Source organism: Sorex fumeus, unplaced genomic scaffold (genome assembly GCF_029834395.1).
Source record: "Sorex fumeus unplaced genomic scaffold, SorFum_2.1 ptg000019l, whole genome shotgun sequence".
NCBI classification, from domain to species: Eukaryota; Metazoa; Chordata; class Mammalia; order Eulipotyphla; family Soricidae; genus Sorex; species Sorex fumeus.
This window is the reverse complement of record NW_026606076.1, coordinates 183,976-302,500: the sequence shown is the minus strand read 5'-3', so window position 1 is coordinate 302,500 and position 118,525 is coordinate 183,976. Positions and strand designations below refer to the sequence as shown.

Below are 118,525 nucleotides of genomic sequence, written 5' to 3'. Positions count from 1 at the left end.
GCACAAAGTCAGGAGCACCATTAGGAATAGCCCAACGCAAACAAAATTCTATTTCATGCTTATTGTCCTCTGAATCTGTTACAACAGACTTTTCTGTATTGATTTTGTAGCCTGTCACCGAACGATGCTGACTTATTCTTCCTCCGAGCTTTTAGTGGGACCGTTAAGAGTTTTCTATCTAGGGGCTAGAGCGATAGCACAGCAGGTAGGGCGTTTGCCTTGCACGCAGCCAACATGGCCGACCCAGGTTCGATTCCCAGCATCCCATAGGGTCCCCCGAGCACCGCCAGGAGCAATTCCTGAGTGCATGAGCCAGGAGGAACCCCTGAGCATCGCCAGGTGTGACGCAAAAAAAAAAAAAAGAGTTTTTTATCTAAATATATTTTGCCATATCATCTGCAAATAATTATTTACTTCTTCAGTCACTCACCTGGAGTCTTTTTATTTTCTTGCTAGTGTAAAACTTGGACTTGTGGAGTTCATGCAAAGTTCAGTCAGCCTAATCAGTGGCTGAATAAATAGCTGTATTCCTACATGAAAAAAAAAATTGTTGGACCTAAGACTTCTCACGCTTAACCACTTTGTTTTTCTGTTTTGTTGTGGTTTTAGTCTCTGGGCCACACCCAGCAATGATCAGGGGTCACTTCTGGCTCTGTGCTCAAGAATCACTCCTGCTGGTGCTTGGGAGACCACATGGGATGCCGGGGATCGAACCCAGGTTGGCCACGTGCAAGGCAAACAAACACCCTCCCCACTGTGCTATCACTCTGGCCCATCAAGCTTAAGCACTTTGAAATCAACCTTGTCTCCTTCAGGATCTTCATGGGGAAATATTACATTTGTCAGAGTTAAATATGGTGTGAGTGGGCTTCAGTGAGGGTAAGCGGGTCAAGTGTTGGCCCTGCATGCAGCCGACCTGAGTTCAATCCCCGGCACCCCATAGAGTCCCCCCGAATCCCCTCCATCCAGGATTGATTCCTGAGCACAAAGTGGGGAGTCAGCTCTGAGCAACACAGGTCTGGTCCCCAAACCACAATGGAAAGCATTGTCCTCCCGTTGTTCATCGATTTGCTCCAGCGGGCACCAGAAACGTCTCCATCGTGAGACTTCTTGTTACTGTTTGGCATATCGAATACATCACTGGTAGCTTGCCAGGCTTTGCCATGTGGGCAAGGTACTCTCAGTAGCTTGCCGGGCTCTCTTTGAGGGGCGGAGGAATCGAACCGAGGTCGGCCCGAGTCGGCTGCATGCAAGGCAAGCGCCCTACCTGCTGTGCTATCGCTCCAGCCCCCAAACCACAATAAAAAAATTAAATTAAAAGTTTTGTTTGAGGGGGCTGGAGCGATAACACAGCGGGTAGGGCGTTTGCCTTGCACGCAGCCAACATGGCCAACACAGGTTCAATTCCCACATCCCATATGGTCCCCCGAGCACCGCCAGGAGTGATTCCTGAGTGCATGAGTCAGGACTAACCCCTGAGCATCGCTGGGTGTGACCCAAAAAGAAAGAAAAAAAAAGTATTGTTTGAGTTATAGAGATAGGTTCCTCCCATTCCCATTTTATTTAGAATTTTTTTCTCTTGGATGAGACTTAATCTTGTAAAAATGCTTTTTCGGCATTCCAGTGAGGCGAGATAAATTTTTGTTCTTCCTTTTGCTGACCCGAGGTATCACACTTATTGATCTGTGTATCCAAAACAGTCATGCATCCTGGAATAGACCCCATTAAATCGGGATATATGATCCTTTTAATGCACTGCGAGAATTCTATACGCTCCTTGTTTTGTTTTGTTTGGAAATCACCCCGGGTGGTGCTCAGGGCTGACTCCTGCCTCTGCACTCAGGGATCACTCCTCGCGGTGCTCAGGGGACCCTCTGAGGTGCTGGGGAGTGAACCTTGGTCGGCTGTGAGTAAGGCACGTGTCCTCCCCACCTTCCGATTGTTCTTGTCCTAGTGACAAAATTAAATGAATAGACTTGGATTAGAGACATGGCACAGCAGTGGCCCCCGGGCAGGCAGGAGTCAAGTTTTTCTGTAACCTTGAAGCTCCTGGCATTGTTCCTCCTCCCGGTGCATAAGCCCCAAGAAATCCTTCCCATCGCACCCGCCTGGGAACCCCAACTTCCTCCAACGCCCAGAATCCAGCTGCTGAGCTTGGGGCTCTGTGGCTGCCGGCCAGGGGCGTGCCCTGGGCACAGTCTCTGGAGGCGGGGAGGTCCTCAGAGCCTCACCAGCTGCACTGTGGGGGTCCCCACCTGGCCATAGCTCCAGGAGTGATTATGAACTTTTTTTTTTTTTGCTTTTTGGGTCACACCCAGCGATGCACAGGGGTTACTCCTGGCTCTGCACTCAGGAGTTACTCCTGGCGGTGCTCAGGGGACCATATGGGATGCTGGGAATCGAACCCGGGTCGGCCGCGTGCAAGGCAAACGCCCTACCCGCTGTGCTATCGCTCCAGCCCCTGGAACTTTTTGTGTGTGGGGGGGGGGGGGGGGAAATCACACCTGGTGGGGCTCAAGGCAGATTCCTGTCTCTGTGCTTGGGGATCACTCCTGGTGGGGTTTAGGGGACCCTGTGGGATGCCGGGGATCAAACCCAGGTTGACTGCATACAAAGCAAGGGCCCTCCCCACTGGATTCTCTCTCCGGCCCCATATATGTGTGAATAGGTTGTGTGTGTGTGTGTGTGTGCGTGTGCGTGTATGTGTGTGTGTTAAGAGTTGCTGCCTCTTCTGTTCCATCATTTGGGGTATTTTTGGTTTTTGTTTTACTTCTTCTTCCTGTTGTTGTTGTTATTATTATTAATTATTACTGCTTTGTTTAGAAGACACACCTGGCGATGCTCCGGGGTTACTTCCGGCTCTGTGCCCAGGAATCACTCCTGACGGGTGCTCAGGGGACCTTATGGAATGCCGGCGACAGAACCTGGGTCAAGGCGAACGCCCTTCCCGCTGTGCTATTGCTCTGGCCCTGATCCTCAATTGTTTGTTTTTGGGGACACACCCCACAGTGCTCAGGGCTGACTCGTGGCTCTGCACCCACAGGTCACTTCCGGCGATTCTCCAGGGACCCGATGGGGTGACAGAGATGGAATCCAGATCAACTGCGTGTCAGGAGAGCGCCCTCCCTGCTGGACTATCACTCGCGCCCCACAGTCCCTGGGACCTCCCCGCCCCCATATCCCGTCTTTGCCCCCCAGGGAGCTGTTTGCACCTTCACAGCCCTGCACAGCCAGGGCAGCGCCTGTCACCCAGACTGCCCACACCAGAGCAATAGCACAGTGGGTAGGGCGTTTGCCTTGCACACGGCCGACCCAGGTTCGATTCCTAGCATCCCATATGGTCCCCGGCACCCCATAGGGACCCCCAAGCCCCGCCAGGAGTGATCCCTGAGCACAGAGCAGGGAGTCAGCTCTGAGTACCTCCTGGTGTGGCCATAAGCACTGTAGCACTGTCCTCCCGTTGTTCATTGATTTGCTCTAGCGGGTACCAGTAACGTCTTCATTGTGAGACTTGTTACTGTTTTTGGCATATCAAATACACCACAGGGAGCTTGCCAGGCTCTGCCGTGCGGGTGGGATACTCTCCGTAGCTTGCCGGACTCTCCGAGAGGGACCGAGGAATCGAACCCGGGTCGGCCGTGTGCAAGGCAAACGCCCTACCCGCTGTGCTGTCGCTCCAGCCCAAACCATAAACTAAACAAAAATCCTGACACTGAGCCTGAAATTGAGTCGCGGGAATCCAGGTTTCCTTGAAGCCGGCCCTGTTGGCAGCCCCTGGCATTGAGGCTACTGGGTCAGTGGCCTCCTTGACCAAGTGACCGATGCTCCCAAACCCTGGGCGGCACAGGGACAGGAAGGAGGGCAGGGGAGGTGGCTTAGAATAGAAGCATCACCTGCCTGCTGCCAGCCGGAGGTGGCTCGGCCACTGGCTGTCCGTTGAGGACACCAGCCTGGCACTGGTCCCTGCCCCCGCACCTGGCATTTCCGGCTCTCGCCAACCCAGTCCTGTCCCCAGGGCTGTGCCTGTGTCCTTCCTGTGTTCTCTCGTGCTTCCTCACCCACGGTGCTGCCTGGCTCTGCTCCTCTCACCTCCAGAAATCCGGGGGTCACCCCTGTGTGTGCCCCGACTTACCTCTGCGTCCTCCTACATTGCTGGGCATCTCAGTGTGACCCAACTCTGACCCTCGGCTACCCAAACTTACCTTGATTTTTTTTCTGGTGGTGGGGCACAGCCGGCAAGGCTCAGGGCTGACTCCCGGCTTCACACTCAGGAATTACTCCTGGCAGTGCTCAGGGTGTAACACCTATGGGGTGTTGCAGATTGAACCCAGTCGGTACCGTGCCAGGAAGTGCTGTCCCTGGCGTACTATTGTTCCGGTACCGAACTTCTGGTACTGAGACTCTGGACATCTGGGGAGAGCAGGGTTGGGGCCACATCTGGCAGTGCTCAAGGCTGACCCCTAACTGTGCTCAGGAATCACTCTTGGGGTGATAGGGATCAAACCCGGGTTGGCTGCATGCAAGGCAAATGCCTTACCTGCTATACTGTCTCTGCAGCCCCAGGGCCCTGGGACCATCTGAGGTCACAGGATTTGGGAGACCAGAATCTGACCTGGGGGCACCGATTTGGTCCTTAGTCCTTGTCTGATGTAGAGGAAGACTCAGAGCCCAGCTGACCGGCGGCTCTCCAGAGACACGGTTACCCCCAAAGTGGAAGAAAGGTCATCAGTGAAAGCAAGACAGGGTGGGAGCAGAGAGATGGTGCAGGGGTGCAGGCGCTGACCTTCTGTCTATACAAGCCCACCCCGGAGTCATCAGGCAACATGTATGTTCCCTTCCTCGCCACCAGGGGTCACTCCAGAGTACAGAAGGGGGGGAGGAGAAGAAGGTAGAAGGGAAGGGAAGGGAAGAGAAGGAAAGAAGGGAGGGAGGGAGGAAGGAAGGAAGGAAGGAAGGAAGGGAAGGAACAGAGGGAGGGAGGAAGGAAGGAGGGAAGGAACAGAAGGAGGGAGGGAAAGAAGGAAGGAAGGAAGGAAGGAAGGAAGGAAGGAAGGAAGGAGGGAGGGAGGGAGGGAAAGAAGGAAGGAAGGAAGGAGGAAGGAAGGAGGAAGGAAGGAAGGAAGGAAGGAAGGAAGGAAGGAGGAAGGAAGGAAGGAAGGAGGGAAGGAGGGAAGGAACAGAGGGAGGGAGGAAGGAAGGAGGGAAGAAACAGAAGGAGGGAGGGAAAGAAGGAAGGAAGGAAGGAAGGAAGGAAGGAAGGAAGGAAGGAGGAAGGAAGGAAGGAAGGAAGGAGGAAGGAAGGAGGGAGGGAAAGAAGGAAGGAAGGAAGGAGGAAGGAAGGAAGGAAGGAAGGAAGGAAGGAAGGAGGAAGGAAGGAAGGAAGGAAGGAAGGAGGAAGGAAGGAGGGAGGGAAAGAAGGAAGGAAGGAAGGAGGAAGGAAGGAAGGAAGGAAGGAGGAAGGAAGGAAGGAAGGAGGAAGGAAGGAAGGAAGGAGGAAGGAAGGAGGAAGGAAGGAAGGAAGGAAGGAGGAAGGAAGGAAGGAAGGAGGGAAGGAGGGAAGGAACAGAGGGAGGGAGGAAGGAAGGAGGGAAGAAACAGAAGGAGGGAGGGAAAGAAGGAAGGAAGGAAGGAAGGAAGGAAGGAAGGAAGGAGGGAGGGAAAGAAGGAAGGAAGGAAGGAAGGAAGGAAGGAAGGAAGGAAGGAAGGAAGGAAGGAAGGAAGGAAGGAAGGAGGAAGGAAGGAGGGAGGGAAAGAAGGAAGGAAGGAAGGAGGAAGGAAGGAAGGAAGGAAGGAGGAAGGAAGGAAGGAAGGAGGAAGGAAGGAAGGAAGGAAGGAGGAAGGAAGGAGGAAGGAAGGAAGGAGGAAGGAGGAAGGAGGGAAGGAACGGAGGGAAGGAAGGAAGGAGGGAGGGAAGGAGGGAGGGAGGGAGGAAGGAAGGAAGGAGGAAGAAGGGAGGAAGGAAGGAGGGAAGGAACAGAGGGAGGGAGGGAAGGAAGGAAAGAGGAAGGAAGGAAGGAAAGAAGGAAGGAAGGACAGAGGGAGGGAGGGAAGGAAGGAAGGAAGGAAAGAAGGAAGGAAGGAAGGAAGGAAGGAAGGAAGGAAGGAAGGAAGGAAGGAACAGAGGGAGGGAGGGAAGGAGGGAGGGAGTAAGGAAAGAAAGAAGGAAGGAAGAAGGAAGGAGGAAGGAACAGAGGGAGGGAGGGAAGGGAGGGAGGGAGGGAGGAAGGAAGGAAGGAAGGAAGGAAGGAAGGAAGGAAGTCTGTTTTCTGGGCTTCTGGGCATCATAAATGGGGGTCTGGGGCGGTTCAAAAGAAGTAAAAGGGACCAGCATGATTGCCACTCAATGCCTCTTTTGCAGGCCACGGCACTCAAAAGGAGAGAGAGGAAAATGCCCTGCCACAGAGGCAGGGTGGGATAGGGGCCCTGGGGGGGGAGGGGATGCTGGGATCCGAGATGGTGGGAAATGCGCACTGGTGGAGGTATGGGTGTTTGATCATTGTATAATCGAAACCCAAGCACAAAAATGTGTAAGTCTACAACTGTACCTCATGGTGCCTCACTATTAAAAAATAAATAAATAGATAAATAAATAAAAAAGAAGTAAAGGGGAGAATGAAAGCGTTTGGTTTGGGGGAGTGGCTATTTGGGGGGGCCCATACCCGGGAAGGCTCAGGGCTTACCCCTACTCCGGGTGCGGAGTGGACCCTGATGGATGCCCTGAGATTGAACCCGGGTGAGCCCCCTCCCAAGGCAAATGCCCTCCCCGCTGTCCTATGGCTCTGGGGGGAGTTCTTTCGTTCTGTTATTTTAATGGAGCCTTTATGAAAACTCACTTCTAAATTTCTTATCTGTTCCCCACTGGAGAGATAAACCAGCGGGTACTTGCTTTGCATGCAACCAACCTGGGTTTCATCCCCCCCCCACCCCCCGGAACACCTCATCGTGTTCCTCGAGCCCCAGGACTGTGCCCTGAGCATCATCACCAGGTATGACCCCTCCGCCCCCCGCCCCCCCCCAAAAAACAGGGTGAGAGCAGAGAGATGGTGCAGGGAGCACCGAGGGAGCCGAGCTGAGCGCTGAGCCCCCAACACCCCACAGAGCCGCGCGCCAAGCCAGTTCTGGTTCTGCAGCTGTACTTTACAGATGACGAAACAAGAAAGCAATTTGCCCAGGGTGCCCAGCTAGAAAGCGGCCCAACCGCCACCTCTTCCTCCTCCTGCTCTAATTGCGCGGCGCCTGATGAGCTGGCGTGAGGAACCAGGGAGGCAGCGGTTCTAACCGGGCCATCAGCCGCCAGCCCCCGCAGTTGGGTTCAATGACCCCGTCTCGGTGTGAATCACCTGGTGGAAGGAAGGGAGGAGGGTTGCAGGGAGGGAGGGTGGAAGCTGGGAGGGTCAGAGGCACGTGCAGTTCTGCCCAGTTCTTGGCATCACCAGAGAATTGGAACAGTTGATGAGAATCTTAGCAAAAGCGTTTTTTAACTTTTTTTTTTTTTTGCTTTTTGGGTCACACCCAGCGATGCTCAAGGCTCTGCACTCAGGAATTACCCCTGGCGATGCTCGGGGGACCATATGGAATGCTGGGAATCGAACCCGGGTCAGCCGCATGCAAGGCAAATGCCCTACCCGCTGTGCTATCACTCCAGTCCCAAACTAATTTTTCTTTTTTTAATGGATGGGAAATCGGGATTTGATTCCCCCAACAGGGAGATGCAACGATTTCCAGGCCAGAATGATAGTACAGCGGAGAGGGTGTTTGTCTTGCATGTAGCCGACCTGGGTTCGATCCCTGGCATCCCATAGGGTCCTTTAAGCACCACCAGGAGTGATCACTGAGTGTAGAGCCAGGAGCAACCCCTGAGCATCACCTAGTGTGACCCAAAAGGCCAAGAAAAAAAATGTTTTTAGTTGAATCACTGTGAGATACATAGTTACAAAAGTTGTTCACGATTGGGTTTCAGTAACACAATGTTGCAACTCCTGTCCCTTCCCCAGTGGTGTACATTTTCCTCTCTCTCTCTCTCTCTCTCTCTCTCTCTCTCTCTCTCTTCCTCTCTCTTTCTCCCCGCCCCCCTTTCGGGTGTTAGGACGCGGATCATGATCTCCCTTTAACGACAAAGAGACTCCAGAGACTGCAAACAGCAAGCAAGGTTTATTGTAAGACTGGCTAGCCAGGGTCGAGCCGCCTACACAGACAGGCAGGTCAGATAGGTTAGGCAAGACCCCGAACTTCTTCAAGGGAATCTTTTATAGGCCTTCACTGGCCGTTACAGCAAAGCCCCGCGCATTTCATAGCCAATAGATTTGTAACAACATATATACTTTCTTAACCAATCCATTTGAAAGTACATCACTCCTTAGCCTATAGATTCAAAGATCAGCATTTACGTACATAGGCATTGTGGCTAGTGGGCATCTGGTAACTCGGACATTTGGTTATCTTTTTTGTTTCCTTTGATTCTCAGCTCATGGCTCCTGCAATCCGGTGGAGGTGGATAAGGGAAAAGTTCCTACCAGAGGTAACAGATAAAGAAGGGCCAACAAATGGTTTCCGAATTTTACATCCCAACAGGGAAGAGTCAACAAATGGTTTCAGAATTTACATCCCAATAAAGAAGGGCTTCACAGCTAAGGCTCTACGAGGGAGGGGACAGGAAAGGGAGAGTTACTAATTAGTAGAGTTTTAACTCTGGAATCTCCCTCAGGGTCCCAAGGGACCTTACACGGGCATTATGGCTTGTTGTACAGATGCTGAAATGTTATCATGCACAGCCCTTCACCTACTTTCAACAATCAGTTCCCTATCCCGAGTGATCATTTCCAACTATTTCCTACTCTATCCTAACTGCCCTTCAGTTCACACACACACACACACACACACACACACACACACACACACACACACACGCACACACGCACACACACGCGCACGCACACACTGTGGCAAGCTCCCAACCTTGAAAAAAAAGTTTGTTTTTTTTTTAAGGCAGGACCAATAGGACACTAGAAAACGGGTTTGCCTTGCATGCAACTGACCCAAGTTCAATCCCTGGCATTGCCCTAGGGTTTCTCCAAACACTGTCACGGGTGATCCCTGAGCACAGAGCCAAAAGTAAGCCCTGAGCAAAACTGGTAGAAATTTTTAGGGCCGGAGCGACAGTACAGAGAGTAGGGCGTTTGCCTTGCACGCAGCCGGACCCAGGTTTGATTCCCAGCATCCCATAGGGTTCGCTGAGTACTGTCGGGAGTGATTTCTGAGCACAGAACCCAGAGTAAGCCCCTAAGCATCGCTGGGTGTGACCCAAAAACCCCAAGAAAAGAAAAAGAACACCAAAAATAGGGAATTTTTTTTAAACATACAACATTCAAAACAGTGCAGAGAACACAGAATCTTTCTTAAAATCTTTGCCCAGGGGCTGGAGCGACAGCACAGCGGGTAGGACGTTTGCCTTGCACGTGGCCCACCCAGGTTCGATTCCCAGCACCTCATATGGTCCCCTGAGCACCGCCAGGAGTAATTCCTGAGTGCAGAGCCAGGAGTAACCCACTGAGCATCGCCGGTGTGACGCAAAAAGCAAAAAAATAATAATAATAATAAAATCTTTGCCATATATTGAATGAGAAAACTTTCCATGTGTTGGGGCCAGAGTGATAGGACAGTGGACAGTGGACAGTGGACAGATCACCCCAGTTTGATCCCGGCATCCTCTCGGTTTCCACCCACCCCCCCCCCCCCCCCAGCATCGCCAAACAAAACCAAAGAAAAGAAAACTTCCTGTGGGCTGGCTCTGAAAAGAAAGCATCATCCATTCAAAGCAGCCACTAAACGAGATTCTTCACACTTTCTGATTCCTATCTCCCTAGTTTGCATTTATAGAGAGAGATAGCAACCCGGCAGGGCACGGCATGCAGACCTGAGGCACCGGGGCTGCCTCTGGAGTCACATTTCTAGTTTTGCAAACTGAGAAGCTTTTCTTTTCCCCTCTGGGTACTGGAGAAGCTGTGGGAGAAAGCTTTGACTGTGGCTTTCCGAAATCCGCCAGCTCCTCAGCTCAGCGTTCTGCCCTCCTTTTCAGGGGGGTGCCGATCGTTATCTCTCATGGTTGTAATATCTGGGAGCTGGGAGCTTGGGGCGCTGGGAGTCTCCCCAGCAATGTTGCAGGAACGGGCAGCGTGGAGATGCGGGACTCTGCTGGGGACGCCACTCACAGCCTCCAGCCTGCAGGGCTGCTTCAGCTAGTACCGCGGGAAGGGCGCTTGCCTCCACACAGCCCCACCTGGGTTTGATCCCCCGGCATTCCATAGGGTCCCCCAAACACCACCAGGAGTGATTCCTGAGTGCAGAGCTTGGAGGAACCCCAGAGCATCACCCGGAGAGATGCAAAAATCAGACTATAGCACTGTAGCACTGACCTCTTGTTGTTCATCGATTTGCTCGAGCGGGCACCAGTAATGTCTCCATTGTGAGACTTGTTGTTACTGGTGTTATTGTGGTTACTGTGGTTACTGTTTTTGTTACTTTGTTGCTTGTGGGGAGCTTGTCAGGCTTTGCTGTGAGGGTGGGATACTCTCAGTAGCTTGCGGGGCTCCCGAGAGGGGCAGAGGAATCGAACCTGGGTCCGCAGTGTGCAAGGCAAACGCCCTCCCCACTGTGCTATCACTCCAGCCCACAAAAATCAATCAAACAAACAAAACAGAAGGTGTGTGTGTGTGTGTGTGTGTGTGTGTGTGTGTGTAAGGGGGGAGTTAATATTAAAAACAACACAGATGGGCCTTCTATTTAGAATGCCCTTGGTTTCAAAATAAATACAATCAGACTTTATGCGAATGACACATACTTTTTTTTTTTTTAATCTATTTCCCCCTCCCTTTGGATCTTAAAAAGCGATTAAATGGAATAAAAACCCACTCGTGTGACATGGTTTCTGGGCACTGGGCCTGGAGAATGAGTCAGCCTGATGCAAAGGAGATGGAGTCACGGATGGGTCTGAGCCTTTGGGGGGCGGAAGTGGGGGTGGGACCCAGGACTAGACTCCTTGGGGCCCCTCCAGCCTGCCCACACTCACAGCTGGGGGGAGGGGGGGGCCATGATTTACCAGATGTTCTTACTGCTGGCTGGATTATTTTTCTTGGCTTTGGGGGCCATACCAGGCACACTCAGGGCTGACTTCTACATGGGCTCACTCCTGGCGGGCCGGGGGACCCGGGAGGATGTCGGGGATCGAACCTGGGTTGGCCACACACAAGGCAAATGCCTTCCCCACTGTACTATGGACCCAGCCCCTGATGGATGGCTTGGTGGGTGGGTGTGGTCCAGATTTTCAGGGAGGAGGAGGACCAGCACTCAAAAGGAGAGAGAGAACACCGGGGTGGGGTGGGATGGGGGGATGGAGAGGGGAGGGATACTGGGAGCATTGGAGGTGGAGAATGGGCACTGGTGGAGGGATGGGTACTCGATCATTGTATAACTGAAACCCAAGCATAAAAATTTGTAAGTCTTGGGGCTGGAGCGATAGCACAGTGGGTAGGGCATTTGCCTTGCATGTGTCCGACCCGGGTTCGATTCCCAGCATCCCATATGGTCCCCTGAGCACCGCCAGGAGTCATTCCTGAGCGCAGAGCCAGGAGTGACCCCTGTGCATCGCCGGGTGTGACCCAAAAAGCAAAAAAAAAATTGTAAGTCTACAACTGTACCTCATGGTGTTTCACTAATAAAGATTTTTAAAAAATAAATAAATAAACCGTTCTGTGATCTCACACCAGCACGGAGAAGGTTCCAGGGATATGGAGGTGTCTGAGGGCCTTGGTGATATCAGATTTCAGAGAAAAGAGCTGTCCACTGTCCAAATGGTCATCACCGGGAGGAGGGACTTGGTCCTGCCGGGTCAGAGCAGAATCTCCAGCCTGCGGCTCGGCTGACGGCAGCTGCTCTAGTCAGACCCAGCAAGGCACCACACCGAACGGGTTCCCTGGCGCCCTGTTCAGGAACTCCCACATAGCAAGGGGAGGGAAGGGGTGGAAGGACCGTTGAGATGTTTGTGGGTCTGAACTGATAGTGGGTGGAATCTCGAACTCAGGGGAGGGGCCTGGAGGGGATGCACAGGACTTGAGAATGCCCGGTGAGCGTGTGGTCACGGGTTTGAACCCCCGGGGCCTCATGTGCACACTCTGTGTTCCTGTGTGCTGCCCGTGAGTTCCAGCTGTGTCTCAGTCAGGGGGTGTGTGAGCACCCTCCAAAATGGAGTGGACACCTCCCACTACTGAACAGCACAACTAGAAATTGTATCATGACCACGAAGTCCATCACCCCCCATGAGTACCACAACTAAAGATAGGGTGAGAGAGGGGCTGGAGCGATAGCTCAGCGGGTAGGGCGTCTGCCTTGCACGCGGCAGACCTGGGTTCGATTCCCAGCATCCCATAGGGTCCCCTGAGCACGGTTAGGAGTCATTCCTGAGTGCATGAGCCAGGAGTAACCCCTGTGCACTGCCGGGTGTGACCCAAAAAGGAAAAAAATAGGGTGAGAGGCATGGCCCAGGGTTCAAGCATAGCAACTGAAGTGCAAACTCCGTGAGCACTAACTCCCGAACTCCCATCATCTCCACACCCTCCCAACAACAATAAGGGGTGCGGGGGAGAGGGGAGAGAATGTGTGTAACCCTAAGTTCCATTGTGAGAAAGAAGGAAGAAAGGAAGGGAGAGAGGGAGGGAGGAAGGAAAGAAGGAGGGAAGGGAGGGAGGGGGAAGGAAGGAAGGAAGGAAGGGAGAGAGGGAGGGAGAGAGGGAGGGAGGAAGGAAGGAAGGAGGGAAGGGAGGAAGGGAGGGAGAGAGGGAGAGAGGGAGGGAGGAAGGAAGGTAAGAAGGAAAGAAGGCAGAGAGGGAGGGAGGAAGGAGGGAAGGAAGGAAGTAAGGAAGAGAGGGAGGAAGGAAGGAAGGGAGGGAAGGAGGAAGGAAGGAAGGGAGAGAGGGAGGGAGGAAGGAAGGAAGGAGGAAGAGAGGGATGGATGCAGGAAGGAAGGAAGGAGGGAAGAGAGGGAGGGAGGAAGGAAGGAAGGAAGGAAGGGAGAGAGGGAGGGAGGAAGGAAGGAGGGAAGGGAGGAAGGGAGGAAGGGAGGGAGAGAGGGAGGGAGGAAGGAAGGTAAGAAGGAAAGAAGGCAGAGAGGGAGGAAGGAAGTAAGGAAGAGAGGGAGGAAGGAAGGAAGGGAGGGAGGGAAGGAGGAAGGAAGGAAGGGAGAGAGGGAGGGAGGAAGGAAAGAAGGAGGGAAGGGAGGGAGGGGGAAGGAAGGGAGGGAGGGAGAGAGGGAGGGAGGAAGGAAGGAAAGAAGGAAGGGAGAGAGGGAGGGAGGAAGGAAGGAAGGAGGGAAGGGAGGGAGGAAGGAAGTAAGGAAGAGAGGGAGGAAGGAAGGAAGGGAGGGAGGGAAGGAGGAAGGAAGGAAGGGAGAGAGGGAGGGAGGAAGGAAAGAAGGAGGGAAGGGAGGGAGGGGGAGGGAGAGAAGAAAGGAAGGAAGGGAGAGAGGGAGGGAGGAAGGAAGGAAGGAGGAAGAGAGGGAGGGAGAGAGGGAGGGAGAGAGAAGGAAGAAAGAGAGGGAGGAACGAAGATAGGAAGGAAAGAAGGCAGAGAGGGAAGGAGGAAGGAGGGAAGGAAGTAAGGAAGAGAGGGAGGAAGGAAGGGAGGGAGGGAAGGAGGAAGGAAGGAAGGGAGAGAGGGAGGGAGGAAGGAAGGAAGGAGGAAGAGAGGGAGGGAGGGAGGGAGGAAGGGAGGGAGGGAAGAAGCCCAGGATGGGAGAAGCATGCTGAAAGTAGACTATAGACCAAACATGACTGTCACCCATTGCCTCTTTTGCAAACCACAACACCCAAAAGGAGAGAGAGAACAAAAGGGAACGCCCTGCCACAGATGCAGGGTGGGATGGGGGGATGGGGAATGGGAGGGATACTGGGACCCGTGGTGGTGGAAAATGGGCACTGGTGGAGGGATGGTTGTTTGATCATTGTACAATTGAAACCCAAACACAAAAATTTGTAAGTCTACAACTGTACCTCATGGTGTTTCACTAACAAATTTTTTTTAAATGTAAATGATGGAGAATGGGCACTGGTGGAGGGATGGGTACTGGATCATTGTATAACTGAAACCCAAGCACAAAAATTTGTAAGCCTACAACTGTACCTCATGGTGTCTCACTAATAAAAAATTTTTTAATAATTTTTTAAAAAAGAAAGAAAGGGAGGAAGGAAGGAAGGAAGGAAGGAAGGAAGGAAGGAAGGAAGGGTGGAAGGAAGGAAGGAAGGAAGGGTGGAAGGAAGGAAGGAAGGGTGGAAGGAAGGAAGGAAGGAAGGAAGGGAGGGAGGGAGGGAAAAAGGAACGCAAGACAGGTTGCTTGTGGGAGACAGACTTGAAAAGCCAACTCCAGGGGCTGGAGAAATGATGGAGAGATAGTCCAGCGGGAGGGGCTGGCCTTGCATGCAGCTGACCTGGGTTCAATCCCCGGCATCCTGAGCCCCACCGGGAGAGATCCCCGAGCACAGAGTGAGCCAGGAGTCAGCCCTGAGCACCACTGGGTGTGGCTCAAACAAAGCAAAGAAAACTCAACGCCAGACCTCACAGGGTGGAAGCCAGGCGTGCAGGGGACGGAGAGGAGGCAGGGACCCTCCGGGGAGCGTCGACTGCATGCATGCCGCGGCAAACAGACCCAAAAAAAACGGGGTTTCGGCCCAGACTTCCAACCTACAAACCCGGTTGTCCAAGGCTAAGGAAACGATGACTCACTCCCAGATCAAGGGTTTTTTTAGGGGATTGAACCAGAAGCCTCCGTGCTTCTGTTCTTGGATTAGTCTTCGCTCTTCCTTTGGCTCCGGGTTAGCTGGTTTGGTGAACAGGAAAATTCAGGAAACGAGGTCAAGAGCTGCGTGCCAATTGCTGGCACCTGAGAAGGGCTCTTCGTTCCTGGCAACTCATTTTAGTTGCGGGCCTGCCTGTACCACCTCGGCTCTGTTCTTTTTTTTTTTTTTTTGGGTCACCTGGCAATGCATAGGGGTTATTCCTGGCTCTGCACTCAGGAATTACCCCTGGCGGTGCTCAGGGGACCATATGGGATGCTGGGGATCAAACCTGGGTCGGCCACGTGCAAGGCAAACGCCCTACCCGCTGTGCTATTGCTCCAGCCCCTGAAAATTATTATTATTATTATTATTTTTGCTTTTTGGGTCACACCCAGCGATGCTCAGGGGTTACTCCTGGCTCATGCACTCAGGAAGCGCTCCTGGCGGTGCTCCGGGGACCCTATGGGATGCTGGGAATCGAACCTGTGTTGGCCATGTTGGCTGTGTGCAAGGCAAACGCCCGACCCGCTGTGCTATTGCTCCAGCCCCTGAAAATTATTTTTAATAAATGCTTTAAAACATAAAAAGGAGCCATCGCCCTCTCTGGTTTAATAGAGACTCTGACAGAGCCCACTCTTGCTTTGGCTTGCCTGAATATTACAACATCACCTTGCCGCTTTCGGCAGACCATTTGGCAACGTGTTCAAGAGATCAAGAACGTTTGTCTCTTTGCAAGGCAATTCTCCAGCTTCTGAGAATCCTCCAGGAGGAAGAGGAGCGGGGAAGACCCAGAGCGCACTCACGGCAGATTATTTTAATATTCATGAAGCACAAAATGTAAGGTCAGCTGTTAAGTGGCTTCCATCACAATTACAGGGCCACTTCTGTAATGCAACCACTACAAATGCTTTTTTTTTTTTATTGTATCAATCCGGGAAGAATCCTTTCTTCATTGTTAGATTTTCCTGTAATGTTCTAAAAGCGGGGGGTGGGAGGAATGAATGTGGAGAGAACCCTGTTTTGGGGTGTTGTTTGTTTGTGTTTTTTTTTTGTTTTTGCTTTTTGGGTCACACCCGGCAATGCTCAGGGGTTACTCCTGGCTCATGCACTCAGGAATTGCTCCTGGCGGTGCTCGGGGGACCATATGGGATGCTGGGAATCGAACCTGTGTTGGCCATGTTGGCTGCGTGCAAGGCAAATGCCCTACCCACTGTGCTATCGCTCCAGCTCCCTGTTTGTGTTTTTTTTTTTCCTAGATTTTTCTTATTAAAAGGACAGTTGCTTAGGATCCATTCAGAAAGTGCAGGAGGTAAAGCATTTCCCTTGCACACAGCTGACTCTGATTCAGTGCCCGACATCCCATAGGGTTTCCTGAGCACTTTCAAGAGTTATTCCTGAGCATGGAGCCCAGAGTAAATCCTGAGCACTGCCAAGTGTGCCCAGCAAACCAAAACAACATAAGGAGTCTAAGCAGACCCGAAAAGGAGAAAAGGCGACAGTAATTAAGAACCCTGTAGAAATCAGATAGTGGGTGGATGGATGGATGGGTAGATAGAGAGATGGATGGATGGGTGGGTGGATGGATGAGTGGGTAGGTGCGTGGGTAGAGGGGTGAATGGATAGATGTATGGATAGATGGGTGGATGAATGGATGGATGGGCAGGATGGATGGATGAACGGATGGACAGACGGACAGACGGACGGACGGATGGATGGATGGATGGATGGATGGATGAGTGGGTAAGTGCAAGGGTAGATGGGTAAATGGATAGATGTATGGATAGATGGGTGGATGGATGGATGGATGGGTGGGATGGATGGATGGATGGATGGATGGACGGACGGATAGACGGATGGATGGATGGATGGATGGATGGATGGATGGATGGATGAATGGATGATGGACGGACGGATAGATGGATGGATGGGCGGGTAGATAGAGAGATGGATAGATGGGTGGATGGATAGATGGATGGATAGATGTGCAGGATGGATGGATGGATGGATGGATGGATGGATGGATGGATGGATAAATGGGTGGGTGGATGGATGGATGGATGGATGGATGGATGAATGGATGATGGACGGACGGATAGATGGATGGATGGGCGGGTAGATAGAGAGATGGATAGATGGGTGGATGGATAGATGGATGGATAGATGTGCAGGATGGATGGATGGATGGATGGATGGATGGATGGATGGATGGATGGATAAATGGGTGGGTGGATGGATTAATGGATAGATGGTGGGTGGATGGAAGGATGGGCGGGTGGATAGAGAGATGGATAGATGGGTGGATGGATAGATAGATGGATGGATAGATGTGCAGGATAGATGGATGGGTGGATGGATAGATGGATGGACGGATGGATGGGTGGATGGAAGGATGGGCGGGTGGATAGAGAGATGGATAGATGGATGGATGGATGTGCAGGATAGATGGATGGACGGATGGATGGGTGGATGGATGGAAGGATGGATGGATAAATGGGTGGGTGGACGAATGAATGAATGGATGGGTGGGTGGATGGATGGGTGCTTGTGTGGACAGATGGGTGGATGGATAGATAGATGGATGGATGGTGGATGGATAAATGGATGGATGGATGCACAAGGGGATGAGGGATGGGTGAGTGGATAGATGGATGGGTGGCAAGTGGTTTGAGGAAGATAGGAATGAGACCTGAGCACCGCCAGTTGGAGAGATGAATCAAAGGGCTGAGCACAGACTTTGCATGAAGGAGGGCCAAGTTCGATTACCAGCACCAAACGGTCCTCAAGCACTGCTGGGTGCAGCCTCATTGGCCTTCAGATCTGTGGTTAGATGCCAGGTCTATGCCTGGGCATCCCCCTACCAGCACACGACACCCGAGAATGCAAATCTGAATATCACCAGCCAGATCACGCCGAGTTCTGCTGAAATTTCAGGGGGTTGGAAAATTTATTTTTTCAGGGTGCAAGACCACAGACATAGTACAGGGATGAAGGCACTTGCCTTGCATATGACCAACCACGATTCAAATCCCAGCTACCACATGTGGTCCCCCAAGTATTTTCCAGGGGTGCCCAGCCCCAGCATCTCCAGCTGGGACCCAAAACTGAAAAGAAAAAAAAAAGGAAAATAAGAAAAAAAAATGAAGAGGACAGACCACTTTTACACAGACTATTTCAGGGCGTGGGAGCCACAAATCGCCTCTAGCAACAGACAGAAGGAATCTAACAGTCTGTCAAATCTTAACTCCAAAGCTCTGAGCAAACTTCACCTGTTACACATTAACTGTTCCCTAGGAAGGACATTTGCAAGGAAATCTGGGAGAACTGTACTCCATTTTAATTTTTTTTTCCGGGGGAGGTGTCACACCTGTCCATGCTCTGGAATTACTCCTGGCTCTGCTTTCAGGAATTACTCCTGGTGCTTCTCAGGGGACCACAGACCCACTGTATTATTACTCCTTCGGCCCACACCAGTTTAATTCTTTCACTTTTTTGGTTTGGGGGGAACAGAACCGGAGGGTCAGCCACATAATTGAGTGTACCATCTCTCCCGTCCCAAAGCCGGTGACTGAACACCACCTTCACTGAGTCAGATCCACTCAGCCCCCAAACCTGTCCCCAGTCATGCAAATACCTAGCACGAGGCCAGTCGCTCATGTATGTAGACTCTCTTTACATGGTCTTGTGAGAATGAGCAATAAGAATGAGTCTTGTAGGGGGCTGGAGCGATAGCACAGCGGGTAGGGCTTTTGCTTTGCACGTGGCCAACCCGGGTTCGATTCCCAGCATCCCATATGATCCCCTGAGCAGCGCCAGGAGTAATTCCTGAGTGCAGAGCCAGGAGTAACCCCTGTGCACCGCCAGGTGTGACCCCCAAAAAAAAATGAGTCTTGTAGACAGCCATAGAGTGGGTTCCGGGGAAGACAAGCTGAGATCAACAAAGCCAGGATTTCTGGGAGTGTGAAAGGGGTCGGTGGGTGCAACAGAGCAGCGGGCTCTTTCCCAGCATGCACTGCTGTCCTGCAGGGGCGGGGCGGGGCTTCCTGGACCTCCACTGGGCAGAGATAGAGAAAGGAGGACTGGAGAGGGAGGGTATCCAGCTCCCTGGCATCCCTTAGGGTCCCCTGAGCCCCACCAGGAGGGATCCCTGAGCACAGAGCCCGGAGTCAGCCCTAAGCATCCAAAAACAAAAATGTGGGATCAATTCAGTGCCCGGACAACTGGATAAGAAGCTCTGTGTGTGTGCGTGTGTGTGTGTGTGAGTATCATCAGTGTACATTGCACACTACACACACATGCCTTACTCAGTAGAATACTTCTTCAACATGTAAGATGGAGGGGCTAGTCGCTGCCCACGAATGGCCTCTCTGGCTCCTGATCAAGCTGCTTAAAGGCCATGATCCCAGAGACTCAGAAACAAATCTCGAAACCCAGCGGCTTTTGGCAGAAATGCGTCCGGTCCCTGCAGTAGGTTACCGGTGCTGGGCCAACCGGTGGGAATAGGTTTCGTGCCTTGGCCTGTTCCCCCTGGCGGCCCATTGGCCGCCATCCTCCAGAGGCCACTGGACAGTCAGATTTGAGCCTGCAGTGACGAGACATGTGGGGCCTCACGGGATGGGGATGGAGCCGGCCCTTTCCTCCCCATCCCTATGAGACCCTGAGTCGCCGCCCACGAACGGCCTCTCTGGCTCCTGATCAAGCTGCTTAATGGCCATGATCCAAGAGATTCAGAATCAAATCTAGAAACCCAGCAGCTTTTGGCAGAGATGCATCCGGATCCTGCGGTAGGTGACTGTCGCCCGGCCACCCCAGGGGGGAAAGGGTGCTGTCCCTCTGCCTGCTCCCCCTTTGCAGCTCAGTGGCTGCCATCCACCAAAGGCCATTGGACAGTCAGGTTTGGGCCCGCAGTGACAAGACACACGGGGCCTCACGGGATGGGAGTGGAGCCGGCCCTTTCCTCCCCATCTCAATGAGACCCTGAGTTGCCGTCCACAAACAACCTCTCTGGCTCCTGATCAAGCTGCTTAATGGCCATGACCCCAGAGACTCAGAAACAAATCTCAAAACACAGCGTTTTTGGCAGCAATGCGTCCGGTTCCTGCAGTAGGTTACTGGCACTGGGCCACCCCAGGTGGGAATAGGTTTCGTGCCTTGGCCTGTTCCCCCTCGCAGCCCGGTGCCGCATCCTCCAGAGGCCACTGGACAGTCAGATTTGGGCCCGCAGTGACGAGACACAGGGCCTCACGAGATGGGTGTGGAGCTGGCCCTTTCCTCCCTGTCCCTACGAGACCCTGAGTTGCCATCCACGAACGGCCTCTCTGGCTCCTGATCAAGCTGCTTAAAGGCCATGATCCCAGAGATTCAGAATCAAATCTCGAAACCCAGCGGCTTTTGGCAGAAATCTCTCCAGATTTAATTGTTAAAATTTCAGGATTTCAAAATCACATGGCCCTACTGCAGCCGCGCGACATCATATGTTATTCATAACCAGCAATAGAAAACAAATTGCCCACTGTTGCCTTTTTTGGCAGATCCGAGTGTGGGGCCAAAATCCCAAATAATAATGATGGGTCAGGTGTCAAAATGTTGAATGTAATCAAAATAGAGAGAGAGAGAGAGTAATGTGGAAATCATCTGCCCCACAGGTAGGGGGAGGGTGTGGGATGGGGGGATACTGGGGATTTTGGTGGTGGAGAATGAGCACTGGTGGAGGGACGGGTGTTTCATTGTATGACCAAGACTTAAACCAGAAAGCTTTGTAACTGCTCTCACAATGATTCAATAAATAAAATTCTAAAAAATGAAAAAATGAAAAAAGTAAGGTGGAGTTCATGCCCAATTCAATCAGCCTAATCAGTGGCTGGATAAAAGGCAGTACTCCTACATAAAAATAAATTAATTAATTAATTAAGATAGAGGGGCTGGAGCGATAGCACAGCGGGTAAGGCGTTTGTCTTACACGCGGCCGACCCGGGTTCGATTCCCAACATCCCATATGGCCCCCTGAGCACCGCCAGGTGTAATTCCTGAGTGCAGAGCCAGGAGGAACCCCTGTGCATCGCCGGGTGTGACGCAAAAAGCAAAAAAAAAAAAAGCCATTAAAGATGGAGCCAGAGAGATAATTCAGGGGTTAAGGCACTCGCCTTGCATGCGGTGAACCTAGCTGTGATCCCTGGCAACAGATGTTTCCCGGAGCACTCAGGTATGCTCCCTGAGCACAGGCCCAGGGTAAGTTCTTTTGTTGTTGTTGTTGAAATGGACATTAATAATGACACCCAATTTGATTCGAGGTAAGTTGTAGTCACACCTTTTGTAAATTCAAATGCTGATAACTTTTTTTTTATTATTATTTATTTGTTTATTTTTGCTTTTGGGGTCACACCTGGCGATGCACAGGAGTTACTCCTGGTTCATACACTCAGGAATTACTCCTGGCGGTGCTCGGGGGACCATATGGGATGCTGGGAGCAGAGGAAGGAGGGCCGGGGGCCGGGCAGTCTCCACGTCTGTGAAATGGGAGTTTGGCGCTTGCTTCACTCAGGGCCTGGGTTCACACTCCCTCAAAAGTGCTCGTCCTCAGGCTGGCCTGGCTGCAGATTCAAACCGGTTCACCCTCTGAAGCTGCTGCCCCAGCTCCTCCCCCTGCTCCTCCTCCTCCTCTTCCTCCTCCCTCCTCCTCCTCCTCCTCCTCCTGCTCTTGCTCCAACTCCTGCTCCTCCTCCTATTCCTGCTCTTCCTCTTCCTCCTTCTCCTCCTCCTCCTCCTCCTCCTCCTCCTCCCCCTGCTCCTCCTCCTGCTCCTGCTCCAGGAGGGCTGACCCAGACAGAGAAAGAACCAGGCTCTGAAGAGGATGGGAAACCGAGGCATGGAGAGGGTTTGGCGGAGGGAGGTGGCAACAGGGCAGGCGGAGGCAGTGGTCATCTGGAGCCAACACGGTTGTGTAAGGAGGTTCAGACAGCCCCGGAAACAGAGATGAGAAGACAACCCCCCCCACACACACACACGCATACGCACCTAAAGACACATGCAATAACATAACACAGACTGGAGCGATAGCACAGCGGTAGGGCGTTTGCCTTGCACGCAACCGGCCCGGCCGAGCCAGGTTCAATTCTTCCGCCCCTCTCGGAGAGCCCAGCAAGCAACCAAGAGTATCTGGTCCGCATGGCAGAGCCTGGCAAGCTACCCGGGACATATTCGATATGCCAAACACAGTAACAAGAAGTCTCACAATGGAGAAGTTACTGGTGCCCGCTCGAGCAAATCGTTGAACAACGGGAGGACCTTGCTATATGATCATGATCACGATCACGACCATCCTGTTATTCGTCGATTGCCTCGAGCAGGTCCCAGTAACGTCTCCTTCGTCCTAGCCCTGAGATTTTTTAAAAAGTGCCATATTCAAGGCTCTTTCAGGGTTGGGAGAATGAGACCCTTCATTGTTACTGGTATTTGGCGTATTGGGGACGCCACGGGGAGTTTGCCAGACTCTGCCGTGTGGGCAGGTGACATTCGGTAGCCTGCCAGGTTGTCCAAAGTAGGAATGAGATAATAAGATGTTGTTTCCGGGAGCTGGGTTTTATAGTCTCCGGGTCTTGGCCGTTGATGGGATTACACGGCGCCAGGGGGCCAGTTGGTGGGTGTGACCCCTGCCTACTGGGAGATGGAGGATCTGGGTGGAGGATGCTCAGCCCCGATCCGAGCAGGCTTGGAGATCTCAGCCCCGGGACCCGCATGCCTGTGTTCCTCTGCCGGTACCTTCATGCGTGTGGAGAGTGGTCTCAGCATGGTGGTGGCTGATTCTGGAAGTCTTCAGCTGCCGGAGCTCTGCTCGGGGCGGGGAGGGAAACTCAACCCGCTCCCCTCCATGGGGCCCCAGTGAGGACAGCCAGGAGTGGGGACAGGAGACTCTGTGCTGTTCTCTTCCGGTAGCTGGGTTTTATAGTCTCTGGGTCTTGGCCGTTGATGGGATTACACGGCGCTGGGCGGGTCAGTTGGTGGGTGTGATATATAATAATATATAATGTGCTATATAATAACAAAAAAAATTCCTGTGGCAGAGTGCATGCCTACTATGTGTGAAGCCCCAGGTCCCATGCTCCCACCTCCAGGAAGCCCGTCCTGAACACTCCATGCTCAAAACAGGGAGAGCTAGTCCGGGAGGAGAATGACGCGCAGCCAATGACATCTCTCCAGGATAACTCCTTCCTCCATCTCCCCAACTTTGCCTCCTCACTCCCAGTATGTCCCTCTAATCCTGGTGCACACCCCCCATTCTCTCTAAAGGGCCTCGGCCCTTTCCAGCCAGGGCTCTGCAGGTTCCTCTCACTGTCAGGGTGACTTGGGTCTGGGGCTTGGATACTCTCCTAGTCCCAATGTGTCCCCTATCAACTGAGGGGGAAGGGAATGGACCACACCTGGTGGGGCTTGGTACTCAGGAACGACCCCTGGCGGTGACCCCAGGGGATGCTGGGGATCAAACCCAGGTCAGCTATAATAGTAGTAGCAAGGCAAGATAGTACTATCTCTCCAGCCCCCCACACCCCCACAGCACCCACTTCAGCTGTCCTGTGTCCCCAAGGAGAGCAAGGCAGGAACATGGATTATTCCCCCGAGTCACTCCTGAGATAAGGAACTTAATGAATTTTTTTTAATTTTTAAAAAATTTTTGATAAAGGGGAAAAAAAATTTTTGAGGGACACAACACCCAATAGGAGAGAGAGAACAAAAGGGAATGCCCTGCCACAGAGACAGGGTGGGTTGGGGGGAGTGGGGGGTTGGAGGGATACTGGGATACGCGGTGGTGGGAAATGGTCACTGGTGGAGGAATGGGTATTCAAAATAAATAAATAAATTATAAAAATAAAAAAAAATTGTAAGTCTACAACAGTACCTCATCGTATTTCACTAATAAAAATTTTTAAAAAAATTTTTTGAGGGGCTGGAGAGATAGCACAGCAGGTAGGGCGTTTGCCTTGCACGCGGTCGACCCGGGTTCGATTCCCAGCATCCCATATGGTCCCCTGAGCACCGCCAGGGGTAATTCCTGAGTGCAGAGCCAGGAGAACCCCTGTGCATCGCCGGGTGTGACCCAAAAAGAATAAATAAATAAATAAAATTCTTTTGAGGCCATATTCAGCAGTGCTGAAGGCTGACTGACTCCTAGCTCTGTGCTCAAAGATCACTCTGGGCGGGGCTTAGGAGACCCCATAGGGTGCCGGGGATCAAACCTGGGTCGACCGCCGCATGCAAGGCAAGTTCGCTCTCGGCTGTATTAGTCCAGTCTTGAAGGGGTTTTGTTGGTTTGTTTTGTTTTTGAGTCACACCCGGTGGTGCTCAGCACTTACTCTTGGTTCTGCACTCAGCAATTACTCCTGGCAGTGCTCAGGGGACTCTGAGATGCCGGGAATCGAACCCAGTTTGGCTCCACGCAAGGCAAACACCCTCCCCGCTTAGTATCGCTTTGGCCCCAATCTTGCTGATTTTATTTTATTTTATTTTATTTTGCTTTTTGGGTCACACCCGGCGATGCTCAGGGGTCACTCCTGGCTCTGCACTCAGGAGTTACTCCTGGCGGTGCTCAGGGGACCATATGGGATGCTGGGAATCGAACCCGGATCGGCCACGTGCAAGGCAGACGCCCTCCCCACTGTGCTACCGCTCCAGCCCCGCTTATTTTATTTTTATTCATTGAATCTTTACTGAATCACCACGAGATACACAGCTACAAAGTTGTTCATGTTTGGGTTTTCTTTTCTTTTCTTTTCTTTTTGAAATTGATTTAGTTTTAGTTTTTGGGTCACCCCTGGCGACACTTAGGGGTTCCAGCTCTCTACTCAGAGATCACTCTTGGCGGTGCTCAGGGGACCCTATGGGATGCCCGGAATCGAACCTGGGTCGGCTGCGTGCAAGAGAAGCGCCCTACCCACTGTGCTATCTCTCTGGCCCCTGTTTTAATTTTTTCTAAGAGCTCTGGATGACAGAGTGGAGGTCGGGGGGGGGGGGCAGAATTGGGGCTGAATGGAGAAAGCAGGGCTGGGGTTGTGCGGAGGACCAGTTCAATGGGAGAAACCCACAGGTACACACGCACAGAGGCTGGAAGGGTTGGGCATGCAGGGAACTGGATCTTCCAGCCAGACACAGGGTCGCTCCATCCCCTCCCCCTCTTCCTGCAGAGGGGAATCCAGTTCAGAAGAGTTGAAGCAGCTGCCTCGGGAGACACGACCAGAAACCCACATCACACACACACACACACACACACACACACACACACACACAAACACACACACACACGTTCAACACCTAACCCCGCTCCGGGAGGCTTGGGGTCCAAAGGGAAAGCCACGTGGTCAGTCCCGTGTCCCTTCACCTGCACCAGCACCAGGTGCTGACGTGAACCCGGAGGTGACACCCCCGGTGCTCCCCGCACTGGCTCCCTGTCTACGCACAGTTGCTGACCTGGTCTCCTTTCCATCCATCTGTTTCTTGCTTTTTCAGTCTTGTTTCTGTTTTTCGATCACGTCTGGCAATGCGCAGAGCTTCCTCCTGGCTCTGTGCTCAGAGAGGGCTCCAAGGCGGGGCCTGGGGAACCTGAGCACCTCAGTCACATGCAAAGCAAGCACCCTCCCCGCTATCCTGTCGCTCTGGCCCTCGTTTTATCTTTTCCTTTTTCCACTCGTGTCGCTACATGCTTGGGCTGTGTCCAGGTCTCGGCTATTGTAAACAGAACTCTGAACGTAGGTGTGTGTTGATCTTTTGGAGTTAATGTTTTTGCATTCTTGGGATGATGCCAGCGAACTGGCCTTGTTGGTTCATAGAGGAGTTCTATTTTTAATTTTTTTTGAGTAGTCTCCGTGCTGGTTTTTTCACAGAGGCCGAACTAGTTTACAACTCCAGCCAGAGAAAATGGGGTTCCTTTTCCTCCATATCCTCACCAACACCAAATATTTCTGGTCTTTTATTTTAGTTGTTTGTTTGGGGGCCACACTCAGTGATGCTCAGGGGTTACTCCTGGCTCTGCACTCAAAAATTACTCCTGGAAGTGCTCAGGGGACCCCATGGGATTCGGAGGCTCCTACTCAAGTTTACCCTACCCACTGTACTATCACTCCGTCCCCTCTGGTCTTTTTCTTAGGGGGTACTACACCCAGCAGTGGTCAGCCCTTTCTGTCTGTGCACTCAGGGATCACTCCTGGTGGGGCTGGGGAGACCTTCTGGGGTACTCGGGTTCAAACTCAGATCAACCATGTGCAAAGCAAATGCTGTCCTATCACTCCAGCCCCTAAAATTTCTTTCTCTTTTGGTTTGTTGTTGGCCCGTAGAAGTATGAAGGGGCCCATTTTTAGTTCCACCAAAGAGAAAGGAGTTCCTGGCTGGGCATGTGTGCCCAGCTCTGTACCTGGGCCCTGCAACCCATCCAGCTGATATCTGCACCTACTGGACCATCAGGCTCCCAGTTCTGACGGTGGGCCCCTGGGCATGGCTCGGACGCCCTCCCACCTCCCCCACGATCTGGTTTGTGAACTGGGACACAGTTCCCAGAGGTATACACAGGCACACACAGACGCACACAGACACACACGAATGCACGCGTGCACGCACACACACACACATACACACACACAGTGCACACAACACGTGCACCGCATTGCCAAGCAATGCACGAAGGGCACCAGGGCGTGTGTGCAGACGTTGAGTCCAAATAAAATAGGGTTAGGGTTAGGGTTAGACCAGAAGTAGAGAACCCGGGAAACGCAGCCAACAGAAAAGAAGGAGGCAGAGGGCTCTTCACTCCGGGTTCAAAAGCAGAAGAACCAGGGGCTGGAGCGATAGCACAGCGGGGTAGGGCATTTGCCTTGCACGCAGGCGACCCGGGTTCGATTCCCAGCATCCCATATGGTCCCCTGAGCACCGCCAGGAGTCATTCCTGAGTGCAGAGCCAGCAGTAACCCCTGAGCATTGCCGGGTGTGACCCAAAAAGCAAAAAAAAAAAAAAAAAAAAAAAAAAAAAAAGCAGAACCAGCGAAGACTCAGCGCTGGATCCCCCGGCCCAGAGACGGAGATGGGGGCGGAGTTAGGAGCCGAGCCCTCGAGGGGCGTGTCTGGGGGCGGAGTCTAACTTGAGGGGCGGGCCCACAGAGCCCTTTGGGGAGGAGCGTGGCCTGTTAGGGGCGGGGTCCGCTTCAGGGGCGGGGCTCTTAGCGTGGGGGCGGAGTCACGCAGGGGCGCGTCTGGTCTGGGGCGGAGTCTAGTCGGAGGGGCGGGTCCACAGCGGAGTCTGGGGCGGAGCGTGGCCTATCAGGGACGGGGTCTGGTCGGGGAGGCGGAGACTGGGGCGTGTCTGGCGAGCGGCCGTAGAGGGAAGGGGCGTGGCCGCGGAGGGAAGGGGCGTGGCCGTGGAGGGAAGGGGCGGGGCCGGCGGCTGGGCGGGGCCGGCGGCCGGGGCGGAGGGTCAGTGTCGCTGTCCCCCGGTGCACCAAGCGCCGATCCACGCAGCACCCGGCACCCGGGCCCTCCCCGTCCAGGTCCCGCCCCGTGGCCCCGCCTTGCGCTCCCGCCAGTTTTCTTCCACCCGCACCCGGCGTCTCCAGCCAGCAGGACCCCGGCCGAGGCGGTGCCGGGAGCAGAGTCCGCTGCGTGGTGTCGCCTCCGTCTCCCGCATCTGCAGCCCGGCCCCCGCTGCCTGCGCTCGCCTGCACCCCACGAGGTAGGCGACACCCCCCTCCCTCCCTCCGCCGCCCCCGCCACCGCGTCCCGGGCGGCCACCCGCGCGCCGCCGGCTCGGGCCCCGCCTCCGCGGTCACGGCGCCCCGGGCTGGCCCGGCCCCCACCGCTCGGGCCCCCCCATCCCCCTTCCGGGGGGCTTCCCGGGCCTGGATCACCTCCCCGGCGGAGAGGGCCCCGGCGGTCCCCCCACCCCACACCCCGGCCCGTGCACGCTCCCTCCCCCCACCCCGGGGTGCCAGGGGACCCGGGAACCGACGCCGAGAGGGCGGGCTGGGTGGGGGGAGGGGGTTGCGCTCGGCTCGGGGACGCGGGGAGGGGGCGGAATCCGGATGTGGGAGCGTGGGGGTCCCGTGCCCCAGCGGGTCCACACGGCGCGGGTGCTGGACACCCCGGATGCAGCCCGGCCCGGGTAGACCCTCTGGCGGGGAGGGGTGGCGGGGGTGGGGTGGGGTGGGGTGGGGTGGGGTGGGGGTGGTAAACACCCAAAAACAATCCAGCTCCAGCTCCGGATGGGACCGGGCTGAGGGAGGGAGACCGGCAAGGGGGACCCGGGATCAGGCTCAGGGAGCGATTTCTTGCTTTTCCTTTATTTTCGGTTTTGGGGGGGGGTCACCCTAAAGCAACGCCTTTTACGACTTACTGAGCTCAGGGACCATATGGGATGTCCGGGGTCTTGAACCCGGGTCTTTCCCGGGCGTACTATCTCTCCAGCCCCCAAGATTTGGACAGAAGCTGACCTCCAGCCGGGGCGGTGAGCGAGAACAGCCCTCTGGAGGGGGGCTGGAGCCAGAGCACAGCGGGGAGGGCGTTTGCCTTGCACGTGGCCGACCCGGGTTCGAGTCCCAGCATCCCATAGGGTCCCCCTGAGCCAGGAGGAACCCCTGTGCATTGCTGGGTTTGACCCAAAAAGAAAAAAGAAAAAAGAAGAACAGCTTTCTGGCAGGTGTGAGTAGGGGAGAGGGTGCAAAAAAAAAGAGTGAAAAGAAAAGGAAAAATTAGATCTCGCTCCCCCAACCCCCCACCCCCCACTGCTGGTGGTGGCTGCAGGCCAGAGGTGAGAGGTCAGAGGACTGCTGCTAGCGGCTGGGAGATGTGTGGGCGCCTTGGAACGGCGAGTGTCGTGGACTGCCACTGTGTGGGCCGGGGAGGGTGGCCCGGCACTGCTTGCTTCAAAACAGGGTGCAGAGTGCATGGTGCTCTCGGGTGAGCATCAGGGACCCGACGGGAGGTGGCACCTTCCGAGGCTGAGATGGGTAAACTGAGGCAGCTGGCAGGCCTGGGGGCTGCTGTGACTTTGCTGTGACTTTGGTGGATGAGGGAGCCCCCCCCCCCAACACACACACACACACACACACACACACACACACACCCCAGATTCCAGGTTACCAGCAGGCATGGTTGGGGGTGGGGGAGTGTGAGTCCCAACTGTGCACCCAGCACCTGCCACTGTGCACCCAGCACCCGTCTCGTGGCAGGACTCGGGGGTCACCTGCTGCCTCTGGGGGTGTCCAGGGATCCGGAGGGAGGCAGCAACCTGGCAAGTCCCGCGGCCCCAGAGAAGGATGTTCTTTTGTTTCTGGTTTTGTTCCTGGGCCACACCCCGCAGTGCTCAGGACTTGACTCCTGGCTCGGTGCTCAGAGATCACTCCTGGCGGGGTTCAAGGGGGACCCTCTGGGATGCTGAGGATGCGACCCCCGTTGGTTGGCCGTGTGCCAGGCAAACTCCCTCCCCGCTGTCCATCGCTCCGGCCCCTGGGAACGGTCTGGTCTGCGGGGTGGTCTGCAGAAGGGGTCAGTCCTGGTGAGCTGGGGGTCACCGAGGGGCGCCCGCACCCAGCACCCAGCACCCAGCACCCAGCCCGGGCCGCCCCTGTGCAGCCGGAGCGAGCCAGGTCCAGAAAATGCTCGCTTGGCCCAACGCCTGGCCTGGCGGGAGCCCCGGGAGCCGCTGGCTGGCGCGGCCGGAGGTGGCCAGGGCAGGAGCTCGGGCTCCCCACGCCGCCGCCCCCACCCCGGATTCCCACAGGAAGAGGAAAGCGGGCGGGGGGAGGGGGTCTGCCTCTCGCTGGGCTCTGCAGGCAAGCGCGCGCCTTTCCTGTGCGCAGGCGCGCGCTCTCGTTCTGCTGACCTGGTCTGGTCCCTCTCTGTCTCTGTCCTCTCTGTCTCTGTCTCTGTCTCTGTCTCTGTCTCTGTCTCTGTCTCTGTCTCTCCCTCTCTTTGTCTCTCTCGTTCCGCCGACCTGGTCCTGGTCCCTCTCTGTGTCTCTGTCCTGTCTGTCTCTGTCTCTGTCTCTCTGTCTGTCTCTCTCTTTCTTTGTCTCTCTCCTTCCGCCGACTTGGTCCTGGTCCCTCTCTGTGTCTCTCTGTGTCTCTGTCTCTGCCTCTCTGTCTCTGTCTCTCTGTCTCTCTCTCTCTTTGTCTCTCTCATTCCGCCGACCTGGTCCTGGTCCCTCTCTGTGTCTCTCTGTGTCTCTGTCCTGTCTGTCTCTGTCTCTGTCTCTCTGTGTCTCTGTCTCTGTCTCTCCCTCTCTTTGTCTCTCTCGTTCCACTGATCTGGTCCTGGTCTCTCTCTGTGTCTCTCTGTGTCTCTGTCCTGTCTGTCTCTGTCTCTGTCTCTCTGTCTCTGTCTCTCCCTGTCTCTGTCTCTTTCGTTCTGCCGACTTGGTCCTGGTCCCTCTCTGTGTCTCACTGTGTCTCTGTCTCTGCCTCTCTGTCTCTGTGTCTCTGTCTCTCTCTTTCTTTGTCTCTCTCTCTGTCTCTCTGTCTCTCTCATTCCGCTGACCTGGTCTGGTCCCTCTCTGTGTCTCACTGTGTCTCTGTCTCTGCCTCTCTGTCTCTGTGTCTCTGTCTCTCTCTTTTTTGTCTCTCTTGTTCCGCTGACCTGGTCCTGGTCCCTCTCTGTGTCTCTCTGTGTCTCTGTCTCTGCCTCTCTGTCTCTGTCTCTCTGTCTCTCTCTCTCTTTGTCTCTCTCATTCCGCCGACCTGGTCCTGGTCCCTCTCTGTGTCTCTCTGTGTCTCTGTCCTGTCTGTCTCTGTCTCTGTCTCTCTCTGCCTCTCTCTCTCTGTCTCTCTCTCTCTGTCTCTTTTTGTCTCTCTCGTTCTGCTGACCTGGTCTGGTCCCTCTCTGTGTCTCTGTGTGTCTCTGTCTCAGTCTCTGTGTCTCTGTCTCTCTGTCTCTCCCTCTCTTTTTCTCTCATTCCGCTGACCTGGTCCTGGTCCCTCTCTGTGTCTCTCTGTGTCTCTGTCTTGTCTGTCTCTGTCTCTGTCTCTCTCTCTCTGCCTCTCTCTCTCTGTCTCTCTTTGTCTCTCTCGTTCTGCTGACCTGGTCCTGGTCCCTCTCTGTGTCTCACTGTGTCTCTGTCTCTGCCTCTCTGCCTCTGTGTCTCTGTCTCTCTCCCTCTCTGCCTCTCTCTCTGTGTCTCTGTCTCTCTCGTTCCGCTGACCTGGTCTGGTCCCTCTCTGTGTCTCTGTGTGTCTCTGTCTCAGTCTCTGTGTCTCTGTCTCTCTGTCTCTCCCTCTCTTTGTCTCTCTCGTTCCGCTGACCTGGTCTGGTCCCTCTCTATGTCTCTGTGTGTCTCTGTCTCAGTCTCTGTGTCTCTGTCTCTCTGTCTCTCCCTCTCTTTTTCTCTCATTCCGCCGACCTGGTCCTGGTCCCTCTCTGTGTGTCTCTGTGTCTCTGCCTCTCTCCCTGTCTCTCTCTTTGTCTCTCTCATTCCGCTGACCTGGTCCTGGTCCCTCTCTGTGTCTCTCTGTGTCTCTGTCTCTCCCTCTCTGCCTCTCTCTCTCTGTCTCTCTCTTTGTCTCTCTCGTTCCGCTGACCTGGTCCTGCCAGTTTGACTTCAGAGCCCTCAGGCTAGTGACCTCACTTCTCGAGCGTCTCTTTATTTCCCTGTAAAAATGGGCATAATGGCAGTTAGCACCTCCGCAGGGAGAGCACGGGGTGAGCTGGTTAATGAGCACCTGGGGGAGGAAGGCAGGAGTGACCCGCTTCAACCTGGGGAGTGGTCAGGGAGGGCCTCCTGGAGGAGGTGACCGTGAGCTGGGTGACTAAGGGTGATTACACAGCGAAGGAGCAGAGAGACCAGCTCAACCAGCTGGCAGAGATGAGGAGGGAAGACACCGCGCGGGCCCGGAGAAACGCTGTCCACGGAGCCCCCTGAGGAACCCCCCAGGTGAGGGGAGGGGAGGGGAGGGAAGGGACAGAGTCCAGAACGTGGACATCAGCGTGTGCTCAGGGAGCAGCCCTGGGGTGTGGGGAGAAAGGTCAGGAACCCGCCTGGCACCGGGCTGCCTGTCCCGGTTCCGTCTGAGCTGCAAAGGGACGGGCTGGATGACATTCAGCCGCCCGTGCCAGAGAAACGGCTCAGTGGCCGGGCACAAGCTTTGCAAGCAGGTGTGCATAAGCCCCCAGGCTCCGTCCCTGGCACCTCAGGGTCTCTTGAGCCCTGGGTCGCGAGCGTCCCCCGAGCACTGTTGGGTTGACCTCCCCAAAGGAACAAAAATGATGTGGGTGCATTTGTTCTGATTTTTTGTTTTTCACTTTTTTCTGTTTTGTTTTGGTTTGGTTTGGTTTTTTTTTTTTGGGGGGGGGGGGGTTGCTGGTCCTCACCAAGCGATGCTCAGGGCTGACTTCTAGCTCTATGCTCAGGAATTCCTCCTATCAGAGCTCGGGCCACCCTATGGGATGCTGGGGATCGGAACTGGGTCGGCTGCATGCAAGGCCGGCGCCCCGCGGCTGGTGCCCTCGCTGTGGGCCCTGGGTGCGTTTGTCCTGATAGCTCTGAAGTGTGCGTGTGCGTGTGCGTGTGCGTGTGCGTGTGCGTGTGCGCGGCGGGGCCGGGATGGAGGGGTCCTGGGTTGGGGAAGAGGTTCGAATGCGGGTGAGAAATCTGACGCCATGGGGCTGGAGCGATAGCACAGCGGGTAGGGCGTTTGCCTTGCACGCGGCTGACCCGGGTTCGATTCCCAGCATCCCATATGGTCCCCTGAGCACCGCCAGGAGTAACTCCTGAGTGCAGAGCCAGGAGTAACCCCTGTGCATTGCCAGGTGTGACCCAAAAAGCAAAAAAATAAAAAGTGAATTCCCATGCACCAGGGCCATAGCACAGAGGGGAGGGCGTTTGCCTTGCACGCGGCCAACCCAGGTTCAATCCCCGGCATCCCATGCAGTCCCCCGAGCACTGCCAGGAATAATTCCCGAGTATGCATTGCTGGGTGTGACTCAAACCGAATCCCAACCCGCCCCCCCAAAAAAAGTGAATTCCCTGCTGGAAAATTCCCAGGTCAGATTCTTAGCCTTTTCATTGGCTCTTTCCTCTTTTCTCGCTCCTACCAACAAGAGCACTGGGCCTGGGGCGATAGCACAGCAGGCAGGGCGTTTGCCTTGCATGCGGCCGACCCGGGTTCGATTCCCAGCATCCCATAGGGTCCCCCGAGCACCGCCAGGAGTAACTCCTGAGTGCATGAGCCAGGAGTAATCCCTGTGCATCGCCGGGTGTGACCCAAAAAGCAAAAAAAAAAAAAAAAAAAAAAAAAGAGCACTGGGCCACTCTTTGTCCTCCTAGATGGTCACTTAGACCCTGTCTGGCTCTCTCCAGAATGGTCTTGGGGATCTCTTTCTTCTCCTCCTTCAGCCTGGAAGGGAGGTCTTTGTTGATACGATACTGGTTCATCTGTCATCCCATCACCCCTCTCCAGAACCAGCAGATGTTTGCTCTACCAGGGCTCTCCAGGGCTCCCCAGACTCCTGGCTGTGTCGAGGGATCCCGGCCCTGCCAGCCAGGCCCTCTGTGCCCGACTCCATCTCCCATCTACTCAGGTCTGGGTATGTTTGTTTCGTCTGCACTTGTATGTGAAGTGCCCGCTTTGGGGGGTGGCTGTAAACACCACCCCTCCTTGTGGCACTAACGTTGTGGGGGGGAGTGAAAGGGAGGTGAGTAGGAGCCCGCCAGGTGGACATCTAGGCGAGGTGGCTCTAGGCACGTGCAAAGGTCCTGAGGTCACCAGGTCAGGCTTGTGCAAAGTCCAGCAAAGAGAGAGATGGAAGGAGGGGTCTCAGGGGACATCCTTTCTTCCCCGTTCAACATCAGGAGCCCCTGGGAAGTCGTTTTGAGGTGGGGGGGGGGATCATGCTGGCGGAGCTTAGTTCCTTTGTCCCCTCTGTCCTGAAACCTGATGGCCGATTGAGGGGGGCTGGGAGGAGTGGATCATGCCTCTCTGGTTTCCCTGTACCTGATCTGGAAGACTTCCTGGAGGCAGTGACAGGAAGGTTGGATTGAGGGGAGGGCTGAGGCGGGGGTCGGGGGAAGGAGGAAGGAGGCAGAGATTGTGCAGGCCCCAGTTTGGGGTAGAGGAGAGGGCTGAGTTTCGAGGGCAAAGAACAAAACACAGGGGCTGGAGTAATAGCACAGCGGGTAGGGCGTTTGCCTTGCACGCGGCTGACCCGGGTTCGATTCCCAGCATCCCATAGGGTCCCCCGAGCACCACCAGGAGTGATTCCTGAGTGCATGAACCAGGAGTAACCCCTGAGCATCGCTGGGTGTGACCCAAAAAGAAAAAAAAAACACAAAGTAGGAAGGGCTAGAGGAGACTCGAGTGCCAGTGTGTGGCAGCGGCATGTACAAGGTCCCCGGGTGGGATTCCTGGCACTGCCTACACCCCCCTCCCTAGTGCTCCCAGGGGTGCTTCCAAAATAAAGATAAATTAGGGCCAGAGCTATAGCACAGTGGGGAGGGCATTGGCCCGGCACACAGCTGACCCAGGTTCGATTCCCGGCATCCCATAGGGTCCCCCGAGCACCAGGAGTGATCCCTGAGTGCAGAGCCAGAAGTCCGACCACCATGGGGAATGACACAGAGAGGAAAGAAAGAAAGAAAGAAAGAAAGAAAGAAAGAAAGAAAGAAAGAAAGAAAGAAAGAGAAGGAAAGAAAGGAAAGTAGGAAAGAAAGAAAGAAGGAAGGAAAGAAAGAAAGAAAGAAAGAAAGGAAGGAAAGAAAGGAAAGAAAGAAAGAAAGAAGGAAAGAAGGAAAGAAAGGAAAGTAGGAAAGAAAAAAGGAAGGAAAGAAAGGAAAGTAGGAAAGAAAGAAAGAAAGGAAGAAAGAAAGAAAGGAAGGAAGGATGGAGGGAAGGAAGGAAGGAAGGAAGGAGAAAACAAAGAGAGGGAGGGAAAAAAAAACAAAAATCACCCTGAGCGCTGCCAGGTATGTCCCCCCCAAAAAAAAGACAGACGAGACGTATTTTGAGGCGGGCCCTGCCATCAGCCACTGTGTCACCCTTTCCAGGAGGATAAGAAAGGCCTTGAAGGGGGTTGAAGCGATAGCACAGCGGGGAAGGTGTTTGCCTTGCACGCGGCCGACCCGGGTTCGATTCCCAGCATCCCATATGGTCCCCTGAGCACCGCCAGGAGTAATTCCTGAGTGGAGAGCCAGGAGGGACCCCTGAGCATTGCCGGGTGTGATCCAAAAAAGCAAATAAAAATAAAAAATAAAAAGAAAGGCCTTGAGGGCCAGAGTGATTGGACGGGGCGGGGGCGGGGCAGGGGGCACTTGCCTTGCACGTGGCTGACCCAGGTTCAATCCCCAGCACCCCATATGATCCCCCGAACACCACCAGGAGTGACTCCTGAGCACAGAGCCCGGAGTAATCTCAGCACTGCTGGATGTGGCCCCCTCCCCAAATTTTTAAGGCTTTGGCCCCCGCACCCTAAATAAACAAGGGCGCATCACCCTCCCAACACGTCCCCCGCCCCTCTCATGCCTCCTATGTACTGTAGCTTTTCAGGGCCTTACAGCAGGGCGGGGAGGGCCTGAGGCTGTGCCGGACACGGTGACCAGACTGTCCCCCTCCCCCGACGCCCCACAGCCCACCCCCCTTCCTCCATCCAGCCTGGCACGTGTCACCCCACTGCGTGGCAACAGCACAGTGGTGCCCTTTCTCCCCTGCGACTCCGTTCTGTGAGGCCCCAGAGGGGTACTGAGCAAGGGGGGTAGTGGATGGGGGTGGAAGGAGAGACAGGACAGCGGCTAGGACCCTCGCCTGCCATGTGTTCGACACCCCGACCCTGTTCCATCCCCAGCAGCCCCGTTAATACCACCAGAATGAGTTCCTGAACAATAAAATCGCCTTGATCGGCATCTCCAAAAACATGGGGGGAATGGGGAGCTCTGGAGTCTCCTGTAGCCGAGAGGGCTGTCAGGACCCCTCCTGCTCGCCCAGTCTGTCCTCCGGCCTGGCCTCTGCCTCTGGAAACTGTCCCCTCAGCCCTGAGTGCCCCAGGGCCTTTGCACATGCTGTTCTTGCCCTTAGAACACTCCATCCCACACCGTTTGTTCTCGCATCTCTCACTCACCTGTCCTGTCCTGTTTTGCGGGAAACTGCTGCCCCCTCCACCACTTAGTTCCTGATTTCCTGTTTCTTCACTGCCAGTGAGGGGAGTGGGGTTACTCGCCCCAGGGGCTGCGCACTGGGGCTGAGCACCCCAGTGCTCAGGAGCATATGGGGTGCTTCCGGCAGGGCTCTGGGGTGCAGGCGGTGCTGGGGCAGGAATCTGGGGACTTCCCTCCTTCCCATTCCTTCTCTCTCCCTCTCTCTCTTCCTTCTGTCTCTCTGTCCCTCTCTCTCTCTTCCCCCTCTCTCTCTTTCTTCCTTCTCTCTCTCCCCTTCCCTCTCCCTCTCTTCCCAGTTCCGAACTCACTCCTTCCTCCCTTCCTCTCCTCCTTCCTCTTCTTTAGGGGGCGTTATTTTGTTAGTGATGCTCAGGGCTTACTCCTGGCTCTGAGCTCAGGGGACCATAAGGGGTTCCGGGGATCAAACTCGGGTCAGTTGTGTGCAAGGCCAGTGCCCTTCCCTGCTATACTGTCGCTCTTAGTCCTGCTGCTCCGGATTGAACTGGAAGAATCTCTGCTCAGGGGTTATTCCTGCACTCAGGAATCACTCCCGGTGGTGCTTGGGTGACCATACGTGGTGCCGGGCTCGAACCCGGGTCTGCCACATGCCAGGCAAACGCCCTCCCCACTGTGCGATTTCTTTTCCCACCTTATATCCTGTTCCACTCTGGGCCTGAGAGCAAACCCCGCAGATACGGGGACCTGACTCTGCCTCTCACTGCCACCTCATCTGAACCAGTTCCCTGCTGGGGGAGGGGAGGGTCCCCTGAAGTATCATCCCAGCTCTAAGTATACAAGCGGCGCCCAGCAAATCAGGGGCCGACTCAGAGGACTGCAGCTCATGGTCATTTGTTTTATTTGGGTTTTTTTGGTTTGGGTTTTTTTTTTTTTTTTTTTTTTGCTTTTTGGGTCACACCCAGCGATGCTCAGGGGTTAGTCCTGGCTCTGCACTCAGGAATCCCTCCTGGCGGTGCTCGGGGGACCCTAGGGGATGCTGGGAATCGAACCCGGGTTGGTTGCGTGCAAGGCAAATGCCCTCCCCGCTGTGCTATCGCTCCAGCCCCTCGTTTGTTTGATTTGGGGATCGCACCTGGCTCTGTGCCCAGGAATCCCTCCTGGCGGGGCTCAGGGCTGAACTCCTGGCCCTGCACTCAGGGATCACTCCCAGAGCGAGGCTCAGGGGACCCTGTGGAATATCGGGGATCGAACCCGGGTCAGCTGTGTACCGGGTAAGTACCCTCCCTCCCCGCTGTGCTATCACGTTTGGCCCCCAGCAGAGCAAGTCCCAGCCAGCACGGCCACTGGGTGCGGCGGCCCGGCGGGTTTTAACAGCATCATTTCATTGTGCCAAGCATTGAACCACTTGGCCTAGATAGCCAAGTGTCAGAGTGAGTGACCCCTGGGCCCTGTGAGCACTCTTTTTGAGCATTTGAGAAAAGTAGCTGAGTGATGACAGGCACCCCAGGTTCTAGGCTGTGATCCGGAAGACTGGATTTGTGGGGGAGGGGACGGGGATGCCGGCTGGACTAGGCTTCAGTTTCGTCAGTGTGGATCATTAGGGCAGGGGGAACTCTGTGCCTCAGTTTCCCCTGCTGTAAAATGCAGACTTCGGAAGTGTTCAGTGCCATACATCTGCCCTAAATTCCTCCGGGGTCAGAATTTACTGAGGCAGGGGGGCCAGAGGTCCTGCGAACCAAGGGCTGGAGAGATACCACAGAGGGTAGGGCGTATGCCTTGCATGCGGCCGACCCGGGTTCGATTCCCAGGATCCCATATGGTTCCCTGAGCACTGCCAGGAGTAATTCCTGAGTGCAGAGCCAGGAAGAACCCCTGTGCATCGCCAGGTGTGGAAGTCGGGAGGGCACTTGCCTTGCATGTGGCCAACAGAGGTTCAATCCTCAACATCCCATAGGGTGCCTTGAGCCCTGCCAGGAGTCAGCCCCAAGCACAGAGCCAGGAGTCCGCCCCGAGCACTGCCGGTGTGAACTGAAAGCCCAAAGCTACAAATAATAAAAATATGAAACTTCCCGGGTTCGATTCCCAGCATCCCATATGGTCCCCTGAGCACCGCCAGGAGTAACTCCTGAGTGCAGAGCCAGGAGGAACCCCTGTGCATCGCCGGGTGTGACCCAAAAAGCAAAAATAGAAAAAAAAATATGAAACTAGACTCTGGGTGCTTTTGCACAGATTCTTAGGATGTGCTGGAGGTTTGCTCTGCATCTGTGGGAGCCGGTGATAAACAAACAGGCCCTCGCAGAGCCCCCTTGCCTGGGGAGACAGACGCATCCCAGAACATACGCAGCCAGGAACGGCAGGAGCTTGGAAGCAAACAGAGCCACCTGCCCCAGGCTCGGAATCCAGGAAGACTTCCTGGAATAGGCCACACGGCCCCCGCCCCCCCCATCCCCGCCACCTCCCGCAGGTTCCTGGAAAAACTTGGATGGGGGTTGGTGAACCGGGACACAGGAGGAGGGAAAAAGAACCCGGGCCAGGACTGAGCACTACAGTAGAGCCCCCATCACCTCTTATTTCTGAAGAGATGGGAACAGGCCTGTTACCTCAGACTGAGCACGCAGCCAAGGGGCTGTAGAGAAGGTGAGAGCAGTCCGGGAGTGCAGGGGGCCCAGGATCAGATCACACAGCCCCCCTTCTGAGAAAGGCAGTGGGCCTAGAAGAGCAGGGAGGCCCCCCTAAGGTGGAGGGTTGCCGTGAGGGGGAGGAGCCAGCCTTTGCCCCGCCCCTAACTGCTGCAAGGGGAGGGGCCAGCCTTTGCCCCGCCCCTAACTGCTGCCGAGGGGAGGGGCCAGCCTTTGCCCCTCACCTGACTGCTGCGAGGGGAGGAGCCAGTCTTTGCCCCGCCCCTGACTGCTGCGAGGGGAGGGGCCAGCCTTTGCCCCGCCCCTAAGTGCTGCCGAGGGGAGGGGCCAGCCTTTGCTCCGCCCTGGACTGCTGTGAGGGGGAGGAACCAGCCTTTGCCCCCCCGCCCCCCACCCTGGACTACTGAGAAGGGAGGAGCCATCCTTTGCCCCACCCCGGACTGCTGCGAGGGGAGGAGCCAGTCTTTGCCCCGCCCCCGGGCTGCTGTGAGGGGAGGAGCCAGCCTTTGCCCCACCCCCGGACTCTGGGAAGGGAGGAGCCAGCCTTTTACCCGCCCTAGACTGCTGTGAGGGGAGGGACCAGCCTTTGCCCCGCCCTGGACTGCTGTGAGGGGAGGAGCCAGCCTTTGCCCCGCCCCAGACTGCTGCGAGGGGAGGAGCCAGCCTTTCCCCCGCCCCCGACTGCTTCGAGGGGAGGAGCCAGCCTTTGCCCCACCCCCGGACTCTGGGAAGGGAGGAGCCAGCCTTTTACCCGCCCTAGACTGCTGTGAGGGGAGGAACCAGCCTTTGCCCCGCCCTGGGCTGCTGTGAGGGGAGGAGCAGCCTTTGCCCCGCCCCTGACTGCTGCGAGGGGAGGGGCCAGCCTTTCCCCCGCCCCCGACTGCTTCAAGGGGAGGAGCCAGCCTTTGCCCCACCCCCGGACTCTGGGAGGGGAGGGGCTAGCCTTTGCCCCGTCCCTGACTGCTGTGAGGGGGAAGGACCAGTCTTTGCCCCGCCCCGGACTGCTTCGAGGGGAGGAGCCAGCCTTTGCCCCACCCCCCTGACTCTGGGAGGGGAGGGGCCAGCCTTTGCCCCGCCCCCGGACTCTGAGAGGGGAGGAGCCAGCCTTTTGCCTACCCTGGACTGCTGTGAGGGGGAGGGGCCAGCCTTTGCCCCGCCCTGGACTGCTGTGAGGGGGAGGGGCCAGTCTTTGCCCCGCCCCAGACTGCTGCGAGGGGAGGAGCCAGCCTTTGCCCCACCCCAGACTGCTGAGAGGGGAGGAGCCAGCCTTTGCCCCACCCCCGGACTCTGGGAAGGGAGGAGCCAGCCTTTTACCCGCCCTAGACTGCTGTGAGGGGAGGAGCCAGCCTTTGCCCCGCCCCGGACTGCTGCGAGGGGAGGAGCCAGCCTTTGCCCCGCCCCTAACTTTTGCGAGGGGAGGGGCCAGCTTTTGCCCCAACACTTCCCTGGTACTGAGGTGGGGCGGGGGCGTCTGTGGGTACCAGTCCTTCACCAAGAGAAAGTTCCATGTCCAGTTACACAAACATCCTTGAGAGAAAGGATGGGGGGACGTCGAGCTTAGGGTGCAGTGATGGGATGAAAGCCAGGGTCTGGCGCTCGTGCGATAGTACAGCAGAGAGGGCGTTTGCCTTGCACGCTGCCGACCCGAGTTTGATCCTCAGCATCTCGCACGGTCCAGTGCTCCAGGCTGACTCCTGACTCTGTGCCCTGGAATTGCTCCTGACGGGCTGGGGGTGGGGAGACCCTGTGGGGTGTCGGGAGGTCCAACCCGGCTCTACCCCATGTAAGACTATCGCCCTACCTCCTGTGCTATTTCTCCGGATCCTCAAAAGAAAAAAAATTCTTTAACTATTTTAATTTGGTTTCTTTTTGGTTTCTGGGCCACACCCAGCAATGCTCAGGGCTGACTCCTCGCTCTGTGCTCAGGGTCCACTCCTGGTGGGCTTGGGGAACCCTTTGGGGGTGCCAGAGATCAAACTCTGGTCAGCCGCGTGCAAGGCAAACACACCCTCCCGGCTAGAATTATAGCTCTAGCCCTGCCTCAAAATTTATTTTATTTTTTATTTATTTGTTTATTTTTTGCATTTGGGGTCACACCCGGCGATGCTCAGGGGTTACTTCTGGCTCTGCGCTCAGGAGTTACTCCTGGCGGTGCTCAGGGGACACTATGGGATGCTGGGATTCGAACCCGGGTTGGCTGTGTGCAAGGCAAACGCCCTACCCGCTGTGCTATTGCTCCAGCCCCCGCCTCAAAATTTAAATATATATATATATATATATATAGAGAGAGAGAGAGAGAGAGAGAGAGACTTTTTGAGTCACATTCAGCAGTGCTCAGGCCTTACTCCTGGCTCTGCGCTGGGGCATTACTCCTGGCGTTGCTCGGAGGATCTTATGGGATGCCAGGGATTGAATCAGGTGGGCCGCGTGCCAGGCAAACGCCCTCCCTGCTCGGGGCTTCTCAAAAAAAAAAAGAGAGAGAGAAAAAAATTATTAGGGGCTAGAACAATAGCACAGCGGGTAGGGCGTTTGCCTTGCACGCCGCCGCAGACCCGGGTTCGATTCCCAGCATCCCATAGGGTCCCCTGAGCACCGCCAGGAGTAATTCCTGGGTGCATGAGCCAGGAGTAACCCCTGTGCATGGCCAGGTGTGACCCAAAAAGCAAAAAAAAATTAAAGCAGCCTCAGTCTCCTGCACTGGGTCACTCCTCCCTGCTGTCCAGGGGGGATGGGGAAGGCCAGACAGACGAGCTGGGCTGCTGCCCGCCTCTCTCCCTCCCTCCCTCCCTCCCTTGCCCGCGGGTTGTGGGGTGCTTGCTGGCGGTTTCCTGGAAGACGCGCTGCTCATTGGGCCACCCGCGCACATAGCCACGGGGCGAAGCGTCCGTCTGCGCCCTGTTCAGTCACGCGAAGTCTATGAGCTGGGCACCTGCCACCAAGGCGGGAGTGGTGGGGGAGGGGATTGCTGAGAAGATGTTGGGGCTCCCTGGCCTTGTCCCCCTTGTCACCATCCTCCTCCCCCTCTCTCAGAGGGCACCTTCTCCAAGAGAGATTTTTTTCTTTTTTTTTTTTTTTGTTTTTTTTGGGTCACACCCAGTGATGCTCAGGGCTCAGGACTCATTCCTGGAAGTGCTCCGGGGACTTTATGGGGTACCAGGGATGCCAGGCTCCACGCTGCTGTCCTTCCCTACCCCACCCTCCCACGGAATTTAAGCCACATCTTTGTCCCCTCCCTCTTCCTGAGCCGGGTGATTCCCCCCCAATTTCTGCCCAAGTAGGGAATTCCCCAGAGCAGGCTGGTCCCAATGCCCCTCCCGCTCCCCTGGAAGGCGGAGCCCCAAGTCCACTCCATCCAGCCCTGAGTGCTTGTCCCAGATACCAGCCACAGAGTGACGCTCCCCTCCCCCCCGCCCCGTGTGGAAACACCCCACCCACGTGTGCCTTGACTGTTCATAGAAGCCAGGCCTTCTGGGGCTCTGCCTGGCATCGCTCCCTCCTTTGCCCAGACTAGGTGCCAGGCCTGTGCCAACCTTTCCCCAAATAAGGCAGGGCGGGCAGGCTGGGCCGGTGGTGTGTGGGGTCCGCTGGAGTTGAGTGGCGTTTTGTTTGCTTTGCGTTGCTTTGATGGGTTTTTATCTGCTTTGCCGTGAGGGAGCTGGTTTACCAGCCGGGAGAGAAACTTTCTTCTTTTTTTTTTTTTTTGACAGGTCACACCTGGCGATGCACAGGGGTTACTCCTGGCTCTGCACTCAGGAATTACTCCTGGAGGTGCTCAGGGGACCATATGGGATGCTGGGGATTGAACCTCTGAAATTTTTAAATTAAACTTGTGGCTCCTATTAATTTGTCTAGTGGTGGGGGCAGAGTGATAGAACTGGGGTTAAGGTAGTTGCTTCACACATGGCAGACCCCAGTTTGAACCCCAACACCAAATATGATCCCCCAAGCCCTGCCAGGAGAGATCCCTTAGCAAAGAGCCAAGAGTAAGCCCTGAGCACTTCTGGAAATGGCCCAAACCCCAAATAAAAGTTATTTCCCTATGTTTTCTTTATGTTCTCTCTCTCTCTCTCTCTCTCTCTCTCTCTCTCTCTCTCTCTCTCTCTCTCTCTCTCTCTCTCTTTCTCTTTCTCCCTCTCTCCGAGGCGCTCACATTCTTCAAATGCTCAGGGCTTACTCCTTTGTTTTTTTCTTTTGGGGGTGGGTCATACTCAGTGATGCTCAGGGCTTTTACTCCTGGCTCTGCAGCTCTGCACTCAGGAATTACTCCTGAAGGTGCTCGGGGAACCTTATGGGATGCCGGGGATTGAACCTGGGTCAGCTACGTGCAAGGCAAACGCCCTCCCCCACTGTCCTATCGCTACGGCCCCTCAGGGATTACTCCTGGCTCTGTGCTCAGGGATCACTCCTGGAGGGACTCAGGGGACTCTATGGAGTGGTGGGGATCGAACCCGGGCCGTCTGCAAGCAAGCACGTTCCTCATCCACTGTCCCACCTCTCTGGCCCCTTTGTTTATATATATATATATATTGCTTTTTGGGTCACACCTGGCAATGCACAGGGGTTCCTCCTGGCTCTGCACTCAGGAGTTACTCCTGGCGGTGCTCAGGGGACCCTATGGGATGCTGGGAATCGAACCCGGGTTGGCCGCGTGCAAGGCAAACACCCTACCGGCTGTGCTCAGGGATTACTCCTGGCTCTGCACTCAGGAATTACTCCTGGCAGTGCTGGGGGTGTGGGGTGGCTATAATGTATGCCGGGATGGAACCTGGGTCTACCGCATGCAAAACAAATGCTCTCCCCCGCTGTATTGTCGTTCTGGCCCTGAGGAGGGAAACTTTCTTTGCTATAAAAGAATTTCAGGGGGCTTGGGGGAAGCACACGGCAACCCAGGAGCTGGCTTAGAGGGCTGGAGCTGCCGCATTTTCTCCGGAAGTCCCGGGGATCAGTTTCCCCAGCACGGCTCGGTCCCTGCTGGAGAAGCCCCACCTAATTTGTCTTTCAGAAAACAGTCTCAGGGGGCTGGAGCGATGGCACAGCGGGGAGGGCGTTTGCCTTGCACGCGGCCGACCCGGGTTCGATTCCCAGCATCCCATTTGGTCCCTTGAGCACTTCCAGGAGTAATTCCTGAGAGCAGAGCCAAGAGCCAGGAGTAACCCAACCCCTGAGCATTGTGACACAATCAATCACAACCATCCTGTTATTCGTCGATTGCCTTGAGCAGGCCCCAGTAACGTCTCCTTCATCCTAGCCCTGAGATTTTTTTTAAAAAGTGCCATATTCAAGGCTCTTTCAGAGTTAGGAGAATGAGACCCTTCATTGTTACTGGTATTTGGCATATTGGGTACGCCACGGGGAGTTTGCCAGACTCTGCCGTGTGAGCAGGTTACATTCGGTAGCCTGCCAGTTTGTCCAAAGTAAGAACGAGATAATAAGATGTCACGCGGCCACAAATGTGGTCATGTGCTTCCGGGAGCTGGGTTTTATAGTCTCTGAGTCTTGGCCGCTGATGGGATTACACGGCTCCAGGGGGCCAGGTGGTGGGTGTGACCCCCGCCTACTGGAATTTGAAGGATCTGGGTGGAAGATGCTCGACTCCAATTCGAGTAGGCTTGGAGGTCTCGGCCCCAGAACCCGCGTGGCTTTGTCCCTCTGCCAGTACCTTCCTGTGTGCGGAGAGTGGTCTCAGCATGGTGGTGGCTGGTCCTGGAGGTCTTCAGCTGCCGGAGCCCTGGTTGGGGCAGGGAGGGAAACTCAACCCACTCCCCTCCAAGGGGCCCCGGGGAGGACAGACAGGCGCAGGGGCAGGAGACTCTGTTATTCATAATAAGCAATACAAAATAAATTATTGAGCACCTCCCTGTTGGGCAGTCTTGAGTGGCAGTGGGAAGGTGGAATGGCGGTGGAATTGGTGTTGAGATATTGAAAGTAATTCATTCTTGTGAACAACTTTATGACAATTCACTGTATCACTGTCATCCCGTTGTTCATTGATTTACTTGAGTGGGCGCCAGTAACCGTCTCTACTCGCCCCAGCCCTGAGATTTGAGCAGCCTCTCCTTATTCATCTTTCCCAACAATTGGAGGCTCTTTCAGGGTCAGGGGAATGAGACCTGTTATAGTTCCTGGTTTTGGCATATCGAATATGCTACGGGGAGCTTGCCAGGCTCTGCCCATACAGGCGGATACTCTCGGGAGCTTGCTGGGCTCTCAGAGAGGCATATATATATATATATATATATATATATATATATAAAATTTGTTGCCTACTGTCTGAATTCCATCAAACTCCGAGAGGCATATATATATATATATATATATATATATATATATATATCCCATGATTTGTTGCCTACTGTCTGAACTCCATCAAACATGGTGTGGTAATTATGGAAAAGGGATAGGAAGTGTCTTATGATGTGTCCGGAAAGCATCCTGGAGCCTGGCAGAGTTGGGGAGTGGCGGTCGGCTGCCAGGGCTGGGTCCCTTGGGGCAGGGAGAGCTCTCATCCACCCCCCTCTGGGGCATCCCGAGTGAAAACAGCCTGGCGCGGAGTCTGGTGGCATGGTTATGGGGGCCTCATTTTATACTGTCTGGGAGAAGCAGCCGTGAGTTCTGGAGGGTGGTCAATGAGGAGATTCTCTGGTGCTGGCAGGGAGTGGTTGATGGGTGCGGACCCTGGGTCACCAGAGACTGGGGGAAGCAGGCAGAGGATCTCTGCTCCCAGGTCCTATTAAGTCCAGAGTCCAAGGTCACAAAGTTCCGCATTACTTGGGTTCCGTGGGACTTCGCTCCTGCGTGAGTGAATTTAAATTTTTTTAATTAATTAATTAATTTATTTTGAATACCCATCCCTCCACCAGTGACCATTTCCCACCACCTCGAATCCCAGTATCCCTCCCACCCCTCGCCCCCCATCCCACCCTGCCTTTGTGGCAGGGCATTCCCTTTTGTTCTCTCTCTCCCATTGGGTGTTGTGGCCTGTATAAGAGTTAAGCCCAGTTTTCAGGGAGAAACCTTGGATGATTTACTTTCCATTGATCACTTTGCATATAGGGAGATGTCATGCGGCTGCATAAGCGGCCACGCGGTTTGGAGTAAAAGTTCTGGTTCCCGCATACTCGAGCTATGCTTGTAGAGGCTCATGGTCACTGGGGTTCCATCTGGAGGAGGCAGGATGCGGCACCTACCCCATCTAGGACTTCCCAGTGTGAATTTAAATTTTTTAAATTAAATTTTTTTTTAAAAAAATAGAGAAGTTGGGGGCTGGAGAGATAGCACAGTAGGTAGGGCGTTTTCCTTGCACGAGGTCGACCCGGGTTCAATTCCCAGCATCCGATATGGTCCCCCGAGCACTGCCAGGAGTAATTCCTGAGTGCATGAGCCAGGAGTAACCCCGGTGCATCGTCGGGTGTGACCCAAAAAGCAGAAAAAAATAAAAATAAGAGAAGTCATGGGGAAGGAAAAAAAAAGGAGTGATCCCTGAGAACAGAGGCTAGAGGAAGCCCTGAGCATAACTGGACGAGGCCCCAAAATAAACAAACAAAGGACCAGTCAGAGAGATAGTAGAGATAGTACAGAGGTGAGTCCAAGGGTAAGTTTAAGGCCCTAGCTTGACCCCCAGTACCACATGGTTTGCTGAGCACTGAACCTGAGTATCTCCTATGCACTGCCAAGTGTGCCTCCCCAATTTAATAAAGAACAGGAAAAAAAAAAGAGAAGGAGTTGGAGCTGTAGCAAGGGCACAGCAGGTAAGGCACTCGCCTCGCACACAGCCCACCTGGGTTCTATTTCTGGCACCCCATCGGGTCCCCTGAGCACCACCAGGAGTGATGCCTGAGTACAGAGCCAGGAGCAACCCCTGAGCATTGCCAGGTATGTGGGGGGGGGGGGGGGGAAGTAGGAGGGGAGTTCAGGTGAGAGAGGTGCTGAACCCAGCCGGAAGAGGTAAACCTAGGAGGGCTTCCTGGAGGAGGTGTCTGGAGAGCAGTCACACCACCACGAGGAAGGCCACGGCTGCTGGGAGTGGGGAACAGCATTGGGAAAGCCCAGAGGCTGTTCCGGCACCCATCGGGCTGGGTCAGGGGGGAGTAACTCCAGGACTCTTCGCCAAGGCTGGGGCTTGCAGTCTGGGACTTGAGTGGAAAGGCGACCTAGATGTGGGCCCAGGGAGGCACCTGGGCACCAGCCCGAGGCTGGGAGATGGAGGGAGAGGCCGCCAGGGTGATGCAGGCGGGGCCAGACTGCAGGGGGGCGGGGCTGGGTGGGTGAGTGGTCAGAGGGGGACAGGGAGGGAAGCCGAGTGTCCAGGTTATTTGGGGGCGGGGGTCTGGGAGGACTCTGGGTTCCGTCTCTGGAGACTGGGCGGGCGGAGGGACGGTGGCCAAGAATCCTTGGGAGGCGACACGACAGGGACACGCCCGGGGTGTGTGGAGTGACAGGCCTGGCTGGGAAAGGAGGAACCAGGCGGTGTGGGGGAAGCGGGGCTGGGGAAGGGGTGAGCCCACACCGAGGGAAGCAGAGGGCACTGGAGCGTGCAGGGGTGAGGCTGGAGAGACCGCACGGGGGGGGGAGGGGCAGAGCCCTCGACAGTGCTCAGGCTTAACTCCAGGCTCTGTGCTCAGGGATCACTCCTGGTGGGGCTCGGGGGATGCTCTGCGGTGCCGGGGGCTCGAACCCGGGTCAGGGGCTCGAACCCGGGTCAGCCACGTGCAGAGCAGTGGACGCCTCATCTTCCGTGCTCTCTCTCTAGACTTCGGCATCATTTGGGTTGTTTGTGGGTTTTTGTTTTGTTTTGTTTTGTTTTGTTTTGCTTTTTGGGTCACACCCGGCCATGCACAGGGGTTCCTCCTGGCTCAGCACTCAGGAATCACTCTTGGTGGTGCTCAGGGGACCCTGTGGGATGCCGGGAATCGAACCCGGGTCAACCGCATGCCAGGTAAGCACCCTCCCCACTGTCCTTATGGCCCTGGCCCTTGGCATCATTTGGGATCAGAGGGCAAGAATGCAGAGGCCCCCTGGGCTGGAGCGATAGCACAGCGGGTAGGGCATTTGCCTTGCACGCGGCCGACCCGGGTTCGATTCCCAGCATCCCATAGGGTCCCCCGAGCACCACCAGGAGTAATTCCTGAGTGCAGAGCCAGGAATAACCCCTGTGCATTGCCGGGTATGACCCAAAAAGAAAAAAAAATGCAAAGGTCCCTGCTGCGGTCGCCTCCGGGATGCTGAGGGCTCAGAGGCGCCCTGGTGGCCCGGTCCCAGCTGTGTGACTGACTTATCCAGCCTCTCGAGTACCCGGATACTCTCAGCAGCATCTTCCTGACAGCACAGGGCAGCTGGTACACACCCCGGGGCTCGCGACGCGGGTCACACCTGGGCACGTCCCAACCCTTACACTCCCCGGCGTTGGGCAATGCCCGCGAAGGGCCAGCCCGGCTGCCCCAGAAAGCTGGATGAATGTGCCTGGCATGGAGCCGGGCACGGGCGTCTCTGCCATCCGGGGGCTGGCGAGTGAAGCAGGGTGTCCTGGCACTGGGTGTGGGTGGAGGAGGGCCGAGGGGCACTCCCGGGCACACCTTGAGCCCACCTCAAACCCCTCCAACTCTGGGAAAGCCCCACCTTGGCTGCAAATTGGTCTCAATACCCACATCCCGGGCTGGTGCCAGCTAGATACGCCCCCTACAGGGCTGGTGCGGTAGGACAGGGTGTCGTGGCGACCTGTTCTACTGGGTAGGGTACTTGAGCCTGCCAGGAGTGATCCCTGAGCACAGATCTGGGAGTCATCCCCGAGCACTTCTGGCTGTGGCCCAACCTTTGGGGTGCAGGTGTGCTCTCAGGACCCTGTGTCGGAGCGATAAGACAATGGCGAGGGCGCTGGCCTTGTACGCAGCTGACCCAGGCTTAACTCCCAGCATCCCATAAGGTCCCCCAAGCCCACCAGGAGTGATTCCTGAGTGCAGGGCCAGGAGTAACCCCTGAGCATCGCCAGGTGTGAACACACCCGCCCCCCAAAAAAAATTAATTGAGGCAGAAGTGTCCTTGGGGGCTGGAGAGATAGCACAGCGGGTAGGGTGTTTGCCTTGCATGCGGCTGACCCGGGTTCGATTCCCAGCATCCCATAGGGCCCTCTGAGCACCGCCAGGAGTAACTCCTGAGTGCAGAGCCAGGAGGAACCCCTGTGCATCGCCGGGTGTGACCCAAAAAGCAAAAAAAAAAAAGTGCCCCTGAGCACTGCCTTGATGCTCTTGTTCATTTTGTTTCGAGAGTCTCTCACCCACACGGCAAAGCCTGGCAAGCTCCCCGTGACGTATTCAATATGCCAAACACAGTAACAACAAGTCTCACGATGGAGCCGTTACCGGGCCCGCTCGAGCAAATCAATGAACAACAGGAGAACAGTGCAGTTCAGTACAGGATTGCAACATGAACATCATAGGAAATTTTAACTTTTTTTCCGTCCTTTTTAGTTTTTTACTTTGGAGCCACACCCGGCCTAGTTCAGGGTCTACTCCTAGGTTTGCACACAGGAATCACTCCTGGCAGGGCTAGGGGACCCTATGGGATGCCGGGAATCGAACCCAGGTCGGCCACACGCCAAACAAACCCCCTCCCCACTGTCCCGTCGCTCTGGCCCCCAGGAGAACCTGGTCACGGGAGCCTTGTATGATACCACCTTGCTTCCATCTGTATCCAGATTTGGGTCACACACTTAACACACGGCAAAGAACGAGCAGGGCCGAGAGGTCTGTTCCTTGCTTCAACTCAGAACTCAGGCTGATTTATGAATTCCATCTGATGTTGCAGTATCCGATGTCTCTGAGTTGTTTGTAGGCAGCAAAGTAACAGACTGGCAGAAGAGAAAGAACACAGAAGAAAACAAAAATACAGTTGAAGAATGACACATTCACTGGGGTGGGGGTGGGGGGGGGGGAGAGAGAGAGAGAGAGAGAGAGAGAATGGTTCAAATTCCACCAACAAATGATAACAGTGCTCTCTGGCTCTCTGATTCTTTACCCAGAATCCCTCAGGGAAGACTCCAGACAGTTCCTCTAAGGGTGGATGAATGACAAGGTGTGTTTTCTCTCCCCCACTATGATTATTATTTTTTTTTATTTGGTTTCGGGGTCACAAAGCCAAGATTTCAGTTGCCAGCCACCACAAGAAGGATTGTGGAGTTCTAATCCAGAAAGGTTTGATTGTGTGTGTGTGTGGAGGCGGGGGACTGTCCCAGGTGGTGCTGGGGGCTGACTCCTGGCTTTGCACTCAGGGATCACTCCTGGCAAGGCTTCAGAGACCCTAGTGCGGTGCCAGGGATCAAACCTAGATCAGGTGCGTGTCAGGTAAACAACTTCTCTGCTGTACATTCTCTCTGGCCCATAGCGACTTGATTTTTTTTTTTTTAAGAAATCAATATTTGGGGCTGGAGCATTAGGACAGCAGGGAGGGCATTTGCCCTCCACGTGGCTGACCTGGGTTCGATCTGGGGCATCCCATAGCATCCCCGAAGCACAGAGCCAGGAATAAGCCCTGAGCACTGCTGGGTACTACCCAAAAACCAAGAAAGAGAAAGGGAGAGAGAAAAAAAAGGAAGAAAGGAAGGAAGGAAGAGAAAGAGAAAGATTAGAGGGAGATTGTATCTCAGTGGTAGAGTCTGCCTTGCATGTTTGAGGCCTCGGTTGAAACCCCATTATCTCACACACACACACAGAGGAAAAATAATAATAATAAAGAATCTTCATATTGGGGCTGGAGCAATAGTATAGCCGGTAGGGCGTTTGCCTTGCACACGGCCAACCCAGGTTTGATTCCCAGCATCCCATAGGGTCCCCTGAGCACTGCCAGGAGTAACTCCTGAGTGCAGAGCCAGGAGTAACCCCTGTGCATTGCAGGGGTGACCCAAAAAGCAAAAAAAAAAAAAAAGAATCTTTATATGCTGGGACCAGAGCCATAGTACAACAAGGAGGGCACTTGCCTTGCACAAGGCTGACCCGGATTCAATCCCCAGCATCCCATAGGGTCCCCTGAGCCTAGCCAGGGGTGACCCTTGAACCAGAGCCAGAAGTCAGCTCTGAGCATTGCCAATTGTCCCTCCTCCAGAAAAATAACTAAGAATCTTCATGTGGGCTGGAGTTGACATGGGGCCTTGGGGAAGTCTTGAGCACTTTAGTGGTGAAGAAACAGTTACTGTGTCCATCAAAAGGATGTTAACACAATTGTAACTATGTTACCTACAATAATATCATTTTAAGAAAGGGTGTTTGCATGCAGCCAACATGGCCAACCCAGGTTCGATTCCCAGCATCCCATATGTTCCCCCGAGCACCGCCAGGAGTGATTCCTGAGTGCAGAGCCAGGCGTAACCCCTGAGCATTGCTGGGTGTGACCCAAAAAGCAAAAAAAAAAGGGGGGGGCTGGAGCGATAGCACAGCGGGGAGGGCGTTTGCCTGGCACGCGGCCGACCCAGGTTCGATTCCCAGCATCCCATATGGCCCCCTGAGCACCGCCAGGAGTGATTCCTGAGTGCATGAGCCAGGAGTAACCCCTGAGCATCGCCAGGTGTGACCCACCCCCCAAAAAAAAAGCAAAAAAAAAAAAAAGAAAGACCCAAAGATTAGCACGGAGGGGTGGAGGGTGTTGGCCTTGCATGCAGCCGACCAGGGTTCGATCCCTGACATCCCCTAGGGTCCCCCAAGCACCACCAGAAGTGATCCCTGAGTGCAGAGCCAGGAGGACTGCCAGGTATGACCCTAAAACTCAAAACCAAAAAAGACTCAGTGATCCTTAGAGGATCCCAAGAGAAGACAGAATCTCTGTGGCAGCGCTCACTTGCACAAAAGCCAGAATCCAATCCAGAACGACTGAACAGCCAAAAACAGGAGAATGTGACTCATGAGAACTAATCGGGACTGACCCAGGAGCGACCTAGTTGGTGGAATGTGCAGATAAAAACTTGAACACGGCTATTATAAACACTGCAGAGGTGTCAGGAAACACTCACTGTTCCCTCATGCCGCAAGAAAAAGCCTTTGCAGAGAGGCGAAACCAATCACAGGGGCTGGAGCGATAGCACAGCGGGTAGGGCGGTTTGCCTTGCATGCGGCCGACCTGGGTTCGATTCCCAGCATCCCATATGGTCCCCGGAGCACCGCCAGGAGTAACTCCTGAGTGCAGAGCCAGGAGGAACCCTTGTGCATCGCCGGGTGTGACCCAAAGAGCAAAGAAGAAAGAAAGAAAGAAAGAAAGAAAGAAAGAAAGAAAGAAAGAAAGAAAGAAAGAAAGAAAGAAAAAGAAACCAGGGCTGGAGCGATAGCACAGCGGGTAAGGCGTTTGCCTTGCACGCGGCCAACCCGGGTTGATTCCAGCATCCCATATGGTCCCCTGAGCACCGCCAGGAGTAACTCCTGAGTGCAGAGCCAGGAGTAAGCCCTGAGCATCGCCAGGTGTGACCCAAAAAGAAAAAAAAAAAAGAAACCAATCACAGGTTAAAACTAGAGCGATAGGACAGCGGAGAGGGCGTTGGCCTTGCATGCAACAGACCCGGGTTCAAGCCCCGGCCACCCATAGGCTCCCTGAGCCCCACCAGGCGTGATCTCTGAGCACAGAGCGAGGAGTCAGCCCTGAGCACTACTAGATGTCCCTCCCTTACCCCATGCCAAAAAAAAAGTTGACCATTTTGCATCCAGATGAAAGAAAATTTCCCAAGGGGGGGACATTGGTGTTGGAAAATGGGCACTGGTGAAGGGACGAGTGTTGGAAAATGTTCCAACATTTGGAACTGAAACCCATCATGAACAACTTTGTAACTGTGAATCTCACGATGATTCAACTAAATAATTGATTAAAATAAAATGAGAAAGAAGGAAAGAAAGTAAAAAAGAAAGAAAGAAAAGCGAAGTACAGGGGCAGGAGTGATAGCCCTCTTTTTGTATTTCCTACTTCCCTTCCCTTGGGGGGATCATGGCACAGAGACCCCAACAAGCAGAGCTCAGGGCTCTTCTGAGGATGCTCGCCAATCAGGCAGATCAATGTTCAGGTCCGGCAGCGCAGTGGTGGGGATCAGGCCGGGCCACACACTCACTGGGGAGTGGAGGTGCCATGTGACACAGGCTTGAACTCTGACCTGCGGCTCTGGCCAGGCCACCAAGGTCTCTCCCAGCCCCGCCCCATCCCCTGTGTTCTTGCTGTTGTTGAGGTGACGGGTGGGGGGACTCTGGGTCATGGCTGTTTGCGTACAGGGTCACATGTCATTTGCGGTGCCCTAGCACACGTGGGGTTGTGGTGATCTGGGTGAGGGAGGGTCAGATGTTGGGTGAGGGAGAGAAGGAAGGAAGGAAGGAAGGAAGGAAGGAAGGAAGGAAGGAAGGAAGGAAGGGAGGGAGGAAGGAAGGGAGGGGAAGAGGAAAGGGAAGGAAGGAAGGAAGGAAGGAAGGAAGGAAGGAAGGAAGGAAGGAAGGAAGGAAGGGGAAGAAGGAAGGAAAGGAAGGAAGGAAGGAAGGGGAAGAAGGAAGGAAAGGAGGGAGGGAAGGAAGGAAGGAAGGAAGGATGGAAGGAAGGAAGGAAGGGGAAGAAGGAAGGAAAGGAGGGAAGGAAGGAAGGAAGGAAAGGAGGGAAGGAAGGAAGGAAGGAAAGGAAGGAAGGAAGGAAGGAAGGAAGGAAGGAAGGAAGGAAGGAGAAGGAAGGAGAAGGAAGGAAAGGAGGGAAGGAAGGAAGGAAGGAAGGAAGGAAGGAAGGAAGGAAGGAAGGGGAAGAAGGAAGGAAAGGAGGGAAGGAAGGAAGGAAGGAAGGAAGGAAGGAAGGAAGGAAGGAAGGAAGGAAGGGAAGGAGGGTAGGAAGGAAGGATGGCAGGAGAAAGGAAGGAAAGATTTGTTTGGGGACCACACCCAGCGGTGTTCAGGGCTTCCTCCTGGCTCTGTGCTCAGGGATCACTCCTGGTGGTACTCAGGAACACCTGGGGAGCGAGGGATGGAATCCAGGTCAGCTTCCTGCAAGCCACGCACGTTGGGGCCAGAGCAATGGGGTGTTTGCCTTGCACGCGGCCAACCCGGGTTCGATTCCCCAGCATCCCATAGGGTCCCCCAAGCACCGCCAGGAGTGATCCCTGAGTGCAGAGCCAGGAGGAATCCCCTGAATATCACCGGTGTGACCCCAAAACAAAATAAAGTGGCAATAGCAAAAAAAGCCAGTGCCAGGGCTGGAGTGATAGCACAGCGGGTAGGGCGTTTGCCTTGCACGCGGCCGACCCGGGTTCGATTCCCAGCATCCCATATTGTCCCCTGAGCACTGTCAAGAGTAATTCCTGAGTGCATGAGCCAGGAATAACCCCTGAGCATCGCCGGGTGTGATCCTCGCCCCCCAAAAAAAGGCCAGTGGCCCCCCCACATTACTATGCTCACCCCGCCCCCCCCCCGCTCCATCCCACTCCCAGTTTTGACTCAAAGGGGATTTGAAGGAGTACAAAAAAATTGGAGGGGGGGGCATGACGGAGCTGTTTTGTTTTCTTGGTGTGGCCCAGACATCCGGGGCACCTCGCGTGTGTCAAAATGCGTCCCACACCCCTATGCGGCAAACACCTGGGGCCCCGCCTTGCCAGTGGCACCTCGTAAAACTGTGAGTTTGGTTATTTGATAATTATTGCGATTGTTATAGTCCACGCAGGCGTCCCCTTGGTTCCCATGTGATTGTCTCCTCAGCACCCCCCCTCCCACCTACCTGGGGGCTCCTGATTCCTCCCTTCCGCTCCTCCAGGTCCTTCCTCCACCCTAATCGGGGGGGAGGGAGGGGAGGGGGTATCCACAGGACCACAGGAACAGCGCTGGCCTTGGATGAGGCTCAGCCAGGTTCTTCCCAAGCTGCGCTGGAGGGATCCCTGAGCACAGAGCCAGGAGTCAGCCCTGAGCACAGCTGAATGTAACCTCCCCCAAAACAGAATGGGCCGGCGGGGGGCGGGGGTCATAACAGATAGGGCATTTCCCCTGCATATGGCCGACCCGGGTTCAATCCTCGGCATCCCATAGGGTCCCCCAAGCACCGCCAGGAGTGATTTCTGAGTGCAGAACTGGGAATAACCCCTGGACATCACCAGGTGTGATCCCCCCAAAATTAAAGTGAAATTAAACTTCTTAAAAAATTAGTGATAAAAAAAAGTGTCTGTGAGGCGTTTGCCTTGCATGCGGCTGACCCAGGTTCGATTCCCAGCATCCCATAGGGTCCCCTGAGCACCGCCAGGAGTAACTCCTGAGTGCAGAGCCAGTAGTAACCCCTGTGCATCGCCAGGTGTGACCCAAAAAGAAAAAAAAAATTAATGATGAAAAAAATGTCCATGAGGCTGGAGTGATAGTACAGCGGGTAGGGCATTTGCCTTGCATGCGGCCGACCCGGGTTCGATTCTCAGAATCCCATATGGTCCCCTGAGCACCGCCAGGAGTAATTCCTGAGTTCATGAGCCAGGAGTAACCCCTGAGCATCACCGGGTGTGACCCAAAAAGCAAAAAAAAAAAAAAAGAAAAAGTGCCCGTGAGGAAGTTTTGTCCTTGAGCGGATGTCATGGAGGGTCACCATGCGCGTGGCCCAGGGGACCCTCCCATGTCCTGCGTGACCCGAGTCAAGGACAATATGGACCCCCAGCTTGTGTCTGTGTGAGGAGTGGGCCGGAGGTGCCATCTGGAACGGGGGCCCCCTGCAGGGAGCTGCCCAGGGCTGGCAGGGACAGGCTGAAATAGCACCCCAGGGTGGCCCCACTCTCATGGGCTCAGGCTGGCCAAGTCAGGGATCATCTGGAAGGGACAGCGGGGCGGGCAGCTTCGGACTTCCCACTGAGCATAGACAGCCCCCCACTGCACCCCAGGAATTAGGTGAGGGCGAGGACACTGGGGAGAGAGAGAGAGGCAGACAGACAGACAGACAGAGAAGGAGGAAGGGAGGGAGGGAGGGAGAGAGACGGACAGAGAAACAGTGATACAGAGACTGATTCTCAGTACATGAGAGTGCATGTTATCCTGTGTGTGTGTGTGTGTGTGTGTGCGCGCGCGTGCATGTGTGCAGAGACCAGGTATATGTGTGCATATAAGTTTGTGTGTGAGACTGTACATGTGGCTATGTATGGATGTACGAGAGTGTGTGTGTGTGTGTGTTATGACTGTGTGTGTAACTGTGGGAGGGTATGACTTGTGGGGGTGGGAATGGCTATGTTTGTGTCTCTCTGTCCCTGTGTGTGATTGTATGAGATTGTGTGTGTGTGAGGCTGCGAGTGCCTATATTTGTGTTTCTGTGTGTGTGAGTGTGTGTTTGTGTGACGGTGGGATGACTCTGTCTGACTGTGTGTGTTTGCGTGACTGTGTATGAATGTGTGACTGTGTGTCCGTGTGACTTTGTATGACTCTGTGTGACTGTGTGCGTTTGTGTGACTTTGCATGCCTGTATGTGAGGCTGAGTTTCTAGATTTGTGTTTCTGTACGTGTGACTGTGTGCGTCTGTGTGACTCTGCGTGTGACTGTGTGTTTGGGTGACTGCGTACGACTCTGTGTGACTGCGTGTGTTTGTGTGACTGTGCATGACTGTGTGTGTGAGGCTGTGAGGCCCCCGTTCCAGATGGCACCTCCGACCCACTCCTCACACAGACACAAGCTGGGGGTCCATATTGTTCTATATTTGTGCTTCTGTATGTGTGAGTGTCTGTGGGTCTGTGTGACTGAGTGTGACTGTGTGTGTGTGTGACTGTGTGACTGCTTACAGCCCAGACATCTGGGGCCGGAACCGCACCCCCCTGTGCCCAGCAATCCTGCCTTTCAGCCGATGGCGGAGACCCCCAGCCAACCGGGACCCTCGGTGCTTCTTTGCCTATTATGAGACGAGCAGGGAGTCAAGGGGTTCAGCTGTGCCACCCTCGCCCGCCCGGGGCCCCTCTGCCGAGCTGGGCACACACCCTCCCCCGAGCGGTGCCGAGGGATATTTTTAGTCCCTGAGCAGATTATCAGTTTGGCTCCAGGTGGCTCGGCAGGGCTGGGAGCTGGGCCAGGATGCGGCTGGCCGGGGGAGGTGGCGGGGACAGAGCAGGCGACTGGCCTGAGCTTGGCAGCTCGCCCAGTGCCCCAGCACTGCCCCCCCCACCTGGCTGCCCTGATCGAACCCCGCCTGGACACATTAGCCAGACCTGCTCACCCAGGCGCAAACCAGACCTACTCCTTTCCAGAATGTTCTAGACCCTGGCTGGGCAGTCATACAGCAGGTAGGGCCCTGATTTTTTTTTTTTTAATTTTTATTAGTGAGACACAATGAGGTACAGTTGTAGACTGGCAAATTTTTGTGCCTGGGTTTCAGTCATACAATGATCGAGTACCCATCCCTCCACCAGTGTCCATTTTCCACCACCACGGGTCCCAATATTCCTCCCACCCCCATACTCCCCCCATCCCACCCTGCCTCTGTGGCAGGGCATTCCGTTTTGTTCTCTCTCTCTCCTTTTGGGTGCTGTGGTTTGCAAAAGAGGCATTGAGTGGCAATCATGTTAGGTCTATAGTTAACTTTCAGCATGCATCTCCCATCCTGGGAGGATCCTCCCAACACCCTTTACTTGGTGCTCCCTTCTCTATCTGAGCTGCCTTTTCCCCTAGCGTGTGTGGCTGGCCTCCAAGCCATGGAGTAAACCTCCTGGTACTTATTTCAGCTATTCTAGGGCCCTGATCTTAACCGCGTCTGTCAGAGGTTTGATCCCCAGCACCTCAGAGTGTTCCTTGAGCATAGCCAGGAGTCATCCCTGAGCACAGAGCCAGTAGGCAGCCCTGAGCACTGCTGAATGAGGCCAGAGAAAAACCCCACCTAGAATGTTCTAGATTCTCCCCCAGCTTCTCATGACTTTTTCCTTATTATCCCGGTCTCCTGGGCATCTCGTCACCTCCATGCAGATAGGCTGCCTTTCCCCATTTCTCCACAGTTAGATTTTTGGGATATTTTCTGGTTTTGTTCTGTGGATGATGTGATTGTCTTTGTTGGGGCCTCACCCGGCCATGCTCAGGGCTGGCTCCTGGCTCTGCACTCAGGGATCACTCCTGGTGGGAACTGGGTGACCATATGGGGATGCCGGGGATCGAACCCAGGTTGCCCTCCCCACTGTCCTGTCGCTCTGACCCCTCTTCGTTTTCGCACTCAGAGATCAAAACTGGGGTCTCTAGCAAGCTGGGCAGCTACCCTACTGCTCTGAGCTCTGCCCCGCCCCCGCGAAGTGGAGGTACTGGAGAAACCCTTCAAGGGGTCAAGGTCTTTGCCTTGCGTGCAGCTGACCCCGGGTTCAATCCCTGGCACCCCATAGTGTCCCCCGAGCACCACCAGGAGTGAGTCTTGAGTGCAGAGCCAGGAGGAACCCCTGAGCACCACCAGGTGTGGCCCCAGAACAGAGAAGAGACAGGAGCATTGCTCCTCTGGGGACTGCGCAGGTGGCCAGACCCCAAAAACACTGGGGTTCAAGGTTCAATGCTTTAGTTTGTTTTTTTGCTGAGATTTTTTTTTCTTCAGGGGGTGTCCCGGGGGCGTATCCAGGCACTTAACCACTGAGCACCATCCCAGCTTCTTGTTCCATTTGGCAGGTGGGGAAACTGAGGCCCAGCGTGGCCCAGCATTACCCAGAGTGGCCAGGTCTCTGGCCCTTCAGAGCCCAGGGACACAGTTGACAGAACTCTGGGCTCTCTGCTTAGGGATCCCCTGGCGGGTGCTCAGGAAACCATACGGGGTGCCGGGGATCCAACCTGGATGGGCCACGCGTGAGGCAGACGCCCTCCCCGTGGTGCTCTCACTCCGGTCACAGTTCCTTTGCACGCCCACACGCCTTTGGCTGTTCCGTCCCCGTTTCCCCGGCAGGGAAAAACAACTGCCATAAGCAAAGATGAAAGCCCAGATAAGGGCCTGTGTGCTGAGAGAGGCAGGTGCCCGCGGCTGGTTTGGAAACGGAGCCTGGAAACCAAGGCGGCAGGGTGGAGCAGAGCCGGGAGGTGAGGTGGCAAACGGATGTGAGTGGACAGTTCTGGATCTCACCATAAATCTTCCTGCCCTGCCCTGGATCTGGAAGGTTCTATCGGGAGGTGCTGAGACGATACCCCACACCCCTCAGATCCCGCAGTCCCACTCTCCTCTTCGGCCCCCCATGATCTCTGAGCACTGTCTCCCACACGTTCGCCTCACACCCCCAGTTCAGCCCTGCCCCAGACCCTGGGAGACCCAGAGATGCCTCCAGCCATCTCTGCTGCATCCACCCGACCTTTCTCAGCTTTTTTTTTGGGGGGGGGGGGGTCAACGTATCTGGCAGTCCTGAAGGATCACTTCTGCTGGGTTCAGGGCACCCGATGGGATGCTGGGGATCGAACCCCGGCCAGCCGCATGCCTCCTCACAGTGCTAGCTCTGCCCCTGACCTATCTCAGCTTAAGGGATCACCACGAATGTTACTTCCTGCCTTTCAAATCGATCCTGCCTCCTTGTTTCCCAGCCCACCCTCCACCACACTGGATTAGCTGATTCGGTGATGATCCCCCCTCTGTGCTTGGGGGGGCATGGGGCAGTGGGTTCCAGGGGTGCTGGAAGGACGGTTGTGTCCCCAGGATCCAGCCCAGGCTGTTGTATACAAGTTGATCGAAGAATGGGTTGTGGGAGAATGGAGAAGTAGATGGGTGGGTGGGTGGGGTGGATGGATGGATGGGTGGATGGATGGGTAGGTGGATGGATGAGTAGATGGATGGATGGATGGATGGGTAGGTGGATGGATGGATGGATGGATGGATGGATGGATGGATGGATGGATGGATGGGTAGGTGGATGGATGGATGGATGGATGGATGGATGGATGGATGGATGGATGGATGGATGGATAGATGGATGGATGGATGGATGGATGGGTGGATGGATGGGTGGGTGGGTGGATGGATGGGTAGATGGATGGGTGAATGAATAGATGGATGGATGGGTGGATGGATGGGTGGGTGGATAGATGGATGGATAGGTGGATGATGGATGGGTGGATGAATGGATGGGTGCAGCATATGAATGAATGGAATGAAGGGTGGCTGACTGATGGATGACAGAATGAAGAATTGGAGGATGGGGTGGTGGGGAGATGGGGGTTGGGAGAATGGACAGGCTGATGAATGGACAAATGGATAGATGGACAATAGACAGGTAGATTCAGGAGGCAGACAGGTGGGCAGGCATGTGGATGGATGAGTGGATGGACAGACAGGTAAACATTCCCAATGGGGACTGATGTGGGAGTCTGGGCATGTGGCTTGAGAGCTCGGGAAAGGAGGCCAGGGATGCTGTTCAGTGCACTTGCCTTACATGCATCTCACACACACACACACACTCACACACATGCACACACACACGTCTCAGAAGAGGGAAAGGGGGGCTGGAGCAATAGCACAGCGGGTGGGGCGTTTGCCTTGCACGCGGCCGACCCGGGTTCAGTTCCCAGCATCCCATAGGGTCCCCTGAGCACCACTGGGGTAATTCCTGAGTGCAGAGCCAGGAATAACCCCTGAGCATTGCTGGGTGTGACCCAAAAAGTAAATAAATAATAAATAAAAAGAAGAAAAGGGAAAAGGCTATTTGAGTTCTGGACAATAGGGACCCTCTCCTCTCCCTCATGTAGGTGGGCTGCTCCCCCTCCAGCTGCTGGTGGAAAACTCACTCTTTGGTTCACTGATGCATTTTCCAGCCAACTCAGAACAACCAGGGAAGGAATTGTGGGTGTCCTGAAACCCTTCATCTGCGAACTAGGACAGAAACAGCTTCTGTGCATTTTAACAACTTAAATGTTCAAGGAACCGGAGAGATCACACAGCGGGCAAGCCACTTGGCTCTGCACACAGCCAACCCAGCTCAATCCCCAGAACCCCGTATGGCCCCTGAGCACCACCAAGAGTGATTCCTGAGTGCAGAGCTAGGAGGAACCCCTGAACCTCACTGGATGTGGCCCAAAACCAAAAAAAAAAAAAAAAACCTTAAGTAACGGTGAACTGCAGAGTTAATACAGGGGTTAAGGGATTTGCCTTGTAGGCAGCCAACCCCAGCCCAATCCCTGTCACCCTAAGCACCTGTCACCCACCAGGAGAGATCCCGGAGCACAGACTCAGGAGTCAGCACTGAGCACTGCTGGGTGTAGCCCAAGAGCCAAAACCAGACTCCAGGGACTGGAGCAATAGCACAGCGGGTAGGGCGTTTGCCTTGCACGCGTCCGACCCGGATTCGATTCCCAGCATCCCATATGGCCCCCCGAGCACCGCCAGGAATAATTCCTGAGTGCATGAGCCAGGAGTAACCCCTGTGCATCGCTGGGTGTGATCCAAAAAGAAAAAAAAAAAAAACAGACTCCAACCCTTCCCTAATGCCTGAGCTGGGCAGTGGGGAAGGGGCTTCTCTTGCCGCACCCCGACCGACCTCCAAGCTGGGCTCCCCACTCACTTGTCCCTTTGTCCCCAGGATGTGGTCGAGCCTGAACAAGTGGTTCTGGCATGAGAAGCTCTGGCTTCCCCCCAACGTCACGTGGGCCGACCTGGAAGACCGCGATGGCAAGGTGTACCCTCACTCCCGGGACCTGCTGGCGGCCCTGCCCATGGCACTGGCCCTGCTGGCCCTGCGCTTCACCTTCGAGAGGTGAGTGTCCACGCTCCCGCCCTGCGTCTGCCAGCCTGCCAGCCGGCCGCCCTGCCTGTGTGTGCATGTGTATTTATGCATGTGCACGTGTGTTGTACACATGTATGTGTGCTATGCATGAGTGTACCTGTGTGTATTGTGTGCGTGTTTGCCCGCATGCACGTCTATGCGTGTGCATCGGTGCACAAGTGCACGTGTACGCATGTGCGTTGGTGCGCGCGGGCGCGTGTACGCGTGGGCGTCAGTGCGCGCGGGCGCGTGTATGCGTGTGTGTGCGTGACCTCATGGGTGGCACCTAGCTTTGAGCTAAAGTTCCTCTCCCCCTCCTGCTCGCTGCTGTCCCCCCTCCAACTTCTGAACCCCGAAAGCTGCTTTATCCAAACTGTGGCTGCAGCTTATGGTTGGGGGGGTGTCTGTATCTCAGAGCACAGCAGCTGGGGGGTCCCCCAGAGGCTAGAAGGTAATGGATCATGGAAGAGTCTGCAGAGACCAGCTCCAGAAAATTCCCTGCTGGTTCACCCCAGGACCATGGGCTGGACCCCCCACTGGCCCTGCCCACCCCTAGAAGCCAATGGATCATGGAAGAGCCTGCAGAGACCAGCTCCAGAAAATTCCCTGCTGGCTCATCCCAGGACCATGGGCTGGACCCCCACTGGCCCTGCCCACCCCTAGAAGCTAATGGATCATGGAAGAGCCTGCAGAGACCAGCTCCAGAAAATTCCCTGCTGGCTCATCCCAGGACCATGGGCCGGACCCCCCACTGGCCCTGCCCACCCCTAGAAGCTAATGGATCATGGAAGAGCCTGCAGAGACCAGCTCCAGAAAATTCCCTGCTGGTTCACCCCAGGACCATGGGCCGGACCCCCCACTGGCCCTGCCCACCCCTAGAAGCTAATGGATCATGGAAGAGCCTGCAGAGACCAGCTCCAGAAAATTCCCTGCTGGTTCACCCCAGGACCATGGGCTGGACCCCCACTGGCCCTGCCCACCCCTAGAAGCTAATGGATCATGGAAGAGCCTGCAGAGACCAGCTCCAGAAAATTCCCTGCTGGTTCACCCCAGGACCATGGGCTGGACCCCCCACTGGCCCTGCCCACCCCTAGAAGCTAATGGATCATGGAAGAGCCTGCAGAGACCAGCTCCAGAAAATTTCCTGCTGGCTCACCCCAGGACCATGGGCTGAACCCCCCACTGGCCCTGCCCACCCCTAGAAGCCAATGGATCATGGAAGAGCCTGCAGAGACCAGCTCCAGAAAATTCCCTGCTGGCTCACCCCAGGACCATGGGCTGAACCCCCCACTGGCCCTGCCCACCCCTAGAAGCCAATGGATCATGGAAGAGCCTGCAGAGACCAGCTCCAGAAAATTCCCTGCTGGTTCACCCCAGGACCATGGGCTGAACCCCCCACTGGCCCTGCCCACCCCTAGAAGCTAATGGATCATGGAAGAGCCTGCAGAGACCAGCTCCAGAAAATTCCCTGCTGGTTCACCCCAGGACCATGGGCTGGACCCCCCACTGGCCCTGCCCACCCCACATCCTACCCCGACTTTTCCTCCAGCATCCCGAACAACCTCCCCTACTCTTTCCTGGCCTCTGATCTCCCTGCCTCCGCCCTGCCACCCCGACTGTGCCCCCACTGCCCCTGTCCAGACCCCCCATCACCCCTGCCCTGCCCACCAGCACTTTTCCTGTGCCCCACCACCCTGGATCTTTCTAGCACATTTTCTCTTCTTTCCCCCCGTCCCCTGATCCGATACCACATGCTTTCGCTTCTGCAGGACCTCCTGGCAGACCGTCCTCCCTCCTTCTGTGACCCGGATGCAGTTCCAAACTGGCCTCCCTGGGCCAAAGTGATAGGACAGCGGGGAGGGTGCATGCCTTGCATGCAGTGACCCGGATTCAATCCCTGGCACCCCATAGGGTCCCCGGAGCCCTGTCAGAAGGGATCCCTAAGCACAGAGTCAGGATCAAGTCCTGAACATCGCCGGGTGTGGTGCCAACCCAACACTCAAAAAAATAATTAAATAAACAGACCCCCTCTTATGGTACCATCTCCACTGGCTCTGGAAATGGGGGTCCCTTGTGGGGTTGTTCTGAGCCTCACTTTCCCCAAATGGGTTCCTGGGACTTCTGGGTCCACCTCTGACTCTGGGGCGCCCCCTGGTGGACAATGCGGTGACTGACGCGGGTCCTGGTCCTTGGAGTCTGTGAATAGGGTGGGTGTGGGAAGGACCTCCAACTGGGTCCTGGACCCAGGCTCCCAGGAGACAGGCAGTGGAGGGACTCTAATCCCTGAGCTGGTGCTGGACGGGACCCCAAGAGTTGTGATCTTCCTAAGCCACGCCCCGATCCCAGTACCTGTCCAGTTTCTCTCCTGCTCACGTGACTGCATCCCCACCGGACCTTTCCAAGACGTCGCCTCCATCGCCCCGTGTGTAGTCCCCCCCTCTCACCTGCTTTGTCTCCCCTGAACCCCCAGATTCGCTGCTCTGCCCCTCAGCCGGTGGCTAGGGGTGAAGGATCAGGTGCGGCGGCCAGCAAAGCCCATCCCGGCTCTGGAGAGACACTTCCTCACTGCAGGCCCGAAACCCAAGGAGGTGCGAAACCCCCCCCCACGTCCGCTGTCCCCGGGGAGCAGCCCACCAGGAGCCCCACCGTGGGCTCTGCTGCCCAGGGTGCCTATCTGGGGGCACGTGTGGGGAGCTGGGAGGGAGGTGACCCTGAGACCCGCTCCTCCACCACTTTCTAGTCCACGTTGTGCTGCCCAGTAGGCAAAGTCCGGAACCCCCAGGTCAATTCCCAGCACTGGTTGGGAGGCCATGTGGGGCCGGGGTTGGACCCAGGACCCCTCTCCCACTCGAGCCACAGACCCCGGACCCCAGAGAATCCTCTGAGCTCCCCTTCTTTCTCATTCCTGCCGGCTGCAAAGCAGCACCATGGGGGCCAGAGTGATAGGACAGCAGGGAGGGCGCTTGCCTTGTATGTGGCTGACCCAGGTTTGATCCCCGGCATCCCCAGAGCCAGCCAGGAGTAATTCCTAAGCGCAGAGTAACCCCTGAGCACTGCTGGGTGTGGTCCTCCCCCCATACACCCCCCCCATCAAAAAGCAGGGCCAGTCCCTTCACTGCCTTCTAAAACCAGGGTGAGGGGCTGGAGCAATAGCACAGCGGGTAGGGCCTTTGCCTTGCACGCAGCCGACCCGGGTTCGATTCCCAGCATCCCATAGGGTCCCCTGAGCACCTCCAGGTGCAGAATCAGGAGTAACCCCTGTGCATTGCCAGGTGTGACCCAAAAAGCAAAAAATTTAAAAAAAAGAATAAGGCGGGGAGGGGCTGGAGCAGTAGGACAGCGGGTAGGGCATTTGCCTTGCACGCGGCCGACCTGGGTTCGATTCCCAGCATCCCATAGGGTCCCCTGAGCACCGCCAGGAGTCATTCCTGAGTGCATGAGACAGGAGTGACCCCTGTGCATTGCCAGGTGTGACCCAAAAAGCAAAAAATTTAAAAAAAAGAATAAGGCGGGGAGGGGCTGGAGCAGTAGGACAGCGGGTAGGGCATTTGCCTTGCACGCAGCCGACCCGGGTTCGATTCCCAGCATCCCATAGGGTCCCCCGAGCACCGCCAGGAGTAATTCCTGAGTGCATGAGACAGGAGTGACCCCTGTGCATTGCCAGGTGTGACCCAAAAAGTAGCACTGCACTGTCCTCCCGTTGTTCATCGATTTGCTCGAGCGGGCCCAGTAACGTCTCCATCATGAGACTTGTTGTTACTGTGTTTGGCATATCGAATACGTCACGGGGAGCTTGCCAGGCTTTGCCGTGCGGGTGAGATACTCTTGGTAGCTTGCCGGGCTCTCCGAGAGGGGCGGAGGAATCGAACTCGGCTCGGCCGGGCCGGCTGCGTGCAAGGCAAACGCCTTATCCGCTGTGCTATCGCTCCAGCCCCAAAAAATTAAAAAAATAAATAAATAAAAAAATAAAAATAGAATCAGGGTGAGACCTGACTGTCCTGGGGAGCCCCCCCGAACCTCCACTCTACCTTCCTATCCCATGAGTTAGGCAAGAGTTCCCATCCACACAAGTAGTTCTGGCCACCCCGCAGGCTGGATGCAGGGCCTGCTACCTGGGAGAGAAGGAACAAAGCCGGGCCAGGGGTGAGGGGGCGGGGATCAGAGCCACCCTATCACCCTGCTGCCCTTACCCCCACCCCGCACCCCCTCTTTCAGCCCCAGATGGCGCTCCTGGCCGCCCAGTGTGGCCTTACACTTCAGCAGACTCAGCGCTGGTTCCGGAGACGCCGCAACCAGGACCGGCCCAAACTGAGCAAGAAATTCTGTGAAGCCTGGTCAGAGCCCGGAGTGTCGGGGAGCTTGGGGGGCGGCGAGGGTTCTGCTTTGATTATTCCGGCCTCATTCGCTCCCTTCCCTCATTGTGCAGCTGGAGGTTTGCTTTTTACCTCTGTTCCTTCCTCGGTGGACTTATGGTCCTCTACCACGTGAGTGCTCCCACTTCCTGCCTCCTGGTCTCAGAAAGGGGGGGGGGGGGGCGCAGAAGGATCATGTTCGAAGACAGGGAGAGGACAAAGGGCAAGACGGAGGTGGGTAATAGTACAGCGGGGAGGGCGCTGGCTTTACATGCAGCTGAGCCGGGTTTGATTCCCAGCACTGGAGGGGATCGCCCCTAGCCCCATCAGGAGTGGTCTCTGAGCACAGAGCCAGCAGTCAGCCCTGAGCACCACCAGGTGTGGCCATCGCCACCCCCCAAAAAAATAACAATACTGGACAGAGGCTGGAGCGATAGCTCAGCGGGTAGGGTGTTTGCCTTGCACGCGGCTGACCCGGGTTTGAGTCCCAGCATCCCACAGGGTCCCCTGAGCACCGCCAGGGGTAATTCCTGAGTGCGTGAGCCAGGAGTGACCCCTGTGCATCGCCGGGTGTGACCCCCCCAAAAAAGATCAGAATAGGGGCTGGAGCAATAGCACAGCGGGTAGGGCGTTTGTCTTGACGCAGCCAACCCGGGTTCGATTCCCAGCATCCCATCTGGTCCCCTGAGCACCGCCAGGGGTAATTCCTGAGTGCAAAGCCAGGAGTAACCCCTGTGCATGGCCCGGGTTACTCCTGAAAACAAAATACAAGAGAGTGAGTGTCGCCTTGTGTAGGGGTGGGGCATCTGATGAGGGTCTCCTGCAGGCTGGGAACTGGCGATGCTGTAGCCGGAAGCTCCCCAAGATTAGCATGAGCCCTGAGGGTACCCAGACAGGAAACCATATAGGCTGTGAGGAAGCAGAACTTATAGAAATAGCCGGGTCCACGCTGGAGACGGAAGGTGGGGGGCTGGGCGTGACCACCAGGCAACCTCAGAATCCTGTGTTCTGTCCCCTCCAACCCCCACGGGCTTTCCTCAGGAGTCTTGGCTGTGGAGGCCTGTTATGTGCTGGGACAATTATCCAAACCAGGTAAACAGTAAGGGGGCTGGAGGCTGGAGGGAGGGGAGGGGGACCCCACGACAACCTGGGGACTTCTGCTAAATGTCGTTGCGCTCCGCGTCTTTCTCTGTTTGGGTTTTTCCTCGCCCGTGGAAAGGGGTCAGGAATCAAGAGACTGGGAGCAGGAGCCCTTGATTGCTTTCAGAGATGGGGGGTTCATGCCTTCACCTCTCATGGGGATGCCAGGGTGCTGAGCCCAACACACACACACACACACACACACCCCGAGGGCAGTGCCAGTCCCCAGAGCCCAGAGCTAACCTCGCCCATCCCACCACAGACCCTGAAGCCTACCCTGTACTACTGGTACCTCCTGGAGCTGAGTTTCTACATCTCGCTGCTCCTGACGTTGCCCTTTGACATCAAGCGCAAGGTAAGGCCAGGCAGAGGCAGGCTGGGATGGCGACCCTCCCCCCAGCCACCTGCGACCCCGACTCAGGCGGAGAAGCGTGACCTCGCCCTTGCACCCTGAGACACGGAGCTCACTGGGTCCTGAGAGCGCCCCGCCCGCCCGCCCGCCCGCCACGTCCCCGCCGTGACCCGCCATCTCCCGCAGGACTTCAAGGAGCAGGTGGCACACCACTTCGTGACCATCACCCTGATCGTCTTCTCCTACAGCTCGAACCTGCTGCGCATCGGCTCGCTGGTGCTGCTGCTGCACGACTGCTCCGACTACCTGCTGGAGGTGGGTCCTGAGACGAGGCCCCGCCCCTCAGCCCCCCATGCCACGAGGCCCCGCCCTCTCGGGCTAATTAGACGAGGCCCCGCCCCTCTCAGGGTAACTACGTGAGGCCCCGCCCTCTGTGGCTAATTTCGACGAGGCCCCGCCCCTCTCAGGGTAACTACGGGAGGCCCCGCCCCCTCGGGCTAATTTAGATGAGGCCCCGCCCCTCTCGGGTTAATTTAGATGAGGCCCCGCCCCTCTCAGGGTAACTATGTGAGGCCCCGCCCTCTCGGGCTAATTTCGACGAGGCCCCGCCCCTCTCAGGGTAACTACGTGAGGCCCCGCCCTCTCGGGCTAATTAGACGAGGCCCCGCCCCTCTCAGGGTAACTACGTGAGGCCCCGCCCTCTGTGGCTAATTTCGACGAGGCCCCGCCCCTCTCAGGGTAACTATGTGAGGCCCCGCCCTCTCGGGCTAATTTCGACGAGGCCCCGCCCTTCTCAGGGTAACTACGTGAGGCCCCGCCCTCTGTGGCTAATTTCGACGAGGCCCCGCCCCTCTCAGGGTAACTACGTGAGGCCCCGCCCTCTCTGGCTAATTTAGATGAGGCCCCGCCCTCTGTGGCTAATTTAGATGAGGCCCCGCCCCTCTCAGGGTAACTACGTGAGGCCCCGCCCTCTCGGGCTAATTTCGACGAGGCCCCGCCCCCTCAGGGTAACTACGTGAGGCCCCGCCCTCTCTGGCTAATTAGACGAGGCCCCGCCCCTCCCAGGGTAACTATGTGAGGCCCCGCCCTCTCTGGCTAATTTAGATAAGGCCCCGCCCTCTCGGGCTAATTTCGACGAGGCCCCGCCCCTCCCAGGGTAACTATGTGAGGCCCCGCCCTCTCGGGCTAATTTAGATAAGGCCCCGCCCTCTCTGACTAATTAGATGAGGCCCCGCCCCTCTCAGGGTAACTACGTGAGGCCCCGCCCTCTCTGGCTAATTTAGATGAGGCCCCGCCCTCTGTGGCTAATTTAGATGAGGCCCCGCCCCTCTCAGGGTAACTACGTGAGGCCCCGCCCTCTCGGGCTAATTTCGACGAGGCCCCGCCCCCTCAGGGTAACTACGTGAGGCCCCGCCCTCTCTGGCTAATTAGACGAGGCCCCGCCCCTCCCAGGGTAACTATGTGAGGCCCCGCCCTCTCTGGCTAATTTAGATAAGGCCCCGCCCTCTCGGGCTAATTTCGACGAGGCCCCGCCCCTCCCAGGGTAACTATGTGAGGCCCCGCCCTCTCGGGCTAATTTAGATAAGGCCCCGCCCTCTCTGACTAATTAGATGAGGCCCCGCCCCTCTCGGTAACTACGTGAGGCCCGGCCCTCTGGGGCTAATTAGACGAGGCCCCTCCCCTCTCAGGGTAACTACATGAGGCCCCGCCCTCTCTGGCTAATTAGATGAGGCCCCTCCCTCTCGAGCTGTTTAGTGAGGCCCCGCCCCTTCAGGCTAATTAGACTAGGCCCCGCCCATCCGACGCTACCTAGGCGATAAAGCCCCGCCTTCCTAGGACTAGGTAGATGAGGCCCTGCCCCTCTGGCCAACGCAGTGACAAAGCCCCGCCCCCTCCGGCTAAGCAGGTGGTGAGGCCCCGCCCCTTTCAGCTTTCCTTGAACGTAAGGTCACGCCTCCTCCACACCTCAATCTTCTTAAGTGGGTCCCCGCCCCCTCTTGCACATGCGCGCACACACTTCTTAACAATTCTAGGCAATCCTGAGATAAGCTCCTCTCCCCTGGTCCAGCCCCATGATGCATTTTCCTTCCGACGAGGCCCCTCCCCGCCCCCTCCCCTGCCCCCACCCTCAGAGTGCCCGTCTCTCCGCTGCCCTCCCCAGGCCGGTAAGATGTTCAACTACACGCAGTACCGGGTCGTGTGTGATGTTCTCTTCCTCCTCTTCGCCGCGGTCTTCTTCTACACGCGCCTGGTGCTCTTCCCCACCAAGTGAGTCCGTCCTCCCAGGCAGAGTCGGGGTTCGGGCAGGAGAGGGGGACGAGAGTCTGGGATCCGGTTCTGTCCCCTGCTATCTCAGGGTCGTCCCCGGACCCAGGGTAGGAGCTGGGAAGGTGCTCCTGGCGCCTTGAGAGACCTGAGTTGGCCTTACCCCAGCCAGGAGCGTGATCGGGGAGGCAGGGCTGGGCACTGGCCCCAGTTTAACCTGTGGAGCTTCTAAAAGCAGAGGGTGCCTGCATGGGGCTGGAGCAATAGCACAGCGGGGAGGGCGTTTGCCCTGCACGCGGCCGATCCGGGTTCGATTCCCAGCATCCCATAGGGTCCCCCGAGCACCGCCAGGAGTCATTCCTGAGTGCATGAGCCAGAAGGAACCCCTGTGCATCGCTGGGTTTGACCCAAAAAAGCAAAACAAAAAAAGCAAAAGCAGGGGCTGGAGCGATAGCACAGCGGGTAGGGCGTTTGCCCTGCACGCGACCGACCCGGGTTCAATTCCCAGCATCCCATAGGGTCCCCTGAGCACCGCCAGGAGTCATTCCTGAGTGCATGAGCCAGAAGTAACCCCTGTGCATCGCCGGGCTTGACCCAAAAAAGCAAAACAAAACAAAAAATCAAAAGCAGAGGGTGCAGCCCGGCCACGTGCTGTGTCTTGGTCCTGGCTGGCTAGAAAACAGGGGAGGTCCCTGCAATGCTTGGCTTCGCTCAGGGGGGGGGACATCAGGGAGCCCCGGAAGTCTGTGGAGCAGAGGAGACAGGCACCTGGCCAGGTGGGGGGCAGTTGGTGCATCTTGTCCCCGCCGGCTGCAGGATCCTCTACACCACCTACTACGAGTCCATCGTGGGCAGAGCACCCTTCTTCGGCTACTACTTCTTCAACGGGCTCCTGATGATGCTGCAGATGCTGCACGTCTTCTGGTTCTACCTCATTCTGCGCATGCTCTACGGTTTCACCTGCAAGGGACAGGTAGGCGGGGCCAGGGCCGGGGGCGGGGCTGGCCGCTGCTTCCCGGGGGGGTCCCTCCACGGGGGCTTCCACCCCCCCTGCCTCTTGCTCTGAGTTCTGTCCTCGGCCCTCCCTGTGCCCCAGATGGAGAAGGACGTTCGCAGCGATGCAGAGGAGACCGACTCGAGTGATGGAGAGGCAGTCAAGGAACATCCCCCGTTGCAGAACGGGGTGGTCCACAGGCCAGGGACGGCCACCTCTGCGGGTCCTCGGAGCCGGGCAGCGGCGCACCTGGCCAACGGACACACACCGTCCACGTAGCATAGCAGCCAAGCAAAGCCCGGCCGGAAGAGGGGTGTCACACCCCCCCCCCAAGCTGGCAGAATGGACTGGTGGCCCTTGGGCCCACTGAGGGGAGATGGGGAAGCCCCCACCGGGGTGCAAGGCGGGCTGATGACCTGTCTCCAACCCTGTCCTCCTCACTCCCACCTTCCCTCCTTCCTCGGGGTGAAATGGATGGAGGTGGGATGGGGAGGGTCCCCCCAGCTGGAAAGTGGGGGGAGATAAAACTTGAACAGAGTCAGATTCTCTGCCTGAGAACGTAAGTCCCTGTCCTTTTTTTCCCTCCCAGGGCTCTTTGGGTCACATCGCGATGCTGGGGGGCTTCAGGAATTACCCCTGATGGTGCCCAGGGGACCCTGTGAGATGCTGAGGATCGAACCCGGGTTGGCCGCGTGCAAGGCAAATGCTCTCCCCACTGTACTATCGCTCCAGCCTTTTTTCTTTTTTTTTTCTTGCTTTTTGGGTCACACCCCGTGATGCTCAGGGGTCACTCCTGGCTTTGCACTCAGGAATCACTCCCGGCGGGGCTCGGAGGACCATACGGGATCCTGGGAATCGAACCCGGATCCTGTGTCACACTCGGCGATGCCCAGGGGTTCCTCCTGGCTCATGCACTCAGGAATTACTCCTGGCGGTGCTCGGGGGACCCTATGGGATGCTGGGAATCGAACCTGAGTCGGCCGCGTTGCAAGGCAAACGCCCTACCCGCTGTGCTATCTCTCCAGCCCCAAGAATTTATTTTATTTATTTATTTATTTATTTTTGGCTTTTTGGGTCACACCTGGCGATACACAGGGGTAACTCCTGGCTCATGCACTCAGGAATCACTCCTGGCGGTGCTCAGGGGACCCTATGGGATGCTGGGAATCGAACCCGAGTCGGTCACGTTGCAAGGCAAACGCCCTACCCGCTGTGCTATTGCTCCAGCCCCTCGCTCCAGCCTTTTAAGTCTCTATCACACAACCTCTTGTCCCTCCCCTGGAAGACTCCAGGACTTGGGCTTGCAGAATCCCACTGTTGGGACAGGCATGACCTTAAAGGGTGACCGACCCCAGACTCGCTGCACTTCCTCCTTCCGCCTCTAGAGGGCACATCTGCTGTGGTCCTGGCCCACGGTGCGGGGGTCTGGCGTGATCGGTTCCCACCTACAGGGTCATGGAAGAGCTGGGACCATGGCAAAGGAGGAGGGACAGGACTGGGGACCTGGGTGGAGCTGAGGGCTTGGGTCTTGGACACAGGTGCAAAAACAGGGAGAGGGGCTGGAGTGATAGCACAGCGGGGAGGGCGTTTGCCTTGCACGCGGCCGACCCGGGTTCGATTCCCAGCATCCCATAGGGTCCCCTGAGCACCACCAGGAGTGATTTCTGACTGCAGAGCCAGGAATAACCCCTGTGCATTGCCGGGTGTGACCCAAAAAGCAAAAAAAAAAAAATGGGGAGAGAGGGAGCACTGAAAAGGAGGAGGGGGAGGAAGAAGAGAGATAAAGAGAGGAGGGGTGAGGGGTCCTAGCCCACCCCAAAAGATGAGCTGAGAAACTCACAGCCTTTTCAAGTTGGGTCCACTCAGCCCAGCAGGAAGGGTACTTGCCTTGCATGCAGCCGACCCTGGTTCGATCCACACAAGGTCTCCCGAACCTCACCAGGACTCACCCCTGAGCGCACAGCCCTAAGCACCGCCCAGTATGGCCCAAAAAAACAAAAGAAAAAACTCTGCTTCAATCACGGTCTGAGATAGCTCAATGGGCCAAGCCATGCTGGGGTCCCTGGGTTTAATCTCCCCTCTGTGTGGTCCCCAAATAAAGATAACCCCCCAATGTTTTGGGTGTTTTTTTTTTTGCTTTTGGGGTCACACCCGGCGATGCTCAGGGGTTACTCCTGGCTCATGCACTCAGGAATCACTCCTGGCGGTGCTCGGGGGACATATGGGATGCTGGGAATCGAACCCGGGTCAGCCACGTTGGCTGCGTGCAAGGCAAATGCCCTACCCGCTGTGCTATTGCTCCAGCGCCCCCCCCCACCATGCATGTTTTTTAATGTAACAAAACTAATAGGGGACCAGAGAGATAGGACGGCAGGTATGGCACTTGTCTTGCAAGGGGCCAACCCCGGTTCAATCTCCCAACACCACATCTAGTCCCCCCCCCCAGCACTCTGAGCTTGAGGGATCTCTGAGCACAAAGCCTGGAGTAAAGCACTAAGTGAACAATGCCAGGTGTGGCCTCCACAAAATAATTTAATTTTAATTTTTATTTATTTATGCTTTTTGGGTCACACCTGGCGATGCACAGGGGTTTCTCCTGGCTCTGCACTCAGGAATTATCCCTGGTGGTGCTCAGGGGACCCTATGGGATGCTGGGAGTCGAACCCGGGTCGGCTGCGTGCAAGGCAGACGCCCTACCCGCTGTGCTATCGCTCCAGCCCCAATAATTTAATTTTTAAAAGAGATCCGATACCCATATGCAAAGCACAGAAGCATAAATCTTTTCCAGGAGACATTATATCACCTCGGGGTGATGAGGTGAGATCATGTTTGGTTTTTTTCTTTATCACACCAACGACCTCTTTGAAAGAAGGGAGTGATAAGCTGAACTTCATTAAAATGAAAATGTTCTGCTGGGGAGATGCTATCAGGCCCGGAAGCCAGACAGTGCTGTGACCGCAAATACCTGCTAGAGCTATCTGATTCAGGCAGGACAGGGAAGGCTTCCAAGAAGGTTCAAAGAAAACAAACCATCCGGTTAGGAAGGGAACTAGGGGGGGCTGGAGCGATAGCACAGCAGGTAGGGCGTTTGCCTTGCACGCGGCCGACCCGGGTTCGATTCCCAGCATCCCATATGGCCCCCTGAGCACCGCCAGGGGTAACTCCTGAGTGCAGAGCCAGGAGGAACCCCTGTGCATTGCCGGGTGTGACTCCCTCCCCCCCCAAAAAAAGGAAGGAAACTAGGGTTTTGTTTTGTTGTTGTGAGGTCACACCTGGTGATGCTCAGAGGTTCCTCCTGACTCAGAAACGGCTCCTGATAGTGCTCAGGGCATCATATGGGATGCCCAGAACCGAACCCAGTTCTGCTGCGTGCAAGTAGGAGCCCTACCTGCTGTCATATCACCCCAACCCGGGGAGGAGGGTATTTTAACTGATGTCTCACCCAGGAAGATTTCCGGGTGGGTCCAGATGTCCGTGGCGCCCAAGCCTTGCAAGAAGGAGGCACCAGTTCCATTAGTTCCATAGTTCCATCATATGGTCCACTCAGTGCTGCTGCTTTTGTCCAGTCGGGAGGGATCCGAGAAATTAAGGCATATTTCTTTTTTTTCTTTTTTTTTCTTTTTGGGTCACACCCATCGATGCACAGAGTTTACTCCTGGTTCATGCATTCAGGAATTGCTCCTGGCAGTGCTCGGGGTACCATATGGGATGCTGGGAATCGAACCCGGATCGGGGTACCATATGGGATGCTGGGAATCGAACCCGGATCGGGGTACCATATGGGATGCTGGGAATCGAACCCGGATCGGCTGCGTGCAAGGCAAACGCCCTAGCCGCTGTGCCCCAAGGCATATTTCTTGCATGTGGCCGACCTCCAGCCCCACATGGTCCTTGAGCCTTGCTTGGTGGAGCCTTGGAGGGGCTGACCACGAAGAAGAGACACCCCCACGCCAGGAGTACCCCCAGCCAACCTCCAGGAGTGGCCCCCAAGATCCTAACCACCCCCAGCCAAGCAACTCTAAAGGCCAAAGTGACAAAAATCTCAGATATGATAGAGGTCACTTGGTGGGAGAACGGAATGCATCAATAAATAAGAATGAAAGCTGCAAAAGTTGCGAGTTTAAAAAAAATAATAATCATAAAAATAAAAGTTAAAAAAAAAAAAAATCCACCAGGTCTGGCCAGAAACCCCGGCCGGTGGCTCGTCGCTGCGGGGAGACGGCGCCACCTAGCGGTCCCTCGCTACCTTCCGCCGTAATTTTATTTTTATTTAATTTTTTTTTTTTTTTTTTTGCTTTTTGGGTCACACCTGGCGATGCACAGGGGTTACTCGTGGCTCATGCACTCAGGAGTTACTCCTGGCGGTGCTCAGGGGACCCTATGGGATGCTGGGAATTGAACCCGGGTCGGCCGCGTGCAAGGCAAATGCCCTACCCGCTGTGCTATCTCTCCAGCCCCAAGAATTTGTTTATTTTATTATTTTTTTTCTTTTTGGGTCACACCTGGCGATGCCCAGGGGTTACCCCTAGCTCTGCACTCAGGAGTTACTCCTGGCAGTGCTCAGGGGACCCTATGGGATGCTGGGAATCGAACCCGGGTCGGCCTCGTGCAAGGCAAACGCCCTACCCTCCGTGCTATCTCTCCAGCCCCTATTTTTTGCTTTTTGGGTCACACTCAACGATGCACAGGGGTTACTCCTGGCTCTGCACTCGGGAATCACTCCTGGCGGTGCTCAGGGGACCCTATGGGATGCTGGGAATCGAACCCGGGTCGGCCGCGTGCAAGGCAAACGCCCTCCCCGCTGTGCTATCACTCCAGCCCCATACCTTCCGCCGTGTTTTCAGCGGGGCTGGGAAGAACGAGCATTGAACGTTCCCACCACTTCTCTCCTTCCCCGCACGTCTCGCCCACCAGTTTCCCCATCCTTGGGGCGTCCCTGGGAAAATCGAAAGCGCGACCGAGGCCTCCGATCTCCCTCTGGACTCATGCCAGCTCTTTCTGGTGCAGCCCTGGGGGGAACCCAGAGCACCCCCAGATACCTCCAGCGCTGCCTCCCTTACTGGGGTCTGCACGGAGCCACCCCAACAGTCTCCCCGCTCCTAGAGGAATCTCACCAGCACACAATTCCGCTAACTGCTCTGAGGGAGCTGGACACCGAGTGCGTGGATCACGAGCCACTTTCAAACACCTGGTGATTCACAGATCAGCCCCCACCCCTCCCTCCACCCATACCCAGAAGTGACCCGGTCTGACATCAGTCACTGTCACTGTCCTCCCGTTATTCATCAATTTGCTCGAGTGGGCCCAGTAACTCTCCATTGTGAGACTTTGTTGTTACTGTGTCTGGCATATCGAATACGTCACGGGCAGCTTGCCAGGCTTTGCCGTGTGGGCAAGATACTCTCGGTAGCTTGCTGGACTCTCCGAGAGGGGCAGAGGAATCGAACTCGGGTTGGCCATATAGGCTGCGTGCAAGGCAAACGCCCTACCTGCTGTGCTATCGCCCCAGCCCGGCCCAAACATCACCCCAATAAAAAGTGAGGTGAATTCAATCCCCAGCCCCCCGTGTTCCCCAGAGCACAGAACCAGGAGTAGCCCTGAGCACCACCCCATGTGGCCTCCAGACCCCAAAATAGATGGCACTTCAGTCATTTAACCAAAGAACTTTAGAAGAGTGGAAATTCCCACTGTGGCAAGTAGAAGTATCTTTTAAAAAAAAAATTTCTTTCTCCTCCTCCAAAGCTTTTTTTTCTTCCTTTGGGACAGGATAAACTGTTCTCTAATAATACAAATTAAACAAAGCATTGTTTCAGAGTCAACTGTGAGGACACACTGTTATTTTCCCAGTGAATTGTAGAGAAAACAAACAAGAAGTTTCAGCCCCGCCAGAATCATTCAGCGAGACAAATATTTTGGGGGATTTTCCCTTAATTTGGGCTTGGGGCCACACCCAGCAGTGCTCAGAGCTCACTCCTGGGGAACCATATGGGATGCCAGAGATCAAATTTGGGTGGCCACCAAGTGTACTATCTGTCCTCAACCCTCTGCAACCTGGGGTTACTCCTGGCAGTGCTTGGCGAACCAATATGGGTTGCTGGGACTTGAACCCAGGTCGGCCACATGCAAGGCAAGCGTCCTACCCACTGTACTATTGCTCTGTCCCCCGACTTTTTTTTTTTTGCTTTTGGGCCAAGTACTAACCAGGCCCGACCCTGCTTAGCTTCCAAGATCAGAGGAGATCGGGTGTGTTCAGGGGGGCTAGAGCGATAGCACAGCGGTAGGGCGTTTGCCTTGCACGCAGCCAACCTGGCCGACCCGAGTTCGATTCCTCCGCCCCTCTCGGAGAGCCCGGCAAGCTACCGAGAGTATCTCGCCCGCACGGCAGGGCCTGGCAAGCTCCCTGAGACGTACTCGATATGCCAAACACAGTAACAACAAAGTCTCCAATGGAGTCGTTACTGGGCCCGCTCGAGCAAATCGATGATCAATGGGAGGGCCTTTACTTTTACATTTTGGGCCACACCTGGGATGCTTACTCCTGGCTCTGCACTTAGAAATTAATTCCGGGCTCATCATATAGGATGCTTGCGATCAAACCCAGGGCCGGCCGCATGCATGGCCAACACCCTCCCTGCTGTACTCCCCAGCCCCTAAAGCAGTATTTTATAGGGGTACACCTAAAAGTGTTGGCGTCAGGGTCACTGTGGTCTCACCAGAGGGGCTCAGGATTGCACCCAGGACTTTATACGTCAGGCTGCTTCTGTCTGATAGGTATCTGAAACCCTAGGCGCTGCCCAGCCCATAGAAGGGGGGGGGGGGGGGGAGGCAGAGCATCCAGTGTCCATGTCCACCCTGTAGAAAGCCAGGACGGAGTACGTGGTATGGAGAAGGGAAGTGGGTCTTCCCCCAGCCCGAGAGGTGGAGCAGAAGTTCTATCCTCGGGGCTGGAGCGATAGCACAGCGGGTAGGGCATTTGCCTTGCACGCGGCTGACCTGGGTTCGATTCCCAGCAGCCCATCTGGTCCCCCGAGCACCGCCAGGAGTAATCCCTGAGTGTATGAGCCAGGAGTAACCCCTGAGCATCGCCGGTTGTGACCCAAAAAAGTAGAGGCAGGGAGAGATAACCCCTGTGCATCGCCGGGTGTAACCCAAAAAACTTAAAAAAAAAAAAAAAACCCTAAATTGGAGGCACCCAGGGCTGGGGGAGTGCCCCCTAGAACGAGGGGTGACAGCAAAGGTACTGCATGTGTGCAGAGAGAGATGAAAAGATGGAAAGAAACTTTAATCTTAACCCCTCACGTGAGGGTCCAGCAGGAGTGTCAAAGTGCAGGGTCGCCCCATGGGAGGAGGGGTCAGTCCTTCCGCGCCAGTCGGGACACGTTCCCCAGCCAGATTCCCCACAGTCAGCTTTAGGGAGCTGAGGGTCTGGGCACCCCAAGCTGCAGAGCCACACCTGCGGGTGCTTGGGTGCCATGAGCCACGTGGCCGCCTGCCACCATCGACCGTGTGTCCCCTTCGCAGCCTGGGGGGGGTTGGGGAGGGGCGGGTGAGGGAGGGTCTGAGGCTTCAGTTCAGAGCAGCGAGCTTTTCCGGTCCAGCAGCACCAGGCAATTCTTCAGGTCCACCAGCAGCCACAGGCGCGAGGGGCGTCTCGGGACCCCCAGGCAGTAAAACACCAGGGAGGTGACGGCCAGGCCTATGATGAGCACCGCTGTGGGGGGGGGGGGGGACAGAAGCCAGGTCAGACAAGGACACCCGGGAAGGCGCCTGCCTTGAGTCTGATTCCCCCTCATCACCACAGGGTCCTGAGCCCCAATGAGCAAACAAACTGAACCAGACAGGAAGCATCCCCCCTACACACACACACACACACACACACACACACACACACACGCAACACCAGCCCCGCCCCGCCTGCAGGAGTGGAATTATTGTCTTACCACCAACCGCCACACCCCAACTGGCACTTGGGTTTCGTGGCTGGGCTGAGAGCCGGTCCCCGGGAGGAGAGGCCGAGGAGTTGCTGACAGTGGGGGTGCTCTCCAGGGCCTCGGGGGTCGCCGTGGACGTGCCGATCCCCTCCTGATCGGTCTGATTTCCTGCAGGAAGTCCCGGGTTCAGAGGCCAGGCAGGGGGAGGGGAACTGCCAGGCACTCCCGGGGGTCCCCCTGGAGCTCCTCAAGCCCCCGACCCAACAGATGCCAGCGCGCCCCCGCCTTGCCAGGGCCAGGTTTTCCTCCCCAAGACCCGCCCGCCGCCCAGTCCCCACGGGCCCCCCCCCCAGGGCCTCGCACCACAGCTCCGCTCGTCGCTGGCGTCGGGGCAGTCGGGGTGGCCGTCGCAGAGCCACGTGAGCGGGATGCAGGCAGCGCCCAGCAGGCACCGCAGCTCTCCTGCGGGGCACGGCGGGTAACTGCAGTTAAGGTGATGCAGCTCGGCCCCACCCGGGCAGTCCTGGATGTTGTCGCAAGAGCAGGGGTCGCGGGTGGGCGGTGGACACGGCCCGTCCTGGGCACACGGTTCGATTCCTGGGGCCACAAAGGTGGGGGTCAGGTCCCAAAGGCCCACCCGAAGCGGGGAACTAAGACTCCCGACCCCTGCAACGTCTGCCCATCAAGGGGGTCCCCCGCCCTCTACTTCCAAGCCTGCCCCTGCTTTGGCCCCGCCCTGTGGTATCTAACAGGAAGCCCCGCCCCTGACTAGGCCCCGCCCCTGACTAGGCCCCGCCCCTGACTAGGCCCCGCCCTATGGTACCTAATGGGAAGGCCCCCCCCACAAGGCCCCGCCCTGTGATACCCAATGGGAAGCCCTGCCCCTGACTAGGCCCCACCCTGTGGTACCTAAGGGGAAGCCCCGCCCCTGACTAGGTCCCGCCCTGTGGTACCTAATGGGAAGCCCCGCCCCCGACTAGGCCCCGCCCTGTGGTACCTAATGGGAAGTCCCGCCCCTGACTAGGTCCCGCCCTGTGGTACCTAATGGGAAGTCCCGCCCCCGACTAGGCCCCGCCCTGTGGTACCTAATGGGAAGTCCCGCCCCTGACTAGGTCCCGCCCTGTGGTACCTAATGGGAAGTCCCGCCCCTGACTGGGCCCCGCCCTGTGGTACCTAAGGGGAAGTCCCGCCCCTGACTGGGCCCCGCCCTGTGATACCCAACGGGAAGCCCCGCCCCCGACTAGGCCCCGCCCTGTGGTACCTAATGGGAAGTCCCGCCCCTGACTAGGCCCCGCCCTGTGGTACCTAATGGGAAGCCCCGCCCCTGACTAGGTCCCGCCCTGTGGTACCTAATGGGAAGCCCCGCCCCCGACTAGGCCCCGCCCTGTGGTACCTAATGGGAAGTCCCGCCCCTGACTAGGTCCCGCCCTGTGGTACCTAATGGGAAGTCCCGCCCCTGACTGGGCCCCGCCCTGTGGTACCTAAGGGGAAGTCCCGCCCCTGACTGGGCCCCGCCCTGTGATACCCAACGGGAAGCCCCGCCCCCGACTAGGCCCCGCCCTGTGGTACCTAACGGGAAGTCCCGCCCCTGACTAGGCCCCGCCCTGTGGTACCTAATGGGAAGCCCCGCCCCTGACTAGGTCCCGCCCTGTGGTACCTAAGGGGAAGCCCCGCCCCTGACTGGGCCCCGCCCTGTGATACCCAACGGGAAGCCCCGCCCCCGACTAGGCCCCGCCCTGTGGTACCTAATGGGAAGCCCCGCCCCTGACTAGGTCCCGCCCTGTGGTACCTAATGGGAAGCCCTGCCCCTGACTGGGCCCGGCCCTGTGATACCCAACGGGAAGCCCCGCCCCCGACTAGGCCCCGCCCTGTGGTACCTAATGGGAAGCCCCGCCCCTGACTAGGTCCCGCCCTGTGGTACCTAATGGGAAGCCCCGCCCCCGACTAGGCCCCGCCCTGTGGTACCTAATGGGAAGCCCCGCCCCTGACTAGGCCCCGCCCTGTGGTACCTAATGGGAAGCCCCGCCCCTGACTAGGTCCCGCCCTGTGGTACCTAATGGGAAGCCCCGCCCCTGACTAGGTCCCGCCCTGTGGTACCTAATGGGAAGCCCCGCCCCCGACTAGGCCCCGCCCTGTGGTACCTAATGGGAAGCCCCGCCCCCGACTAGGTCCCACCCTGTGGTACCTAATGGGAAGCCCCGCCCCTGACTAGGCCCCGCCCTGTGGTACCTAATGGGAAGCCCCGCCCCTGACGAGGCCCCGCCCTGTGGTACCTAATGGGAAGCCCCGCCCCTGGCAAGGCCCCGCCCTGTGATACCCAACGGGAAGCCCCGCCCCTGACTAGGCCCCGCCCTGCGGTACCTAACGGGAAGTCCCGCCCCTGACTAGGCCCCGCCCCACAGTACCTAATTGGAAGTCCCGCCCACGGTTAGGCCCAGCCCCTGGAGGTTTGTTTTTTTTTTTTTTTTGCTTTTTGGGTCACACCCGGCGATGCACAGGGGTTCCTCCTGGCTCTGCACTCAGGACTCACCCTGGTGGTGCTCAGGGTGGTGCTATGGGATGCGGGGAATCGAACCCGGGTTGGCCGCATGCAAGGCCCTCCCCGCTGTGCTATCCCTCCAGCCCCATCCCTGGAGGTTTGATTGTAAACCCCCCACCTCCCCCGGGGTGTGGCCACTCACTGCAGGCCTCCTCGTCGCTGCCATCAGGACAGTCCTCATCACTGTCACAGCGCCAGGTGAGGGGCACGCAGTAGCCGCTGGAGCGACACTGGAAGCTGGAGGGCGGGCAGGAGGCTGGAAGATGAGCACAAGGGCGGGTGGAGGCTCAGGATGGGGCCCCGGGCGGCTATGGAGGCAGCGGAGGGGCCGCGCACCGGTTCCCAGGAATGGTATGATCGGCCACCTTTCCCGCCCTCATTTGACGGATCCCACCTGCTTCACAAAGGGGAAACTGAGGCTCTCGATCTGCTGGGTCACCAAGCCGCAATAACTCACCAGCTCGGTCCCCCATCCTGAAAGCGGCGCCCAGCTCATCTCTTTTTGGACAGCAGACACCTCTTAGAATCAAGCTCAAATCACCCTAGTGCCCACCCTCTGGTCAACTCCGGGTCCTGTCTCCTGTCACCGTTCTGCCTCATCTGGTCCCCCGAAGACCCAGCCCTTCCCTTCAGACCTCCCCCCTCCTCTGGTTTCCAGCAGCTTCTCCAAGGGGGCAGGGGCCTGCCTCTTCCAGTCCCTGGCAGACTGTGCTGGCCTTCCCCCAACCTGACACCCAGTGAGCACCTCCTTGGCCTATTCTTGGGAAAGGGTTCAAGGCCCTGCCTCCACCTGTCACCCCAGTCTCCCGGAAGCCCAGCCACGCTGCACCCAGCCATGAGGCTCGGCCTGGGTCCTCATCCGGAGGTGAAGAGAAGGGCCTGGAGAGGGGTAGGGGAGAAATCTGGCTCTGGGAACTGGAGTACGTGCAGGAGCCCTGGGCTCATCCCCTGGGACCTCATGGTCTGGAAGCACCACCTGGTGTGATCCAAAAAAAGGATTTTTAAAAAGGCAGAAGGACTTCGGATCTGAGTCTAAGCCAGAGAGGAAGGGAGAGCCTCTCAGGGCTTCCTCGTAAACATGGCAGCTGGCTGCCAGCCTGGCTGGACCCCAGCAGGACACAGTTCAATCTGCCTGAAGCCTTTTCTTCTTCAGTTTGGGCCATATCCAGCAGTCATCCAGGTAATCAAGAGTTTGGGACTGAATCCTGCTCCTTGGTCCGCACCAGGCTATGCTCAATCGACTCCTATCTCTGTTTTTTTGGTTTGGGGGTCACACCCTGGCAGTGCTCTGGGCTGACTCCTGGCTCTGGGCTCACGGATCATTCCTGGAAGGCTCGGGTGCCAGGGATCAAACCCGGGTCGCCTGCGTGCGAAGCAAGGACCCCACCCACTGTTTTGTAGATCGCTCTGGTGCCTATACTTAGCTCTGTGCTAGGGATCACGCAGAGAGGTGCTCTAGGACCCTATGCAGTGCAAGGCAAACACATGACCCCCAACTCTCCAGCTCAAGTCCAGCTTTTTTGAAAAAAAAAAATATATATATATAGTAAGTCGCCTAAAAAGGCTTTGTTGGGAGGCTGGAGAGATAGCACAGCGGGTAGGGCGTTTGCCTTGCACGCGGCCCACCCGGGTTCGATTCCCAGCATCCCAAAGGGTCCCCTGAGCACCGCCAGGAGTAACTCCTGAGTGCAGAGCCAGGAGGAACCCCTGTGCATCGCCGGGTGTGATCCAAAAAGCAAAAAAAAAAAAAAAAAAAAAAAAGCTTTGTTGGGCATTACGGCCAGGGGTCAGCTAAGAGGCGTAGAATACGGGTGGGGAAACTGAGCTCACAGCGTTTCAAGTCTGGAGCACCGGAACACAAGACCCAAGACCGGCACGTTCACTTAACCCAGGACCTTTTGTTCTCGAAGATCGGGAGGAGGAAGATGTAGAGACTGGAAGGGCAGGGGAAGGCGCCAACCAGGTGACGGGTTTAGAGGTCGGACAAACCGAGCCAGCCAAGCGCCTTGCTTCCCACGCCGGACTGCAGAGTCCCGGGGGTGGGGGGGTGGGGGTGGACAGAGGAGCCGGACTCTGCAGGACCGGGAAGGAGGGTGCGAGCAGACTCGAGGCTGGGCTACGTAAACCCCGCAGAGCAGCCCCCACTAAGCCAAGCACCCCCCCACCAAACCAATCCGGCCAGCTCCAGCTCGCAACCCGAAGAACTGCAAGCCCCGGGAGCTCGAGCCACGTGCAGGGGGAGTGTCCGTGACGGACGGGCGCAGCAGCCAATAGCGAGGCGCGGAAGGCACGAGAGGGCGGGGACAGCGCCTCGGAGGCGGGAGGGAGACCCCGGTGGCGCGGGGCGCGCTCACCTTGGGCCTGTCCCAGCGACCTGGACCCAGGCGGCAGCGGACTCAGGGCGACCTGGCGGCCCAGCTCGAGAACCAGCAGCAGCCGCAGGGCCAGGTCCAGAGTCGTTCTCGGGCGCGCTCCGGCCCGGGCCATCCACGCGCGCTCCTCGCCGCCGCCGCCGCCGCCGCCGCCGCCGCCGCCGCCGCCGCCGCCGCGCCCGGCTCCGGACTCCTCCTGCGCATGCGCACACCCGCGGGGGGCGGGGCGGGGCCTTCGGCGCGGCGTACCGTAAATGCCGTAATACGAGGGCGATCAGAGGCCCTGAATCGCATCTCCACTTTTCCCGCCCCCCACCCCGGGGACGAGGTATATAACGCCGAATAAGGAGAGGCCGCCACCTGTGAAGTCAGAAATTCCTGGGGGACGCGGGCTGGAGAAATTAGACAGCCGGTCCAAGTTGCACGTGGCTGCCCAGGTTCGATCCTCGGCATCCCACATGATCCATGATTCCCCCCACCCCCACCCCCACCCCAGTACTGCCAGCCAGCCAGAAGTTATTCAAGAGTGCAGCCAGGAGTAAGCCCTGAGCATCGCCGAGTGTGCATCCCTCCAAAAAAAAATAAAAACAAAAGTAACATTCTGGGGGCCCATAATAGCTGTACTGTGCAAAGACAGTAAGTACAGCAGCCAGGGCGCTAGGCTTGCACTCAGTCGACCTCGGTTCGGTCTCCGGCTTCTTATACGGGCTCCTGAGCGCAAACAGGAGTGACCCCAGAACCAGGAAGAAGACTGACCATCGTGGCCCAAATGATGCTTGACCAGTATCTTGAACTCCCCAAGGGTACGCGGTAGTATGTGGATGGCCCATTTACTCTATCTATTACGGTACTCGCGCCCTAACCCTAACCCCTTCCCTTCAGTTGCTAGTAAATGTACTTTATTGACTTATTTTGGCTTGTCTGTACCCTTCTAGGTAGCTTTGGGAAAACGGGAAGCCTGTGTCGCTCAATGCTTGTGTGATAAATAAGTGGGTGAAAGAGACTTTGTGCCCAATCAAGGACCAGTACTCCTTTTTTTTTTTTCCAGGAGATGCTCAGGGCTCAGTTCTCGGAAATTCTTCCTGGCAGTGCTCAGGGAGCATATGGGATGCCAGGGATCCAACCATGTATAACTGTTGGTTGTGTGCAGAGCAAATGCCCTACCTGTTGTTCTATCACTCCGACCCCTTTCCTGTTCTTGAACATCTAAATGTGGATCACACCTGTAGGATAACACTGGTTTGTCCTTTCTTCCTTGCCACAGGGAGCTTAGGTTTATGGGGTTACACCCATCACAGTGCTCTGTTGACCCGTAAACTCTTCTCTGTGCTCTCCTCCCCAGGCAGTTAATCACCTTTTCTCCCCAGTCAGATTCAGTTCGCTTGTAAGATCAGATCCTTCTAAGAACACTGAACTTGTAAGTTATGTCTTAAAGCAATGTCCTTTCCGTATGGACACAGGAAGACAGTTCATATTAACTTGGGAGTTGATTGACTCCGAATAATATTTACTCCTGGGCATCTGCTTTCTTGACTCAACTGCCCTTAGTTCTCAGGACCTCAAAAGCAGGGTCCCGACGAGGGACTGAATGGACCCAGGGCAAGCTGTGAGCTACCCTGGCATCGAAATGGGCCAGGCCAAAGAGCCACGATACTCAACTATAAGTTGAGGGCATGATCATGGACAAATGCTGTCATGATCCAAAAGTAATGACGAGGGGCTGGAGCAATAGCACAACGGGTAGGGCGTTTGCCTTGCACGGGGCCGACCCGGGTTCGATTCCCAGCATCCCATAGGGTCCCCTGAGCACCGCCAGGGGTGATTTCTGAGTGCAGAGTCAGGATAACCCCTGTGCATCGCTGGGTGTGACCCAAAAAGCAAAAAAAAAAAAAAAAAAAAGGTAGTGATGAGACTAGGACCCTGCTGGGGCTAGGAAGACTAACCTTGCCTGAGGACTGCGGAATATATAGTGAGATGTCCTCAGGAAGAACCAAATTGTCTGTTTATATCTCTTACTGTGCTCATACAGAATGACATTGCAAGAAATACGAGAAGCAGATTTACTGCAACTATTTTAAGTGGATTACTGAGGAAAGAACAAGCCCTCATTGGGATCACCCTTGAGTGGATCTCCTAGTAATCTGGAGTAATCTCTTTAGATGAGATTTTATCCTTGAGGAGAAAATCCTGGAGGACTGGTCTTATCCCTCTTTGTTGATTTGTTAATGTTCAACCCACCTTTGTGTCACCACCCTACGTGATTGCTGTATGAACAAAGACCGTAAGAGCAGAGGGGGCAGAGTCAGATCCAGAGGCCGGAAGAATGAGGGGGGAGCAAGGAGAATGACAGAGCTGGAGCCATAGCACAGCGGGTAGGGCGTTTGCCTTGCACGCGACTGACCCGGGTTCGATTCCCAGCATCCCATATGGTCCCCTGAGCACCGCCAGGGGTAATTCCTGAGTGCAGAGCCAGGAGTAACCCCTGTGCATCACCGGATGTGAACCAAAAAGAAAAAAAAAAGAGGAAAGAGAGAGTGCTGTTGGCCTTTTGAAAACACACAACCACCCATTCCCATCTTTGATAGGTCTCACCTGTCTTGTTTTTTTTTTTTGCAAGCCCCACACCAAGTCTGAAAGCCTGAAGTTTATTTGTTTTTTCTTTTTGGTTCACGCCCGGCGATGCACAGGGGTTACTCCTGGCTCTGCACTCAGGAGCTACTCCTGGCGGTGCTCAGGGGACCCTATGGGATGCTGGGAATCGAACCCGGGTCGGCCGCGTGCAAGGCAAACGCCCTACCCGCTGTGCGATCGCTTCAGCCCCGTGAAAGCCTGAAGTTTGTATCCAGGCAGTTCATCGGTTACAAACATTGGCTGGAGCTCCCAGGCGGGAGCCCTTGCCTTGCCCCAGAAGGGTTCCATCCCCGGCACCACCAAAGAAAAACCAAGTACAAGCGAAATCGATCCTGAAGTGCAATGTATTTGTCGTAAGGTGGGTGTCAGGATTCCTGGAGGGCTGCAGCCATGAGGGAGGCCCAGAGTCACAGGTAGGGCTGGTCTAAGGACAGTTCCCACTTCTTCATAGGCGGAGCTGGTGTCACCGGCCCCTTTATGGAGCTAGAAAACAGAAAAAAAAGGTTCGTTTGGAGGACTGGGTTCCGCTGGGTTTCTCCAGAAACTGGTGACAGGACGGGCCAGGCACTGCCAGGGCTAGAGCCAGGAGCTGGAGGCGAACAAGGCCACTTTCTGGTTGGACCGGCTCCGCATCCAACACTGGGACGTGGAAAAGTTCCAGCCAGGTCTGAAAGATCAAGGCCAAGTAACTGAGAGGCCAGGCCCGGTGACCCTGCAGACACGTGGTCACAAGTGCAAATCCCTGACATCCCACATGTACCCGGCGCACCCCGACAGCTCTGCTCCCAGCGTGGATTGCGACAAGTGGCTCACCTCTCAGCGGACTTGCCGGCCACCAGCGCCTTCTGTGTGGACATGACCACAGAGGGCGGCGTGGACTCCCGGCGGCCGTCACGAGTGCAGTAGTGATTGTTGAAGAGCTTGTGGCTGGGGCCCACGGGGAGCTTGGGAGGAGGCTGAGTCCTGCAGGGAAAGGAGATCAGGAAGTAGGGCGGGAGCGAGAGGACCGTGGGGAGGGTGTTGGCCTTGCACGCGGCCAACGCGGGTTTGATCCCCGGCATCCCACAGGGTTCCCGGAGCACCGTCAGGAGTAATTCCAAAGTGCTGAGCCAGGGGCTGGAGAGATAGCACAGCGGGGAGGGCATTTGCCTTGCACACGGCCGACCCGGGTTCGATTCCCAGCATCCCACAGGGTCCCCGGAGCACCGCCAGGAGTAACTCCTGAGTGCAGAGCCAGGAGGAACCCCTGAGCATCGCCAGGTGTGACCCAAAAAGCAAAAAAAAAAAGCCATGAGCAAATAAATAAAAGCAAAGGTAGCACTGTCCTTCAGTCCTTCCATTGTTCATCGATTTGCTCGAGCGGGCACCAGTAACGTCTCCACTGTGAGACTTGTTGTTACTGTGTCTGGCATATCGAATACACCACGGGGAGCTTGCCAGGCTCTGCCGTGCGGGCGGGATACTCTCGGTAGCTTACCCGGCTCTCCGAGAGGGACGGAGGAATCGAACCCGGGTCAGCCGTGTGCAAGGCAGATGTCCTACCCGCTATGCGATCGCTCCAGCCCAAAAGCAAGGGTATCAAGAAGTACGTCCACCCACAGCCTGATTGGAGCACAGGCTCGGTCTCAATGGCCAGATAGTGGGAGCACTACAGCTGGTGGTAAGCCCAAGGCTGGGAGTTCAATCCCTGGTCCTCCCCCATCCCTGGTCCTCCCTCTCACCCCCCCCCACTGCATGCACCAAGTACAATCCCAGTAGTTTCGCCACCCCCAGCAAAGTACCCAGTACCCCAGCCCTGTCCTTAGGAGGGACCCGGTACCCAGCCTTAGTTCTGGGGATCCCCCCTCCGGGAGCCATACCCAAATGTAAATATCCGGCAAACCCCAAAACTAAGCATGTGTGATTGATTCCCCAGCCATTACAACGATCACCAGATTGGAAGGAGAACAAGAAATCTGAAATGCTCAGTCAGAGTGATAATACAACAGGGAACGCCTTGCACACAGTTGACCAGAGTACGAGGGTCAGCATCCCATAGGGTCCCCCAGAGCACCAGGAGGAGAAATTCCTGAGTGCAGAACCAGGAGTCACCCCTGAGCACTGCCGGGTGTGGCACCCCATCACAACAAAACGAAAATAGTATCTTAAATGCCCAGGCAACAGCTCCAGACTGAGACCACTCTGACGGGCTTTGTTCTCAAAGGCCAGCCAAGGAACCCTAGAACAGAGGTTCCTGTTCCAGTAGAAACTTCCAGAGAGCCCTGCTGGGATCAAGGCTTCTTACTCAAAGCCTCTCGGGGCTGTGGGATCCTGCAGACTCAGGTCTCAGCACTTCCTGCCCCTCCTTAGGCTGGGACTAAACCCTGCTGCGAACTGACAAAGAAGCCTGAGACCCCCAAAGGAAAAGGCAACTTCAAAAGAGGGGCTGGAGCGATAGCACAGTGGGTAGGGCGTTTGCCTTGCACCCGGCCGACCCATGTTCGATTCCCAGCATCCCATAGGGTCCCCCGAGCACCGCCAGGAGTGATTCCTGAGTGCAGAGCCAGGAGTAACCCCTGTGCATCGCCGGGTGTGACCCAAAAAGAAAAAGAAAAAAAAAAAGGGAGAAAAACAGAACAAGAGGGGGCCAGGGGGATTGAGCAGCAAATTGGGTGCCTGCCTTCAGTGTGCTTGCCTTGCAAATGAAGGGCCTGAGTTGGGTCCCCAGCATCTCATAGGGTCCCCAGAGCCCTGCCTTGAGTGACCCTTGAGCTCAGAGGCAGGAGTCAGCCCTCAGCACCAATGGTTGTGGGCAAAAAAGCCAAAAATTTAAATAGAATTAAAAGCTCTGCAAAAATGAAATAGAAATGGGGCTGGAGCGATAGCACAGCAGGTAGGGCGTTTGCCTTGCACAGGGCCAACCCGGGTTCGATTCCCAGCATCCCATAGGGTCCCCTGAGCACCGCCAGGAGTCATTCCTGAGTGCAGAGCCAGGTGTGACCCAAATAGGGGGAAAAAAAAAATGAAATAGAATTAAAAGCTTGCTGGGGACTGCACGCGGGATTCCGAACCTAAAAGCACTCTCACTTTCCTTGTTCGTTTCAGGAAGAGCAAGGGAAAAGGCAGGAGTCTGGCCAGGGAGCGGGGGTCGGCTCACCGCTTGGCGATCTCCTGGTACCGGAGCTGCAGCTTCGCCTGCAAGTCATGCTGTGGAAGGAGAGAAAAGAAGTTCAGAATCCGCAGGGTCACCCCCAGGAAAAGGGAGGGAGGGAGGGAGCAGGGGCCAGCGCCGGGAAGGGCAGCAGGAGATGGACAACGAGGGCGGAGATCTCGAGCTCAAGAAGCAAAGAGAAAAGGCGGGACCCAGTCCAAGGCGGGTGGCCAGGCACGGGAGGTCCTGCACAGCAGAACCGGGCTGCAAGAAGTCACTGCAAGAGGTCTGCAAGAGGTCACTGCAAGGGGGCTGGAGCAATAGCACAGCAGGTAGGGCGTTTGCCTTGCACACAGCCTACCTAGGTTCGATTCCCAGCATCCCATACGGTCCCCCGAGCACCACCAGGAGTAATTCCTGAGTGCATAAACCAGGAGTGACCCCTGTGCATCGCCGGGTGTGACCCAAAAAGCAAAAAAAAAAAAAAAAAAGAGGTCACTGCAAGAAGTCTGCAAGAGGTCACTGCAAGAGGTCTGCAAGAAGTCACTGCAAGGTGTCTCCAAGAGGTCACTGCAAGAGGTCTGCAAGAGGTCACTGCAAGAAGTCTGAAAAAAAGTCACTGCAAGGTGTCTGCAAGAGGTTACTGCAAGAAGTCTGCAAGAGGTCACTGCAAGAGGTCTGCAAGAAGTCACTGCAAGGTGTCTGCAAGAGGTCTGCAAGAGGTCACTGCAAGAAGTCTCAAAAAAAGTCACTGCAAGGTGTCTGCAAGAGGTCACTGCAAGCGGTCTGATCTCGCACTCAGGGCTGCAGGCCCAGGAGGGAAGGAAGTCGCGGGCGGGGGGTTGGGGGGTTCCGGGGTGAAAGGGGGCCCAGGGACGCCCTAACGCAGCCCCCCGCGCCCCACACACCCCGGACGCCCAGTTCCGCAGCATCCGGATGAGGCTCGTCGCCGACGCCATCCTGGGCCGCGGAAGGGCGCCGGTGACGTCAGCGGCGCGGGGGCCGCTGGGAAGGCCGCGTCCGCTCTCGCGAGAGCCGGGAGGTGGGCGTGGCCGGCGGGCCCTATATAAGCGCGGCGCGGAGCACGTGACCCCTCTTCGCTGGTCCCCGGTCCGGATCCCCGTCCGCCATCATGGATACCAGCCGCGTGCAGCCGATCAAACTAGCCCGGGTGAGGCGGGCGCGCGGGAGTGGGACGCCCGGAGGCCGGGTCCGGGGGGAGCCGGCGGGCCGGGTCCGACCCGCTGCTGCTTTTTTTTCTTCCCTCCGCAGGTCACCAAGGTGCTGGGAAGGACCGGATCGCAGGGACAGTGCACGCAGGTTAGCGGGCGCCCTCGCTTGCGATCTCAGTTCCCGGTTGCCCGCCTAGACACCCTTGAGCCGCTTCGGGAGGGCTCCGGGGTCTTCACCCAGCGCTTTGAGGCCGCCCCTTGAGCCCTGCCTGCCTCCGTGCCCGCACAGCGTCCAAGCCCCCTTTCCTGGGTCTCTGGTTCGGGATCTGGGGGCCATCTCCGGCGGTGCTTAGGGCTGAGCTCCTGGCTTTGTGCTCAGGGATCGCGCCTGGCGGGGAGGAGAAGGGGGCGTGGAGCCCAGGCGGTGCCGGCGGGGATCGAACCGCGGGCGACAGCGTGCGCGGCCAGCGCCCTCCCCACGGCGCATGCGCGTGCCCCTTTCCCCGCCCCACGGCGCATGCGCGTGCCCGTCTCCGCCCCAGTGCGCTTGCGCGTGCGCCGCCCCGCCCCCCCGGCGCTGCTACACCTTTCCGCGCTTTTCCCCGGCTCCATCCCCGCCGCACCCTTTTGCACCCGCAGGTGCGCGTGGAATTCATGGACGATACGAGCCGCTCCATCATCCGCAACGTGAAAGGGCCGGTCCGCGAGGGGGACGTGCTCACCCTGCTGGAGTCGGAGCGAGAGGCCCGGCGGCTGCGCTGAGCTGGGGGCCGGTGCGTGTGTGTGTGTCCCCCCACGACCCACCCCAAGAAGTGGGAGAGGCCCGGGAGGGGTGGCGCGGGGTGGGCGCTGGCTGGCTGGCTGGCAGCCAGCGGCTCATGCATTGGCCTGGCTTCTTTGACAGGTCCTGGATCGACCCGGCTCGACCCCCCCTTGGCCCCGCGCGTCTGACCCCGTCCCTGTTCATAAACCAATTTCTTGTACCATGTGAGACCCTCCCGTGTCCTCCTTGTTCTCTTGTGTGTTGGAGCCACACCTGGGGGGCCCCCACCCTGGCGGGCCAGGGAGCGAGCCCGGCCGGGCCCGCGTGCAACACAAGTGCCCTCCTCGCGGTGGCTGTCTGAAGATCTGCTTGGTTGGCTCACCCCGTGGCATGCATGGTCAGTGGCCCTTTATAAGAAGCCCACGAGGGGCTGGGAGCAGTAGCACAGCGGGTAGGGCATTTATTTGCCTTGCACGTGGCTGACCCGGGTTCGATTCCCAGCATCCCTTATGGTCCCCTGAGCGCCGCCAGGAGTAACTCCTGAATGCATGAGCCAGGAATAGCCCCTGTGCATCGTGGGTGTGACCCAAAAAGCAAAATATATATATGTAAACCCCACAAAACAAATCTGAGAGCTTGGAAAGGTTTTATTAAGACCATGGGGGGGCGGGGGGGGGGAATACAGTTTGTCTTCACCCTATCCTGCTGGGTCCCCTTCCGGGCACCCAAGCGATGGTCCAAGGCTTGGGACAGGGTCCCCCCTGGAGGAAAGTTCTTTGTTGCACCCCCGCATCCAGGAACTGCGAGCCAGGCCGCTTCACTGAGGCTGGGGTTCTCCTCCGGGGTCGCTGTGTTCTTCCCCAGGCTCCGCAGTGGGAGAGTCGGCAGGTGGCTGTGATGGGGGGGGGTTGCGGTCAGGAAACAGGGGTGTCGGTCTCCCCCTTCCCCCCGTGTGCGCTTTCCCTTCTGACACTTGCCTGTGTCTACCCCAGGGTCCGTTCACAATTCATGGGGCAGGGGGCGTGTCTATGCCATAGGAATTTTTTTTTCTTTTTTGGCTTTCTGGGTCACACCTGGCGATGCCCAGGGGTTCCTCCTGGCTCATGCACTCAGGAATCACCCCTGGCGGTGCTCAGGGTACCCTATGGGATGCTGGGATTCGAACCCAGGTTGGCCTCGTGCAGGGCAGACGCCCTCCCCGCTGTGCTGTTGCTCCAGTCCCCATAGGATTTTTTTTGATTCACCAAGTCCCAGCCACTCCACTCCGAGTCTAGGGGGACCCCCCACCCACCCACCCACTTACCCACCCATCACACTCACCGAGGCGCCCGGCTGGGCCGAGCTCATGTGGGCGTGGAGCAGGGCGGCCACTTCATCCTGTTCGGCCTCCAGGGCGATGGCCAGGGCACTGGTGCCCTCCTGAGGGTCGGCGGGGGCCGTCAGGCTACTGATGTTGGCGCCCACCCCCGCCCCCCCATACCCACCCAGCCAGCCGCCTTCTTGCCCACCCCCCACCCCACCCCGGGGCCCGCTCACGTTGTCCAGGAGGGCCGCGTCGCAGCCCGGCTGGGCCAGCAGCAGGCGGACGGTGTCCAGGCGGCCGTACTCGCTGGCGCACATCAGCGCGGTGGCCCCGTCCGCGTCCTGCGCGTTCACGTCCGCGCCGCAGGCCAGCAGCGCGGCCACCATGTCCTGGCGGCCGTGGCTGATGGCCAGCATCAGGGCCGTCTGCCCCGTCTGGGTGTCGGGGCGGGGGGAGGAAGGAGAGGAGTCGGCCGGGGTGGGGGGGTGCGGGAGCGCGCGGGTGGGGGGTGGGCAGCCGAGCGCCCCTTACCTGGCTGGCCTTGGCGTTCACGTCCCCCATGCCGAAGAGCCTGCGCACCACGGCCTCGTCCTCCTCCCGGCCGCCGGACGCCAGCGCCGAGAGCATCAGGGCCGAGTAGCCCGCCCGGTTCTGCCGGTCCACGTCACACACCCCTGGGGGGGGGGGAGGGGGCAGTGAGCCCACCCGGTCCCCTCTGCCGGCAAGAGCTGATGAGGCACCTGCCCGCCAGGGGGCGCTCCAGCAACACCTGGGTGAAGCCTTGGGGCGCTCTTAGGGCTTCCTGGGACTCTTAGTGTGTGTGTGTCTGTGTCCTGAGCCTCTTACTCTGTGTGTGTGTGTGTGTCCTGGGCCTCTTACTCTGTGTGTGTCTGTGTGTCCTGGGCCTCTTACTCTGTGTGCATGCGTGCGTGTGTGTCCTGAGCCTCTTACTCTGTGTGTGTGTGTGTGTCCCGGTCCCTTGGGACAATAATGGGCAGGAGCAGAAGGATTGAAAACCACCCTGGGGCTGCAGAGATAGCAAAGCAAGGAAGCTGCTTGCTTGACACAGAGCGACCCCATTGTGGTTCTTCCTGGGCAGCCCAATCAGTCCACAGAGCCGCAGTAGGTGTGATCCCTGAGCACCGCCCAGTGTGCCCCACCCCCACCCCAATAAACAAAATGATAACTGCATTGAGTGGAGATCCTGCAGCAGAGAGCCTTCGAGAATCTGACTTGTGGGTCAGAGACATGCTACATCAAGTAAGGCACTTGCCTTGGCACACAGCCGACCGGGTTTTCATCCCTGGCACCCCAAGTGATGCCTCGAGCACTGAGACAGGATTAAACCCTGAGCCCAGCTAGGTGTGGCCCCAAACCAAATTTTTAAAACATGTTCTTGGTTTTGGGGCCACACGCAGAAGAGCTCAGGGTTTGCTATTGGCTTTACACACAAGGATCATCCCGCAGGCTGGGGGTACCATGTGGGGTGCCAGGGGTTGAAACCAGGTCAGCCGCTTGCAAGACAAGCACCTTCCCCGCAGGACTATTTTTTCTGGTATACAGTCAAATATATTTTTGTTAAAGTTTTGGGGGGGGGTCACATCTGGCGCTGCTCGGGAATTACTCCTGACTCCTTTCTCAGGAGTTATTATTGGCGGGGACCGGGAGACCCTCTGGGGTGCTGGGGATTCAACCGGGGTGGACCGCTTGCAAGGCAAGTGCCCTCTTTGCTGTCCTAGTGCTCCAGGCGGGGCCAAATTCTGCGTGGGAGCTATGGTACAGCGGGTCAGGCTTTTGCCTTCCACGCAGTCCACTCGGCTCAATCCTAGGCAACCCGTACCCTGCCAGAAGTAATTCCTGAGTGCAGAGCCAAGAGTAAACCCTGAGCATCACGGAGTGTGACACACACACACACACCGCACACACACACAAAAGCTAAAGCTCTACCTCTGCGTTCCCACAGCCGGCCACGAGGGGGCGACGCCTCCCCGCATTTCACCCCCTTGAAATTTTGGGCAGAAGCAACTGCCCAAAATTGAGCTGGATTTTGGGTTTGGTTTTGGTTTTGGCTTTTTGGATCGCACCTGGCGATGCTCAGGGGTCCCTCCTGCCTCTGCACTCGGGAGTTATTCCTGGTAGCATTCAGGGGACCATATGGGAAGCCAGGGATCGAACTCGGTTGCGTGCAAGGCAAACCCCGTACCCATTGGACTATAGCTCCAACCCAAAACTTTAGCTTTTTTTTTTTGTGGGGGGGGGGAGAATCACACCCTGCAATGCTCAGGGGTTACTTCTGGCTCATGCACTCAGGAGTTACTCCTGGAGGTGCTCGGGGGACCATATGGGATGCTGGGGATCGAACCCGGGTCAGCCGCGTGCAAGGCAAACGCCCTCCCCGCTGTGCTATCGCTCCCAAAATTCAGCTCTAATGAGCCCCAGAGCTCCTTGCAAAGTGTAGAGGAGGCCACGCTCTCCACGCTGGCCCCTGAAACTCCCGAGAAAGGTCCAGCGGGGTCACTGCCCTCCTCTGCCTGAAATCCCCGCCCCCCCCCCCGCCCTCCAGCCCGTGCTTTGGGCCGATGCAGACCCGTGTCCAGCAGCAGGCTGGCGATGGTCAGGTTCCCGTGGGACACGCTGTAGTGCAGCGCCGTGTTCCCGTTGCCGTCTGCCAGGTTCACCACGTGTGCCAGCAGCTCGGGGCCCATGCGCGCCACCGCGCTCAGCACCCCGGCCACCGCCTCCGGCCGCGAGCGCCGCTGGCTGGACACGCGAAACCACTCCTGAGCCACCAGGCGCGCGGCGCCCTGCAGACAGACGGACAGAACAAAACCGACAGGTCGGGCGAGGCGGCAGGGGAAGCTCACGGTGCCCTGGTTCCATCCCCAACCTCAGATGTAAATGCGCGCCCCCAGAGACCCAGGAGAGCACTTACTTGGGGGGGTCCCTGAGCACAGAGCCAGGAATAAGCCCTAAGCACTGCCGGGCATGACCCCCAATAAGGCAGAGAGCACTTACTTGGGGGGATCCCTGAGCACAGAGCCAGGAATAAGCCCTAAGTACTGCCCGGGTATGGCCCCCAATAAAGCAGAGAGCACTTACTTGGGGGGATCCCTGAGCACAGAGCCAGGAATAAGCCCTAAGTACTGCCGGGCATGACCCCCAATAAGGCAGAGAGCACTTACTTGGGGGGATCCCTGAGCACAGAGCCAGGAATAAGCCCTAAGTACTGCCGGGCCTGACCCCCAATAAGGCAGAGAGCACTTACTTGGGGGGATCCCTGAGCACAGAGCCAGGAATAAGCCCTAAGTACTGCCCGGGTATGGCCCCCAACAAAGCAGAGAGCACTCATTTGGGGGAGTCCAGGAGTGAAAGGTACGGAGACAGATCAGGGCTTTGGGGTAACCAGGGGAAGGTCGGCGCTGTCCGGGGGCAGGGGACGGCCGCGGTTAGCTGCGACATCGACACAGGTGCGGTGACTCCTGGCTGAGAACCCCCCACCCCCACCCCCGACATGATCCTGTCCAAGGGGCGTCCAGCACTCACGCCACTATCGCGGGCGGCCCCTCGTGGCCGGCTCAGCTGCCGCTGCAGCGCTGCGCACGCCTCCCGCAGCCGTGGACTCAGCTCGCACCTATGGGTGGGGGGGCAGAGAGGAGGCGTCTTCCAGGGATGGGGTGGGGGGACGGGGACAGGAAAGGGGGCCACTGCCCCCGTCCCCCAACATGTGCCCCTGGCGCCTGGACTCACCCTCCTGGCTCAGCCGCTGGGGGCTCGGCCTCGGCTGCTGACTCGGGCCCCGGGGTGTCCTGGTTGCATCCCCCGCCACTCTCGTCCCCCGAACCCGAGGAACTGCTCCTCCCGGCGGCCTCCTCGGGGGCGCCTTCGTCGCTGCCACTGTCACTCTCCTCCTCGCTGGATGAGCTTTCGTACCTGGGAGGCCAGTGGCCAGTGGCGTTTGCTGAGTTTAACCCCTGGTAGGTGCGTTTTTGTTTATTCGGGTCTTTTTTGGTTCGGGGTGGGGGGGTAGGACCACAGCCGACGATGCTCAGGACTTACTTCTGGCATCATTCAATGATCCCTGAGGATCCTGGCATCACCCTGGATGCTCAGGGATCACTCCTGGCGGGTTCTATGGGATGCCGGGGATCAAACCCGGGGACTGTGGCCTGCCAAGCAAGCCCCCTCCCCACTGTCCTATCTCTCCGGGCCCTGGGGGGCGGGGGTTCATCCTGCGGTCCTGCGAGCTGGTCTGTGTCCCACACCGCCCAATCCGCTCACAGGGGGAAGGTCCTGAGCCTTGCTAAGCCCACGCGGTGGTGCCCAGGGGCAGCGCCGGGGTTCAGACCCCAGTTCACATCCATCCCCACAGATGTCGCTGGGGTGGGTGGTCGGGGTGGGCAAAGCGCTCACTCTCCATTGAGGACCCCCACGAACTGCAGGCTCTTGGGACCGGAGCTGGGCTGGGCACCCGCTGTACCGTCTCTCTTCTTCATGATGGATTTGAGGGTGGTGCCTGGCCGGGAGGGGAGAAGGACACTGAGCTCCAGGGTGGCCGCCAAAGCAGGGCCAGGGGCCAGGGCACTGGGGGCCGGGCACTCACTCGGGGGCGCCGCGGCGGCCTTGTCCGCATCGGGGGGGTCGGGGCGGGTTCTCCGGGGTCCCGGCGGCGGCGGCCTCCGCGGGGCACTCGGTCTGCGTGGCCTTCTCGGCCTGGACCCACGGGGTCTGCGTGGCGGCCTCCCGCGGCTGGGCACCGGCGTCCGCGTCGGGCTCCCCGTCCACCGCCGCGCGGGTGTCCTCGAGCTCCCGCAGGCGGCCCCGCAGCAGCTCCAGCTCGCGCTCGGCGCCGGCCGGTAGCCCGAGCAACGCCTCGGTCACCCACGCGTCCACCTCGACGGCGTCGGGCACCGCCTCCACGCCGGCCTCCCGGGTCTCCCACACCGCCTGCGCCCCGGCCTCTCGGCTCTCCGGCTCGGCCTGGACGGCCGCCTCCCGCGCCGGGGGCGCCCGGTCCGCGGCCCCGTCGTCCGCCCCGTCGAGGCCCCGCAGTGCGCCCTCGCTGCGCCCGGCGGCCGGCACATCGGGACCCTCGGCCCGGGGGCTGGCCCGGGAGCGGCCGCCGCCGCGCTCCGAGGTGGCCAAGCGCTCGGTGAGCCGCCGGAGCCGGGCGAGCTTGTCCGGGCGCGCCTCGGCCTCCCCGTCGGGCTCCGCCGCCGGCGGCCCGCGGCCCGCCAGCAACCGCGCCTTCTCGGCGCGCAACACGCGCACCTGCTCCTGCAGCTCGGGCAGCGCGCGCGCCTGGTCCTCGAGCTCACGCAGGCGCCGCAGTGCCAGGGCCATCTGCTCCCGCACCAGCTGCAGCTGCGCGGGGCCCGGCGAGGCCGGCGCGGGGTGGGGGGCGGGCCCGGGCGCGGGGCTGAGCCCCCCGGAGCCGCCCCCTCGGGCCGGGCTGAGCGCGCGCTCCCGCGCCCGCGCCTGTGCCAACTCCAGCCGTCGGCTGGTCTCCAGGAGCGTGTGCTCGACGCGCGGGTTGCGCACGGGCGCGCGCGGCGACAGCGGGGGCAGCAGGAGGCCCCCCGAGGGCGCGCCCGGGGACAGGGCGCCCGGCGCTGCCGCTCCGCCGCCGTCATCGCTGGCCAGGGACTCGCTGGACGTCCAGGCGCCGGGACTGCGCACGCCCGCCACGCCGGCCCGGGGAGCGCGGGGACGGCGCGCGGGTGACGGGCCTGGGGTCCGGCGGATGACCGGGCCGCGCTCCAGCTCGTCCACGTACTTGAGGAAGTCCAGGTCCAGGTGAAAGCCGTAGGGCGTCTCCACGGAGTAGGGCGAGCTGGGGCTGCGGGCACCCCCGGCGGGGCCCGGGCACAGGCGAGGGCCCCCCAGGTCTGTGGGCGTGATGGGGGGGGCGTAGGGAGCCGTCAGGCCGGGGAGAACCGAACCGGGAGGAACTGGACAGACGGAGCGACGTGGACGCCACCCCCACGACGACACACCTGGCCCAGCTTCCCCCAAAGCAGACCCCCAGAAAGCCAGGCGCTTGGAGAGAGGGGCTTGGAGAGAGAATCCGGGGAGGGGGGCGCTGGCCTTGCACGCGCCCGACCCGGATTGGAGCCTTGGCACCCCAAAGAGTCCTCGGAGCACCAGCAGGAGTGATTGCTGAGTGCAGAGCCAGGAGTGGCCCCAAAATAATAAAAACAGAAAGCCGGGCGCGTGCATTTTTATTGAGCGCCTAGAACATGCCAAGCGCACTCACTTCCGGGCGCTGGGTTCGGGGACACCCCTTGCCCTCGCATCCCCGGGGGTGAAACACCATCGACCCAGTTGGTGCTTTGGGCATTTGCTCTAGCTCTTGCGGGCCCAGTAACGGTCTCCATCCTGAGACTTGTTGTTACTGTGTTTGGCATATTGAAAACATCATGGGTAGCTTGCCAGGCTTTGCTGTTAACAAGATAAAATGTTGTGGCTGGGGGCGGGGTCTGAGCTTTGGCCTTCAGGGAAAGTTTCCTGCCCCCTGGGTGGGGTGAGACTTAGAAATGTTTCCCTGGTGGGCCCGGCACGGCACGACCCAACAGGGGTAAAGTAGCTCGCCTTGAGCGTAGCAGACCTGGGTTCGAGCTCCATAGGTTCCTGCCAGGAGTGTTCCCTAAGTGCACAGTCAGGACTAAGCCCTGAGCATCGCTGCGCATGGCCAAACAACAACAGCAAAAATGTTTTAGGGGGCTGGAGCGATAGCACAGCGGGTAGGGCATCTGCCTTGCACGCGGCCAACCCAGGTTCGATTCCCAGCATCCCATATGGTCCCCCGAGCACCGCCAGGAGTGATTCCTGAGTGCATGAGCCAGGAGTATCCCCTGAGCATCGCCGGGTGCGACCCAAAAAGCAAACAAAAGTTTTAGGGGGCTGGAGTGATAGCACAGCGGGTAGGGCGTCTGCCTTGCACGCGGCCAACCTGGGTTCGATTCCCAGCATCCTGTATGGTCCCCCGAGCAACGCCAGGAGTGATTCCTGAGTGCAAAGCCAGGAGTAACCCCTGAGCATCGCCGGGTGCGACCCAAAAAGCAAAAGAAAAAAAATTTAAGAAGAAAAAAACCAAAAATTAAAAAAGTTTTGGGGCCAGAGCGATAGATAACACAGTGAGTAGGGGGTTCGATCCTCAGCATCCTATAGGGTCCCCCAAGCCCTGCCAAGAATGATTCCTGAGTGCAGAGCCAGTACGTAACCCCTGAGCATTGCCGAGTGTGACCCAAAAAGCAAAAAAAAATTTTAAAAAAATGTTTTTCAGGGTTTTTCGGGGCTGGAGAGATAGCACAGCGGGTAAGGCATTTTCCTTGCACGCGGCCGACCTGGGTTCGACTCCCAGCATCCCATATGGTCCCCTGAGCACCGCCAGGGGTAATTCCTGAGTGCATGAGCCAGGAGTAACCCCTGAGCATCCCCGAGTGTGAGCCAAAAAGCAAAAAAAAAAATTTTTTTTAATGTTTTTCTCTGATGACCCCACCCCAGTCTGGGACAGAAGGTGAGAATAACTCACCTGTGAGGGAGGCGGGAGAAGAGGTGGGCCAATCTGGGGAGGGGTTGGCCTTCTATGCCACATGTGATTGGCTGGCCCAGATCACAAACTAGCCAACGGGCGTTGAGGAAGAGTCCTTAGCCCCTCCCCTCCCCTCCCTCCCATCCACACTCCAGGGTTCCCAGGGTGGACGTGCTTAAGGGCTTTTGGGTTTCGTTTTGTGTTGTTTGCACACTCACCGGGCAGGTTCTGATTCAGAGCAAACTTGGCCATGTTTTCTGCAGTCCCCGCTAGGCGCACCCTGGAAAAAGCATCCCCACCCCCGCACCAGGGAGTAAGTTGGGGCGTCCCTCCCGCTGTGCCTCTGGGGGCAGCTATAGAGAGAGACCCCAGAGTTCCTCTGCACCCCAATCCATGCACACCCTCAGGCCCCCTCCTGAGGACGGAGTCAGAGGACAGCAGACAGGACCTCTGTAAGCGCTTGACTGACCCGCGTTCGATCCCCAGCACCCAGAAGGGTCCCCACTGGCCCCAAACACCACCAGGAGTTGAGCCCTGAGTGCATGAGCCAGGAGTAACCCCTGAGCATTGCCGGGTGTGACCCAGAAATAAAAAAAAAATTAAAAATTTTTTTAAAAAGGGGCTGGAATGGCTGGATCAATAGCACAGCGGGTAGGGCATTTGCCTTGCATTTGGCCAACCCGGGTTCAATTCCCAGCATCCCATATGGTCCCCCGAGCACTGCCAGGAGTGATTCCTGAGTGCAGAGCCAGGAGTAACCCCTGTGCATTGCCGGGTGTGACCCAAAAAGCAAATAAATAAATAAATATAAATAAAAAGGGGCTGGAGCAATAGCACAGCAGGTAGAACGTTTGTCTTGCACGCGGCCGACCCGGGTTCAATTCCCAGCATCCCATATGGTCCCCTGAGCACCGCCAGGGGTGATTCCTGAGTGCATGAGCCAGGAGTAACCCCTGAGCATTGCTAGGTGTGACCCCCAAAAGCAAAAAAAAATTTTTTTTAATAAAGGAAAATCAGAAGGCCATAAAGGGGTTGGGCCCCTCTGGGAAGCTTTCAGATGCCAGGAGAATACTTACTATCATTTACCTACTGGCTGCCTTTCCCGTCACCTGTAAACCAACCCCCCGCCCCCCGGGGCCCAGGGAAACCTTCAGGGCTGACAATTCATAACTTGCCAGCCTGAGTTCGATTCCCGGGGTCGCCCACATACATCACCGTGCCCAATCCTGGCAGCTAGCTGTGTGGGATCCCAGGTAGACCATCAGGGGTCTCCTGCCCCCACCCAAACCAGACATATCCAAGCACTGATGGAAAAGGGTGTGTGAGAGATCGAACTCGAGTGGAATTCAACCCCAGTTAAGCTCGGAACTGAATGTCTGAGCTGATCCCCAGAACCAAGTCAAGTGCAGACCGCCCACCGCCCCCACCCCCACTCCAGTCATCCAAACGTTATTTACAAAGAGGCAGTGGGAGAGCATCAATTACTAGGGGCTCGGGAGATGCCTCAAAGGGCTGGACTGCAGGCTTTGCCTCAGTTTTACCCCAGCACCCTGTGATCCCAGCGCACTGCTCGAAGCATCAACAGTTGTAGTTAGTCCCAGAATCAAACAGAAAATGATCGCAATCGGGGGCTGAGCACGATAGCACAGGTGGGGAAGGGCATTTACCTTGCACCCAGCCAACCCAGGTTCGATTCCCGACATCCCATAGGGTCCCCTGAGCACCGCCAGGAGTGATCCCTGAATGCAGAGCCAGGAGTAACCCAGGGGTGACCACCCCCTCCCCAAAAAAAGATACACTAAATGATGATATAAGTCAAATGTTGCCCCCGCCCATTCCGGAAGTGGTGGATCTTGTCAGTCACACGTTCCCAGTGGAGGAACTAAGGGGGCAGAGAAACTGGGTGAGGGGCTGTCTTCAGAGAAAGCTTTGCGGGCTGGAGCAATAGCACAGCGGGGAGGGCGCTTGCCTTGCACGCGGCCGACCCGGGTTCGATTCCCAGCATCCCATATGGTCCCCTGACACCTCCAGGAGTGATTCCTGAGTGCAGAGCCAGGAGTAACCCCTGTGCATCGCCGGGTGTGACCCAAAAAAAAAAACCCAGAAAAGGAAAAGGCTTTGCCGGGTTTATCTTGTTTTGTGTGGCGGGAGGACTTACTCCTGGCTCTACGCAAGCGCAGGGATCATTCCTCCCAGGCTCAGAGGACCATATGGGGTGCAGGGGATCGAACCCTGATGGTCCGCATGCAAGAGAAGCGTGCTGCCCGCTATACCGTTGGTCCAGCCCTGGCTTTGTTCATCCTGCAGGATCTCATCTAGGGGCCAGCACCTACCCAAGTCGGACTGTGCGTTCCAGACCCCGCTGACCATCATGGCCAACCACCTGCCACCCTTTTGACCTTCACCTTTGGTTTTTTAGCTTGGGGGCTCCACCGCGTGGTGCTCAAGAATCACTCCTGGCAGTGCTCAGGGGACCCACTTTGGTGTCAGTGATGGAACAGGAGCTGGCTGTGTGCAAGAAAAGTGCCTTGTGCCCCGTCCTCTTCCTCCAACCCTCTGCATTCTTCAGGGGATTTGATTATTTTGGGTTTTTTTTTTTTTTGCTTTTTTTTTGGGGGGGGTCACACCTGGCGATGCACAGGGGTTACTCCTGACTCTGCACTCAGGAATGACTCCTGGCGGTGCTCAGGGGACCATATGGGATGCTGGGAATCAAACCCGGGTCGGCCGCGTGCAAGGCAAACGCCCTACCCGCTGTGCTATCGCTCCAACCCCTGCATTCTTTTTAAAGACTTGTTCTGGGAGTGGGCTGGAGCGATAGCACAGCGGTAGGGCGTTTGCCTTGCCAGCAGCCAACATGGATGACCCGAGTTTGATTCCTCCGCCCCTCTTGGAGAGCCCAGCAAGCTACTGAGAGTATCTCGCCCGCACGGCAAAGCCTGGCAAGCTCCCCGTGGCGTATTCGATATGCCAAACACAGTAACAACAGGTCTCACGATGGAGATGTTACTGGGCCCGCTCGAGAAAATCGATGAACAACGGGAGGACAGGACAGTGACAGTTCTGGGAGTGGGATCACAACCAGCGGTGCTCAGTGGCCACAGATGTACACGGGAACATCTGTGGTGTCAGGATTCCAAAATTGACTATGGCCACAGCCACCTATGTGCAAGGCAGGGCCCTTCCCCTCTGTCCCTCTATCTCTCCATCTCTCCAGCCCACTCCTGTGAGGGTTACTTAATTTTATTTATTTTTGCAGTGACAGGGAGCAAACCAGGTCTCATGCACGCAAGGCATGCACTTCAGATTGAGTCATCTCCCTGGCCTCAAAATAATTTTTTTCCAATGTGTGGAGAAGCCTGTGTTCGTTCTCTCTCTCTCTCTCTCTCTCTCTCTCTCTCTCTCTCTCTCTCTCTCTCTCAATCTTTCTCTCTTTGTCTCTCATCTCTTCATCTCTCTCTCCTCTTTTTCTCTCCTCTCTCCTCTCTCCCTCTCTCTCTCTCTCTCTCTCTCTCTCTCTCTCTCTCTCTCTCTCTCTCCTGTCACACTTTTCTCTTTGAGGGACACCCCCAATTGTGCTCAGAGCTTCTGGCTCTGCACTCAGGGATCACTCCTGGCTCACTTGGGGAACCAAAGGCTTCCCTGAGTAAATTTATTTAAATAAAACTATTTTGCAGGGGCTGGAGCGATAGCACAGCGGGTAGGGTGTTTGCCTTGCACTCAGCCAACCCAGGTTCGATTCCCAGCATCCCATAGGGTCCCCCCGAGCACCACCAGGAGTAATTCCTGAGTGCAGAGCCAGGAGTAACCCCTGTGCATTGCCGGGTGTGACCCAAAAAGAAAAAAAAAACTATTTTGCAGGTGCCCAAAAGATAGTCCAGCTGGGAGGGAGGGCACTGGCCTTGCATGCTACCAACTTGTGTTCCATCCCCAGAACCCCACAGTGTCCCCCGAACCAGCCAGAAGTGATCCCTGAGCACAAAGCCAGGAATATCAGCCCTGAGAAGGGCCCCCCACCACCGCAAAAAAAAAAAAATTTGGTCTCACCAAAGAAAAAAGAAAAAAAACTCACACTGGTGATATGATATGGGTGAGGGGTAGCATAGATGCAAAACACAGACTCAACAATGCTGAAAACATGAGATTTAAGCCGCAACCACTGAAACTTTGTCATGTGCCTGTCCAGGTGACAGGCGGGGGTGGGGTGGGGAGAGACTATGGAAACACTGGTGGAAGCGGTGTTGATTAAAACTCAGCTATCAAGGGGCTGGAGCCATAGCACAGCGGGGAGGGCGTTTGCCTTGGACGCGGCCGACCCGGGTTCGATTCCCAGCATCCCATAGGGTTCCCCGAGCACCACCAGAAGTAATTCCTGAGTGCGTGAGCCGGGAGTAAACCCGGTCACAGTTCCTTCCTCAAAAATAAATAAAAGATGGGCTGTGTATCACCGGGTGTGACCCAAAAAAAGCAAAAAAAAATTTTTTTAATAAAATAAATAAATAAAAGATGTACAACTCAAAAAAGTAAAAGTTGGGGCTGGAGCAATAGCACAGCAGGTAGGGCGTTTGCCTTGCACGCGGCCGACCCGGGTTCGATTCCCAGCATCCCATAGGGTCCCCCGAGCACCACCAGGAGTAATTCCTGAGTGTGTGAGCCGGGAGTAAACCCTGTGCATCACCAGCTGTGACCCAAAAAAGCAAAATAAATACATAAATAAATAAAAATTAATAAGGCCCTAATAAGGCCCTCCCGTTGATCGTCGATTTGCTCGAGCGGGGCCCAGTAACGTCTCCATTGGAGACTTTGTTGTTACTGTGTCTGGCATATGGAATACTCTCGATAGCTTGCCGGGCTCTCCGAGAGGGGCGGAGGAATCGAACTCAGGTCGGCCATGTTAGCCGCTTGTAAGGCGAACACCCTACCCGCTGTGCCAGACACAGTAACAACAAAGTCTCCAATGGAGACGTTACTGTACTAATCATACAAATAAAAATTAAAATTAAAAAAAACCTCAGCTATCAGTAATTTTGTAAATCACAGTTTCTTCATCAAAAATAAACAAAAGATGGGGCTGGAGTAACCGCTGTGTATCGCCGGGTGTGACCCCCCCCAAAAAAAGCAAAAAATAACCACCAAATTTTAAATAAAATAAATAAATAAAAGATGTACAGCTCAAAAAAGTAAAAGTTGGGGCTGGAGCAATAGCACAGCGGGTAGGGCGTTCGCCTTGCACGCGGCCGACCCGGGTTCGATTCCCAGCATCCCATATGCCAGGAGTAATTCCTGAGTGCGGAGCCAGGAGTTAACCCTGAGCATCGCCGGGTGTGACCCAAAAAGCAAAGAAAAAAAAGTAAAAGTTAAAAAAAAAATTGGGGGGCTGGAGCGACAGCACAGCAGGTAGGGCATTTGCCTTGCATGCAGCCAACCCGGGTTCGATTCCCAGCATCCCATAGGGTCCCCTAAGAACCACCAGGGGTGATTCCTGAGCGCAGAGCCAGGAGTAACCCCTGTGCGTTGCCAGGTGCGACCCAAAAAGCAAAAAATAATAATAATAATAAAAAATTAATCTTTGGGCCACACAAGGCAGTGCTCAGGGAATCCCGGACTCCAGCAGGCCACGTTCTGCTCCAGCGACCCAGCCAGCTCCCAGGACCCAGAATTTCTTCCCATCTCAGCCCTTCTGAGCACCCACCCTGTTCCCCACCTCTGGTCCGCCCCCTCCAGGCTGGCAAGGAACTGCCGCGTTCTGACCCTCCGTCCGCAGCTGTTTCCTCTCTTCTGGCACCAGCTGCGGGGGTTCAGGGCCTGGAACAACCCGTCCGCTCTCTGTCTTGTTTGCAGGAAACAGCTGGAGGGGAGTGGGGACGTGGGTGGCAGAAACCTGGGGGGGGACTGTGGCCGGGCCTCTCCCTGGACGGTCGCCCGTGACAGCCGCAGAGAACCCAGTCACACCCCAGCGAGGCCGCGGGGAATGCGGGCAGGAGGTGGGAGCCAGCTGGAGGGCCCAGGGCAGGGGGATGGGAGGGGGCAACGCACTGAGGCTGGGTGGAGAGAGAGGTGGGTCCCCGGCCCCACCCTCAAATAGAGGGAGCTGCTAATAATAGTCACGCTTGGGCTAGGCACCATGAACCAGCGGCTATTCTGAGCCATTTAAAGAATTTCGTTTTTAACCATATGTTTTGGGGGTGGGTGCATCCTGGTTCGATCCCCGGCATCCCAGAGGGTCCCCAGAGCACCGCCAAGAGTGATTCCTGAGGGACTTGGAATGATAGCACAGCGGGGAGGGCGTTTGCCTTGCACACGGCTGACCCGGGTTCGATTCCCGGCATCCCCTATGGTCCCCCGAGCACCGCCAGGAGTAATTCCTGAGTGCATGAGCCAGGAGTAACCCCTGTGCATCGCCGGGTGTGACCCAAAATAAAAGTGATTCCTGAGCGCAGAGCCAGGAGGGGTTCACCCTCGCCCCCAAATAAAACTGCACTGTAGTACTGTCCTCCTGTTGTTCATCGATTTGCTCGAGCGGGCCCAGTAACATCTCCATCGTGAGATTTGTTGTTACTGTGTTTGGCACATCGAATACGTCACGGGGAGCTTGCCAGGCTTTGCCGTGCGGGCGAGATACTCTCGGTAGCTTGCCGGGCTCTCCGAGAGGGGCGGAGGAATCGAACTCGGGTCGGTCATGTTGGCCGCGTGCAAGGCAAATGCCTTACCCGCTGTGCTATCGCTCCATCCCAAATTATATTTTTTGTTTGTTTGTTTGTTTGTTAGTCTGTCAGTGCTCTGGGCTTACTCTGTGCTCGGGGATCACTCCTGGCGGGGTTCAAGGGACCCCATGGGGTGTGCAGGGATTGAACCCAGGTTGGCTGCCTGCGAGGCAAATGCCTTAACCCTGGTACTAGCCTCCAACCCCTAAAATTGCGTTTGTTCTGGGAGGGGCCCGGCGGCGAGGTGTGTGCGTGCGCTGCTTGTGTGAGCCCTGGTGAGTTGGATTTCCAGAGAATCACAAAAGAGGAGGGAAAAGAAAAAAAGAAAAACAAACACCAAATTCCTCTGCTGAAGCACGTCCCGTGGTTCCGAGAGACCCTCGGAGACACGCAACGATGGAATCGAGCTTGTTGTCAAGGTGTCACAGTAGAAGACAGGAACCCAGCCCACTGGGGTCAGCAGCCCGTCAGCCTGGTGGCCTCCTGGGGTCGGAGAGATAGCCCAGGGGTCAAGCCCTTGGCCTTCCCGCTGACCCCTGTAGGAATTCCGGCCTCCACCTACAGTTCCAGGAGCATCGCCAGGGGACGCGCCTGAGCACCGCACCAGGAATAGCCCCTGAGCACAGCAGGGTGAGGCCCCCCGCACCGACCCCGCCCAAATAAAAAAGATAAATAAACCTGCTTGGTCTTCTACGCCTTATTCCTTGGGTGTGGCTCTCCCAGCCTGCACCATCCCTGTCCTGTGCGCCCCTGATGATGAAGGGTCTGGGGGCTGCAGCCCGCACCCTGGTAACTCCCCGGATCGCCTCTCTGCTCCCAAGCCTGAGCTGTCAGATCTCGCTGCGGATGCAGTGCCTGAGACCCCCTCATTAGGCCGTCAGGAGGCGAAGCCAGACGCCCCCACTCCCGCCCCTGAGACTATTTTCGGGAACTGCATCGAGTCACAAACACCAAAGGGGCAGGAGGCAGGGGTGGGGGGGCGCGCCGGGAGGTGGAACCCCCTGCAGTTGGGGAAGAACCCGCAGACCCCCTCGGGTGCGGGGAGAGGTCCCCCCTCGAGCCAGGCACCCCACTGCACACCTCACCACAACCCCCCTCCCCAAATCCCCGTTGCTTCTAAAAACTCAGCCGTTTCCTGCAGGAAACTCCGCCGGGCGGTTCCATCCGCTGCTGCCCATTGTCTGTGGGGGCCCCCCCCTCCCCAGGCCGGTCGTCGCTCCCCCCAACACAGTTTCCTGAGCATCCCCCGCCCACCCACCCCCCAAATACAGACACACACACATGCACACAGAGTCAGGTCCGGTGCAAGGGGCTCGATGATGCAGTTCCCCCTGGGGCACAAGTGGAATTTTGGTCCCCAAAGTCGCTGGACGACCCCCTCCTCCCACCTCCTCAGACCCGTCCAGCCCCCCCCACCCCTGTCCAGCTGCTGGGGAGCGGGGCAGAGGGAGCGCGATGCCCCCGATCCACCGTCCACCCCGGCTGGAGAGGGAGCCGGGAGGGGTGTCCACTCTGCCCACCCCGTCTCATCGCACCTCTCCAAGCCCGCCGGAGAAGGGTCGAGAAGGACAGCGCCCCTGTCCTGTCCCGCGGCGTCCCCTGAGCCCCCCTCCCAGACCCCCCGGCGCCGGCGGTCCCCCTTAAGCTGCCCCCTTTACCTGCAGTCCAGGCCCCCGCCGCGCCCGCACCGGTGCCCGCCCCCTCGGGGCGCGGGGACGGGTTATCAAGCCCGGGCGCCTACCTGACGGCTCCGCCATCCAACCAGCGCGCGCGGAGTCCCGAGCGAGCCAATGGCAAGGCGAGGGGGGCGGGGCTTCGGAGGGCTGGACCCGGCGCGCGGGCGGAGCGCTGGGGCGTTTGCCCAGCCCGCCCGCCCTGCAGAGCAGCCGGCTAAGGACCGGCTCCCTGAGCTCCCGGGTGCCTTAGGTCCAGAGGGAAGGTTTGGTGGCCGGCTCGGCTCGTGGTATCGGGGTGATTAACAGGACCCCAGGCATTGCACTTTTTTTTTTTTTTTTTTTTTTGCTTTTTGGGTCACACCCAGCGGTGCTCAAGGGTTATTCCTGTCTCATGCACTCAGGAATTACTCCTGGTGGTGCTCAGGGGACCCTATGGGATGCTGGGAATCGAACCCGGGTTGGCCACGTGCAAGGCAAATGCCCTACCCGCTGTGCTATCTCTCCAGCCCCTGTTTTTTGCTTTTTGGGTTACACCCGCAATGCTCAGGGGTTATTCCTGTCTCATGCACTCAGGAGTTACTCCTGGCGGTGCTCGGGGGACTATATGGGATGCTGGGAATCGAACCCGGGTTGGCCACGTGCAAGGCAAATGCCCTACCCACTGTGCTATCTCTCCAGCCCCTGTTTTTTGCTTTTTGGGTCACGTCCGCAATGCACAGGGGTTCCTCCTGGCTCTGCACTCAGGAATTACTCCTGGCGGTGCTCGGGGGACCCTATGGGATGCTGGGAATCGAACCCGGGTCGGCCGCGTGCAAGGCAAACGCCCTACCTGCTGTGCTATTGCTCCAGCCCCAGGCTTTGCACTTCCTATGCCACTTTTCTGAACTGCCGCACCAAAATTCCCTCCTTGCATGTTCAACCTTGTGCATTTCCACCGGGAAGAATGGACCGTTGGCGGGGCTGGAGCAATAGCACAGCGGGTAGGGCGTTTGCCTTGCACGCGGCCGACCCGGGTTCGATTCCCAGCATCCCATGTGGTCCCCCGAGCACCGCCAGGAGGAATTCCTGAGTGCATGAACCAGGAGTAACTCCTGTGCATCGCCGGGTGTGACCCCCAAAAAAGCAAAAATAAATAAATAAAAAGAAAATAAATTAAAAAAAAAAAGAATGGACCGCTGGCGGGCTGGAGAGATGGCAGAGCGGCCACGGAGCTTACCTTGCAGGCTGCTCACCTTGGTCCGATGCCATCCGGTCCATGGATCCTGTCGGGACTCATCTCTGAGCACAGACCCAGCAATATACCCTGAGCGCCGCTGGGCGTGGCTAAGGGGGGGAAAAAAAATAAAAGAGGAATGTTGTCTATTTTTGTTTTAACTTGACGTTCATTTCCACTATCTGAAATCAGAAGATTCTCTAGAGTCCAGAGCGATAGTACAGCGGGCAGGGCGTTTACCTAGCACGCGGCTGACCCGGGTTCGATCTTCAGCATCCCATTAGGGTACTCCCAAGCATCATCAGAAATAATTCCTGCGGTTACCCCTTGAGCATCAGGGTTACCACAGATATGCCCTAAAAAAAACACACACACACGCACACACACAAACAAAAAAAAAAACCAAGCAGTCAAAAATAATAAAAAAATACATTGAGGGGGGCTGGAGAGATAGCACAGCGGGGAGGGCGTTTGCCTTGCACGCGGCCGACCCGGGTTCGATTCCCAGCATCCCATATGGTCCCCTGAGCACCGCCAGGAGTAACTCCTGAGTGCAGAGCCAGAAGTAACCCCTGTGCATAGCCAGGTGTGACCCCAAAAAGCAAAAAAAAAATTCATTGAGGGATCAGATGATAGCACAGTGGGGAGGGCACTTACCCTGCACGTGGCTGACCTAGGTTCGATCCCTGGCACCCCAGAAGGTCCCCTGATCTCCACTAGGAGTAATTCCTGAATGCAGACCCAAGAGTTACCCCTGAGTAACTTTTTTAGGTGCTGGGTGTGCTCCCCCAAAAACTGAAGAAGATTGCATTTTTGGTTTGGGGGGGGTAACATCCTTAATGCTCCCCTAGCACTGTGCTCTGGGGTCACTCAGCGGTGCTCAGGGGAGCCACTCACCTGGAGGCCTAAGCAGGTCTTGGCATGCCAAGCATGTACTCAGCCTGTATGTTCTCTCTCCGGGCTTGAACTTTCTTGTTTGTTTGTTTTTGACCACACCCGTCTGTGCTCAGGGGCTGACTCCTGGCTCTGTGCTCTGAGTCCTGGTGGGACTCGGAGGGACCGCCCCTCCGCCCGGGATGCCGGGGATCAAACCCAGGTCGGCTGCATGTGAGCCAATTTCCTTCATCCATATTTCATGTCTCTGACCCCACATGTATTTATTTTTCTATTTCAGGGCTGGTCATGTAATGAGATTTAAAGACGACCGCTGGACTAGAGCCGTTACCGACTGGATTCCACGGGATGTCAAAAGACCGCGTGGCCGCCCACCTACCAGATGGTCAGACTTCTTCATCAAGATCATGAACCATCGGTTTGAGGCTCTTCATGTTCCCGGAGCGAACAGATGCCATTGGGCTACACTAGCACGCGACAGGGACAAATGGAGACGTTACTGGCGCCCGCTCGAGCAAATCGACGACTAACGGGAAGTTAAGTGATTAAGTGATTTCAGGGTGCTGGGGTGCACCCCTGGATCTTCCACCTCCCAGGAATATATTCTGCCTCTGACCCAGCCGGAAAGAGTTTTGTCTTTTCCTCCCGGGAAACCACCGGGAGGGAATATTCCCTCCACTCTTTTCCTCTGTTCTCCCGGCCCCTGATCCAGGCTTTTCCTTCCCAGCTTTTTCCCACGGCTTCCGCACACATATGGTTGTCCAGACCCTTCTGCTGTGGACCTTAAGCCAAGCACAGGGGGGCAGGTCTAGAAGAGGGGGTGAGTGTGGTCTGGAGAGAGGAGTTAAGGTAGCCCGGCCCAGTTTGAGTCCTCGTACCACAGATGGTTCCTGAGCACAGAGCCAGGAGTAAGCCCTGAGTATCTATTTCCTCTAGATGTGGCCCCGACCAATCCCAAAATACCAACCAACAGATAGGGGGTCGTGTGGGGCAGGGGCTGTGTGCACGTGAGGCCTTGGGCAGGACCCAGATGTTCTGTCTTCCCTGGAAGCTCATCAATTCTCTGTCCCTGGGTGCTGGAGGCCGGTTGCCACACTGGGGTGTCTTTGCCAAATGCCTCTGTCTTTGCTCTTCTATTTTGGGGGGGAGCCAGTAGTTGGTTGTATCATCAGCAGGAGAGACAGCCCAGGGGATAGGGGCTTGCCGTATTTGTATGCATTGATTTTTTTGTACATATAATTTTATCGAATCACAGCAAGATACACAGTTATGAAGTTATTCAGACTATAACGTTCTGACACTGTCTCCTCATCAGTGTCCATTTTCCACCTGTGCGTGTGATTCTTCTGTTTTTTTTCTTGGGGGGGGTCACACCCGGCAATGCACAGGGGCCACTCTTGGCTTTACACTCAGGAATTACTCCTGGCGGTGCTCAGGGGACCCTATGGGATGCTGGGAATCGAACCCGGGTCGACCGCGTGCAAGGCAAACGCCCTGCCCGCTGTGCTATCTCTCCAGCCCCAAGAATTTATTTTTTTTTATTTTTATTTTTTTGGCTTTTTGGGTCACACCTGGCGATGCACAGGGGTTACTCCTGGCTCTGCACTCAGGAGTTACTCCTGGGGGTGCTCAGGGGGACCCTATGGGATGCTGGGAATCGAACCCGGGTCGGCCGCATGCAAGGCAAACGCCCTACCCGCTGTGCTACCGCTCCAGCCCCTGTGTGTGGATTCTTAACAGCCTTGGCTTGTTTGCCTGTTTTGTTTGTTTGTTTGGGGGATTCACACCTGGTGGTGTTCGGGGGTCACTCCTGGTGGGGCTTGGGGACCCCCTGGGGGAGTGCCAGGAACTGAACATGGGTCAGCTGAGTGCCAGGCAAGTTCCTTTCCTGCTGTACCATCTCTCCAGCCCCTCCTAACAGCATACGGGGGAGAGAGTGAACCCCTGCTCCGTGCCTCCTGTCCCAAGATGAAGCTTGAGGGAAGAGAGCAGGGGGGAGGGGTGGGGAGGGCAACTTCTGGGCACTGAGAGGGCACGTGAAGCCCTTGGGAGCTACTTTCAGCCCTTCATGCCAGTTCGAGAGGCTCCGGCCAATCTCCGGCAGCACCGCACCTCCTTCTGGAATGTGCCATGCAGGGGCCCCAGAAAAGCAGACCTGTTCTTCTCTCTTTCCACCCTCCCGACCTGTGGGGTTGAGAGCAGGACATCCTGGGCTGGGGGCTGTGACGAGTGACAAAACCTACCCCGTCCTGGACCCAAAAGAGAGGACAGTGGGGGAGGGCGTTTGCCTTGCACGCGGACAATCTAGTTCTATCTCCAGCATCACACAGGGTGCCCTGAGCCCCGCCAGGAGTGATCCCTGAGCACAGAACCAGGAGTAACCTCTGAGCACCGCTGGGCGTGACCCCAAAAGGTTTTGGTTTCAACACCAAAAACTCACCCTCTGTTTTCACCCCGAGACACCTCCTCCACCCTCCCTCCCCAGGTTCCACATGCTGTTACTTGTACCAGCAGAGAATGTTCTAGAATATCTTCCTGCTTCTTCTAGAAATCCTGAACCACACTCTTTAAGCCCACACCCTGACCCCAGCATTCTTTCTTCAAGCTAGAATGATTTACAACCGGCACCAGGCAGGAGTTTGAGTTGGACCGGCACATTCACCTCTGTCTCTGTTTCTGTCTCTCTGTCTCTGTCTCTCTGTCTCTCTCTGTCTCTCTGTCTCTGTCTCTGTCTCTGTCTCTCTCTCTCAGAGGGAGGCATGTCTTGTGGTGCTAGCAGAACCATGAACCCCAGGCTCTTCCATGAAAACTCACACTTAGGTTAAAAAGTCGTCTTTGGGGGCTGGAGTGATAGCACAGCGGGGAGGGCGTTTGCCTTGCACGCAGCCGATCCGGGTTCGATTCCCAGCATCCCATAGGGTCCCCTGAGCACCGCCACGAGTGACTCCTGAGTGAAGAGCCAGGAGGAACCCCTGTGCATCGCCAGGTGTGACCCAAAAAGCAAAAAAAAAAAAAAAGTCGTCTTTGTAGGATAGCACTGTGAGTAGGGTGCTTGCCGTGCACGCGGCTGACCTGGGGTTGAATCCCATCCCATAGGGGTCCCTGAGCCCTAGCAGGAGTGATTGCTGAGTGCAGAGCCAGGAGTAACCCCTGAGCATCGCTGGGGGTGCCCCCCTGGGGGAAAAAAGGCAGCTTTGGGGGGCTTAAGTCATAGTACAGCAGACACAGCACTTGCTTTGCACACGGAGGCTTCCATCCTCAGCACCCCATGGATCCCCCCGAGCACTGCCAGGAGTGATCCCTGAGCTCAGAGCCAGTGTCGGCCAGCCCTCAGCACCGCAGGGCGTGTCCCCCCCAACCAAAATAAACAACAACAACAAAAACTGAATTTCCTTGCAATGGGCGTTGAACTCAAGGCTGGGAACCAGGAGGTAAGTGGGTGTGCGCTGCTGACATCTAGTGGTCACCACTTGGCATGACAATTTCCACAAACCCTCTGCGGTATTCTGCAAAGCACCCAGTCCAAATCGACTTCCCCGGTGACACCGTAGATCAACCCTCCTAAAGAAAAAAATTCTTTTTCAACTGGATTCAAACCAGGGACTGAACCAGTGTCAGCCCTATGCAAGGCAAGAGCCTTCACCCTTTTCCCATCTTTTCACCCACAGCTCACTCCTATTGGCCTCATCAGCTAAGAGTTCATGCTTGCTTAAGTAGGTTATTTTTTTTACTTATTCATTTTGCTTTTTGGGTCACACCCGGCGATGCACAGGGGTTCCTCCTGGCTCTGCACTCAGGAATTACTCCTGGCGGCGCTCAGGGGACCATATGGGATGCTGGGAGTCGAACCTGGGTTGGCCATGTTGGCTGCGTGCAAGGCAAACGCCCTACCCGCTGTGCTATCATTCCAGTTCTTCTTCTTCTTCTTCTTCTTCTTCTTCTTCTTCTTCTTCTTCTTCTTCTTCTTCTTCTTCTTCTCCTCCTCCTCCTCCTCCTCCTCCTCCTCCCCACCCTCCTCCCCCTTCCCCTCCCCTCCCCTCCCCCTCCTCCTCCTCCTCCTCTTCTTCTTCTTCTTTTCTTCTTCTTCTTCTTTTCTCCTCCTCCTCCTCCTCTCCCCCTCCTCCTCCTCCTCCTCTTCTTCTTCTTCTTCTTCTTCTTCTTCTTCTTCTTCTTCTTCTTCTTCTTCTTCTTCTTCTTCTCCTCCTCCTCCTCCTCCTCCTTCTCTTCTCCTCCTCCTCCTCCTTCTCGTCCTCCTCCTCCTTCTCCTCCTTCTTCTCCTCCTCCTCCTCCTCCTTCTCCTTCTCTCCTCCTCCTCCTCCTCCTCCTCCTTCTCCTCCTCCTCCTCCTCCTCCTCCTCCTCCCCCCCTTTGGGACCACACCCAGAGATGCTCAGGGCTGACTCTTGTCTCTGCACTCAAGAATCCCTCCTGACAGTGCTCAGGGGACCCTATGGGATCCTGGGGATTAATCCCAAGTTTGTTGCATGCAAGGCAAATGCCCCCCCCCCCTTTTACTATTGCTCCAGCCCCTGCACAATTCATTCCTACTGCCTGGAGTGTTCTTCCCTGCCATCTCTCCCCCTGGGCATCTCTGCTCTAACGCATTCTTCACACTGACTCTGACCCTACAAATGTGGCCAGCTGGGAAAGTGACTGCCTTCCATTCATGATGGGCCAGGGTAGGATTAGAGCAGTCAGACTGCTGGCCTTCCACATGTCCAATCCAGCTTTGATCCCCAGCACCCCAGAGGAGCCCCTGAACCCCAGCAGGAGTGATCTCTGAGTACAGAGCCAGGAAACAAAACAAAACCATTATGAAAGTGTGTGTGATTGGGGCTGGAGCAATAGCACAGCGGGTAGGGCGTTTGCCTTGCACGCAGCCAACCCGGGTTCGATTCCCAGCATTCCATAGGGTCCCCCGAGCACCGCCAGGAGCAATTCCTGAGTGCATGAGCCAGGAGTAACCCCTGTGCATCGCCGGGTGTGACCCAAAAAGAAAAAAAATGTGTGTGCTTCCCAAAAGGAAATGCCAAGCCACAGAGGCAGGGTGGAGTGAAGGGGACAGTGGGGGTGGTGGGAGGGATGTTGGGATCACTGGTGGTGGAAAATGGGCACTGGGGGGGGGAATGGGTACTCGACCATTGTATGACTGAATCGCAAGCACAAAAGTTTGTAAGTCTGTAACTGTACCTCACTGTGATTCACTAATAAAATTCGTCGATTACCTCGAGCAGGCCCCAGTAACGTCTCCTTCGTCCTAGCCCCTGAGATTTTTTAAAAAGTGCCATATTCAAAGCTCTTTCAGGGTTAGGAGAATGAGACCCATCGTTGTTACTGGTTTTTGGCATATTGGGTACACCACGGGGAGTTTGCCAGACTCTGCCGTGTGGGCAGGTTACATTCGGTAGCCTGCCAGGTTGTCCAAAGTAGGAATGAGATAATAAGATGTCGCGTGGTCACAAATGCGGCCGCGCACTTCCGGGAGCTGGGTTTTATAGTCTCTGAGTCTTGGCCGTTGATGGGATTACACAGCGCCAGGGGGCCAGTTGGTGGGTGTGACCCCTGCCTACTGGAAGATGGAGGATCTGGGTGGAGGATGCTCAGCCCTGATCCGAGCAGGCTTGGCGATCTCAGCCCCGGGACCCGCGTGGCTTTGTCCCTCTGCCAGTACCTTCATGTGTGCAGAGAGTGGTCTCAGCATGGTGGTGGCTGGTTTTGGAGGTCTTTGGCTGCTGGAGCCCTGGTCGGGGCGGGGAGGGAAACTCAACTCGCTCCCCTCCAAGGGGCCCCAGGGAGGACAGCCAGGCGGGGGGCAGGAGACTCTGTTACTAATAAAATATTTAAAAAATTGTGTGCTCCCATTTAGGTGACCTGGCTTTGACCCCCAGCACAAATAAGTAGGGAGAGAGAGAGAGAGAGAGAGAGAGAGAGAGAGAGAGCTCAGTGCACTGGAGAATATGTTTTGCCTTGCATGAGGTGCAGACTTTGTCCCAGGAACCAAAAACCCCCAGAGCACTAAGCTGGGAGTGGTCCCGAGCACTGCTTCCTATGGAAAAGAAAGAGAGAGAACAAACACCCCCCACCCTCTATTTTTTTTTCTCCTGGGTATTCAGCCCCATGGAGAGTCTTTCCTTAGCTTCTGCAGAAGAACACAAAGAAAGCGTCATATGCTCTATTGTCCCCCCCAAAGCTTAGAACACAGCTGCAAGCACAATAGGTGCTCATTAAATAGTTAATAAATGAATGACTGGAGGGATGAATGGAAGACCTAATGGCAGGAGGAAGCGTGGGGAGAAGCAGGAGGAACTTAACTCATCACCTGCTGGGTTGCTTCCTCCTAAACTCTCAAAGTGCAGGACAAGAGATCCACCCCGATGTTGGGTCGAGAACTCGGCAGTTGCAGGGCATTGCATGCAGGAGGACCGGATTAGAACACCAGTACTGCACCTCCCCGAGCGACACCCAAGCCCTCTGCTGGAAGTAGCTTCTGAGTACCAAATAACCGGGGTAGGAACCAAAAACATCAGCCAAGGGGCTGGAGCAATAGCACAGCGGGTAGGGCGTTTGCCTTGCACGCGGCCGACCCAGGTTCGATTCCCAGCATCCCATATGGTCCCCCGAGCACCGCCAGGAGCAATTCCTGAGTGCATGAGCCAGGAGTAACCCCTGTGCATCGCCGGGTGTGACCCAAAAAAGAAAAAAAAAAAAACCATCAGCAAAACAAAGTCTCAGCCCCGTCCAACCGCGCCAGCAGGGGGCGCCCAAGAACCAGGAGATGGGAATTGCTTGGGCGCTGTTCTTGGGTCTGCCACGAGGGGGTGCCACTTCCTCAGAGTGAGATTTTGGGAAATTTGGGAAGGAAGTCCTGTGGTCTCTAGTATTTTCTTTCTTTTTTGCTTTTTCCCCCAACTTGTTGGGTCATACTCGGTGATGATGCTCAAGGGTTACTCCTGGCTCTGCTGCACTCAGGAATTACTCCTGGCAGTGCTCGGGGGACCATGCAGTGCTCGGGGGACCATATAGGATGCCGGTGGATAGAATCTGGGTCAGTTGCATTCAAGGCAAACGCTGTACCAGCTGGACTATGGGTCTCTAGTTTTTTTCACATTCCTACCAAGTTTCCAAGCATTAGTACGTGCGTTTTATTTATTTATGTATTTATTTATTTATTTTTGGGTCACACCTGGCGATGCACAGGGGTTCCTCCTGGCTCTGCACTCAGGAGTCACTCCTGGCGGTGCTCAGGGGACCATATGGGATGCTGGGAATTGAACCCGGGTCGGCTGCGTGCAAGGCAAACGCCCTACCCGCTGTGCTATCGCTCCAGCCCCCGGTACGTGCGTTTTAGAAGGTGTTTTAAAGAGGGCTGTAGCAATCATTCAGGGGGTAAGGCACTTGGCTACCCCTCCACTATCCTCCCCAGCACTGAGCCGGAAGTAGCCTCAGAGCATGGTCAAATGTGACTCATAATCCAGAGACAGAAAGAAGGACGAAAAGCACCTCCTGATTTCCAAAAATGAACAAAGGAGCGATTACTGGTTAAGTCACATTGAGAGATCAAACCTGTTTTTCAACACAGGAATGTTCAAACTCTGCCATCTCCCACCTATCAGATTGGCAACGCTGCTGGCGTTTGACGAGACACTTTACTGGCCCTGCTCCATCATATTGTCATGCCAGTGTCTGTTACTCCCCTCTCAGGGAGGATAGCTTGCACACTGAATGTCCCCTTTGACCCAGTGATGGGTCTTGAGGAATACAAGCCCAACTGCACAGGTAACAAACCAACCACCTGAATCTAGAGACGCAGGACAGAAGGGGAAGCGCTGGTTCAATTGACCGCAGTTCACTTCTGACACCACCCAGGGTCCCTGGAGGTGTGATCCCTGAGCACAGAGCCAGGAGGCAGTGCCTGAGCACATCTGGGTGTGACCCTAAAACCAAAACACCAGCTGAACGCCTCTCCAACTTCTGGGACTCCTTTCTCTTGCTTGTTTTTGGGGAGGGGGTGGTCCACACTCGGCACCACTCAAGGGACCCTATGGGGTGCCTGAGATGGAGCCTGGGAATATTCTAACCCCCCCACCCATAAACAAAAAATACAGCAACCAGTGGGCTTCGAATGTGTGTGTAGGGGTTGGGGGAGGGAATACCAGGAGGAGACTGCTGACACACGTTATTGAGGCAATTTCCCCTTTCTGGGGCCGAAGGGATAGTACAGGGGGTAGGGCGTTTGCCTTGCACGCGTCTGACCTGGGTTCAAATCCCCGGCATCCCTTAGGGTCTCCCAAGCACCGCCAGGAGTGATTCCTGGTAACCCCTGAGCATCTCCGGGTGTGACCCCAAAACCAAATAAATAAATCTGTCACTGTCCTCCCACTGTTCATCGATTTTGCGTCA

At 56.6% G+C, this 118,525-nt stretch overlaps 4 protein-coding genes across 6 annotated transcripts; 1 reads left to right on the top strand and 3 right to left on the bottom strand.

The window, feature by feature from the left end:
- Nucleotides 1-27,261: 27,261 nt before the first annotated feature.
- On the top strand, nt 27,262-70,825 carry CERS4 (ceramide synthase 4). 3 transcript variants are annotated; one of them, XM_056113187.1, is made up of 11 exons: nt 27,262-27,525; nt 60,982-61,155; nt 63,635-63,752; nt 65,380-65,498; nt 65,591-65,648; nt 66,558-66,608; nt 66,919-67,011; nt 67,195-67,323; nt 69,170-69,276; nt 70,090-70,246; nt 70,370-70,825. In XM_056113187.1, the coding sequence occupies exons 2-11, from the start codon at nt 60,983-60,985 to the stop codon at nt 70,544-70,546; spliced, it is 1,182 nt and encodes a 393-aa protein (XP_055969162.1). In that variant the 5' UTR covers nt 27,262-27,525; nt 60,982; the 3' UTR covers nt 70,547-70,825. The 3 variants fall into 3 exon arrangements, with proteins under 3 accessions (XP_055969162.1, XP_055969164.1, XP_055969163.1); XM_056113189.1 differs by lacking the exon at nt 27,262-27,525 and adding an exon at nt 28,230-28,296; XM_056113188.1 differs by lacking the exon at nt 27,262-27,525 and adding an exon at nt 31,611-31,716.
- Nucleotides 70,826-77,583: 6,758 nt separating this feature from the next.
- Nucleotides 77,584-83,241, bottom strand: CD320 (CD320 molecule). The gene is made up of 5 exons (XM_056113195.1): nt 83,092-83,241; nt 80,880-80,993; nt 78,562-78,795; nt 78,208-78,366; nt 77,584-77,978 (listed from the first exon to the last, which is right to left on the bottom strand). Exons 1-5 carry the CDS (start codon nt 83,222-83,224, stop codon nt 77,839-77,841), a joined length of 780 nt encoding a protein of 259 aa, XP_055969170.1. The 5' UTR covers nt 83,225-83,241; the 3' UTR covers nt 77,584-77,838.
- A 2,825-nt stretch (nt 83,242-86,066) lies between these two features.
- On the bottom strand, nt 86,067-89,870 carry NDUFA7 (NADH:ubiquinone oxidoreductase subunit A7). The gene is made up of 4 exons (XM_056113206.1): nt 89,779-89,870; nt 88,877-88,926; nt 86,554-86,703; nt 86,067-86,223 (listed from the first exon to the last, which is right to left on the bottom strand). Exons 1-4 carry the CDS (start codon nt 89,827-89,829, stop codon nt 86,148-86,150), a joined length of 327 nt encoding a protein of 108 aa, XP_055969181.1. The 5' UTR covers nt 89,830-89,870; the 3' UTR covers nt 86,067-86,147.
- A 1,674-nt stretch (nt 89,871-91,544) lies between these two features.
- Nucleotides 91,545-108,065, bottom strand: KANK3 (KN motif and ankyrin repeat domains 3). The gene is made up of 11 exons (XM_056113209.1): nt 108,002-108,065; nt 99,858-99,919; nt 96,709-97,993; nt 96,519-96,644; nt 95,856-96,038; nt 95,652-95,739; nt 94,696-94,912; nt 92,640-92,782; nt 92,342-92,542; nt 92,126-92,224; nt 91,545-91,697 (listed from the first exon to the last, which is right to left on the bottom strand). The coding sequence occupies exons 2-11, from the start codon at nt 99,889-99,891 to the stop codon at nt 91,623-91,625; spliced, it is 2,451 nt and encodes an 816-aa protein (XP_055969184.1). The 5' UTR covers nt 99,892-99,919; nt 108,002-108,065; the 3' UTR covers nt 91,545-91,622.
- Between the last annotated feature and the right edge of the window lie 10,460 nt (nt 108,066-118,525).

Excerpts from the sequence above, each read along its gene's own strand:
- CERS4 (XM_056113187.1), top strand. The coding sequence starts at position 60,983 with ATGTGGTCGAGCCTGAACAAGTGGTTCTGGCATGAGAAGCTCTGGCTT. Across the intron at positions 61,156-63,634 it reads CTGCGCTTCACCTTCGAGAG|ATTCGCTGCTCTGCCCCTCA; the intron begins GTGAGTGTCCAC and ends CTGAACCCCCAG. Across the intron at positions 65,649-66,557 it reads GACTTATGGTCCTCTACCAC|GAGTCTTGGCTGTGGAGGCC; the intron begins GTGAGTGCTCCC and ends GGCTTTCCTCAG.
- CD320 (XM_056113195.1), bottom strand. The coding sequence starts at position 83,224 with ATGGCCCGGGCCGGAGCGCGCCCGAGAACGACTCTGGACCTGGCCCTG. Across the intron at positions 78,367-78,561 it reads CAGCGACGAGCGGAGCTGTG|GAAATCAGACCGATCAGGAG; the intron begins GTGCGAGGCCCT and ends GACTTCCTGCAG. Across the intron at positions 77,979-78,207 it reads TTGGGGTGTGGCGGTTGGTG|CGGTGCTCATCATAGGCCTG; the intron begins GTAAGACAATAA and ends CCCCCCCCACAG.
- NDUFA7 (XM_056113206.1), bottom strand. The coding sequence starts at position 89,829 with ATGGCGTCGGCGACGAGCCTCATCCGGATGCTGCGGAACTGGGCGTCC. Across the intron at positions 88,927-89,778 it reads TGCGGAACTGGGCGTCCGGG|CATGACTTGCAGGCGAAGCT; the intron begins GTGTGTGGGGCG and ends CTCCTTCCACAG. Across the intron at positions 86,224-86,553 it reads GCCGGCAAGTCCGCTGAGAG|CTCCATAAAGGGGCCGGTGA; the intron begins GTGAGCCACTTG and ends TCTGTTTTCTAG.
- KANK3 (XM_056113209.1), bottom strand. The coding sequence starts at position 99,891 with ATGGCCAAGTTTGCTCTGAATCAGAACCTGCCCG. Across the intron at positions 95,740-95,855 it reads CCAGCGGCTGAGCCAGGAGG|GTGCGAGCTGAGTCCACGGC; the intron begins GTGAGTCCAGGC and ends CCCCACCCATAG. Across the intron at positions 91,698-92,125 it reads CGGCCCAGCCGGGCGCCTCG|CCACCTGCCGACTCTCCCAC; the intron begins GTGAGTGTGATG and ends CCCCCATCACAG.